The sequence below is a fragment of the Alosa sapidissima genome, chromosome 7 (assembly GCF_018492685.1).
Source record: "Alosa sapidissima isolate fAloSap1 chromosome 7, fAloSap1.pri, whole genome shotgun sequence".
In the NCBI taxonomy this organism is placed as follows: Eukaryota; Metazoa; Chordata; class Actinopteri; order Clupeiformes; family Clupeidae; genus Alosa; species Alosa sapidissima.
This window is the reverse complement of record NC_055963.1, coordinates 6998536-7141071: the sequence shown is the minus strand read 5'-3', so window position 1 is coordinate 7141071 and position 142536 is coordinate 6998536. Positions and strand designations below refer to the sequence as shown.

General features: G+C 41.2%; 10 protein-coding genes and 2 long non-coding RNA genes across 31 annotated transcripts in view; 5 read left to right on the top strand and 7 right to left on the bottom strand.

Moving 5' to 3' along the window:
• cbx5 (chromobox homolog 5 (HP1 alpha homolog, Drosophila)) overlaps positions 1-15229 on the bottom strand; it is a 28803-nt gene extending 13574 nt beyond the window's left edge. The window contains exons 1-6 of one of the 5 annotated variants that reach the window (XM_042099443.1): positions 15075-15229; positions 13610-13799; positions 13304-13520; positions 11618-11718; positions 10541-10685; positions 449-473 (exon numbers count right to left, since the gene is read on the bottom strand). In XM_042099443.1, the coding sequence (XP_041955377.1) occupies positions 10544-10685; positions 11618-11718; positions 13304-13520; positions 13610-13749 (600 nt within the window). In that variant the 5' untranslated portion in view covers positions 13750-13799; positions 15075-15229 and the 3' untranslated portion in view covers positions 449-473; positions 10541-10543. Of the gene's footprint in view, positions 1-448; positions 474-9040; positions 10686-11617; positions 11719-13303; positions 13521-13609; positions 13800-13889; positions 13993-15064 lie in introns of those variants that run through there. The other 4 variants (XM_042099446.1, XM_042099445.1, XM_042099442.1 and 1 more) reach the window with 4 other exon arrangements.
• Positions 15230-15746: 517 nt separating this feature from the next.
• Positions 15747-20212, top strand: hnrnpa1b (heterogeneous nuclear ribonucleoprotein A1b). Of its 5 annotated transcripts, none has more exons than XR_006033050.1 (12): positions 15747-15875; positions 16538-16654; positions 16759-16905; positions 16995-17205; positions 17287-17364; positions 17461-17559; positions 17644-17721; positions 18051-18248; positions 18356-18514; positions 18602-18687; positions 19959-20038; positions 20127-20212. XR_006033050.1 is itself a non-coding variant. In XM_042099435.1 (11 exons), exons 1-10 carry the CDS (start codon positions 15864-15866, stop codon positions 18673-18675), a joined length of 1116 nt encoding a protein of 371 aa, XP_041955369.1. In that variant the 5' UTR covers positions 15747-15863; the 3' UTR covers positions 18676-18687; positions 18932-19266. The 5 variants fall into 5 exon arrangements, 2 of the variants coding, with proteins under 2 accessions (XP_041955369.1, XP_041955368.1); XR_006033048.1 differs by having other exon boundaries at positions 20123-20212; XR_006033049.1 differs by having other exon boundaries at positions 19959-20042; positions 20123-20212.
• On the bottom strand, positions 19280-25168 carry nfe2 (nuclear factor, erythroid 2). 4 transcript variants are annotated; one of them, XM_042099430.1, is made up of 4 exons: positions 24898-25168; positions 22834-22912; positions 22556-22693; positions 19280-21872 (listed from the first exon to the last, which is right to left on the bottom strand). In XM_042099430.1, the coding sequence occupies exons 2-4, from the start codon at positions 22879-22881 to the stop codon at positions 20583-20585; spliced, it is 1476 nt and encodes a 491-aa protein (XP_041955364.1). In that variant the 5' UTR covers positions 22882-22912; positions 24898-25168; the 3' UTR covers positions 19280-20582. The 4 variants fall into 4 exon arrangements, with proteins under 4 accessions (XP_041955364.1, XP_041955367.1, XP_041955365.1 ...); XM_042099433.1 differs by lacking the exon at positions 24898-25168 and adding an exon at positions 24053-24076; XM_042099431.1 differs by lacking the exon at positions 24898-25168 and adding an exon at positions 23087-23355.
• A 6121-nt stretch (positions 25169-31289) lies between these two features.
• On the top strand, positions 31290-38409 carry copz1 (COPI coat complex subunit zeta 1). Its single transcript, XM_042099448.1, has 9 exons — positions 31290-31413; positions 31997-32065; positions 32765-32846; positions 33053-33144; positions 33244-33299; positions 34150-34227; positions 35562-35613; positions 35785-35823; positions 37855-38409. The coding sequence occupies exons 1-9, from the start codon at positions 31351-31353 to the stop codon at positions 37900-37902; spliced, it is 579 nt and encodes a 192-aa protein (XP_041955382.1). The 5' UTR covers positions 31290-31350; the 3' UTR covers positions 37903-38409.
• A 12594-nt stretch (positions 38410-51003) lies between these two features.
• znf740b (zinc finger protein 740b) lies at positions 51004-57817 on the bottom strand. 5 transcript variants are annotated; one of them, XM_042099440.1, is made up of 7 exons: positions 57544-57817; positions 56061-56220; positions 55428-55652; positions 54670-54810; positions 54354-54486; positions 53034-53152; positions 51004-52900 (listed from the first exon to the last, which is right to left on the bottom strand). In XM_042099440.1, exons 2-7 carry the CDS (start codon positions 56103-56105, stop codon positions 52727-52729), a joined length of 837 nt encoding a protein of 278 aa, XP_041955374.1. In that variant the 5' UTR covers positions 56106-56220; positions 57544-57817; the 3' UTR covers positions 51004-52726. The 5 variants fall into 5 exon arrangements, with proteins under 5 accessions (XP_041955374.1, XP_041955370.1, XP_041955372.1 ...); XM_042099436.1 differs by having other exon boundaries at positions 55401-55652; positions 57544-57815; XM_042099438.1 differs by having other exon boundaries at positions 54354-54474; positions 55401-55652; positions 57544-57814.
• A 6342-nt stretch (positions 57818-64159) lies between these two features.
• On the top strand, positions 64160-65931 carry LOC121714270 (P2X purinoceptor 7-like). Its single transcript, XM_042099552.1, has 4 exons — positions 64160-64384; positions 65211-65280; positions 65378-65532; positions 65769-65931. Exons 1-4 carry the CDS (start codon positions 64275-64277, stop codon positions 65929-65931), a joined length of 498 nt encoding a protein of 165 aa, XP_041955486.1. The 5' UTR covers positions 64160-64274.
• Positions 65932-65945: 14 nt separating this feature from the next.
• On the bottom strand, positions 65946-68893 carry LOC121714269. Of its 4 annotated transcripts, XR_006033070.1 has the most exons (6): positions 68289-68893; positions 67783-67903; positions 67152-67380; positions 66741-67014; positions 66195-66343; positions 65959-66094 (listed from the first exon to the last, which is right to left on the bottom strand). XR_006033070.1 is itself a non-coding variant. In XM_042099549.1 (4 exons), exons 1-4 carry the CDS (start codon positions 68559-68561, stop codon positions 66666-66668), a joined length of 972 nt encoding a protein of 323 aa, XP_041955483.1. In that variant the 5' UTR covers positions 68562-68893; the 3' UTR covers positions 66382-66665. The 4 variants fall into 4 exon arrangements, 3 of the variants coding, with proteins under 3 accessions (XP_041955485.1, XP_041955483.1, XP_041955484.1); XM_042099549.1 differs by lacking the exons at positions 65959-66094; positions 66195-66343 and having other exon boundaries at positions 66382-67014; XM_042099550.1 differs by lacking the exons at positions 65959-66094; positions 66195-66343 and having other exon boundaries at positions 66382-66951.
• A 151-nt stretch (positions 68894-69044) lies between these two features.
• Positions 69045-82140, top strand: LOC121712971. The gene is made up of 3 exons (XR_006032706.1): positions 69045-69478; positions 70731-70806; positions 81948-82140. It is a non-coding gene; the product is annotated as an uncharacterized LOC121712971 (long non-coding RNA).
• On the bottom strand, positions 81671-97820 carry csad (cysteine sulfinic acid decarboxylase). 2 transcript variants are annotated; one of them, XM_042097132.1, is made up of 15 exons: positions 97805-97820; positions 96368-96419; positions 95760-95906; positions 93447-93573; positions 88870-88960; positions 88242-88464; positions 87605-87684; positions 87381-87435; positions 86428-86544; positions 86277-86341; positions 86035-86116; positions 85750-85949; positions 82788-82839; positions 82384-82473; positions 81671-82115 (listed from the first exon to the last, which is right to left on the bottom strand). In XM_042097132.1, exons 3-15 carry the CDS (start codon positions 95889-95891, stop codon positions 81942-81944), a joined length of 1488 nt encoding a protein of 495 aa, XP_041953066.1. In that variant the 5' UTR covers positions 95892-95906; positions 96368-96419; positions 97805-97820; the 3' UTR covers positions 81671-81941. The 2 variants fall into 2 exon arrangements, with proteins under 2 accessions (XP_041953066.1, XP_041953067.1); XM_042097133.1 differs by lacking the exon at positions 97805-97820 and having other exon boundaries at positions 96368-96487.
• Positions 97821-128319: 30499 nt separating this feature from the next.
• zgc:174906 (uncharacterized protein LOC571548 homolog) lies at positions 128320-130515 on the bottom strand. The gene is made up of 3 exons (XM_042097134.1): positions 129658-130515; positions 129471-129557; positions 128320-129375 (listed from the first exon to the last, which is right to left on the bottom strand). The coding sequence occupies exons 1-3, from the start codon at positions 129971-129973 to the stop codon at positions 129098-129100; spliced, it is 681 nt and encodes a 226-aa protein (XP_041953068.1). The 5' UTR covers positions 129974-130515; the 3' UTR covers positions 128320-129097.
• Positions 130516-133194: 2679 nt separating this feature from the next.
• LOC121712972 lies at positions 133195-141559 on the bottom strand. Its single transcript, XR_006032707.1, has 3 exons — positions 141258-141559; positions 133387-133660; positions 133195-133285 (listed from the first exon to the last, which is right to left on the bottom strand). It is a non-coding gene; the product is annotated as an uncharacterized LOC121712972 (long non-coding RNA).
• lima1a (LIM domain and actin binding 1a) overlaps positions 135219-142536 on the top strand; it is a 16807-nt gene continuing 9489 nt past the window's right edge. Inside the window, exons 1-3 of the mRNA XM_042097131.1 lie at positions 135219-135408; positions 139562-139705; positions 140346-140391. Coding sequence (XP_041953065.1) covers positions 139593-139705; positions 140346-140391 — 159 coding nt within the window. The 5' untranslated portion in view covers positions 135219-135408; positions 139562-139592. The remainder of the gene's footprint in view (positions 135409-139561; positions 139706-140345; positions 140392-142536) is intronic.

Below are 142536 nucleotides of genomic sequence, written 5' to 3'. Positions count from 1 at the left end.
CTTGCAGACAGTGTACCATGTCAGAAAAATAGAAGAAACAATGCATATTTAGCATTTTAATTATGTTAACTCACAAACTGCAGGAACTACTTGAAATATGTAACATATGATTACTATTAATGTACTACTACTATTAATACTCAATCAGAATGAGAGACATATTAATATGTATCCACATATGATTACTATTAATGTTATCTTGGATGACTTGGATGGCCACCTAAATGTTCAACTAAAACATTACATTCATTTTGGCCAACTCAATCAGAATGAGTGACATATTAATATGCATCCAAATACTGTGGTAAACTATTCGCTAACATCTGTCCTAGGAGGCAAAATAACCACTCATAGATCATCATCAGGTTTTGGCACATGATATGAAAACTGCTACACACACGTTTCAACAACTACTGAGTTCCTGAGTGATAAGGGAATGGAAAGTGTGTGTGTGTGTGTGTGTGTGTGTGTGTCTGTGTGTGTGTGTGTGTGTCCTTGTTAATGAGTTGTGACAGTCGAGTACAGAATTACATGATCGGCTCTGATGATATCTTGATTATAAATTAATTTTGGAAAACACCGCAGTGTCAAGAAACACTCTCAGACTCAGACTGTCCACGCCCGCCACCAGTAACTATGCTGTGGTTACAGCCGCATTCAACCCAGGTTGCCACTCAGGTTGGAATCTTACATGTGAACCTCAACATGGCCAAGGAAATGAACAATGCCGAAATGTCTCAGAAATAACTCCTCAGCGCCCTCATGTGGACACAGATGAATCTCCTTCATGACAGTTTCATCTTCACACACACCATACTCAAATCCTGTGGACTAAGCACAGCAGAATAGGTTGTGTGGATATCTAGAGCTGCTACATACCACAGCAGAAGAGTTGAATTAGACTATCGGGGGGGGGATATTTTAGAGTGGTAAAATTGATGAATATGGATGGCTGGATTTAATATCCAGAGCTATCGTTTCATCCTTTTATCTTATTGACTTTGTGTCCACAGCTGCAGGAAGAAAGACACACAGAGGCGTGACCAAAGAACAGGAAGATTTTGGAACTAGCCAGTCTAAGAAACTGCTTTGTATTTTTTACCCATTAGTGAAGAACTCAATCTTGTGTAAATCATATTTTACAAGGAAGCTGATGCTCCAACTTTTTTTTTCCAGTGCATTGTTGCACTTTGGTTTGTGATGGGCCTTGAGAGGAAACTTGACAGAGCTACTTTTTCCTTTCCGCATGAAAATGTTAGTATTGATTGTCTGAGTTTCCACTGCAGAATACAAATGAGGGCCAGACTCCAGTGACCGTGTGGGTCAGCGACCTCTCCCTCCGGCAGGCCATAAAAGTGGAACAGAAGGCTGAGTGGGCTGTGGACAGCCCCTCTGGGAGAGCCGCAATAGGAAGAGCAGGACCACATGACTGACTGGCCAAAGTGTTTCAGCAAACAACATAAGCTCTGCCTCAGCCCGCACTGTGTGTGTGTGTGTGTGTGTGTGTGTGTGTGTGTGTGTGAGAGAGAGAGAGAGAGTGTGTGTGTATGTGTGTGTGTGTGTGTGTGTGTGTGTGTGTGTGTGTGTGTGTGTGTGTGTGTGTGTGAGAGAGCCTCTGAAAAGAAGGCACTCGGTGAATTATCGTTAAGCAGACTAACACAGTTATGTAAGGACATGTGTAAGCATAAAAACACAGCAGTTAAAAAAAGTAGTTGTGAATTTACACATCATAAGAAAGGCATGCATTTGGGGATAATGATTTACTGCAGACAAGAGACTCTTGGAGTCTCCCATTAGTCTTTGCTGGGAGCTCATTACTACGTGGAGAGCCAGCACTGGCTTTGCTCCTGCTGGTGGTACAGCTGTTGCTGCTGCTGTTGCTGTTGTTGTCATGGAGCAACAATGCTGCAGCCAAGCCAGTCCACACAACACTTCTCTGGCCAACGCACATCATACTTGAAGGGCTGCTTTCTCTTTCGGAAAAAGTGATCCTTTATTCTGAAAAAGCAAAGCAAAAGAAAAGCAGCAAGGGAAGATTATTTGAAGTGACACTTTCGTGATTTGTGGGTGACTGAGGGCCGTGTTGTAGGTTGCAGTTTGCGTAGAAGTGGCCAGAGGGCAGTGCAGTGGACAGGGTGGACTGTGAGGATGGGGTGGAGCACTGGACAAGCCACTACCGCTGCGGCCTCCTAACTGCAGTTTCAGTGAGATGATTCTTCCTTAAATTCACATCTTCATGCTCAGGATATCTTTCCGACGCTCATGCATCATTCTTGACTTGATGTCATTAATGCAATGTGAAACATTAATTAGCCATGGAACATTTGTTTTACTAAGGAAACCATTCATCTTCAGTCTTCAGTGTCTTCTGTTTTTGATTTGGTGTTAATTGTGCATCGTTCATTAGTTTCACCGTATCGTTCAGATCCAGTTTCTATCTTTGCAACGACGCCCGTTGGGTAGAGGAGGCGCTATGAAGCGTCCATGCCATGAAACCTTCCCAGCGTTTGCCCATCCTCGTTTTAACTCTGATGCTAATCTTTCCGGCCTTGCTGGCGTGCTGTGAAGTAAATGTGGGCTTCAGGCGGGCTCGCGATTGGCCCCTCTGAAAGTGCGCCTCCCGTCTCCCGCTGTGGCAGGAGGATAGCAGGCCCACTGGGGCCCACCTGGATTTATGCGGGGGGGAAAGCAGCGCAGCAGGTGCTGGATGCTTCACAGGCGGCGAGCTGGCAGCCACTCCGGAGCTACGACCAAGCAGCGAGGGGGCAGAACCGGACCCTCCGCCCCACCCCGCGCCGCACCACGGCATCCCTGCCCCCACCCCCAGCCCTCTCAGGCTGTTTCCTGGCACTCTTCCCCTCTGGCTTCACCCTCGCTGTTCTGCGGAGGCTTTGGATGGTGCCTATAGGAAACAGATGAGCCAAGGCCTCGCTGACCTCCCTGTCACCACGGCAACACATCTGACATACATTTTCACGTAGTATGAAGTTCCCCTTAAAAGGCAGTCATTTGGAGCTCCCCGTAACACTCTCTTGCAAAGCCTGCGCTAAGTTCCCCGTCTGAACACACATGTTTTGTGTATGCATTTCCCCCCAGCACGAAAGCAAATATATTACAGTAATGCAGACGGATTTACAGCCTTCCTGTTACTGCTCTTCTACAGCTATGTTCAGCTTTAGTTCATACCCAGCATCATGGGATTGGACCATATCGTGGGATACTTTCTGAACTGCAAGAGAGTCTCTGTTAAACATCTAGTGTCTTTCCCACTTAAAAGTCAGAGTGGTGGAATGTGAGAGAGGTCTCCTGCCTGCCTGCGGTTCTTGTAGCGTGTGTCTGCTCTGCATTTGCATGCACCCATAGTTCTTCTCATGCACCCATAGTTCTTCTCATGTACCCATAGTTCTTCTCACGCACCCATAGTTCTTCTCATGCACCCATAGTTCTTCTCATGAGCACTGAAATGACAGATATATGTAGAAACTGTGGCTGGCGTTGGGGCGGGGAGGGATTCGGCATAGCATCAGAGCATTCATGTTTCATGTCTGAGCCTGTGTATGTTAAAAATGTGAGTGCTCTCTCGCCCTCCCACCACATACAGTCAGCACTTCCCCTGCAGACTGAACTGAACCAGGTGGGAGCATGCAACGTGCTCATGGAGGTTTGCAGCGGGAGCATACGATCTGGAGAACCAATGGGAGCATACGATCTGGAGAACCTTTTGAAGGACCATCTCTTCCTCCTTCAAAACTTCCTGTGATAAAGCCAATGCTCCTTTATTAAAAAAAAAAAAAAAAACATTAATATCTCAAAGTTATCTGATGTCTCAACCTGACTTTGAATGGCCTGAGAAATACATGCACATGTGGTTGAGAAGGAGAGCAAGAGAGACACACACTCCTGAGGGCAGGAGAGAGACAGGCAGCCTGAACGGATGAGAGGAGGAATGGAACGAGGCGTCCCTGCTGGAGACGCCATCTGCTCGGCCCGGCTCCGACTCCTCAGATCCTCTCACGTTTCCCGGATTTCGAGCTGGATTCCTGCGATCCGGCCCTGTTTATTTCCATCCCTCGGAGAGTGGCGGGGCCGACGAAGCCTGGGGGCCCGGGGCCCCGAGCCGTGCTGCCGAGAGCCAGGCTCCCCACTGCGGCCGGCTTCTCTCACCTCGCCCGAATTAGATATCAAAGGCAAACCAGGACATGGAGACCATATTCCCATTCGTGATTTACATCTGTGAATAATGCCTGGAGTGATTTTGTTTGATTCTGTCCCTGTTTTGACATTGAGTAAAGGTTCAGATGCTATCTATACATAAAGACTTTATAAACGCTTTCAGGTTTGTTTACCATATATTTTCCCAGTTCTAGATGCTTTAGAGCTAATACCATTTTTGTCTAATCAATTCTTTATGGAGACCAATCATCAGGGCTGCAATCATTTACATGAAAGAGACGTCTATGCTAAAGGCCAGGGGGATTTCGCTGGCACTTTAGCAATGGTAATCCCTCTCCAGAAGCTCATGTTCACCCAAATTCAGTATAAGTCATCTCTCGTTTAGACTCAAGGATTGAGCTGCATGCAATGAGGTTTGGTTTGATACATTGGACAGATGTGTTCGACCAATTGTTGGCAACAGATACACACATTCTCTCTCTCTCTCTCTCTCTCTATAAGACACACACACACACACCGAAAATGTATTTTCCAGCTGGATCAAAAGTCCAATCTCTCTGATTCAAAGCATATAACAGCTGCTCCCACACAGTTCTAGCACATTCCATTAGAGGCAGAGGTTTTTTTGGGCCCTGTGCTGAGTATTTTGTCACTTGCTGGAGGTGGTGGTGTCAGTTTGGGGACCAGAGCCGGCAGACGTGTCTGCCCTAAATGTGATGGGATTAACGCTTGAAACCTAAGCCAAGGTTTAGCACAGAAAGGGCGCCGATAAGTCTCAATCATAAACTATGGAAGAACTGGACACAAGGAGAGTCCAGGGACCTCAGAATGGGCTGAACAGAGAGGTGAGGTGTGAGGAATAAAGCAGGGCAGCACCTCTAACTGACCCTCAGTCTTCCTCTCTCCTTCTCTGTGTGGTAGCACCAAGTATGGGCCAGCAGTGGACACTTGCAACACTCTGTCCTCCTCAGTTAGTATTCTTTATGCACAGTCCACAATCAAGGAACAATCCGGCACAACTGTATATGTCATACCACTACAAGCTTTCATTCTCCATATTTTGTTGCACTGCATTTCACCACTGGAAACAAAAATGTGTTGTGGTGGATTGTGTGTGCGTACGTGTGTGTGTGTGTGTGTGTGTGTGTGTGTGTGTTAGCAATAATGAAGTAATTAATATGGCAAAGGGACAACTGCTCAGTGGAGGGCCGTAGCAACAGTCACACTAGGCTGTGCAATTTCACAGTGCAAGCCTCTGCTCAGCGCCCTGGCATGTGGGGTGACGGTCTCACTGCAGCTCAAGCAAAACGACTTTCCAGTTGTCTGTCGGCAGCTGAGGGGACGGGCCATGAAAACAACAGTGAAGTGCTCCAGCTCTAAGTAGGTGGACATCCAGTTAAGTCTTCATACATACTTCATCCAAATGATTGTATTGACCTACACACATGATGTATATATGCACTGCTAAGATGAATAATGCAACTGTGTAGAGTTGTATAGTACACTCACTGGATAATAAATCATGCAAACACATGCCAAAAATAAACAAAATAATTATTATGCTTTGGATAATGCATATGCATGTATTTATATAATGCATACAAAATATGAGATTTGGAATGCAAATTCCATAGTACTTTGGCTGTGCTGATAGCACAATTAAAGCGCATCCTTATTTTCCTATCGGTCATTGCTCCAAAGACTCGTTAGAATCATAATGTCATTACTGAGGCAGCTAAGAACTTTTATGTGGAGTAAACAACTAGAGGAACACTGCTATGTGCATATTAATTGAAACCCATTTGGCCGATAGCCTGCATAATGCTTTTAATCTTTTCCCTCTCTCTCACTGCACCACAAATTAATTTATGGTTTAATTACAGTATGAGAGCAGAATTACGAAAGAGAACAAAACAGCCATCATTAACAGATGGCAGACAAATGGCAGCAGGTAATTAAAATATAGATTGGGATCAATATCTTGAAGTCCCAACAGATTATGCAGAGTATGCTGTTCATTTCATCTCAGGATGCCTTAGAAATGGATCAGTTAAACCTATGCTGTCATTTTATGGTCAGTTCCTGAGAACTTTTCAACATCAAAATAAACCAAGGATTATGGACAAATGCTAATCTTAACTCACAGCAAAGAGAATTATAAAAAAAAAAGAAACTACAAAACAATTGAATGGAATTGGCATACCTTTGGTTTCTCAGACAGTGACTATTTCTTAAAAAGAAAGATCCAATTATTAATAATTTGCTTTGAGTTCCTGTAGTCAAATGCTTGAGTCAATTCTACAGGCTACAATTGTGCAAGACTAACTGGAGCCTCAACAGACTTCATTGATTACTCAGAAGCTTCAAGAGTAATTACAAAATTTCCATTGACCTCCTAGTGGTGTTTGCAGTCTGGCCATGAGAAAATGCATTCAGCATCATTATCTGAACAGCCTCTGCTTCTCTCTCTCTCTCTCTCTCTCACACACACACACACAGACACCTGGCACACTTCAAGTCCCCAGGTAGGGCCCACCCTCCTTTAGCATTTAACACTTCCGTGGTAAAAAATTATATTGGCTCATAGAGGGCAAGCATTAGCATTTGCATTTTATTGGAGGCACCGAGATTTAGAGAAGGGATATATCAGCTCTGAGCAGACAGAATTAGTTAACAATGCATTATCTGCCTTTTATGGCCACCATAACTCTCTCTCGTTCGACCACGGGTGGAGATGAGAACAGAGGGATGTGCGTGTATGTGGGGGGTGGGGGATGTGGGGGGTGAGGAGTGAGGTAAGCTTTGTCTCTGCTCGTGCCACCGCTAGCAGGAATGTGAAGCAGGCACCATCGGTGCTGATGAAGAGCAGTTCCAGGGCACCTCATGAGATGAAGGCTACTCTCAGGGAAGGCCGATGCCAAGAGGGTCCTGCCTGCAACACCCTGCAATTAATTTCTTGACTGTAATCCTCCAAAATGAGACAATGGAAGTGAATGTCGAAGCATTTTTTCCCTATCTATGAGCTTCAAATGGCCCTTAAAGGCCATTATGCCCATGAAACCACACCTACTTTTTCCTCATGAGGATCACATGAACTGTATTATTTCCTCCACATACACTGGCAGAGTTAAGAGATTGGAGAGTGGCTTTATTTGAGACCTTAATAACCTATACTGGCATTTGCACCATCACTATCTCCGAGTGAACATAATATTTGGGGGAGTAGGCTAATTAAGAGATTTAATGCTTGGGTCTGCAACAATGCTGAAACGCCATTCTCTGAGCATGAATGCAAGTTTCAGAACGACCCCATAGTCTTCAGTGTCCTAACCTGACTCTCGCCAGATGAATTTCATTCCGCCTAGCTCCACTCATCCATCTGGGATCGATCCATTGGAGAGGCTGTTTCAGAAGGCTGGACCTTATCAAAAATCCTTGCATATGTTTGGATAAGCCACTTGTCCGTCGTCTATTGACGTGCTACTTCAACCACTCACATCAAAGCCAACCCGCGACGCTGAGAAGTCTCACAGTCGCTTCTACGCTACGTCTTGAATTTCCTCTTGGGGATCAATAAATCTATCTATGAAACTCCCGCCCTGCATCCCGATTGGCTCTACCATAAAATCTGGTGCTGAAATCACTCTGAACGGAAGCGATCCCAGATGGATGTGAGTGGAGCTAGGCGGAACGAAATTCATCTGGCGAGAGTCAGGTTATCAGTGTCCATTCGAGCTCAATAATGCTGAGGAACACCTCAGGCCCTCTGGATCTTATTAGTCAGAAGTTCAAGTTCTAAACTTGAGCAAATGAGAGTTTGCTTCTTGGAGCACACTCTCTACTTTGACCTAGCCTGCATCTACTGTAGGATCCCCATGTTGCTAATTTCCTTGTATTGGGATAATGTAGGCCTGTAAGTGTAAACATTTCAAGTGGCTCCAAATTCTTTTCCTAACACGCATAAATAGTCCCTTGGCGTTTTGTGGCCTTGTGATGATAGGCATATGGACCCTTTCAAGAGAGTTCCATTATCAGCATCATAGTTGGCCCCACAAGACTTCCTTTTTAACATTCCATATGTTATCTTAATGCAGAGGAAGTAGATTGGGGCCCAAATAGAACGTTCAAGCATTGTTTTTGTTTTTATTGACGAAAGGGTCCATAGGCGACAAGCTCATAGAAGCGATTACCCGTAGACACACGTGCGCTGTGCTCAGCTGGTCTGCTGTGCCGCCCCGGCTCATAAAGCGGTGTCCTCTCTGCCTCTGCCAGGGCCTGGCTGTCCCCAGGGCTGAAAATTTACTGGCCACCTTTGCATTCCATTTTCAGCGCCGCTCTCCTTTGTTCCCTCCTTTCCCTTTGGGGAGCATTCCACCACTGGGGAGGTAGCCAAGGAGCAAAGCATGTATGTGCACGCAGTGTTTCTGTACGCCAAGTTAGACGACAGTAAATGAGGTAGAAGAATTGCACTGCAGGCAATCCTCCACACATCACATATATGTAAGCAGTAACAGCCTGAGCGCTATTGCAAAATAGTATGGTCATTCAGATCAACTAAATGCATGTAAATTAAAGCACTCCTCTACTATCTTATGTTGCAAGGCACATGAAAAGATTAAATGTACTAAATGAGCTTGGGTAAAGTCAACAACACTGGCCAATAACAACACAGCCTTCAAAATAGGGCCCCAACTATTGCCTCAGAAGCAAGATATTCACGATGCTGTGGCCTGAAAACGGATTAATTTTAATTGTTGCCATCTGCTGGTATGATGGTGGTATTACCCTGTTTAGTTTGTTAAAACAAGTGAACACATTTTACTCAAGGGAAACAGAGGAAGTACTTATCACATGCACTTACATTGTGTAATGTTGAAAATTAGGTTTACTGGAATATGCTACAAGACATACAAAATGTGACCGGACAAAGCATTCACCATGATAAAACATGTGGTTTAAATGAACACACTGATTGAAAGAAATAACAGAAAATAATGGATCCGAGGGAGGATGTGGATAGCCATTTAAGAGCAAAAATAATAAAAGGACATACAAAAAAAAAATCCTAAGCCTTGTAACTAGTAAAACACATGATAACCTAAAAAAAAAATTTAAAAAAAAAAACAGATTTAAAACAGAATGAGTTCCACTCATCAAGAGTTACTGGTTTGGTAACAATCCTGTTTGGTCTCGCACCACTGGGTGGAGATGTGGGCCCAGACTCGTCGGCGTGCTGCGTGTTGTCTGGCTAATCCTGGGGTCTGCTTGGGATGTGGGATTGTCAAGACAGGTTATGGGTTGTGTCAGTGTTCTGGCGACAAACTGTGCTTTGATGATGAAAGTGGCATGTCGAGGAGAGAGACTCTTGGCCAAATTGGAACACTGCGGGCAGTAGTACACAAGTCAAAATACAGGCCTCGAGGAAGAAATATCAGGATTTTTTTAAATACTGAGTACAAGAATACAAATGTATACTATACAATTATGCCTTTCACTGCACATGACAAAACTTAGGGATGCAATTTTCTTTGATTTAACGAGTTACAAATAGGTCAATCAAAAATGGAAAAAAAAAAACTTGACACATTGGTGTTAAAAAATAAAAAAAAAAGTCAGAGCAGGTCAAAAGCATCATACATTATGACAAGACCTACACAGTTTATTATAGTTCATCCAACACGGAAGAGAAAATAAGTAGAAAATGCTGCCACAAACCTCCCATTCTTTTCCATTCACATGGACTAAGGGTTCTCAATCCTTCTCTGGCCTCAATGCCTTCTATCTATCCCTTTGAGTCATGGCATGATACCTTAGATTAGCTAAACACACCATCTTGGGCTAATCAGTGGGCCACAGACGAGTTCTACTATCTATGAAGGAAAAGGTAGAATGCAAGGGGGATACAAAGCTAGATTGAGAACCACCAACAGAGGAAATACAATCTAGGAGCAAACCAGAGAGCACTGGTCCTTTTACCCCACCACAATTACAGTGTAAGAAGAAGTTTACAGGAGCAAGATGACTTAACAAACAGAAGCATAGAGTAGGGGGAAAACTAATAACCTAGGATATTAAAATCACTTTCCTTCCATCCTAAATCCAAATGTGCCATCACCGTTCTGGACTGTTTCTCAGTTGGATTTGGAATCGAAGGTTGTTTGACAGACAGGGAGGGCCCCGTCTCCTGGCAAGCCTTGTTCTTTCGCGGTTCCCCTCTTCTTTGTTTAAAAAAATAAAATATCAAAGTTGAGAACCAGTGACACGTGGAGGGGGGATATGAGGGTGCATGTGTGTCAATAGAGGTGTGTGTCTGGGTGTGTGTGTGTGTGTGTGTGTGTGTGTGCGCGCGTGTGGGGGGGTACCCCACTCCTCACGCCTCCACTACACTCTTTTCCTTTTTGTCGCCGTCCTCGTGCCAAGTGAGACGCTCCTCGTAGAAGGCGATGACTATCTGTGGGCACTTGTGATTTGCTTCTTTGGCAAGCACCAGGTCTGCTTCATCTGAGTCCTTCCTGCAAATGAGAGATAGAAACAGGACATTAAACCTAAAATGTTTTGGTATTGTCTTGAAAAGACAAACTTTTCTGACAAAACACTCAAAAAAGCAGCATTAAATAAATATGAACTCTTATGAAAATTCATAATGAAAAGATATTGTTCTATAATCATTTTAGGACATCAATGTGCCTGGAGTTTTAGGTATAAGTGAGACCTTAAAACTGCCGAAACGGTATTCATATTACAAAGGTGTGTAAATGCTCATTAAAATAGTAATTAACACTTGAATGCCAGAAAGTCTGGTGGAGTGGTACCGGTGTGTGTGTGGTGGTTCTGGTGTGAATGAGCCTTAATTGGTGTGAGGACAATTACTGCCCCCCCCCCCCCCAGTAGACTAAACGAGCCAACAACTGCTAAAATGTTTTACAATTCAGATGTAACAATATACCTACATAACTCTTAGCAAATGCAGATTTAATTTGTTACTCTTCAATTATGTTTTAGTTTCTCCTTCTATTGATTTTTGCTTACATATATGTTGTTTAAAACAACAGAAATTACATAAAGAACCAATTCCATTATGATTGTGATGTACTGCATATTCCGATAATGTGTTGATGATATTACTTGGTAAGAATTTGTTTAAGTTATTTTCTCTCTTTGTGCACTCAAAGAACTGTGTATGAGTATTTAATCTTGTTGCCAATCAGTAGAGTTAGTAGAGTTTACAAAGATAGACACCCAAACGCTAATGTAGTGATACTGTGGATGATGGCTTTTCCTTCCCACACATAAAGTAAGGACTTTCCAGACTATGGTGCAGTGCGGATTTGGGCGTAGGTTTTCACACTTGGCCTCTGACCAGCCAAGAGAGATTAGCATTTGCTTTTTAGATGTAAATGATTAAGGGCTCTGCATTGTCTTGGGCTGAATGCAAGCTTCTCACCATTTCATGAGGAACATTAGGTCACCACAGGAGTCTGTGGCACCAATGATCTTCTCCGGTTCCAGGCCTCGCTCAAAGCCCCGCGCTACGAGGATAGCGTCCTATATATGAAGGGCAAAGAAAGGAAATCAGTACTTCATTTAAAAGAAATCGCGGGCAGTGGTAGTGTAGTGGTTAAGGAGCTGGGCTAGCGTGCAGTAGCCTGAAAGTTGTCGGTTCAATTCCTGGCTTCCACCGTTGTGCCCTTGAGCAAGGCACTTAACCCCAAGTTGCTCCGGGGACAATGTGATCCCTTGTAATATAGCTGACATATGTAAGTCACTTTGGTCAACAAGTGTCTGCTAAATGTAATGTAATGTAATGTAATGTAAAATCAAATTTGATCATCTTAGATAAAAAGGAGAGAGAAAGTCTTCTGTGCATCTTTCCCCAAAAGACATAGAGAAAGAGCAAGCAAACAAATAACACACTTCTACACTAAAACGTTACTCTGTCAAATCAGTCATAACCGCCATTAAGTACATTTTCCAAATAAGACACTACCAAATAAACAGCATTTTCTGATTAACCGAATAAGGTCATAGTTGGAATAAGCAATAATCAAATTAAGGCATGTGGGGCATTCCGATCTTGGTTGCATTATTGAGTTGCATTGGCATGTATACACCTTAATTTCATTATAAGAGCCTATTCAAATTTTCAGTGCAGAAGCAATTACTGAATGTGGAACACTAATACCGGCGATGGTTTAGAACCTTGATCAACCTTCTTTACCAGTTATAATCAGACTGTGCTGAGTTACATGTAAATGGGACCATGAATGGAATATTCTACAGTAAACACTATATTCACAGTATTGTTTTATTCTAAACATGGTAAATAGTCAGATTACTACTGTGCATGTAAATGCACAATGAACAAACAGCATATTGATCTCACATTTACACCATAAATACAATCACTGGATTCATGTGTTTCATTCAGACCCATTGCCACAGGTGTACAAAATCAATCACCAAGTCTTGCAGTCTACATTCACATTTCTTGTGAAAAAGGAGTTGAGTGAATTCAAGCGTGTTACTATCATAGGGTGCGCACAGCAAGGTCCATAAAGACATGTTTGGGTGAGTTTGATGTGGAAGAACTTCAGACGTGGCAGAGCCCTGACCTCAACCCCATCATACACCTTTAAGATGAACTAACGGAGATTGTGAGCCAGGCCTACCCGTACAACACGAGAGTCCTCTGCATGAAGAGTAAAATAAAACCCCACACACACTCCAGAATCTTGTAAAAAGCCTTGCCAGGATGCTTATGCTATGCTTTTGTCCATATAGCGTATCCTGAAATTCCAAATTAAATAACAAAGTACATCTTCAGATTTTGTCACCTGAAGATATTGAACTATGAACAAATACACGGACAGGTTATATTGCAACATGGATAAACACCCTGCTCCAAAATGACTATGTTCACGGTTCTCATTAAAGCTTTTGTTCTAAGGCTCTACAGCACTATTATACAAACATGTGCCATTGAGAGAACCTCCAGATCTATTACATAAAATACAGTAAAACTACTTTAAATATGGATTAATATCAAATGAATAATGAAGATATAAAACATTCTAACAACCAAGAACTGACACAACTGCACATGCACTATCATTCCAGCTTTCACCATCACCTCTTTTTTCCGTTTGGCTTTGCTGCCTCCTTCCTCATCCTCCTCTGCCGAGCTTCTCTTGTTGCTGCTACCGTCCTTGGCCCGTGGTGTCGAACTTGTGTTGGAGGATTTTCCACCGCTGCTTGGGGGGTTGCTTCCCTTTTTGTAAGTCTTCATGAACTCAGCAATGAGATCTGGACAGTCCAGGTTCTTCTCCGGCTCCCAGGTGTTGTGCTTCCTATCATTTCAATGATCAATGTCAGACTCAAGATATGGTGACCCATTACAGAACACCACCAATATATGAATAAACAACACCAGACTCACTCTGAGAAACCTTTCCATTTCAGGAAATATTCAACACGGCCCTTCACGACTCGTCTGTCTATAACCTTTTCAACTACATATTCTTCCTCCTCAGATGACTGAGACGAGCTTCCATCCTGTGACTGGTTCTTCTTTCCCATTACTATGCCTCAGTTGAAAACTCCTAACCCAATGAGGGAGGATTTTCTTCCTAGAACAGTCAAAGAAAAGATATCACATGAAATTTGCACATGGAAAGTTGCTGGCTTATTTACATAAACATGTTGCTTTTACTCCACACTTCCTGGTGTTCAGAGGTGCAGTTGGAATAAGGGGATCTGGGGTATTTAGTGGAGATGTCAGAGTGACAGATCAGATGCAAGGAGCTGCACTTCCACCTCCTCCTGTCATCAAACCGAAAAATGTGATATATGAACAAGACATCTCAAAAGGCAATCCAAGGTCTGCTGTAAAAATGTATACAAATGTTGCACGTGGTCCATCAAGATCCATTCTGTCTAAGTAACACAAGACCGTCCTTGTCAGACAGGTTAGATTGACAACTATTTGCAGAAACTGCAGTTTCAAAAACTTCCTCGTAAACGTAAACATATTGAACGCTTATGCAAAGTCCCACTTGCTGATAGATGTCCAGGTTATTCCCAGCAATGTTGAGTTAATAACTGCACATCAGCTGAGTAGCTTGCAACATGCCAAGGGCTGCTGATTAATACAAATAATGCAAAAATAATGTTTTAGCAAAGATATCAGATTTTATCTTACGAGATGCCACTAAATCGATGAGTGGTACAGTAGCGTCAGTTATGGTGTTTACCATTGAGTGGCCCGTTAACATTAGCCCTTAGAGCTAATGGCTTGGCAACATTGGAAATATTAAGATGTGACAACATAGACCGCCAGAAGAGCCAAAAAGATTTCAGTATACATTTGATGTTGCTAACGTTAATTTCTAGTACACATCAACCAGTCAATCTCCCGTCTCGTCAGTCGTATCCTTGTAAACAGCTAACAGTTAGCTTTCAGCCTAGCAAGTCAGCTCGTTTTGTTACCACGACAGTGCATACGGTGTGCCTAGCCAGGTAGCTAACATTTCTTAGCTTGCTAGCTACTGATAGCGGACAGACAGATTTTTACAGGTTAACTATCCATTTTGTTTTGTTACATGTTACACACTGTTCTATACACATTCCTTTATAGTTTTCTGTTGTCGGTCAGAGTAACGTTATCGTACACAAATCTCATTTTACGCGAGGGAGGACAACCAGTCAAGTTATTTGATTAGCTCAGAGGTTAACGTTATATCAAGCTTCTTTATCCTAACGTCTGTCTTTTTAGCCAATGTTAGTTACCAGGTCGCAGATTAATCCATGGTCAGTTACTAGCTAAATATACTCTTCTTTACTGTTGATTTAAGATTTGTTAGCGAATTTTGTCAACGAACGTAAGATCACTTACGAACACTCACCGCACAGTTTTCTAAGATTCAGGGACAAACTACACCAAACGCGAGGCTAGTCAGCTAATAAGAAATTAGGTTTCACCCGTAGTTCCTCCTCTCTGTACGCAGCTGCAGATGTGCTCAGCGCGCCAAAATACACAATGGCCGCCGTGTGTACGCATGCGTATGCGCATTGTATCGAAACGATAAAAATACTGGATTGTCCGAGGCTACATACCGTTTTATTATGAAAGTTATCACTGGATATAACTATATACAGCGTATGTTACTGACATGTTAACACACCTGCATTCTCGTTTACAGGATCTGGGTGGTTAGAGAATAAGTAAAGTGAGCTCAATGGGGTTTACTGAACGTATTCATCACTGCACTTGTTTGACGTGTGTTTTTTATATACATATATTTTTCGATACAGTTGGTTTTGTAACATTAGATAGTCACACTGTTGCATTGTCGATACATTTTCTTAGACATTGTAGCCAAATGAAATGCACGCCGTAAGCATTTCGCACTTCGCCACAGGTAACGCCCTTTTTGTTTACTGTTCTTCAATTGGTCTAAACGTCTCTGGTGCGCAATATCATTGGATAGGTAGTGTATTGACTTACAATTAGACCAATACAAAATCAGAGGAAGTAACAATGTGACGGCAGCGGGAAATTCTGACCAATTAGACAGCTTATTGGGTGGGTCTATCATCAATTATTTAATCCAACTCCCATATCCATTTTCAGAGTCTGTCCTAGATTCTCCTCACAGCATACTGTCGGTCGGGAGAAATTGTCAGAGCGCAAAATGTCTAAGGAGGTAAGAATGCGTTTATTGTACAATATATTTTTTCGATGTACCGCTGAATATATGATGTAAGTGGCTTAAGGTAGTTTTCACGTCGATGCATTTAACAATATGCAGTTTACCATAGTCATTGTGCACGAATCCAGTAAGATTGCACCGCCATTTTGTCAACCGGCCCTGTAGGCCTCATGGTTGTGATGTGCGAAAACAAGAGCATGTGTATCTCTCAGGTGATGAGTATTTTTTTTAGTTGACGTTAATGTTTTAACGAATGGGATGCGTTTAAAATGCAATTTCATAGCGTCGTATTTGGATAAAAGTGCTCATCGCTTTGTTCTTCATCTGGTAACCACATGTCAACATGGCGGCGGCGCCGCGGCAACCTTTAACTAAGTAACGTTAGCCATTCTGTAGCTAGCTAGTGTTAGCTAACCTGTGTGCAAGAATAATCCCACTGTAGTAGCCCTTTTATGTTGCTGTGCTGTGCAGTCATATTTATTACGTTTTCATATGGGACGTTTTAGAGATTGGGATGGTCCATTTTGATTACCCCGTAACTGTTAGTCTTGTGCATGCTAACGCCTCCTGTTGCGACATATCCTATTGTGATAGCATTAGCCGACATGATGCACTAACAACACTTTCTAATACGCATGCCCTTTCTGTCTTCACAGGTCCCACGTGAGCCGGAGCAGCTTCGGAAGCTCTTCATTGGAGGTTTGAGCTTCGAGACAACAGATGAGAGTTTACGTGCTCACTTTGAACAATGGGGAACACTAACAGACTGTGTGGTAAGTAGCAGTAGTCTATCGTGATTCCATATCAAGCCGAACACATAACTGAATTTAACTGTGTTTAACAGGACTGAGGTGCTCACTTATTTTTTTTCTTTTAGGTCATGCGGGATTCTCAGACCAAGCGGTCACGAGGATTTGGATTTGTTACATATTCTTCTGTGAAAGAAGTTGATGAGGCCATGTCGGCTAGGCCTCACAAAGTAGATGGAAGGCTTGTCGAGCCTAAGCGTGCAGTGTCCAGAGAGGTAACTGAGTAGATTAAAATCACTATTTTAGGCAGTGTGATTTTGATCCTGATACAGAAACTGACTTGGTTCTTTGTTCTCACCCTCAGGATTCCAACAGACCTGGGGCACACATCACAGTCAAAAAGATTTTTGTGGGTGGTATTAAAGAGGATACAGATGAAGGCCACCTGCGTGACTATTTTGAACAATTTGGAAAAATTGATGCTATTGACATTATGGTTGATCACAAAACTGGCAACAAAAGAGGCTTTGCATTTGTCACATTTGATGACCATGATGCAGTTGACCGTATTGTCAGTAAGTATAATTAATGATTGGTCATGTTTAAAGTTGCTAAGAATGCTTGTCCCGGTATATAATTATATATTTATTTTTTAGTTCAGAAGTACCACACAGTGAACAGTCACAACTGTGAAGTGAGGAAGGCCCTCTCCAAGCAAGAGATGCAGAACACTGGTATGGGCATGAGTGATCATTTGTTTGGCAGCAATTCAAATGATCCATCGATTGCGTCGCTGTTACATGAGAATCTAATTTCCTTCTGATTTACAGGAAGGGGAGGAGGAGGTGGTGGTGGTGGCAACTTTGGCAGAGGTGGCGGATATGGCAATGACTTTGGTGGTGGACGGGAAGGCTACTTTGGAGGTCGTGGTAAGTATTCAGCTGTTCAAATAACTGGACTAAATGAGTCTTGGTAGTACATTGTGGAATTGACCTGAGATTTTATTTTTTCAGGAGGAAGAGGAGGAGGTGGTGGTGGAGGAGGATATGGTGGTGGTGGAGATGGCTACAACAATGGTTATGGAGGCGATGGTGTGTATACTCTATGGCTGCACAATTGTTTTAACTCTGTCAATTTTTAATCAATGCAATTGGCTAATTGCAAAGGTTGAAATTAATTGTGCAGTTGATGCTCAATGATTTTATACTTGACATCCTTGTGTGAAGGGCAGTGAGGCTTACATAAGTGTTGTGCTTCTCGTGTACTAGGCTTACTTCTCAATCAAGAATGGCCAAACTTAAAGTGAAAAGTTGTATTGTAAATCAAATTGTAATATTTGTCAGAAATCTGATTTGGTGATTTTTCCCCCAAATCGTGTAGCACTATTAATCTGCCAAATTAATCTAATCTGCCAAATTAGGTGGATTTCAAGAAAAGGATTCAAGAGTAGTCCCAACTGAAGACTCTCTGTCTTTAGGTGGCTACGGCGGTGGGCCTGGGTATGGTGGTGGTAACCGTGGATATGGAGGAGGAGGTGGTGGAGGCTATGGCAACCAGGGTGGTGGCTATGGAGGCAATGGCTATGACAACTACAACGGCAACGGCGGCAACTATGGCGGTAAGACTTGGATGTGGTGAAATTAAGAGGAGCACTCCTAGCAACTGTAGTTTTGCCAGACCGTTTCATACGTGTAAGTCATTATCTGTATGTGTTGTATTTTCTAGGCAACTTTGGAGGTGGTGGTGGTGGCGGAGGTGGTGGTGGCGGCAACTACAATGACTTTGGCAACTACAACAACCAGGCATCAAACTACGGTCCCATGAAGGGTGGTAACTTTGGAGGTGGAGGCGGCGGTGGTGGCAGGAGTGGTGGCCCCTATGGTGGTGAGCATCATGCACGCACGAGTGGGGTCATTCCTTGAGCATTGAACTGTGGCCTCAACTTAACGACTTGATGTCCTTGTCCCTCAGGTGGCTATGGAGGTGGCTCTAGTGGGGGAGGCAGTGGTGGCTATGGAGGTGGCTCGGGAGGACGGCGCTACTAGACGTTTTGACAGGTTGGTGCTTCAGTCAGTGCGCCACACAATTCCAGTGTTGCAGCTAAACTGTCATTAAGTGGAATGTTAGGCTTGTATTGCTGCGCACATGTAGTGTAAACTGAGAAGCAGTGCTGACTCATCTTTGAATCTTACTGAAATGCACTCCTGTGCATAAGCTTTCAATCTTAAGTGCCTGGTATGGATCTGTAGATGACCAAGTCAGTCTGCAGGTTTAACAATGTTGTTCCATATTGTTCAACAGGACTCAGTACTTAGGAGAGTGGAGAACAGGCGAGAGGAGAACAGGAGAGGTGACAGGGCAGCTGCAGGTTTACTCCCGCTAGATCTGCTCAGCCAAACAGTTGTGGCAGGTTACCGCTGCCACAAAGAAGAGATGTGTACAATAGTGCAAAAATCATGTGTGAGGTTTCATGAATTTTGTGTTTGTCAAACAGGATTATTTTATATGTCATTTCTGGATAAGCATTCCAATGAGGTTTTTACATGTAGATTACTTTTTAAGTCAGTCCCATCTTTATTTTTATGTAAATGAAACCAATCAAGTTGAAATAAACGTGTTTCTTTTTTTTAAACCGAGATCCAGTTGTTAGTCTCTTTTGGGGTAAAGGGAGGGGTGTGGTCTTTGGGATTCTTCAGTTGATTTGCACACTTGTCAGAAGGAACTATTATGGATGGGCAATTGTTGGAGGATGGTGGTGTATGTGGAGTTTAGTCTTGACCACCATATTGGTCACATTTAAATAGTACTCTGAAGAAATCTTGAATATCCAAATGCCAACAACGACATGGCCAACTGCTAAATCAATGAAACCTCAGTCTTAATGACTAAAGTGTAAGCAGTTGGCAGTCTGAGGCCAAATGAAGTGCTTGGAAAGATGTGAGCTACAAGAGGCTAGCTTACATGTGCATAAAGCTAACCATGGAAGCAAGCTGAGGGAGAGGAGTAGATCAACGCCAGGAGCCAGAGAAGCAGGGGAAAGTGAGTACAGGTCGCCACTGAGACTAGCAGGCCACAACTACCAAAGGCTTTATAAAGCTCCCATAGGTAAGAACAGCCTTTTCAACTGGACTCTACATGAGAACTCTGTATTGGACCATATTATGCTTGTGAAGTTTGAATTACTGTAGATTACCAGAGGTATCTAGGTTAATCTTCAGAATGTAACAGTAGTCTCCTACACTTACGTAATGCATGCATTTGTAGGTAGTACGACAAATGTCTAGATGAATTCACTTGTCTTGTTCTAAGTGCAGTCTCCTTTTCTTAGGTGATCATTTGTGACCAGTTGTCCCAGGTGCTGGACAGATACCTGCTGAGAGGCCTGACGATAAAAGGAAACTGTATGATGTATGTACATGTGTTTTTTTTTTTATTTATCTATCTATACTTACAGTGGAGTGTGCTGCTCATTTTGTCCCTTTTTTCCCACAGGAAGGCCTATAGTGGTGAAGCTTTTTTAAAAATATTTTTAAACTTTTTTTACAATGTTTATTTTTAATAAAATATTATTTTTTTACACAATGTGTTTGGAACTCTTTTGTCTAGTGAGCAAAAAATGGGCAAATACATACAAAAAATACATTTTAACCATCTTGGGTTGTAATGCTCCTGAAGATAACGGCTAGCACAGTTTCTTGCCAATATGTTTATATATTTAAAAACTTCAGTAATCGTGTTTGTACTGCCAAAATGTATCAAACACCCTGGCAGTTTAAGTAATTGCTCTGCTTATTTATGGAAGACCTGCTCAGTCGTGTAACTCAAAAGTTCTTTCATCACAAACACGTTGTGCAATAGATGCTAAGATATGTAGGATAGTATTGCAGCATGTGGGAATATCAGGTAGAAATTTGTCTAATGCAAGGTAAAGCTCAATTCTGATTCATTGGTATTATTCCACCTCTAGTGCTGCATTACGAGGCACTAAGTACACATTGCCATCATTGGTCTGTTGGAGAGAATAATCATCTAGAGAGTAGGGGTGGCCCTCTTCATCGCGGAGTTGAGAGAAGACTTTGGTATAAAGCTCAGAAAGACGGCATTTGATGACTGCCAGGCTTCGCTGGTAGTCCACGCGCTCTCTGGCCAAGTGCTCTCGCTGAGCGCGGAGCTGCCCCAGCTCCCCCTCCAGGTGCACGATGTTCTCCAGCTTGCGCTTCCTGCAGTTCTGCGCTGCCACTTTGTTCTTCCCCCGCCGACGGATGTCGCGCACCAGGGCAAGCTGGGAATCATTGAGAGTGTACTGGGTCAACAGCTCGTTGAAGTCGTCAACAGGCAGGTTGATTATCTTTTCCAAAGGGAAAGGGATCTTCAGAGCCATGGCTCGTCGTTCGTCTCTGCTCAGGGGTATGGGGGCACCAGGCCCCTTTGGCTTGGTGTATGAGCTTGTACAGGAGGAGCCTGCACGGCTGCTGGACACACAGGGACTGTTGAGGTGCAGGGCAGTGGTGGGTAAGATCTGTTGCTGCTTGAGTGGATACGCCGAGTGAGATTGCTGGTGGTGGAGGGGAGGCAAGCTGGGGGCCATGGGGAAGTAAGAGGTGGAGGGGGGGCTGGGGAAGTGGTTCATAGGGTGGTGGTGGTGATGGTGGTATTCCATAGGGTAAACAAGGCTGTCTCTCATCCTGCCGTGTTCCCCCATACCCACCTCCATTTCACCCTCCGCATAAGCCACCCCTAGCTCTGTGCAAGCATAGGTCGTTATACTGGTTACACCGTTCTCTGGAGAGGCCAGTGGGGGGCTTGAACCCAGTGACAGACCAGAGTCAGACTCCATGTCATCGATGGCTGCATGCTGCTGTTTGCTGTGGCCAAGACCAGGGCCTGTGCTGTGGGAGTGCCCGAGACCGTGTTTTTCAAGACCGTGGCTCGTGCCCACCAAGTTCATATGCTCAAGCAGGCTCATGAGTGGCGGTTGCAGAGACTGGGTACCGGGAAGCAGCCTGGAGGCCAGCTGACTGCTGCAGTGTGCGTAGTGAGAGTCCATCTCCGGGCCCAGCCGCTGACATGGTGGCATCACCTCGTGGTAGGATCCCTCATAGCCCACAGAGGTCACATCGCACCCCCCAGGTAGAGTCCCAGAGTGGCTCTGATTTATTCCAAAACCCCCAACAGACACTGGTGTCTCCATAGGAGGATACGGTCCGTTCTCATACTGGCTCTCACTCGGGACCTCAAGATCCTGCAATGAAATAACATGCGATTTAAAGCATTGACCCCAAACAACCATGACATCTCTGATTTTTACCTAAGTCGCTTCTAAGGAAACTCATTCAATATAGGCTTAGAAACAAACAAACAAATATTTTTATGAACATATACTGGAGGGATTGTAAAAAAGTGACGGTCCTTTTTTCCCCTACATCATCAACTGGATTGAAACCACGAGCCCTGCCCACCTGTGTGTGTGTGTGTGTGTGTGCCATCCGTAGCTTATGCACAGCTCACTTAGCTCTGCTCAGGTTACATGTAGAAACAGATGGTCATTGTGCAGTGCAGGGGGCTGCTTGCAACATACAGCACTTGGCCCCTTCTTCTCCTCTGTCTTTATGCCCCCATCACTCAATTGGCCCATTGTTGAAGATTTTACCAGAATGTGTGTGTGTGTTTTGGGGTGCGTTCCCAACAGTTTAAATGTAAGGATTTATTTCATTAAAAGTCACTGAACTCTTCTGGAGAGGATTATGATATTCTCTGTCTCAGAAATGGGCTCACTTTCCCCATTTCAAATGTGTAATTTTATATTATTTCTAATAACGCTCTATAAATAATATATGCCATTATGCTAATTTTTAAATAATGTCTTCCACTATCATCATATTGTAATAAGCTTGGCATTTCTGCTTGCACATTGAGACATTGTACCTGTAATTCTGTAATGGCCATCAGCTCCTGCCAAGTGAAGTCCATGTCTGAATCCTGAGGGAGTCGGTGCATCCTGAACCCAGTGGCACTGATGGGCATTGATGCTCCCCCATTAAGCCGTCCAAGGTTTGCCAGTCCCTTGGGCAAGGAAGTGTGACAAATTGTTAGAAAATCCATTTGAATCTAATTGTTTCTCTCTTTAAAATGGTGACAAAATGCAGCCTGTCTAAGGCAAATTTACAGATGGACCAAGTAACCTTCTAACTCTTAAAACTTACTTCGCAGTTCTTTCTCAGGGGGAGCATGCAGTTGGCTGCTGAACACATTCAGACAAGACTCCTGTTGCAGCCAGCACTCCTGTGAAACGCAAAAAGTATATGTAATAAGCCCACTCGGAGCCCTTAGTCTCCCTCAGCAGCCTAGGGAAGCCACAAGTGCACTAATAAGCTTAGCGCCTACAGTTCACACGACATGAAAATAACATAAAATAACTCCTCGGTTTAGTTAATTCGTCTCAAACCACAAACACACCTAACAGAAAAAGCAAACACACGTTAACATCAGAGACTTTTCTGCTGTTGTTCCACTCAATTTTTATCTTCCCGCCGGTTGGTCATGTCACAGTTTTGAGCCGTACTGCGTTTCATTGGGTTGGATTTCTCATATCAGCTGGGCCACTGGGCAGCCATGCCCTTCCCTGATAAGACAATCTACAACACGCCAGCGTGTGCCTTCTCTGATGACCAGAGGATGGGGACTGACAGCAGAGCCACAGCCAGCAACACATGTGTCAGTGATGGCTGAGGGCTATATGCCATGAAGCACAGGGATGTGAAATATTTTCCCTCATGAAGCTGAATTATTATATTATATATGAGCATGAAAATAATACAAACTTTTAAATGAATTACTAAACACTGTTGTTGTACCATGCAAGGCCATTCTATAATGGAAATATGTTTTGCTCTGTTTGAGGCAATAGTGGAGGCCAGTAATATGCATTGCTTCTGAACATGATGTTTGAGTTTGTCTGGATGTTGGTTGTAACTGTTTCTTTTTCCTGCCTTCAATCCAAAAAACCTGTTTATTCTCAGTAGAGACATCTTCCAAAACATCACAATTATGATTATGCCACAGTGACCGTTTATTTGTTTACAGAAGCAGTTTTTCTGCCTTTGTGTTTTGGAAATACAAATAAACATTTTGGTCGGTCAAATGGAATTTATTTGGGTTTTCAGGCAGAATTCAGCTCTTTGTCCTGTACATTATATGAATATGTTCTTGTTCCAAGGAGAAATAAAAGCGCCATTATCCTCAATGTTTTAGCACTATGACATATGCAAGCCAAAAACCTATCATAAGCGTAACCTTAACTTATATCAGAATGTCAAACCATATGGATAGCGTTTCATAGTTCTTTGATGTGTCGTTGTTGCAGTATGGCATATCATGGCAGTGTGGCCATTATTAGATAATTATGTTTTTAATTTATCATACCTGTTGCACTATAGCAGAATAGTGAGACACAATTCTCATATCCTGCCCTCACCACTTACTGGGGAAGATTTCCTTTCTCTGTTTCCCCTTCTTTACAAGCGACACAGCGCTGGCTAACCACCTTGGTTTCAACATCAGGACTGGTGCTGCCCGGCCCATGGCTTTGTACTCTACAAATGATCCATTTGGAATGGGCTGTCGTGAATGAGCTGTATGAAAAGCTGTATTCAAGTTATATTCAAGCACCTTGTCTCATGACAGCACTCACTATCTGGCCTGTTTTTGTTCTGTGTCCTAGCCATATTCACATCCAAGTGCAGCTTCATTGCAGTGTTATGGTTTATTTGCCTCACAGCATTTCCTTCTTCTAAGGTTTTGCTCTATAAATATTTATGGCATCCACAAAGTGAAAGAGAAACAAAATAGTGAGACTAAATTAAATGTACCTCGGATGTTAAAATACATGTCATATGCATTTAAAACGTTCTGGTTGTATGTAGGAAACAAAATGACATGACACTTTTGTTTTGTTTCCTAAAATATTTTTTCAGCTGCATAAACTCAAGCCATGGACAATAACTGAAATTATTTTATAGAAACCTGTTACTTAAAAAAAAAAAAAAAACACGTATAATATTAGTGTATGGGCTTGCATATGTCAGGCAGAGTATTAAGTCAACTTTGTTCATGAAAAAGTTTTAGTGGATCTTATAGTCTCAAAGATTCACATGAGAATCAACTGTTTAAAATGAACAAAAACAGACCAAAAGACATAGTGACATGTTCTCAAAGACAGTCTAGAGAAACTGATGTTTGGAGTTAAGAAAGTGAAAAGAAAAACATACCCGAATATCATTGTCTTGATTGTCTTGAGCAGGTGACTTGAAATGAAAGTCTCTGAAAGTCACATAATCCTGGTAGGAATAGCAAAGGTGATAGAACACAATTTTTTCAAACTTGGAATGAACGGCACATTTGAATGAGTGGCTGCCTTTGACCGATAGTTCTGAACTCCAAACTGTGCATGTGCTCTCTCTCTTTCTCTCCCTCCCTCCCTCTTTCTTTCTCTCTCTCTCACTCACTCACTCTCGTTCTCTCTCACACTCTCTGTCTCTGCTGCTCTGCACTGGCTGTCACTCGCATAAATGGGATGTGTCTGTGGGCGATGTAAGCAGCTTTCCTGTAAAGCACCCACACCACACTTTTTTTGTCCGTTCTACAACACCAGCCACCCTCTAAACCTCCACTACACATCTTTTCATTCTCATAACACAGGGACAGTGTTCAAACACACACACACACACACAAAACATAAAACACCCACAAAAAATCCTTGAATTCATAAAGTGGGTTGTGATGCAAATATTTGGTTCAAAATACATTGTGATATATGGCTAATTAATTGCAAATGCTAAAAAATGCACATCTTACATTTTAATACTTGCAATAGGTGTGGACAAAATATTGCATTCAATACTTCTGACTTTCAGATACTGTGATACAACTGTTTTTTTTCTTTCTGTAGGGAAACCCCAAATTTAGATTGAAACATGGTAAGCCTTGCATTTCATCAGATCGGTTTTGCCTTATTACTGCAGAGGACACCCACACTGAATACTTTGTTGTTGAGGCACTACTGTGGAGTGCGCTCCAAAGCACCTTGAGCTGGAGCAGCCAGGGGTGAGGGAGCCCAGGTAAGGGAGAGAGTGGGAGTGTGGGAGCAGGGGGGGGGGGGGGGGGGGGGGGCTGGTTTGTGACTTAGTTTAGTAGGGATGGAATGTACACCTCCAACAGGTAAGAAAGGCCACATTGTTCCTATATCTGGCAGGGACACCACTGGCAGAGGGAGTGGGGAGCAGGAGAGAAGAGAGGCCGGGAATGTGTCTTACATCTCACATAGCAACTGACCATCTACGTCTTTACCCCCTGTTTTGGAATCCTTACGAGGGCTTTATGAAGGCAATCAATTGGATTGTTTCTGAACAATTGCTAGGACCCTTTGCACACTGGCTGCACAACCCGATGGTTCACAAAGATCACTATGTTGTCATCTGAAGTGCTTTTAATTCAATTGAGCGATGTCAATGAAGGGGTTGCACCTTATCAGATTACAGCCCTCTCGAGTACGGCACTGCTCAGGGATAGCTGATTTACACTCGTTTAAAAGGCAGCACAGGTGAGAGACCATTTGAGGTGCGCAGATAGCTGGTGTAATTACATGCAAGCCACAGTGAAAGAAGAGTCCCTGCACATCAGTACACCAAAGCTACATTGTAATGAATGACAAACCACAATAGTAAAATACATTTCTTGTTACCCAGGAACTTTTACAGTAAGGTCAAAAAACGGACTCACTGGGTTTAATAGAATGCGTTGTAGAATGAGGAGTGGAATCATCTTGCACTACTAACTTTATAAATGTCTGAGAACTCAATAACCGCATCTCGAGAAAGAAAAAAAAAATCGATGCTCGCAAGCCACACTCTAATATGTGTTTGTGTTCACGTCCCATTACGGAGGACGTAGGTGGCTGACAAGAGTTCAGAAAGGTGGGTGTCTACCCGGAATCAGCAGAAGGGACTTCCCAAAGTTTTTGGTTCTTAGCCCCCACCCACCCAACTTACCCACCTACAAACACGCCAAGAAAACAGCCTGCTATTACTGAGACCACAGTGGTCAGGGATCTGGCTGAGATTCCAGGCTGTACGCCCACTCTCTCTGGCTTTCCCTGTGCATAGTTTAGGTCAATGGCTCTTTTGCATCTTTCGTTTTTTGTCTCATCTTTTCTTTCTTTCACGCCGCTGCATACATTTCTTCAGCCACTCTTTCATCCTGCCCGTCTATGCCTTTTTTCACCCCCATCACCTCTTCTGTACTCTCTCTCTCTCTCTCTCTCTCTTTCTCTCTCTCTCTCTTTCTGTCTTCGTCCCTCTGGCCTGGTGCCTTCCATCTCCCGAGGGTGACCTCAGGAAGTCACACTGCTGCCTGACCCACAGACCTCCATCCCATAATATCATCTTCTTTGTTGCTAAGAGAGCGTTGGATATCTCCTGCTGTTGCGCTGACTCATCAACGGCTCCTTCGAGACATTTAAAGGCAACGAACGGGCTTAGCTTTGCCACCCCAGCAGTGATGTAGTCATGAGGCACAAGCTACATTAAACCAACAGTTGACACAGAGGAGTATAGATACTTGCAAAAACATGGAAAGAACCCTGTTGTTAATTAGAATGAGGGCATTTGTTTCCTCTGTGGTCATGTAGGGGAAATTGTCGGAGCCAGTTGATGGGAAATGGGAAAACAGAGGAGATGGCTTTAGGCAATGATGGAAAGTGTATTTATGTGTTTGTGTGTGTGTGTGTGAGAGAGTGAGTGTGTGTGTGTGTGTGTGTTTGTGTGTGTGTGTGTGTTTGTGTGTGTGTGTGTGAGAGTGAGTGTGTGTGTGTGTGAGAGTGAGTGTGTGTGTGTGTGTGTTTGTGTGTGTTTGTGTGTGTGTGTGTGTGTGTGAGTAAGTAAGTGGCAGGCGTGCTTATGTTTGTGTGTGTACGCGCGTGTGTGTGTGTGTGTGTGTGTGTGTGTGTGTGTGTGTGTGTGTGTGTGTGTGTGTGTGTGTGTGTGTATGTAACATTTAGTAAAACCATCTTACAATACTTTTAATCAGTGCTCTGATAATAAATTATGAAAATAGAATAGTTGGAAGCTAATACCCACAACTGAATATAGGAGATGGGGAATTTAAGTATAAGTATATATACTTTTTTGATCCCGTGAGGTAAATTTGGTCTTTGCATTTAACCCAATCAGTGAATTAGTGAAACACAAACAGCACACAGTGAACACACAGTGAGGTGAAGCACACACTACTCCCGGCGCAGTGAGCTGCCTGCTACAGCGGCGCTCGGGGAGCAGTGAGGGGTTAGGTGCCTTGCTCAAGGGCACTTCAGCCGTGCCTACTGGTCGGGGCTCGAACCAGCAACCCTCCGGTTACAAGTCCAGAGTGCTAACCAGTGGGCCACTCTTCATTATTCTCTTCATGTTGTGACCATTGTGTGCTACAAATGCATACACTGATTCTATCATAGAGTTATTTATCTGATTTAGAGACTGACAACAGGCTGTGGCAAAATGAATACATTTGCATAAGATGGACACAGTCATGTTGCAGTAAGAATACATATTACAATTAGATGTATTCATTAATCTTCCTAAACTGGCTAATTCCACCAGTCATATTTGAAAATGTTTTAGGAAGTCAAAGTTACTTGGATATTGAAAGTTTTTAGAATTGTGTGTGTAGTGTGTAGAATTATGCAATGATAGAAACTGAGGTCAACGCAAGAGCACAGACTGCTACTCGTTCCCTGTCTCATGCCGAAAACCACAGCAGTTACAAGCTCCCTGCACCAACACCTAATGCAGCCTTTATCAGCTCAGAGCAGAACTTCCTTCACGCAACCTGCTCCTTGCCTCTGTCTTCCCTTTCTCCGCTGCAGTGCATCACTCGGCATGTACTCTCTCTCACTGCCATACACATCCACACCATTCCAGTGTCACCTTTGCAGGACACACATGCATGCATACTGGACACATGTATGCTGCAGTAATAGAAACTTGTGGAGAATTAACTCTTTATCTTCTTACCAGTCATGCAGTCATATATAATGGTGGAATGTGTTGCATGAAGCCTTTTGTTGCATTGCAAAAGATCACAAATAAGAATCTTATCTTGGATATGATTGGGTCACTATGTATGCAATACAGTTGTGGGTTGTGGTGGTTCCTCATTTTACAGAATACCAGGTACAACGTCTTGAAAATGACAGACATTTTAGTCAACTGTTGAACCTTAATACAAAGAAACACTGAACTGCAACACTGAACATCTTGAGAAAACTGATTATTTCCCAACAGAATTTCACAGAATCCCAATACTGGATGTATCGAGCCTCTTACTCCGAGGGCCGGGTTAGTGTTATGTGCATACTGTCAGGCATTCTTAAGATAAAAGGGATGATTTCCAATCTCTTATCAAGGTCATAGATAGAAAGATAGATAGATAGATAGATAGATAGATACTTTATTGATCCCCAAGGGGAAATTCAATTATTATTATATTATTATATTATTAGACCCTCACTCAGCATGCATTTTTTGCCATCTTATATACATTTTAAAAACTGAATATATTGGCTATAATTACGACTATAAAGACATTTAAACCCAGTATGCTAGTGTAACTTGCTGACCCTTGGTGAGTGATGCGTTGCTAATTTTTTCACTCTCTCTCTCTGCTCTGTACATGCATCGGATCATTTCCAGCTACAAGGGTCGTTTCGAAATAGTTTTTGCGGTAAAATTGTGAAAACCTATTGTTGCATTGCAAAACCTGTGGGTAAGCCACAGTCTTACTTTGAATTTAATTCTTTTGAGGGAGACCTATTGTCCCATTGAATTACATTAAGGGTTTTTCATTTTTAGATTTTATAAGCATTTTAGAGAAGATAAATTAAAATGGTTTTCTCATGAATCACAATAAATACTATTACAATACGTTACAGTGCATAATGAATGAAAAGGATGATTTTAAAAGGAAAAATCAATAGACAATTATGGATTCGTATGGCTATTTACTTGAAACTATGTCAAAATACCTCTAACATAAGGTGTTGTCTACTTAAGGTGCATATTAACAAAAAAGAGTAAGAATTTGAGATTATGTTTATTCAACAAGACATGTAGAACAAGTCATGTTATGTTTTTCAAAATGTGAACAATAGACTGTATAGAACCTGTGGATGATAAACTGAAGGGAGCGACTGGAGGAAATGACATAATGGCATGGTAAAGACCAGTTCTGTCCTATATTTCAGCACCACAGCTCTGACAGAAACCTCACATCCATGTTTTCGACAAGACTCTGAACAGGGTGCTATGACCTCTCTGATGTCATTGAATTGGGGATGGTAGCGTAGACCAGCAGTGTAAGGGGAAAACCCCAATGGGATTGGTTGCACTGTGGTGCTTCCCAGAAGAGGTGACCAAAATAATTATCTTGGTTGACTGTAGGAGGATGTTAAAAAATATCTGTTTATGGGATCATACACAAAGTGAATGGAAGTCAGAGTACCACCGTGGTCAGTTTGTAAATATAAATGGAAAAGATCAACTTCATTCAATGTAGTGCTTGGCTACAAGATAGCCTCATCTGTCAGTGATATTGAACATAACATTATGTTAATAGATCCACTAGGCCCCAAGCGAATATCCTCTTACAGCATCAAGTCTGTGTCCTTCTGTGGTGGTGTGGGAGTAATAAGGGTGAGATGGTCTTACCACTATTGTCATACCTACTATGTCATTGCCTAGGAGTTTAGCCCAAGCCCTTGAACTATACTACACTCAGAAACATCCCTCTTTCTCTAACCTCAGTCAGGGACCCAGAAATAGATGAGCGCTGTGACCACAACATCAGCACAATATAGGATGCATCTTACTGTAAGCCCTAAAATACACTGACGGGCCTGATCATTGGTATCTTGGGAACTTCACAGTGTAGGCCTATAAATCTCACAAAATATAGTGATAATCTCTCACGTTCCAGGCATGTCCTGCAAACTTGTATTCTAAAAAGACGTTTCAAAAACAATAAACTGCTGTCATGGACAGACAATGGTCATAAGTAAACGTTAAATGGTGAATGCAACTGCTGTTTACAGATTGTTCCTATTTTTGCCTTGCCAAATACTATCATCACCTTCCTTACACTATCTCCTCACCAATTCCTTTCATTAATCAACATATGTATTCTCAACTCGTTCCATTTTTAACAGTCTAGGCTAGGTCTATGCTGGTTGTGTGAATACAGCAGGCCTGCCAAAGGCCTTTAACTGTTAAGATTTTCCATATGCAAACAGCATACCCTACATGAGTAAGCTTTTTTTCAATAGGTCAAATAGGTCTACCACAGAGCAGTAGGCCTAGGCCTATGCAAGACAATGGACAGAGATAGCCAACAATTTAGATAGTTAAACAAGAGACGGTTGATAAAATGTGTATAGGCTATTAAGGATCTTTGGTTAAACGTATAAAGCAACAAAATGCAAAAAAAAAAAAAAAACACACAAAATGTTTATAGCGTAAAACACAAATATAATAACATAATAAATGTTATATAGTATTCTACGCTATCTTGTAATCTAGCATATTATGCTTTCTATGCTTTTAATTAATTTCGCGTCATTGTAGCCTTCTCGTTTCCGTTTCCGTTTTGAAGGGAAGTCAGTGGACTCTGGTGGACTCATGAAATTTAGTTTACCAAGTTACCTGAAGGAGCTACCGACAACAATGGACAGCGCAATTTTGGTAAAGTCATTGGGACATTTTTAGACTCACATTTATCACTATCTTATGAAAATGGGCCATGTTTCTCATTAGGAATTGTTCGGTTGGCTGGCAAACCTAATTCTGAGAATCGGAAATGTCACCCCAGTAAAAATGCTAGGCTAGGATAGGAGCCCATATTATTCATCAATATTTACTGTATTTAATGTATTACTTAGACAAAATTGTAAGATGATATGTAGCAAATGCCTTTCTAAAGACTATCTCTAACTAAATGTTATCTGAAGAACCGAATGTAATCTTTGTAATGCTATCGATACATTTTTTCCAATACATATGGTGGTCTTTGTATAAAATCCATGCTGATCAGCAGATTAAAGAGGTGTCTAAGTTAGCGCAATGTTACCTCCTGAATGCTTTACGGAAAAACATATGCCTAACAACGTTAATCAAATGAAACCATAACGACTAAAACTGAGGCTTCAGTATGTTGAGGTGACGTGGCCTGACATAAAACCATATCTCTTTCATTGTGTTTTGTCGAAGATGTGTAATGTTAACTGTAAAAAGTTTAAAAGTTAATATTTCTGATTTGTGTTACCAGGAACCCTCTTTGCTTACAGTTAAGGCAGTCCTGATCATGGACAATGATGGAGAAAGACTATATGCCAAGGTAAGAGCTAGTGTGCCTTTTGTGTACTACTGAATGCTTCTCTGACAGTTGTTCTAGATTTAGCAGTAGGCCTGATAAAGTGGTTCTTAAAGTGTTGGCCTAGCTCCACTAGTGGGGAATAGAGACATGACAGGTGGGGCGCGTATGTTGTGTGCCTATCTTTAATAATGCCTTCAAAGATTAAAAATAAAATAGCCACACACAAATATAGTCATGAACAGACCGACGTATGAATTAGAATACCATCTGATCCAGCAGATCGAGACGGGAAATGTAACGTGGAACCAAAATGTGAAAAACATATTTTAACGATACCATTATGCCAGGTTGATGGGGGTCAGGTGGAGCTTGAAAATTCCCCACCTCCAAAGTGGGGAATGACAGAACATGTTTGAGAACCACAGGCCTAATAATCAGTTTTCGGTTACCAATGAAGTAAGAAGAATCAATTCAAAGGTGCTCCTCTATAGGCCTATAGGGGATGTTTTGTCTGTTGCTTGCATGTAGGTGAATCAGCTGTCACCTTTCCATTTGACACCGCAATGTGCTTCCAGATTTGCATTTTAAATCAGAAAACACAGTGTGGTCTCTGATACAAACACAGGCTCAGTGTGTAAAGCCCCTATTAACCAACTGTAGAGTTATTGGCCACATGGAAATCTTGCATTTAACTGTAACTTTTACCTTTAACTGTTTCAGTATTACGATGAGACATACCCCAGTGTAAAGGAACAGAGAGCCTTTGAGAAGAACATCTACAACAAAACACATCGAACAGACAGTGAGAACCTATTCTTTTGGTACACTAAATATCACAAATACTTGCATGTGGAATTCCCATTGCTGAAAAATGCTTTTAAAAATAAATGTATTTTGGTTAAGCACAATCATGAAAAGACTGAGCCTTGAAAATAATCGCAGTGTTTCTGAACATGGTTTATGCCTTGTTTTGTTGTGTCTTTTTTTAATTTATTTTGTGCTAAACAGGTGAGATAGCTCTTCTTGAAGGTCTCACTGTGGTATACAAGAGTAGTATTGATTTATATTTCTATGTGATTGGAAGCTCCCATGAAAATGAGGTAAGTACAGCAAACACACAAACTTAATTCTCCTTTGTGTTCTGTTTTTGATTGGTAAGCACAGTTGTCTCTCTGTAACCAGTGTTGGTCAATCCACAGCTAATGCTAATGGCAGTCCTGAATTGCCTGTTCGACTCACTCAGTCAAATGTTGCGGTAAGTAAAGGCTTCTACATACCTGACGCACCCGACCGGTAGCGCGACAATGTGACGTCAAAATGACGTAGATCTCTCTGGCGCGCCAGGGTTTTGGCCGTGTAGCGCGAGGTAGCGCACCACTCATTTTTTTTCAGACGAGCGCGACAAGGCGGAAACAGGAAGATGGACTAGTTCGAGGGCAAGCGAGTTGCAGTGTTTTGTTACAGTCGTGAATTTTTAATAGTTTGCTGGATAAGTTAACAAAGTTACCAGTGAGAGTTGCAACACATGGAATTAAGAGGAAAGAATAGAAACGATTTATTTTCAAACAAAGGATATCTATTAAGGCCTGAACAAAATCTCTTTCCACTTCAGGAAATTACACAAACTCAGCCAGCTGCTAGCTAGCTAGCTAGCTAACTAAACTGTTTAAATTATTAAAATTTCCCTCGGGATGACTAAAGTACCTATCTATATATCCATCTATCTATCTATCTATTTACCTGTGCACACACCTTGGAAACTACATGATAATGATGATGGTAGTTGTGAATAGTAGCAACCAAAGTCTGAAGTACCATCACAGAGGCTAGCTACTGGTGTTTCTTACTGCAGCTTCTTCTGCTGTGTAAGTAGTTAATGTTAGTCTTTTCACAACAGCGACACCTCTGTTCAGGAGAATATTGCAACTAGTGTTGCGACCACCACGCGCGAGTATAAATGGTTACGGCGCTTCTGTGACGTCACATTGTCGCGCTACTGGTCGGGTGCGTCGAGTATGTGGGACGTTTAAGACTACCTTGGTAAATGGCATGGCCCATGTTCCCAAGTGTGTACACTGATGCACAGCTCTTTTCCACGTATGCAGTAAAAACGTAGAGAAGAGAGCCCTGCTGGAGAACATGGAGGGGCTGTTTCTGGCTGTGGATGAGATTGTTGATGGCGGGTGAGTGGAACTAGAACTGTTAGCCTAGAGAGGTCACACTGTTGTAAAGGTAGCTATATAAAACACTGTATAAAGTATCACATGCAGGTAATGAAGAGATTGGGAGTGATAAAGTTGCATAAGGTAAACTACAAACAACTTTAAAGATGACGTAGAAGGAAAACCATCTTCGTTTGGTGCATGCCACCAAACTACCGTGAACTGGAAATATGGTGGTTTCTTCCTTCTCTGAATTTGAAATTCCCCTGGGGATCAATAAAGTATCTATCTATCTATCTATCATCTAAATGACCATTAAAAATGGGCTAATCTGAACAAAGACAGACTGTGACTCAAATACAAACTGTGACGCAAACCATCCCTCTGATCGCCACCTCCCTCCATGTTACATTACCACGTACTACGTAAGAATTTTGTGAATGGAAGTTATAATTGAACCCGATACTGGCCTTTGTCTTTGTCAGTTTCGATGGTAATTCTGTGAGTTTGCTGTAAAAATGTGTTTGTACACAGCCCTAGCTCCTGGAGCTGCTTACTCAGTATGTTCTCTTAAAGGGTTTTTCATTTTGCATCACATGCAAGACCCTTTGGATGAAAGTGTATTTAGATCAGCATTTGTTTTCCTGTCAATTACGGCTAGTAAGAGCAAGAGCATCAGTGCAGACCTTTTAGGTGTAACTTGGCAGTGGTCCACCATTTCTCTCCTCTGAAACCATAGTTAATCCTTGGTGCACTATATGCCCTGTGGTGCTATTGTTAAGGTAGAACTTCCTTGCGAGTAGCTGTGCACTGGAAGGTGCAATAAGGTTGGAAATGCGGTTGCATCCTTTAAATCTGATTTAGTTTAAAACTGTTCAGTTCTCCACCTCTGAGCAGTGACTTTTTTTTTTGGAATGCTTCTTTACTATTGCAGTACATGAATTTGAATGGACAAGATAACTAGATTGAAGATTGCCATCTTCCTGGTTTCCCATCACCAACTCTGTGGTTCAGCCATGCTTTAAACAAATGGTCCACCACCCACACCATCACAGCATTAGGTCCACAGAGTTATGACAGTTCACAGGGCCTTTATATTTCTTGACACAGAAAGAGCATTCAGAAATGTGGTTTGATTTTTTTTCCAGTGACTGGTCAGATGATCATGCGGTGGTTTTGCTTAGGCCTGTTGTAATTGCCATGTACTGCCTGATTCACCGATGCTTCACACAAGTGACGGATTTGTGGAAAAGTATAGCCAATCAGGTCTGAAGATATCCGATGTGATAAGCCCACAAACTGGAATCTAAACTCCTTCTCCTGCTCCTCATGCTTCTCTCCCTGTTGCTTTACAGGGTGATCCTGGAGAGTGACCCTCAGCAAGTGGTGCACCGCGTGGCTCTGCGGGTAACTCCCTTCTCCTGTCTCTGTAGACCCGCTGATTTAGATCCCTTTCCTTCACCTCTGGCTCTGCTGCCCATTGTGTACATTTGTTCTGTTGTTCACATCCAGTCAGTATCAATTTAGTCCCTCTTCTGCCATGCAATTGCAATGTTGCTATTTTCCTCTGTATTTCAGGGTGATGATGTGCCTCTTACTGAACAGACAGTTACTCAGGTGAGAAATACTGCCTTTTTATCACTATTGCCAACAGTTATAATTAACTTATTACATACACATATACTCTTTGCTCACAGCAATAAATGTTTGCTCTATTGATCTTTACACTATATACTATACTATATTAGCTATAGGCTTTTGTGACCCAATGTTCTGCTTGCTATGTGGATTATCCTCATATGGTTTAGCCTCACACTTTTCACTTTTAATGTACACAAGCAGGAACATAATTTCTTAACTATGCTACGTAAGTAGGTGGGGATAGTGAGAATTGCTCTTTGTTGTCCTGCCGCGATTTTCCAAGAAAGGTGAAGATTGTGGTGACCCTCGGTCAGGCTTTAGGGATGGCTGCCTGTTGCACTACATTTTCATCCGAATATCTTCTTCTCCCTCTGCCCTGGCAATCATGTGGTTGGCTTTTTTGTCAAGCAACAACAAGCTGTCCACCAGAAATTAGTAGTTTAAATTCAGGGTGTGAAATGCAATGCGTCTCATGAGAAGAACATTTGAGGCTGGTGTTATGTTGTGGCAGTGGCAGTGTCAGTCATGTGTGATGGCTGAGGTCTGCCTCTAACCCTCTCATTATACAGTATGTACTCTACAAAGAGTTGTTTAGACAAACTACTTTTGTGTTAGCTTGAATTACAAACTATGTCAAATTGATTTTTAGACATGACTTTCACCAATTTATTTAATCATCATTATCATTATCTCGAAGAAACATTGTTGACATGGTGGAATTACCCATGTGTAAATAATAAACAGTGCTTAGTATGTAATATGTCCTAACAGTTAGATATTTTGATTGTCTTTTGACCAATTAATCCAAAAAAAATTTGAGACTTTTGGATGAAATCTCCTGCATTGGCTTTGTTGCTCATCGTTGATGCTGAACATTTCAAAATCACCTGAAGAGAGATTGCATGCCTAAGAAAGTTCTAGAATGTGTTTGTGAGAAAATTCAGTTAAAGAACAGAGCATGAGAAAATGTTTAAGGAATTGTAAACATGTCTCGTGACATCCAGTATATCTCCATTTAGAAGACCATTTAACCCTCATGCACTCTGATGGTGGCACTTCCAGGCATCAATCTCCACCATACTATACTTGATGTACAATGCTGCATGGTGACAGTTTACAAGGGATGGAAACTAATTACAGTGTCAACTCCCAAAAGGACGTTCGTCAATCTCCAATTATATCCAACTTCTGAGAAATTCTCAGTTAAAGGGTTGGAGTAGGATGTGATTTTCATGGTGGAGGCTTGGTCCCTGAGTAGCCAAATGAACACACTTGACGCGTTTGCTGTGACCGTGTTGCTGCTTGCACCACGCGTTGCGCGTGTGATTGCCTAACGCATGCAACCTGTGTGCGTGGTCATTAGCGGTCAGGCTCAGGGGGCTTAGCCGCTGGCGCGCCCCCACCGTGATTGGCTAATTATGCGCCGGTGTCTGGCAGCGGTGTTTCCCTGTGGCTGACGAGGCCAGTGTGCAGGCAGCTGATTAATGCGCTCGTTTGAGAGAGGCCGCTGACAGAGTGGCTGGACACCTCCCTCCCTCCCTCCCTCCCTCCCCGCGTGGGCTGATTAATGGCTGCACTCACCGCTCCCCCACCCCACGCACCTGCCCCCATTCTCCTGCTTTATGGTTATGGTTGCATTTGCTTCAGCGAATTAAGATGATTAATTATTCCCCCCTCACATGTCCTCACTTCTCACGGCTGGGTGATGGTCACATGACGAGTGCTCGCGCAGAGCTCACTTTGATGGACAGCTCTGAAATGTTTTTGCTCTTGATACTGACTTTTTACTCAGTTCCCTCAAATGCTTTCATATGAACTTTTTCGTGCCTATATTTTGCATGCAAATGCCATTCTCTCTTGATCTGCCGAGTAATGATATTTTAGTTGATAAAATGGTGATGCCTCAGTCTCGTATAAAAAGCTGCATATAAATGTCATATAAACTGAATATGTTGAATGCATTTTTAAGTGATGGCGGTTTCTGTATTTGTCGTTTGTGGTGTTCAGGTTCTCCAGTCAGCCAAAGAGCAGATCAAGTGGTCCCTGCTGCGATAGGCTGAACAGGTGGATGCCAGGTGACTAAAGGAGAGTGCGGGGTATCTTCAGCATTCCACTCCAGATGCTTCCCTACAGACAGGATGCTGTTCTCTCTGTGCTGTTCAGAGGCTGCTTGCAGCACCTCTGACAACGGTTTATATGAAAGCAGCAGCACAGCATTGTCATTTATTGGACCTGAATCAATCATTCCTTGTGTGTGTGTGTGTGTGTGTGTGTGTGTGTGTGCGCGTGTGTGTGTGTGTGTGTGGGTGTGTGCGTGCGTGTGTGTGTGTGCTCATGCACATGTGTAATAATGTGCCTGTGTGCCTATTATGTTAATGCATACATAACTGTGAGTAAATGTTTGTCAACTTATCACCCAGTCACAGGTGAAAGCTGTGGAAAGATGTCCTGGGCTGTTTATTACTGTCCAATACTGTCGGTTTCACAGGCTGTGACTGTACACTATCCTCTCTCAAGACCTTTATATTTTGATAAAAATTAAACTAAATATTGTTTCTGTCAGTTTGCCGTTTCCTCTATTTTTTGCAACAGCATGACAATGCTAACCCTCTATCTGAAGATCTTTGTCTTTGCTAGTTCCGTTGGCTTGGTCATTTAACGGAATCAACCCTGAGAGTCTCATGCAGCTCCCCCCCCCCCCCCCCCCCCCTCACTTCCCATGATGCATCAGCGCTGTGCTGTAGCTCACCACCAGTGCCACTTGGCTTTACTTAGACAGGGTGGGAAAATAAATAGTACACACTGCATTTCACACAGAAAGCTTGTTTACGCTATAGGGTTAAAAAAGAAGTATGTCATTAGATGTTTTTGTTATTTATTTACTTAATTGCCTTTTATTGAAATTTCATTGCATTTATTGCTACTCTTCCAGACTTGTGTCTAAGCACAAGAGTCGTGTCTGCCCTCTAGTAGCTAGTTAATGTAATGCATGTGAGCTGCTCCAGTATTGCTTCCTATAGAAATTACTCTTAGATAAACATTTGCCATTGGAATACTCCTGATATTAATTCAGAACATAGTGCGCACTAGTAACGTAACCAATCCTTTCTTCCAACGTGGCCTAATACAGGGTAGAGGATGCAGTCAAGCAGGCAGTAGGGTGAGTGGGAGACTCAGAGGAGTGACTAGGGCTCCATCTGCTGGCAAGACTTGGAAGCATCGGTGAGATCATTTGTGCCTGACAACCATTAAGGCACACACACAGTGGTTATTTCAACATACCCATGCCTCAAATGGACAGAACTATTAATAGATTCTGGTGATAAAACTGGAACTAGCAGGAGTCGGACTAGACGAGTGGAGAAAGGGAGGATGGTGCTGATCAAACTGACCAGTGGAACACATTTGGTACCAGATTCAGTCAGTTGCAGGTATACGTTTTAAAATGAACAGCCCCAGCAGTGACTTTTCATTGATTCAATTGAGCTTAGACCGTGGTCTTAAGCTCCCTACAATAGAGACATAGGAACATTGATACACAGGGGTGAGTTTGTGATCCACTTACCAAAAATCCCATCTAAAAAGCCACACGTGTGAGGTTGTTTTCAAGCATTTCTGAAAGTTATTATCCTGGCTATGAGTCCCTTGGTGAGCTGTGTTGTCTCCATGTGTATCACCCACCTCACCTTACTCCCCCCATGATGCTTCCCTCTCCAGCGCATACGTCCCCTCGGCCATATCTATGCTAATGAACAACGCCTACGGAGAGAATGATCCGGAAATCTGTATTTCATCATCCTAGATGCTTTGATGGGCACAGCTCATAAAAGGTTGATATACTCCTCTGCTTCAGCATCTGCAATACAGGTTGGATAGTGGCACATGGTACCGCTCTTCAAATCTGCATGTGGAAGCAGGTATTCACTTTTGGTGTCAAATAGTCTTCAATGGTTTTTAAAGTCACAATGTAACTATGATAATGAACCATCATACCTACATTCAGTGTGGGATACCATTGTGGTGTTTTTTAATCAATATATCTAAGAAGGTGTGGGTGTGGAAGGCCTGAAGTATCTAGTATGCACAGACACAAAGACAGGCACCACCCCAGCCAGAGATGTGAGAAGCTCATTAGTCTACTCTACTCTCCTTGCCCTGTCTTCTAACAGTGACCATGTGCTCGTGAAAAAGGGAGAGAGGGAGAGAGAGAGAGAGAAGGATGGTTGATGCTGGGCTGATTGAGTCCCAGATCAATGAAGGAGAGATTCATGAGCGTGCACACCCCTAGCAGCAACACATCTCTGGGTCTGGGAGAGAGAGAGAGGGAGGAAGAGAGAGGTGTGGTGTGGTGTGGTGCCCCCCCCCCCCCCCCCCCCCCCCCCCACGCATTCTTCCATGCAGTCCAGCTACTCAGTGTATTATCTGCAGTGCAAAGAGAGCAGGGCCTCAGCACTTAATTTATTTAGCCAATTCAGTTAAGTACTCCTGTCATAAAAACATGATATGTGGACAGGTTTGTGTGGGCTGCCCATGTAACCTATCCCCTCATTCTCTTTGCGTGCGTGCGTGCGTGTGTGTGTGTATGTGTATGTGTGTGTGTGTGTGTGTCGGTCTCACTCTTGCTCTCTTCCTCTCTTTGTGCCAGTTTCAATACCAGTGTGTTCATTCATTTAATAAATCAGTTGACCTGCTCCCAACTGACATGTTCTTTAGAAGAACATTCTTGGCACGCAATATCAAGTGTGTGCATTTGTATGTGTATGCATGTGTGCAGGAGGAACTTTGCTTTATAGCTTTTATTATCAACGGTATTAAAGTCTTCCTTTAGCTCTAAGCAATGGAGTACTGCTCAGGGCCGTGGCTTCTGTTGTGCTGTGCCAAAGACCCCTGAGCCTATTGATTTGTCCACTCCTCCTTTGTGTGCCTTCAAGCAGCGGCGGCAGCAGCAGAGCAGCCATGAAGGTCAGAGAGGATGGATGGGGGGTGCACGAGGAGAGAGAGAGAGAGAGAGAGAGAGAGAGAGAGAGAGAGAGAAAAAGGAAGGAAGGAAGGAAGGAAGGAAGGAAGATGGTTACCCTACCCAGCAGTGGGAGTATTTGATTAGATTTCACAATATGTATTTTAGTGGAGGGAGTTTAAATCGCCGCCACCAACCAACCCCCCACCCCCAACACACACACACACACACACACACACACACAACCCACTCCCTACCCCCCACCCTCACCTCAACTCTTATGTGAGTATCCTTTCCCAGGATGCTTTGCCTGTCACCCGCACACTTTTTCATCTGGATTACCCAGCAGCACCTTCAGGCGGCCAATGACTCGATTTCATCCACTAATTACAGTGGCACCGCCATAAAAGGTCCTGAGTGGTAATTTATATTAATTATACAGGAACGAGTATAATGGTCTGAACAGCCATAGCTTGACATGCTGTACATAACATGCCGTAAAGTTGTCAGAGGCGTGTGGGCCAGGGGCCTGTAATTGATAGATGCGTACATGAAGTAGTGTGTGTGTGTGTGTGTGTGTGTGTGTGTGTGTGTGTGTGTGTGTGTGTGTGTGTGTGTGTGTGTGTGTGTCTGTGTGTGTCTGTGTGTGTGTGTGTGTGAGAGAGAGAGAGAGAGAGAGAGTGTGTGTGTGTGTTTGTGTGTGCATACGTGTGTGTGCATAAGTGTGTGTGTATGTGTGTGTGTGTGTATGTGTGTGTGTGTATATATGTGTGCACGCGTGTCAGACACAGGGAGAGGGGGAGAGTGCATGCAAGAGTCAGACTCAATAAATTACCATCATCTGCAATCTTAGTCTTGATGTCTCCTCCACCAATAGCTAAGGCTTATCACAGAGAGACAAGGGTGGGTGAAAAAGCCTGACGCTTTGCATGTATATGTGCTGGCTGCACAGATCAGGCTTACTCATGCAGAAATAAATGGTCATATTTAGCAGTATCACACAGAGCCCTGCCACCATCACATTACCATTTGAATTCAGCCAGTATTCCAGGGAACAACTGACAGAGTATCTGAAATTGTTGTGACAATGCAAGTGATCAATTCTAGCAGTCTTTCAATCATAGTGGCTCACAATGACACAGAGCTGTGCAAGCGGCCTGGGTGATAACAAGTATTTTGGGGCTGTAGACCCCATACACTTCTAATAAATGAGCAGCCATTGGCTAATGGAAGCTGTCCTTGAGGGCCCCCCCCCCCCCCCCCCATCTCTCTCCCCCTCTCTCCCTCTGTCTCAGTGAGCTGATGTGGTTTATGGCTGGGCTCGCGTGCCTGGGTGGTGTTTATGGAGTCTATGGATAGAAAATTATTTGGGCCTCAGTTGCTTGCCAAGTGGGCCACAATCATCAGCATTTTAATTTTTTCTGCCTCCTGTCATTTGTCAAATCAGTAAAGTCTGTTCCACATAACAATGAGTATACATATGAAATAAGTAAACAAACGTCCCAATTTTGCAATTCTGTGCTTGTATTTTGATAGTATACGCCTTATTACTGAGATAATCAAAGGTCTATTTAGAGATCATGATATTCTCTGTATTTTCTTGACCTTTTAACAATAATTTGCTCATACCAGTACTGAGTCATAGTCAGTATAACTCAAACACTGTGGTGGAGTACTGGTGGCTTATATATTTCCAAAAACCTATTTTGTTGGCTTATCTTTAGTTTGGGCCTCCCCACTAAATAGGGTAGTGTTTGCTCATTACATGAATTAGGTCTGAAGAATCCATAAATCCATGCCACTTTAATCAGCCTGGCTCCTTGACATGCCAGAAAATGTTTTCTTCGCTAACCCACTGAACTGTGCTGTTTTTACGTCTGACCTTAGCTGTCTCCACACTTCCAACCACACTGTTTTTGCAGGGAGTCTGTGCAATGCTATGACTCTCGTGGGCTGCAGAATGTCCTGGAATATCCCTGAATGTGGGGGATTTTCTATGGATTGCATGCAAAGGATGTAGCCACTCTGTTCTCTTTCTCCTCTTTAGCACTGTGAGCTAGGTTAGCACATCCACACCCTAATGTGTGACACCCTAATGTGTGATAGCATGCTGCTACTATATAACATCTTTAGAAGATGCATCAGAAATCGAGAGAAAATCAGATGACAAAAATCAGTCAGACATTTAACCACCGGCTGGTTCATGACCGCCCTCCATTAGAGCTATTACCCAGAGATTTGGGCTACTGGTGACACTATTTCATTTATTTATGTAGTTATTTATTTATTTTCCAGTGAAATTGCGCCCTCATAATTCATGTCCTCTGTGGACACTCTACACCAGATTTCAGTGGTGGCTGTAAAGCTTTATGGCTGTTGTTTCTTGATGTTATTCAGTTTGAATGCAGTCCTGTGTGTGTGTGTGTGTGTGTGTGTGTGTGTGTTGGGGGGGGGGGGGTTCCTCACAGTGCTGTGGTCGTTTTTTCGGTCTTGTTGAACTCTGAAAGGCATCTGTCTGTTGACACTGTGTAGTTACAGTGTCTTGGAAAGGCCTCTGAAGTGGCTTTATTCTTGGGCACCACGAAATATGGTAAGAAGAAACGGTTAATACTAGCATACCCCTCTCTCCCTTATTCTCCTCCACCCTGTTCATCCCCTGTTCACCCTCCCTGTGGATTCCCCAAGCGTACCACATCAGCCATTAACATACGCACCCCCCTGACAGATTTACCGCCAGCGTCCCACCATTGGCCGCCAGCTTGACAGCCGTGATTTAATGTCGCCTTCTCATTGGCCCAGGCTTGACAGGTAAATTTATGGCCGCGCTGTGATTTGATGCCTGCTGCCTTTGATGTTGAGTTACAGCTCTGTCGCTTACAGGACACAGATATGGTGTCAGGTTGCAATCGTAAAAACCTCCTCTGGGTAGGGCAGAGGAGGCCCCACTCCGAACCCCTGACGTCATGTGAGACAGGAGACAGAGAGAGAGAAAAAGAGAGAGAGAGAGGGAGAGTGTGAGAGAGAGAGGCTGCAAGGGAGGGTGAAAGATTTAAAGCACAGCTCATTTTCTCTCACACTGAACTCATTTAATCTTTTGTGGAATGTGTTCGTACCTAATTCATTTTTGTAAAATAATACACCCTCGACAACTTCCCTCTCTGTGCAAACATTGCAAAATTTTGCGAAAGTCTCCGAACAGGGTGCAGTGTTTGCATCTGGTCACCCTGTCTGCACACCGTTTACTGGGGATAAATATGGGAGGTGTGACTGGACTCTGGACACTGGAGCCAAAGCCCTTCTCAGTTTACTGAGAGCTTGAGCTGCCTGCAGGCCTTCTCAAGACTTCGTTCCCCTGTCAAACTTGGACTTTTTATCAGCTGACTGCAGGCACATGCTTCACATTGATGCAGCCTTCCACATGCTCCCAGCTCTCTCAACTGCACCAAAGAATCTCAAGTATGGTCATGTTAAATGCCATGAAAGTGTTACACACGTTTTTCTTGAGCTTGCTAAAGCATCCTTGACATACCATAGAACATTATTCTTTTAAAAAAATGTCATTCCGTGACAATTAGCAGACACTGATGCATGTGACATTTGTTTATTCTTTAGCTAAATGTGCCCTTACTGTTATTGTATTCATGATTTTGCTTGTATGGTATAACGCTCTTCTTTTTTTGACAGTCTTTGTCATGCTGAAGGTGGACTAAAGGACGGTACTTCAACAAACTGCAGTGTGCAATTAGTTTGCAGTCCCATTAAAACTGTGTGTGTGTGTATGTATGTGTGTGTGTGTGTGTGTGTGTGTGTGTGTGTGTCCCGTTTGTGTCCCACTGTCTATGGGTGTGTAATCCTCAGTGTGTCATCAACAGAGCCGATCGTCAAAATTTTCTCCTCATAAAATATCATCACCTCGTGTGGTGGTGACTTTGAGAATTCTCAGGGTCACATTAACAACACTGTTAATGCATTCAATCTCTTGTTCTTGAACACTGCTCTTGAAACCCAAATGAGTCTTCCTCAAAAGTCCAGCCAAAGCATACGTTAACCATACACAGTAAACGCATGCAGTTCAGTCTCAGGTCATTGAAAGTATGCTGCTCCCTAAGTGGATACCCCAGTGCTCCTTCACCACCCTCCACGGGTCTGCTGATAGATGAAGTGGTACCATGTGTGACCTATAATACATCAAGAGAGACGTTATGGATAAATCACGTTATCACAAAAGCTGATCAACAGCAGCAAAACTGCCAAAGTCACTTTCGGTAGGTTCACTCTCGACATCCCCAGGCACCTCCTCCCTCTCTATCCTCATTCATCTAAATGCCTATCTGACGATCGGTGTGACAGCCTATCCATGGGGGATCAAAAAAAAGGAGCACACATGCACTCCTGTAATGGCCGTGACCCATGGAAATCTCTAAGGGTAAATAGCAGGGACGACCCTGTCTGTCAAAGCTCAAGGCTTCATACTTCATGCAGCCGACCAACATCAAATCCCCATCTCCCCTCTTGGCCATTCTGCTCTACTCTGCTTGTGGTGCTTGAGAGGAAAATAGCCAAAGAGACAGGAGAGGGAGAAAGCAGAGGAGAGGAGAGTAGAGGAGAGAGGAGAGCAGAGGAGAGGAGAGGAGAGAGGAGAGCAGAGGAGAGGAGAGGAGAGGAGAGCAGAGGTGTGGAGAGGAGAGGAGAGGAGAGGAGTGGAGAGGAGAGGAGAGGAGAGCAGAGGAGAGGAGAGGAGAGGAGAGCAGAGGAGAGTAGAGGAGAGGAGAGGAGAGCAGAGGAGAGGAGAGGAGAGGAGAGGAGAGGAGAGCAGAGGAGAAGAGATGAGATGAGAGGAGAGCTTAGGAGAGGGGTGGGAGTCATGCCAAATTCTCTCTCCTGCTCAGTGGGGTATGATTGGGTAACATCTTGAAAAAGGTAATAAGCTGTTTACGCGAGTGCTGGTATGTTAACTCCTGAGTGAACTTGCCAGCAGTACACGCCCTCGCCCCTGAGTCGCAGGAGGGTGTGTGTGTGTGTGTGTGTGTGTGAGCGAGAGAGAGAGCAAGAGAGAAATATCCAAAGAATCAAAACGCTGTGGGGTATTCCACATCTACACACCATGTAGTTAAAGAGCATCAATATAAATCCAGTTTTTATGTGTCAATATAAGTCACTTAGTGTGTTTAATATTACTAATTTGTTCCGTCTATTTGTAGTTAGGCAGGGACATTTATGAATATGAAATTACACCTTAGTGCTTTCAAGTTGGCCAGCTTGCCATGTGCCAAGCTACCCTGTGCCAAGTCATTACTTTGAAATGGAGAAGAACCTGGTAGGCGCCTAGTGGCTGTAATCAGTAGACATATAAAAATATAAGTGTAAAGTAGCCAATTGCTTTCATATATTATGTATTGCACAAAAATAGTCACCCATCCCATAATGCGTCTTTCTTGCTCCTGCCCCTGTAGGACAGGCCCTTGGAATGACTTTCTCTGCTCAAACCTTCAGAGTGACCCTCCAGGTTACAGGCCTTGTTGTTGCTGCTGTCGGGGCTCAGAGTGGATTTAGAAGTCCCCCTTTTGGGGCCTGTGACCCCTGGGGTGTGGAGGGGCTCCTCTGGGGTCCCGGCCCTGTCAGCCGTCTCTCTCTGGAGGTGGGTGCGCTAGAGCGGAGGGAGCCGGACGGCGCCCAATGAGCGCCAGATTGATGGGATGGCACGGGGCCACCGCATGTTAATGTATCTGTCGAGGCTAAACACGTCGCCGCTGGAGAGTGATTTTTACGTACGCACAGCAGGGCGCTCAGGGTGTCCATCCTGTCAAGGGGAATGTGGATGACTCTCGAGCCAGATAAATCTTAACAATGAGGTGCTGGCTAACCCGTGCCTGCCTGCCTCTGTGTGTGGGTGTCCCCCTCTCTCTCCACAGGACAGGGACAGTCACAAATGCACATAAACACACACACACTCACACTCTACCACTGAGTATTAGGAAACATGGAGAACTCAGTGTGTTCTTAGTGTAGGCCAGACTTGTTCATTGGTTGAAAATTATGCAGCAAACACATAAACACGCCGGACTGCTCATTTAAGTTTCGGCAAAGGCCCCAAAACAAACTTGTAAAGACCATATCAAAGACCATATCACCCACATGTAAAAACAACATGTAGTCAGTATACAGGAAGAAAAGTTTTTTGCATCACTCTGTGAGGCAGAGTTAAGTGATTAGTGAGAGAAAACATGGTGAATCTCCACACAGCTGTCCCCAGGTCTTCTTGAATATGGATGATTTGTTTGGATATTTTGCTAAAGTAGGTCACCACACATGGTTGTGATTCCCAGGTTCCTGTCAGTGCAGTAGAGCTTTACAAGCAGTAGCTTTGGGAGATGCAACGGAGAGGGAATAAGCAACAGCAGCTAATTAATCTTCATCAGAGCTGTTTGAGCAGACAAAGTGCTGTCTGTTGTCTTGGACTGTTGACGGAGACATAAATTTATCAAAGTGTGGTGGAAAAGGAGGACATCAGCAGAAAAGCATGTCACAAAACTTTGCAGAAGTGACAGAATGTTTCATATCTAGGCCAGAATTAACATTAGCCTTCACTATTAGCATTATGCAACATTTCAATTACTTGTTTTTAGGTGCATTGGATTTGGAAATGTGTGTTAACTTGTCAGATGATAAATGTTCTATACATTAAGAAAGGTTCTCCGAAATAGGCTACTGAAGAATGTGATGTTTAAAATGATATTCATTGGTCATTTATTTGCTAATTGTAATGTGTAAGTAGCATTAGGGTGCACATGCACATGGAATGCATGAAACCCAGGTGGACTTTCTGAAAAGCTCACAACAATCACATAATTGAATCTCTCAATTTTTCCCTTGTCTTAATCTAACTCTAATCACAGTGATTAAATATAGTAAGGTGATTAATGTAAGATGAGAACGATTATGGATATGAGTAAATATTTGATTGAATACAGTCAGCTAATATAAATGGGATTTTGTGATTTATCTTTTATCTTAATTAAGCAGAAATTGGAATCACTTCCTGTGTTAATTTGCAGTTATGTTTTGTCAAGCAGTATTAGATAATCCTAGGACAGCTATAATAAAGCCTTTTTCAGCTGATTAATTTTGCACGTCGTATTGGAAGACATTTTGCCCATTAGTCTAATTCTGTGAGACGCTCTCACAAAATGGCACCCATTTGCAGTAACTGTCCTTTTTTTCCTGTGTCTTCCTAGGAGGGAGCGCACCCACCGCATGCTATCATATTAAAGCCCACGCACTCAATGGTTATGTTTAGCACCTTTAAATATTAGAATAATGGTGTGATTGACATTACATAGTGCTCTTGAAGCCACATTTCCCTGCAAATGAACTTCAAATTTAGGGCAGCTGTGGCCCACTGGTTAGCACTCTGGACTTGTAACCGGAGGGTTGCTGGTTTGAGCCCCGAACAGTGGGCCGCGGCTGAAGTGCCCTTGAGCAAGGCACCTAACCCCTCACTGCTCCCTGAGCGCCGCCGTTGTAGCAGGCAGCTCACTGCGCCGGGATTAGTGTGTGCTTCTGTTCACTGTGTGCTGTTTGTGTTTCACTAATTCACCGATTGGGTTAAATGCAGAGACCAAATTTCCCTCACAGGATCAAAAAACTATACTTATACTTAAATATCTAAGTTTCAGTGTTGTAAGGGCACATCATGACTTCTACTATGTAGTTAAAGGCAAAGGATTCTTCAACATTCGTGTGTGATATATGTTGTCCATAATGTAACGTCATAATATTTGATACAAAACCCTTGTTATTAGATTTAGAGTTCAGGTCCATGGTTCATGAAAAAATTATGACTTGTGTCTTCTGTCACTATTTTGGATAATTGGTATTATTTCAATGTCAGATTTCACACATGCATAATAAACAACAAATAATAAAAACACATTTTAAGCTGCTCTCGTCCATCCATTTTGGAAAAAAATACACAACCCTCATTACAAAGGTATTTCATGTTGTCAGAACTCTATTAACATTTCATTAGAACTATTCCACTGTGTGTTATTTCAGTGTGTGTGTTGGAGGGAGAAGCTCCTCACAGCTGTGTGTGGGGAGGGCAGAAGGACAGCCTGAAATTTTAATGAGTAGCTCTGACATGCTGACGGGCCTGGAACACCTCGGCTCGCTTAAATATCACTGCTAATTAACACAAAGAGGTATGCTGTCAGCACAGTGACAGATGGAGACTGCCACACCCATGCGTTCCAGGAGGGGGGGCTAATGAATTTATTAATTAAACATTAAGGCGAGAGACACCCCTGGACCACTCCTGGGGAGACGGAGCCGCGAAACAAAGACCTGGCGCCAGGGTGGGCTATGATGTTTTTCTCTCGTGAGGGTCACAAAATGACCTACAGCACAGCCTTACTAGCTAAAGACACAAGCTAAAGAAGATATCCAGTCATATATTCCTTTGCTCTGAACAGTTTGGCTGGGTGAGGCTGGCTCAGCAGGTCAGAGCAGAGCCATGCATTTGCTGATTCTGGCGTTCCCAGTGTGGGTGATGGAGAATGAGAGGCGTCTGCTTCTCTCTTCAGCGTTCCTCCTCCACTCCAGGAGAGCCGGAGCTAAGTGCCGCAGGCCCGGGGGCCCTGTAAATCACACCGCTGCCCGAGGGAGGGAGAGGGCTGCACGCCACACCCACACACCCCCAAGCCCCAGACAACAGCTGCACCCTATGGATGTCACAGTAGACATCCAACTCTGTTGTATAGTTACACGGGCAGAAAGAGCATAGCGGTGCCTGCCACTGTGGCCATGCTATGTGTCCTATCGGCATTGCTTACCAAGTCCCACATCAGAGCATGCTTCACTGATTAAGATGACATCGACTTCATCTCACAAAATCTGAAAGCCATGAGCCCACTGCTACTTTTACTGATGTATTTCACCAGCTATCCTAATGCAGTTGCTTTTAGAAAGACGCCAGCTTCCTTGTAGTGATGGGACTCATTGAGCAACAAAAACAAAAACGAAACAGGGTCAATTATTTATTATATTGCATGTCTGATGCACTAAACCCAAACAATGTTGTAATCTAAGATTAGCACAATATATTCTGAATGAGACCATGTTCTGAGGTAGTGATTGTTGTACACATAGACTGTAGTCTATGGTTGTACATGTAGTTCTGTAGTATATAGCTCCATCCAGTGGTGAACACAGTAAATGAGGGGAATTTGAGGAGGCATTTTGAAAATATCTTTGCTCAAGCTCTATTTATCAAAATGCATGTTAAAAACGTATTGTTGTTTGTGTCTGCAGATGTCAGTGATGAATTAGAGTAAGATGCATAAAAATGTATATATTAAAATACTGTAAATTCACAAAACTACAGCAAAATCCCCAGTTAGCAACACCACAATATGGCCTCCTGAGCCCCCTGCTGGTAGCTTTACAGCCAGAACTCATCTCATCAGATCAAGAATTTTAAAGGTAAACTATGCAGTATTGGCAATTTCCTTACTGTTTTCTCGGTTTTTGCTTCTTTTTCGCCGGGTCTGTCATGACGAATGACTGAGAAACTCCATCGCTATCTTTTTCTAGCCGGTGCCTGGCGTGTATGTGTATTTGAATGCAGTAAAGCAATTCGTTACACTCGTTATACTTCCTGATACTGAGGCCGACGGCAGTTGGAAGGGTGTTTTTTCCGCTCACAGGCGCTAGGGGGAAGCGAGACGGCCACCATTCAACCCGAAAAAAGTCATATAACCATTCCAATGACTCTGAAGCTGTTAAATGAAGGTAAATTAAGCTAAAAAAATTGCATATTAAGCTAAAAAAAAACCCTGCATAGTGTGCCTTTAAAAGTGCTGAAAATACAAACAGATAACTGTATAATTGTTATTCGTTTTGGAGATTTTTTTTGTTAATTTCTACCTTAACGTGGACCTCACTTTGACATGTTTATTGTTTTCACCTCAATGTCTACTTAACCAATGTTGTCAAGGATGCTCAGTGAGGTAAATGACAGAATGTTGGATATTGATTCCATTTGTATTAGATCAGCCAATGACTGGACAGAGCACTGTTAAAATGTTCAGTCCTATTCATCAGTATTCAGTGACATTCGTCAACAGCCTGGTACTCAAATCTGTCTTTGAACAAAAAAAGTCATACCAGAAATGTCAATGTTCAAATAAATGGCAACAAGGTTAAAAAAAACAAACACTTTATTTAGTTTATTGATTGGGCCCTAATTCTCCACTCACTACTCTAGGGTCATCATTAACTTCATTTGTTTAGGACGAATAAAAAAAAAAAGAATAAAACAGGCATTTTTTTTTCTAACAAAACAAATGTTTACCCATTTTCTTATTTAAAAAAAAAACTTTGTGGTATAGGCCAGAGGATCAAAACTTCATGCAAAACTACTTCTTTAGAGAGGGAAAAAAATGAATCCTCGCTTGCTATTCTATACTACAACTTTCCTAAGAACTTTTTTTAAAAATTAAAAAAATATATATATTAACTTAAATTCAGCAGGTACAAAAACTGCCTATGGTCAGAGGAAGGAGCTAAAGCCAATCTCCTGGTAAGCGACCTAATTTGACCTCTTAATACAACACTGATCCAGGAAACAACTGGCCTCAAGTAAAAAGCCATCCTCTAAGAGGAAGATGATACCTACTCAAAAGTACTAAATAACAATCTGTTCCTCTACTTTTGGCTTCATGAATCCAGTGCTTAAAAAAAAAAAAAAAACCTGACACACAGTACTTGAGATTCAGGTGTGTAGCCCTACAGCAGCACCAGGCCTTTACCACCTTCCTTGACCAATGACACATCCACATTAAGAACAAAAAAAAAAAGAAAAGAAAAATTAGTTCCAAATGCAACTTGTCAGCCCAAGTTTCTGATCTCTGGCCTTAAAAAGAAATGACCCTAAATTACAGGGACTTGTGTGCCAAGCAGAGACATTTAGCTACCACAGTTGCCTGGGTAATCTGAAGGGCTGGGGCTGGAATAAGCACTAAACACAGTAATGAAATGGCACTTGGCAGGTCAACTGAGCCTACTGACTGCTTGGTTGCGGTCCATGTAAAAACAGATTCTGTCCGACACTTATGATGATCGAACATTAATATTGTGTCTAATCACAGTAGAGAACTGGATCTACAAACATTTCTATAAGAGCAAATGGATCACAGCCAACATGACCAGAAATGGAGGAGGGAAAAAAAGATTAAAAACAGTGAAAAGGCCACTTTTTCACACTGAGCGTTCAGCAGGTTCTTACTCCTCTCATTGTGGTGGTGAGTCGTGGAACATCACGCAGCTGTGGGCTTTCGCCCATGTGTCTAGAGACCCGTCCAGTGCACGGAGTCTTAGGACACAGACACATAGGAGTCTCCCATAAGTCTGCTGAAGGATGCTCTGGAACATTCTTCGACAGAGCATCCAACAGAAACATCATTATCTTACAGTTTAATAAGAGAATACATTATTGCCATGGTGTGACAACACAACTAAGCCCATCCAAATCTAGTTTCAGTACCAACTATGTAACAAACTAGAGAAAGAAAAACACTTTTTTTTCGATGTTCATTACAACAAGTAGAAAAGTCTCCATTGTCCCTCAGTCTGGATATGAGGCAGGAGAGACTGACACAACAGCAGTCTATGTGAGTCTAGTGTATCTGCCCCAGTTCACCCAGCGCAGTCAGCAGGCCTGGTCTGTTCCAGTGTACAGAGCTTCGTGTGTGTGATAGTGAATGTGTGTGTGTGTATGTGGCATTGATGGACTAATTCCCTGCAGCCCTGTGCTGTCAGATCAGGAGGGATGGATGGATGGAGGGATGGATGGATGGGCTGGTGGGGAACGCAGACAGACAGACAGACAAGCTGGCCGGCCGACTGGCGGTGCAGAGCTGGAGATCAGACGGCCAGGCGCCCGTTGGGGGACTGTAAGGGGCTCCATGTGGCCGTGTGTTGTGGCGGAGCCTCCTGGGAGTACGGCCGGCCCTCGCAACACGACTGGTTCTCTTCCTTCGCAATGCCCACTGAACACAGGCGGCGGTGCCGCAACAGCCGGTCCGTACGAGAGAAGTTCTGCCGAGGAAAAGCATGGAGGCAGAGAGAGAAAGATACACAACGTAAGTCATGGCCATTGCACACGAAATCTACGTCCCCTGCTTGAGCCGGACAGCCAGCTTGTCTGTCCTCCACCACAACACAGCCTCACCTGGTGGCAGCGGTCACACTGGTAGGGTTTCTCGCCACTGTGAACCCGCTTGTGCCTCTCTAGGTGGTAGCGCTGGATGAACCGCATGTCACACACATCACACCCAAATGGCTTCTCCCCTGCAACACACACACACACACACACACACACACACACACACACACACACACACACACACACACACACAGTAGCAGGGGTAAGACTCTGCTCCAAAAAAAAGGAGATTGGCATTGTTGTTCAAAATGTAGTGCCTCATTCTAAATGACTCGAGAACAAATTACTTTGTGGTTCACTTGCTAAATTGGAATGGCTAACAGTGATAAAACCTATGTCTTATAAATCCCTCTACTGCATGCTATATGAAATAATGAAAAAAAAAGAATTTGCCCATATTTTTTTACTTAAAATTAAGCACAATAAGCAATTGCGAACAATTTTTTTGAAAAAACATTTTGGAACAGATACATTTGAGTATGTTACTTTGGAGCAACAACATGCAATAGCGGTAATAAACAGAAAACATGGATTTAATTGAAAAAACATATTTTTGAAGTACTCATTAAATAACATATAAATAATAATTTGCACTGACAAAACAAGCCAGATGTTGTCGGTGGTCATTTTCGTGGAGGTTTGTTACCTACAAGCAACAATGCTCAACAAAGGAAGCTAAGTTTTACAAAATTCATCGGTTTTTATGCTTTAAAAATCACTCAGTGGCTCTAAAAGAGAGTAATCATTCAAAACATTGCTATAAAGTACTGCCATATCATTTGTACACAGAGTTGGTGCTTGCTCAGCCCCTTGACTTACAGGGGGTAAGTTGAGTGCAATACAAAGGTGTTCGGGAGCAGAAAGGACCAACCCTGCGGCGCAACAGCACACATCACCACGCAATGCTGTGCTGGGCCTGTAGGCCTTTGCCAATGGGTTTACCACAGTCTTTTTGACCACCACAGCAGGAAAATAAAAGCATGAGGCAGAGGGCAGAGCACGGGCAGAGGCGAGGATAGTGAGGTCAAGCGTTCTACCGTTAAGCCCTGCCAAACCCCGGGCGCTGTCCCTCACCCCATTTCCCTTTGGTTACCTCACTCTCTTGTACGTAATAGTTCATAATCGTTTTGTAGGTTTTTTTAGCGATGGACACCTTATTACAACTTGGTGTCACAACATGGATTCTTTGGGCTCCTCCCCTGCCCTGTTGGTACCTCTGACTCCATTGCAGACACTCCAAAACAGTTTAGTTTAAATTTAACGTCTGAGAGTGATGTTACGGAGTCAGAATAAGATCTGTTTTAGGGTTTTGAGACGGCATCTCACCTGTGTGTGTGAGGATGTGGCGCTTCAGGTGGTAGCTGCTGCGGAAAGCGCCATAGCAGTGTTCACAGATGAAGTTCTTCTGGACTTTGCTTAGATCGTCACTGATGTCAGGCACCTCAATCTGAACAACACACTGTAGTTAGATATGTTAGGAATCTTCATATGCAAAGGTTTGAGGATAGTTTGTTCTTAGTACAGCGAAATGTGATGGCCTGGCAGACTGCTGCTAACATATGGAACATCTTCTGGGCCACAAAATCAGAGTCTACTGCTCTCAAATTATACATCATGCTTGCATTATATGGAAAGCACTTGCCTGTGGTTTCTCTCGCAGTTTGTTGGGTGTGCCCGACTTGCGGTGCTTCTTCTTGGGCTGCATGTTCTGGCTCTGGCTGGCGCGCATGTCCTTCTCGTCCAGCAATCGAGACGAGTGGAACTCCCCGTCTTTACGGATCATCTGAGGGGAAACAGACAAAGGGTGTCAGGCCACAGCCCCATCCACATTACAAATGAGGAGAGAGTGGTCAGTGTGAGGACATGCAGCACTGACTGAATGGCCAGCAAATGCAGAAATGAACCTGAGAACATGTCCAAGCTGTGTACAAACAGTCTGTCTCGACATTGACTAGACTGACGACTGTTTAAATGACATCAACACAGCAGAGCCTACCACAAATGACACAGCTAAGCTACCATCTAAGAGGCTAAGTTCCATCGTTCTGAAAGTAAAAAAAAAATGACATAATAAAAATGACATAATAGTGCGGTGTGAGTTTCAGAATTAAAAAAAAATATAATTCAGAAATTCTGTCACAGTACACTTGCTCAGTGAAGTATAGATAGTTGGGAGATGAATTCTAAATCCACGAGTAATACTTTCAACATTCAAGAGTAAGAGTGTTAAAACTAGACGACATATGTTGGAGGCTCAATCAGCCAGATACGAATACACATGCACTAGGACTAGGAAATAGACACAAGCAGTGTGTGAGAGAAGGCTCAAAGCACAGACAAAGAGGTGCTGGATGGTGCAGCGATGGCACATACATGCTCTGCGTTCTGCGGCTGTCTCACCACGGGCGAGCAGCTGACTCCAGAGGGCAGCACCATGTGGCTGTGGCCGTGGCCATGTCCGTGACCGTGGCCGTGTCCATGACCATGACCGTGGCTGTGGTGGCCCTCCTGGTTCTCCCTCTGGCCGGGTCCCAGCGGCGTCACCATCTTCTTGTGGCCGGACATGGAGTTGGCCTGCATGAGCGCCATGCTGGACAGCACCGCCTCACAGCCCAGCAACCCAGCCTGCCATAGCAACGCCACGCGCACACATTGGCATAAACACGCATGCACGCACACACACACACGTACACATACACACACACACACGTACGTACGTACGTACGTGCACACACACACACGTACGTACGTACACACACACGTACGTACGTACGCACACACACGTACGCGCACACACACACACACGTACGCGCACACACACACACACAGAAGCCAAAAAATAACCACACATAGGAATAAATATCCACAATTGCAGAGCAAGAGCAAAACGAGGTAGACCAGCAGTGATGGTTAAAGAAAGCAGAAGGGAAATCAATTAATCTAACTACCTATGGATGTTGGGGGAGAGAGACACAGACAGAAAATAAAAGTCAAACTCAAAACTGTGACAATGAGAAGAAGTAGTACACTGACCCATTTCATATGGTCTCGGACTGAGTTGTTGGGATGGTGTGACATCGCCGTGGTGAGAGTGTGTGCGTGTGTTAGGGGGAGAGGACACGTCACGTGGGGATAGATGGTGGGGTGTGTGATAACAGACCCTCACAAACCCCACACATCGGGGGGCTCACGCCTGGAAACAGAGGGGGGAGGTGTGTGACATAAGGCCATCATATGCCAACTCTTTCCTGATTGGGGGGGCAAGAATTTCACTCACAAGACTGAAAGGAATTGGGGGGGGGGGGGGGGAGGTTGAGCAAGTAGTGTACCTACAGTGCTATGCCTACTTCTTAAGGAGGTACCTGAAATTTTCCAAAGGGAAACACAGTAACAGAAAACAGTGGGTGGCAATGCAATGTACAAAATGTGCTTCAGAAAAACGAAAACGAATGCATGAAGAATGAAGACATATTCTATATTTGAGGGGATAAGCATACAGTAACTTTACTTGTTGGCAGAAAAATCAGAAAATAATTTCTAATTCAGAAAAGAAAAGAATCATTTAAAATCTGGTGGATGGCTGTGTGTCGATGCTTTAAGTAACAGTGGCCTGGCAATAAGACACTAGTGTAGGCAGCATTCAGATGTTGATCATACACGGCTGTGTTTGTCTTAAGTGAAAATGAATAAGCTAATGGCACAAATTACTTTGTTGACGTAAGATTAGATCTAGCAATTTGGCAACTATGACCTATCTATCAGCATCCGAGCAAACAAACAATAAAACGATAATACTAAAAAAGATATTGGTGTGAAAATGGAGAAATGTTGCAGTAACAATCCTGGCTAAAGTAAGTTAATACTAAGAACCTTGTTAGCCTAGCCACTCTGGACAGCTTGCAACATCAAATCAATTTAAGGTAAATACATTTTCGATAACTACACCTTTTCCTCCTGCAGATATGGGAACTTGATTAAGTTGTAGGTGACTGTAACTATGAGTTTTCGTGGTCTCAAAATATCCAATTCAGCAGCATAGCTTTAAAATAGACAATGCTAACTAGCTCGTTAGCAAGCTAACATTACCTTTCAAACCAGCTATCGCTATCGCTAACATTGGCGGGTCAAACAGTAAGAAACCCGTCCATTAAATCAAAGAAGTTGTTACGCTTTCAACAGACCACTAAGACCAGCTAGAAAAACATGTGTTCTCTTCATAAGCTTATATCTGAAATTAACATTTTCAGCGTCACATTACTCCAGATGACTGTACCGTTACAACTAGCTCGCACAATGCTACATAATAACACGGTGAATGAGATTTCTTTAAGTCTATGGTAGCTTGCTAGCAACCCCCCAACCCCCTCACAAACACAACAACAGCAGGGCGTGTGGTTGAGTTGACCGCCGAAGACGAAACGTCAGAGGTTTGCCATTAATGTTCGGTAAAATCTGACTTGTCCCAACTGAAACGTCGGACAGCAATTTAACTCATATTTGATTTTCATTCACTTACCTTCCTGTCTCTGGTGTTTGCCGATCAGTGTATCTTGTCGGACATACAGTTTTTCTCAGTTTACAAACACAGGAAACGCTACCGGAAGTGCTCCCCAGGGAAAGATGTAGCACGTGACCACAGTCCTAGAGAATGACGTACTCATGGACCCACGTACCACGTACCCGTCCAACATCATCGGCCATGTTGGGACAGTCAACATCTATCTATAAATTGGTTATGGTTATGGGATTTGGCAAATCCCAAAACAACACAAATACAAAAACAACATAATATTTAAAATGTAACAGGGAACAGATTAGAATGTTACTATAATAAGGAGAATAGCAATAATAAATAACAATATCAATTCAATCAATAAAATAAGCAATGAAAATGAGGTAAAAAAGCAATAATAAACAATAATGTCCATTCAATCAATAATATAAAAACAATGACATGGTAAGACTACATTAAGATAATATCAATACCCGTTACAGTTTGCTTACCAGGAGAAAGTAGGCGTGGATGATGCCATCACTTATCTTCTACACAGGACACATTCTCACCTGGGAAAAGTGCTGTGAGAATCATGTTCTTTGATTTCTCAAGTGCTTTTAACACCATCCAACCCCTCAGACTGGGAGACAAGCTCTTGCAGATGGGTGTGGATGCTCACCTGGTAACCTGGATTACAGATTACCTGACCGAGCGACCACAGTTCGTCAGACTGAAGAACTGTCTCTCTGACACTGTGATCAGCAGCACCGGAGCGCCACAGGTAACTGTGCTCTCTCCAGTCCTGTTCACCCTGTACACATCTGACTTCTTCTACAACACCGAGTCATGCCACATGCAGAAGTTTTCTGACGATACTGCAATTGTGGGGTGTATCAGGAACGGGCAGGAGGAGGAGTACAGGAGCCTGGTGGAGGACTGTGCAATAGTGCAAACTCAATCATCTTCAACTCAACACTTCAAAGATGGTGGTTCCGCAGGTTTAAGCCCACTCTGCTACCAGTCTCCATTGTTGGGGTCAATGTGTAACGTATCATGGCTTGGTCAGCTATCCGCACCTCACCATCTCACCACAGGGGTCCCCCAGGGCTCAGTGCTGGGCCCCCTCCTCTTTGCTATCTACACCACCTCCTTGGGACAGATTATCCGTTCGCACGGCTTCTCATACCACTGCTATGCAGACGACACACAGCTCTATCTGTCCTTTCCACCTGACGACCCCCTGGTTTCAGCACGGATCTCGGATTGCCTTTCAGACATAGCTACATGGATGAAGGCACACCACCTCCAGCTGAACCTCTCAAAGACTGAACTGCTGGTCATCCCAGCTAAACCTACCATACACCACGACATCAACATCAAATTTGACTCCCTGTCTGTTTCACCGACCAGGACTGCAAGAAATCTAGGAGTTGTTCTTGACAACCAACTAAACTTCTCAGATCATGTTGCCTCAGTCGCCCGGTCATGCCGTTTCGCACTCTACAACATACGGAAAATCAGGACTTACTTGGCTCAAGATGCTACCCAACTTCTGGTTCAGGCAATAGTCATCTCACGACTCGACTACTGCAATGCCCTCCTGACAGGTCTCCCAGCCTGCGCAGTGAAACCACTTCAGATGATCCAGAACGCGGCGGCGCGCCTGGTCTACAACCAACCCAAAAGGGCACATGTTACCCCGCTGCTCATCTAGCTACACTGGCTACCTATGGCGGCCCGCATCAAATTCAAGTCTCTAACGTTTGCCTACAAAGTAGTCTCCGGTTCTGCTCCCACCTACTTGAATGCCCTCATACAGACTTACACTACCTCCAGACCGCTGCGCTCCTCTGACGAACGACGTCTAGCTCTACCACCGGTACGCTCAAGCCAATCCAAACTTTTCTCATCTGTTGTTCCTCGTTGGTGGAACACACTGCCAGTTCCTACAAGGGCAGGGACATCCTTTTCCACTTTCAAAAAACTCCTGAAGACCCAGCTCTTTAGAGAACATCTACTCTCATAGCAACACTTACAACAAGTCTTACTGATCCTAGCACTCACCAGCCGTTTTAAACTGACAAGTAACTGTTAAAAACAGCACTCACCGACGCACTTATTCTTACTGTACTCTAATGTTTTTTTAAACTGTCCTAAAATTGTGAGAATTGTTCTAAAACTTACTGTTTACCATGTTGTTAGTCGCTTTGGTTAAAAAGCGTCAGCCAAATGTAATGTAATGTAATGGTAAGCACCTACAAGTATCTGGGTCTCCACCTGGACAATAAACTGGCTTGGTCAGCCAACACTGACGCACTCTACAAGAAAGGGCAGAGCAGGCTGTACTTCCTGAGAAGGGTTCGGTCCTTCAATGTGTGCAGCAAGCTCCTCAGGATGTTCTACCAGTCTGTTGTTGCCAGCGTTCTCTTCTATGCAGTGGTATGCTGGGGAGGAAGCACAAAGAAGAAGGATGGGGGGCGACTTGATAGGCTGGTAAGGAAGGCTGGCTCTGTAGTGGGAGCTGAACTGGAGTGCATCACTTCAATATCTGACAAAAGGACCCTGAGCAAACTGATCAACATCTTGGACAATGAGTGTCATCCACTCCACAACACTATTGTAAAGCAGAAGAGCCTGATCAGCTGGAGACTTCGCTCACTGCCTTGCACAACAGACAGACTGAGGAAGTCATTTGTCCCCAGGGCCATTGAACTGTTCAATGCTTCACTTAAGGGAAGAGGAGAGATAGACTTCTCCGCATAGTCTGTCTGCCTCTTCACCCCCTCCTTGTTTGGATACCGTCTGTCCACTAGCCACTTTTTACCACTGTCTTTCTGCCTCACTGTTTGCATGCTATATTAGCACATATGCATAACCCCTCCCCCCATGCCACAGCCGAACTGTGGCCACACTTATACCTTTTCTTAATATAGTTATATATAGATATATAAATATATATTGACTTTATTCTTGCACTGTTGGACTTACTCATTTGCACCATCACCATGACACTCACTCACAAAGAGCACCTTACCTTATTATGCACAAAGAATCACAGGCTCAGTCCCTGCCTCAGTCATTACAAGCGCCTCTTGATTGATTAATCACCTATGTGCAGGCGCGCGGGAACCTATTTTTGACCAGGGGTGCTGAATAACAAAAATAATGGAGGTCCGACGATTCCCCCAATTCTGCCCCCACTTGTGTGTGGCAATGACATGGTCTAGCCAGCTACATTAGAGAAGATGAATAGGCCTAGGCCTAACAGTTTCCCAAGAGAAAGTCTGAAGCTGAAGTTCCCTTCAAAAACCTTTACTTAGGATTCACTGTAAAACTAAGCAGACCAACAGAGTACATCTCAGTCATTTCATTCGAGGTTTTGTTTAAGAGAAATCATGTAGGCTAACATTCCAAGTTACAGAATAGAAACTAATGCGTTAGCTTATGGCTAATGTATATGCGAAATCCCATAGAGATGCTAACGGTGAGCATAATCGATTAGAGCGAACTTCAGTCCATTTACAAAAGGGTTAGGTCTACATGAGAAGAATTCTTTGTTTACAACTGACTATTAAAACACTCAAAGGCTAATGTTTTCTCTCCATATAATACCATGTAGGAAAAAACGTGACTCATCAATGCTACTTGAACAGAAGTAGTTTAGCTGCACAAAATCCCAAGTAGCCTACCTCTTGCTGCACAAAATAAACATTAGGCGTGCGTGTGACAATGTGGACCCACTAGTGATCATGTGACACTTGCTCTGCTGCTTCTCTCCTCCTGGATTTAGTGAATGTATGGGGTTTCAATGCGTGATTTCGAGTGTTTTTTCCCATAAGTAATTTAAATACTCGATCATGTAAATTTGCACATTGTTAAAACAACAATCACGATATTATCGCAGACGATATATATAGCCCACCCCTAATTTTGACTGCTAAATACGTAATTTTAGTGCGGTGTGCGGGTGATCGCGAGAAAGAAAAGTCCTGGGCAGCCACAAATTCCAATGTTCCGCGACAGCACTCCGAGTCCATTGCGCCCACCCTAACCCCACAGAAGCGCACTTGACATCGTTAGCCTTTCAGTATAGCTAAGGAAAATTACTTTTCTGATCGTCAAAACCACACCAGAGATGTTAGGCTTTAAATATAGGCTAATAATCAGTCTGCAATGATCTCGCAAATAATTTCTGAATAGACTAAAGTGTGTCGTCTCCACAGCAAGTATGTGTCCTACTAATTTCTCTTAGCGAGTGAATGATTTCACTAGCTTTGCATTTATTATTTTTGCAAAACTGTAAAACACAATTAAAGTTTCTTTCAGCTTATCCATGTTTTTTTTGAACGTGTAAATCGCATAGAATATGTAGGCCTATATCAACCGTAGGCCTACACACTTGATGCTATCACATAGATGAAACCACGCTGGTTCTTACAGTAACTGACTCACGTTCACGTTGATCTCTATAACTGTTAATTTGTAGTAGCCTATATTCGAACCTATCCATAACCCTTTTTTGCTATTTGACTCATCATTTCACATACAAAAATATAAATAATGTCAGACAGCGAATTAGTAATTATTTAAAAAAATATATAATATTTTTTAAAAATCTATCTCCTGCCAGCAGGGGGTGCTGCAGCACCCTCAGCACCCCCCTTCCCGCCCCCTTGACTATGTGGATACTGTTTTTAGAATTGATTTAGATTAAGTGTTATTTAGTATAATTTGTATTTTAGTATGTTTAGTATATTCTTTTAGCCTAGAAATCTAGACGGGCCCCTAGTGGCAGCAAATTACAGGGCTAGTCTAGCAACTCTCCGTTGGCTTGTGAGCTCCAGAAATCGAAACTCAATCAGGCCAATGAAATCGTGTATTAACGTTTTTCATGTGACGTATTCTAGGTTCTATAGCTTTGTTTACATCCAGCTGGTAGGCAAGGGACAAGTTGAACCCATTGAACATCGTTGTCTGCAGCTGCCTCTCGGTAGGCTACATCTCTGTATTTCAGCAATGTCAACATTTCAGGCATCAATAAAGGTGATGATGAAACGTTATCCCATTGATCAATATTTGATAGCCTGTCACAGGAACGTTGTTTCGCTAAAATCGCCCTGATTTGGTGCATTGATCTGTATCGATAACGTTATGGGAGAACCTGCATGTAGCCTAATGGTAGCCTAACTTTTTTTCTCTGTTCAAAACTCGGTTTACACGAAGACAATAGCCTTTCTTAGAAGCTGTGACATTTGACCAGAAAGGAAGATGTCTTCCTTCTGAAAGCTGACACAAAATCAAACAATATTTGATCATTTAACTTCAACTGAACAGAGACAGGTCTTGGTAGGCAGACTCAGCAGACGTTAAAACGGTAGCCTACTGTTATAGCCAGAGTCAGTCAGCATCATGTAACATTAATGGCGTTAGTCATGAATCCTGTAACATATTATATCATATAACAGCGATGGCTTATTCGAAGACGATCTGCATGGATATATAACCACCCAGAAAAACTCAGAATGTGAGTTATAAAGTTCATTAATTGTATGAAACTTTTTATTAGTTATCCATTGCAGCATCGCCTATATTAGGCTGTTATGCTAGCTCAGCCTTTAAATATGTTGTTATTTTGGTCATGTGGACTTGATTAAACGGGTAAAGATAATTCATAAACTGCTTATTTCTTACATGACTGAAGCAGTAGCCTAGGTTCAACAGTGGTGTTTGAGGTTGCTGTGTTAAGTTGTTGTGTGTGATCGCTAAACAATTAGGATCAAATCAGTTTATTTTGACATACGGGAGTTAACCTGACCTGTAACGTTAGCCTATAGCACATAAGCCTATTCTGTTTTCATTTATTAGCATTTGTTGTGATTATATAATCAAATGACACTCATGATAACTTGAAATAGAAGGACAGAAGATAGGTGATTGATGTCCACAAGCACGAATTTCACGAGACAAATTAGAACAAACTGTTCCGGTAAAAATAATCTTGCCGGTAAAAATACTCTTGCCATGTTTAAAATGCTGCACTTTTTCCCTTCATAGCCTATCTCTGGCAATTCATTTTTGGATGACTGTAGATAGGAGTATTTTAGCCTACGTCTTTGTAGACAGTAGGCTACACCATTAGGCTATCTTGAGAATAAAAGACTTCACAGCTGCTAACGATCATCCTCCACAACCACGAGGATAGATAGGCTAAACGGTCGTTCGTCGCCTTTTTGCTTCTTATTGTAAAACCAACTGTTAGGGCCTACACAAGTGGTCGGCATCCCAGTCAATATTTGATATTAAAATTTAAAATTTGAAGCTATTTGTAACTATGTGTAGCCTATGCAACCCGACTGTTGCAGGCTTGCCTACCACTCTCTGCAGTGCCTTGCCTACCATTCTTGCCTACCACTCCAGTTGTAAACAAACGGTCACATGACATTATGACGTAGGTGCAAAACCTTAAAGGGGTGATAGAATGATTATATAGGGTATTTGGTGCTGGTCCTTAAGGTCTCTGAATAGGGTGTGTAACATTGGTTGGGCTGAAAATGGCATATGTGCTGTTCTATGCGCCCTAATGCAAGCCTGGTTAAAAGCCCTAGAATGAAACGAGAGGTTTTCTTTTATGGTATGCTCATGAATATTTAGATGAGCTGTGCGCTGATTGGTTGGTTTACAACGAGCGAAGCTGCGGAGCAAACGCGTCATGGCCACAAGCACTCACTCACTGAAACATCGAAATTGTTGATATGGACACATTAGGTGTTGAACCATATATGTATGAGCCAGAATCAGAGGAAGAATCTGATGTAGAGGAGCAACCAGTCGCCCATAGATTACAAATGACTACTTCAGAATGGTAAGTTTTTTCATTTATCATTTACACATAGCACTACACGTTAGCTGTAATACTAATGTAATAGCCGACACACTTCAGTGTCCTAGCCTAAGCATAACGTTGTATTAGTCTTATGTTAACTTTGTAAGCAGCATAACAGTTATTCATTTGCACACAAACAAATGTTTTACAACATGTAACGTTACCCTCGTGCATTTTCTGTCAAGACGTCCAGTTAGCGAGAAAGTCCGTATAGCCAATATGTAGCGTGCAGATAGCTATAATGAAATGAGTGCTGCTCGCAAGGAAAGTAGCCTATACTCTCGTTTTAGTCAGTATATTGTTACCGTTCTCTCCTGCTGAATGGGTTATCTGATTAGGAGTTACCTACATTATTTGCCACGTAACGTTAGTAGTAATATGTGATCTTACAACAGGACGTCCAGTTAGCTGGGCAAGAGACTATTTCCGTAGTACCAGTTCAGTATGTTATGGCCGTAATGAAATGAGTAGCCTACTGCTCACTCGCTTCAACAAAAATATTACCACTGTCATGTCACGAGAGGTAATATTTTTGTTGACGCGAGCAGTAGGCTACTCATTTCACAAACACCATAACCTACGAACTGCCACTACAGAAATAGTAGGCTCTTGCCTAACTAACTGGACATCATCCTGTTGTATATATTATTACATGTAACGAAGATAATAATCTCATAACCAGATGACCTAATCAGCAGTAGGCCAACTTCTATCCTGCCGATTATATCATCTGATTATAAGATTATTACCCTCGTTCCATGTAGTGATATGTGAACTTACAATTACATCCATCTCCCCTTGCCAGGTGTACGTGTGGAAACTGTGACCGCATGCCCCAGGAGAGAGAAAATATATGTTGCCGGGAAGTACCCCAGGTAACTACAACTGGAGATATTTACTCAAGCTAATTTGTGCTTTCTGCTCATTCAAAATGACAAAATAACAGCATGGTCTTTATATTTGTTTTTACAGGTCATGAGAAGAATGACCCAGGTTCCGGAGGAGATAACCTGTATGATTGACCATCCTGGCCTTGAACCGGTGTGCCTCAACATATATTCTTTACAAAATGCAATGAACATCTACAGAGCTGACCATGGGCAGTTGAGAATAAGAGGGATGGAAAAGTGAGGACAATCTGATACAAGTGTTACCAGCTATATAATATAAATCAAATGTTTTTAGCCAATATGCATTCATTATTAGTTCAGCAGGTCACGAAAACACAGTTTGATGCAAACAGTAAAATGACAAACTTTATTTTGTTTCAACACAATCATACAGTGCTATACTCAAAAATATAAAATATTCAAAAAATAAATAGTAAAAAAAAGTGTGCCTTTCCACTCTGATTTCTCTGAAGGCAATGCAGACACTTGGCCTACAGATCTTTCGTGAGCTGGTGCTGGGGTTTCCTTGGACGAAGTGTCCGTGTTGTGATCCCCTCTTGTGTGGTGCTGCGCATACGGAGGGAGTTTCCGGAAACATCAGGGCAGTATGTCGGGTTCAGACCCCCCCTCGACTGAACCGTGACACATGCTCAGCGACAGCATCCTCCCTGGAAGGTCTGGGAAGCTGAGTCTTGGAGCAAGTCTTGGAGCACAGGAATCTGCTGGACGGCATCCACATAACGAAGGGAGTCATGGACGATCTCTTCGAACACCAGTCTTATCAGGTTAAAGACATAGCCTGTTGTGTGTGAATTAATAAGTTATTGTTAGTGTCTATACCGTTGCACATTTGTTGCACAATCGTTTGTATAAAAAAAATATATACATTTTAAACTTACAAATCGTTGGCTCTGTCTTCACTTTTTTGACCGTGTAACCTCCCCTTTTGGCCTTTGGAAACACAAGCCTGTACATTAGTTTCCCCTTGGCTGTCTTCCGTTGTGGGCGCTGAGCATTCTCATTGAAATGCATAGCAGCAAGGTACAACCTAAATGAAACAGCAGAAATGTTGTAACAATCGTCACTTGTCACTTTTGTAAGCACACACCAAGCAAAATACTACTATTAACTCACAGCAAAAGCATTGGCTAAACCTGTAGGCTGTGCCAAAGCTGTACTCTAACCGGTGTTGTTACAAGTGCCTTTCAGTTAGAGCAGCCTAAAACTGTAATGATTTGCATTTTGATGGCTGGCAATTAGGCCTGATCTCACACTTTCACTAAACAAAACCCATTTCTGTACACAATGTCTTCTGAAGGCATCATACGTGTGTGTTCTCAGCTGCATTGCATTAAATATCTATAAAATAATTAAAAGTAGATCAGTTGTGAAGTCATCAGTGAAAGACAAACACTTCCTGCAGGGGACAATGAGCACAATGATACCTTTTTCATCTTTGAAAATGAAGCTCCACAAAAGTAAATGGCAGCAGACAGCTGAAGGTTGCCCACAGGGGTGCTCCCAATAACTGGCTGACTCTTCCACTGTCGGAAGAACTTGCAGTGAGGGCATAGTTGGTCGATCGCTAGGAAGGACCCTCTTCTGCGTGGCAGGAATGTACAGGTTCTTGTGCACACAGGGCAGATCTCGAACAGGCTGAAGAGGCATTGCTCAAAAACAATGTATTTTGCATCGCCATATGAAGTCACTGGTGATGTACTACAAAAGATAATAAAGAAAAAACAACATTGTCCATCTCAGTCAAAAATCTGTCAAAAAACAATTGTACTGTCTGACAACAGTCACAATGCATATAAATAGCACTGCTGCATTGTGAGAGTTGTAACTTTACTTACAAAAGCTGAGATGATTCTGTCTCCATTGTAGCAGACTGTGCAGGATCGTATGTGGAATCTTGAGGATCAGTGCATGCAGAGGAAACATCTTCCACCTCCTCCTCAAATTCAAGGCGAGGTCTCTTTGCTGGCCTCTGACCCTTCAAAGGAGTTGAAGAGAATGGCCCAGAGACTGAAGGAACCGTTGTGCCTACTGCCACACTTTGGCATTGCAGCGTTGCCTGTATGCCTTCAAAGGGGGAGGGGGAGACTATTTAGTGGGGTGTCGTATGGATTGCTCGGTGCCGAAGGACAATGTACTTCTGTGATACAACATATAATTTACTAATCAGTCATATCTTTTGTATATAGACCCATTCATACTGGTTGAACAAATAACTTTCACCAGCCTTCCCCACAAAAGTAAATGCAGGTCATTCAGTGAGATGAATAGTATGAATAGGTCTATTCATACTATGAATACTTCTTTAATTTGTTGTGAATGGCTCACTAATGTACTCAGTCATCAAGGTAAGTAATTGGGCAACACTGCTCTACTAAATGCTACCCAGTAATAATGCTACACATGTTTGGAACACACAAACACGTCTGATAATATCCATGATAACATAAGAATAATTAGAACGTTTACCTTTGCTTCGTTGGTGAGGTCTCAATGTAGTAAAAGAAAGCTGCGTCCCGCGAGATGCCACACAAGGATGATCTGTTTGGCATGCTGCAACTTTTGTTCGTGGTTGTTCTTGTGATGTGCTCTGAAATCATTTTACACGATAATGTTAACGTTACTCCTAGTTTCCACTTCTAAAAGTGGTAACAGGATCGACTTAGGTGGGTAACATTACAGCTTAGTGCTAGCTTCTAGCAACCAAACTATCGTGATTCTACTCAGCTTTAGCTATCTTGCTGGAATAGAATAACAAAATAACCTGACGAAGACCTGGACAAACGTGCATCGTAAAGTGTAGATTTACATGTCAACATGTTATTTATTCGAATGAAATACAGTCAGGGAAATGAAATAATGTTACCCCCATTGCTAACAAACTGAATCGTAACACATTCTACGTGTACATGTATGTTGCTATACACGATATGCTAGCATTGATATCAACTGCTTAGCGACAAAATAATACTTACAGCTTGCGGTTGTGATGACCTTACGGTCGGAACAGCCCCTCGTTTCAGTAAAAGAAGTTTGGCAAATCCTGCTTTAAAATGTCCAAGATTTTGAAAGCTGTCTTCGGTAAAATGTTTAGAGCAAATGAACAGCTGAGCGTCGAACTTTGCAGGGATCTTCTGATAGACAAACATTATCCATGCCTGCCGAGTCTTCGGATCCTTGGGAAGACTGTGACAAACTTCCCCTTTCTCCGTGCAGCCTGGAACACTGCATTTACCTCTCTGGCTCATTTTCGATAGAGAAACTGCCTGCTTTGTAATTCTTGTAGAAGTAAACCCAACAGTAGGCTAGCTAAACTAGTGTCTGACATCTTCACGACCTCCATTCATGTTCTTGGGCCAGCGAACCAGTGGGCTGGTCTGTATGTAAATTTTGGGGCGTGACACATGTACAGGCCAGAGCCAAATAAGGCACCACTTCGGAGTTTGCGTAAACTCTGAGCTTCTTTTGGATTCGCCCGTTTTATGGCGGGAGTTTCGAATTGTGAGATTTGCACAGAAAGGAGGCGTGGATGGGGTTTTGAACTTCTCTGTATCTCCATTTCACCCACTGAACTATCGTTATTCATCTACACTGTAAAAAATGGCTGTGAAATCTACAGTTATTTACTGTGGATTTCACAGTACCATTACAGTATATGATTTTTACAGTAGACTGTTGTAAAATGTACAGTAAACCCGTGTCCACATGACAAAATCACAGTAGTCTGAGTTACCGTAGAAATCACAGTAGTCAAAGCATTACTGTAAAAAAATCACAAGATAGCCACTGTAGTACTGTAAATACTAAAGTAAACTACTGTATTTTCCTTCTTTATCTTATCTTACACTCTTAAAAACATATTGGTTAAAAATAACTTTAGCCCCAAACATAGCAACATGTAGGCTTACCCTTTCTGGAACATTTATGTAGGCCTACCTTTTACAAATAATTCACAAAAAGGCCTAAACAGTAATGTGTCACTCAAATGTTGTTGGGGGAGGGGATTTTGGAGCAACCGTTACTTTTTTCTTCAAGTCAACTTCAGTCCTCACTCACTCACCAAGTGATGCAGCAACTTTCAACAGAGGAGCTTCTGGAGTGTGAGAGAAAACACGTTTGTAGGATGGAATAATCTTTGTGGAAGAGGAGGCACAGCTATTCAGAGGTAAGGTTTAGTTTAAATGTAAGGAAATTCGGGTGGTAAATACTGTTAACTGAGCCAAATTATTAGCTAAAAGCTGTCGCTAACGTTAGCAACCTATCATAGCCTAAGCTACCCACAAATTCTGATACTTCTGTACTCTTTAACATGCCTTCAATAATGCATGACTGTCATGATAGAGATAGAAATTAAGGAGGAGGAATCAGTTGTGTGTACCTATCTGTTCCCGTGTTATTTTTAAGTTTATAGAACCCAACTAGCTAACGCTAACGTTAGCCTATTATTTAGCTTCTAACTATAGCCAGAGACAGTTGATAAAGCTAAAGGATCTTTGCCATAGCCTAGCACTTTTAGCCATAACTAGTTAGTCCTAATTGAAAGTCCCCTTAGTGCAGATTAAAGAATCCTGTAAGCATTAACGTTAATATCTAAAAAAATAAATAAAAAATAGTTGAGCTGCCTATGTTGACCAGTTTGTCATGCAGAGAAACTTAGCTTGTCAGAGGTCTGTTTGTATAATACAGCTGTATTCATAAATCCAGTGGTGGACATTACTTGAGTACATTTACTCAATTACTGTACTTTCTGTCGCTTTTTTATGTATCTGTACTTGATTTGAGTATTTCAATTTTGTTAAACTTTTTACTTTTACTCCAGTACATTTCAAGGCCAAATATCTTACTTTTTACTCCACTACATTTTGTGACAGCTGAAGTACAGCTGAAGTTCCTTGTTGACCCCAATAATAATTCACAATATTGATGTTAATATAACAAACCTCTTGATGCCATCGAGCAAATGATAGACAATGATGGACAATCTGACATTATCAAACACAAAAGGGAACATCTTGATTTGGTCTGAAAGTGTAAAGCATTCAACAAAGAAAAATGTGGTTACTTTGAAGAATCTAAGATAAGATATCACATTAGTTTGTTTTACAATAATTATTAGCTGATTTTGTCCTTGAATGGAGGAGAAAGGCTCAATGAATGCCTATGTCTGTGCCGAATAATTTCAACAAAAGTAAATTCAACTGTATTCGTCAAAATACATTTCAGGACTTTTACTTTTGATACTTAAGTACATTTGAAGGCAAGTACTTTTGTACTTCCACTCAAGTGGAAATGTAAAAGGAGGACTTTTACTGGAGTAACATTTGACCATGTGTATCTCTACTTTCACTCAAGTACAGGATTTGTGTACTTCGTCCACCACTGCATAAATCTAACATTAATGTTTAACCTTCTCACAGGGTTCCCTCCAATGCAGAATATGGGCAGAATAAGTGCTAACAATGAAGTACCTGTCCAGAAGGATCTAACAGCTATGTAAGTTTACACACCTTTTTTGTAGTATAGTGTAGTATTCTTTTTTAATAATATTAAGCATAAGTACACATAAGTATTGCATTTATTAAATTAGGGTGCGTTCGTAAATTGGTACTCTGAGCGCTCTGAGCACACTCTGAAACTTTTTAACCGTTCGTAAATTCTGGGCACTCCAGATGAAGGGACAGAGTGGCAGAGTGTGTCGTCACACAGTAGATTGCAGGCTAGTGCTAGAATGCTTTCACATTACAAGCTAACTGTTGTTATTTAGTAGGTTAAAACAATTGCTTACACAGTCCTCATCATCACTGTCAAGAAGCTCTTGCATTAGTGGAATTGAGTTCTGAATGACACATAAACCCTGTTCCACAAGTGCTATAGTGATGTCCATATTGTAAACCATACTGTCTGTAATCCTAAGTAAATTCACAGGGAGTTAGAACGCTCATCTTTTTCGAACTTCAGAGCGTTATTTTATTTTCAGTGTCAGATTGAATTTCACGAACGCAGCCTTAGTCTTGAGTGTGATCAGGGCTCTACAGTGCGCCCATTTCACTCGCACATGCGAGTAAAAATGATGCCGTGCGAGTGCAAAAAAATATTTAGGCGCACTGGTGCGAATGACTTCTAACCATGTCAATGTTTGTCTACAAAATACACCGCAACATCGAGAAACATTACTGGTGCAAACCATAGAATCACGTCGCGAATGCAGAATAAAAACCTCCCATCACCTCCCATCAACGTTAGCAGTTTCGCGTTGTGATTCGCTAGTAGTCGCTTCTATCAAATCCAAAAGCGCAGAAAAAGCGGAAAGTTAGACAAGCTAGCCAAGATGCAAAGATTGAAGAAATTAGTTCTTCTATCCACCGAATTAATTGGATATAGGAGGAACAGGATGAGATTCTGAGAATGCAGTGAGAGAAGGAAAGGTAACCTAACATGCCTTTTAGCCCAGTTGACGTATTGGCTGCAATATGCAAAATATAGCTGTAGCGAACGAACCGGCACAAAACCCGTAATACTCCCATTTTATTCAAAGGTAGAACGCTACTGACAACTCCAGGCTTCTACGCATGTATGTTTGTTTACACCGAATACAAGCTGAAGTGCAAAACGAAAGTAGGCCTAACGTTTGCCTACTGCCCCCATCAATGCAGATATTTCAAATAAAAACTAAAAGTATAAAACATACATCCTTGATTAGCCTATGTTGGGTTTTGTGGAAGAGAAAATGGACTGTTTTAGTAGTAGTAGTAGTCTATTAGGCAGTATGCAGTCAGATAGGTCACCATGGGCATATTTGGATTAGCTATAGATTCACAAATAAATAAATTAGCCTACATTTGGCAGGATACTTGATATACAGACTAAATGCAAATATGGCAATGCATTATATTATTTTACATTAACAAAATGTAGGAAAATAGACTGAAAATAAAGTAGGCACTGATCTTTAAAATCCTGTTTCCTGTAGCCTAAATGTTGTCAGTCATTCTTAATATTCGCAATTGGTGCACTGGCATGTTTAACTGTTAGCTGCAGTATAATGTTAGATTATGTGTAAGTTAAGTACAGAACTGACTGTGCTCCCAAATTTTTGTCTGTGCTCCTAAATTTTTTAACTTGGGCGCACAAGTGCTCCTGAAATTTCTTTTTAGTGTAGATCCCTGGTGATGTTACATGCGCTCCAGTCCATATGGTCCCACCATGCCAAATGCAGCTCTTGCTTTTCCTATTCTCCTCTTTACATCTCCTTCTGATCCGCCATCACTCGCTACCTCGCTTCCCAGGTAAATGAAGGAGTTCACTTCCTCTAGTGGTTGGTGGGTAACCATCAAGCTGGCTAGCATCTTTGCATTGGCCTTGAGCACTTTGGTCTTTTGTGTGCTAATGTAGAGACCTGTCTCAGCAGCCTTCTGTTCTTCCTCTCTCAATTTATCTTGCATTTTTGGTGGTTTTGGGACAGTAATGTCAAATCATCTGCAAAGTCTAGGTTGTCCAGTTGTGTAAACAGGGTCCATTGGGCACCTGTTGTCAGTGGCTGACAATGATCCAGTCGACCACTAACAGTGTTGGGCAAGTTACTTCAAAATCGTAATATATTATGTATTACTTATTACTGTCATTTCAAAGTAATTCATTACATTATAATATTACTGTCTCTGAATTGTAATGCATTACACTACTATTGTATTACTTTTAAGTTACTTTTACCAAAATATCTAGAAATATGGATTTGGAATTCTAAATGCAGTTTATTATGCTCAATGCAGCTCATTGCACTTCTAATGGAGGGTGATGTGGTACAACATGAGCTAGGCTTAAGGCTAACAACAGTAGAATGCAATAGGTGCAGTGATGGCTCATGATGCAATACAAGGAACAATCATAGCCAGAATTTTGTTAAAAGAAGACAAAAGGTCAAAGTCTGGTCAATTGTGATAGAAATGCTGTAACTTCAGGCTTAGGCCTACTCATTAAAATCAACAGAGAGCCCACTACCTGTATATTGTAACCCAAAACTTAAAGACATGTCAGGATAGGCTACACAGTTCAGCTACTGGCCATTTCGGTGCCCTAACTGGTGAAATACAGTATTAACCTAAGTATGTCATCATATGGCCAAATATAAAGATGTAATCCGCCTGTTCCCAGGGATGGGTAGTATTTCTGAAACATGTAATATGTGTTTCAAATGCAAAATAGTATTTTGTCATTTGTATTTTATTGGGTTGAAGGAAAGGGCTCTGTATTTTGTATCAAAATACTTTATTGGTGTGTATTTTGTATTTTAAAAATACTGCAAAATACTATATGTGAAAACACAAAACAAGTAGATACTACACACAGGTGTAATGAATAATTGGTAATTAGGCAACAATGGTTTATGTTTATCACAATCAGCTAATGTGAGAACAGCTGTGTTCAACAACACTTACAGCTTTTCAGTATTGCTGAAGCATCAGCTCTGGTCTGAAGCACTGGTGTGAAGTGGTACGCAAGTAAAGATGAGCAAGTTTATCTGTGCAAGTTCACATAAGGACACTGACAAAGGCAACCATGTCCCATTGTCTCCATGCCAATCTTTAACAGAAAAATGTCAGATATCTCAACCACAATGACATCAATAGATGGTAAGGTGTTGAGTGTGTTTGAATTCCCTTCTAGATGACTAAATGTAAATGTAAATTCTTGAATTATTCTTCTTAGCTCTGATCACACTACATGAACTTGCATACGGTATACGACAGGGGCCAAATTGTATTGTTTTTTACTATATAGTTTTAATAGGCTAAATGTTTGGGATAGAAAAAGCTTTTTTTTGCAGTGCTTCCATACTTCCTTGAAAAAAGTATTTTGAGTATTTTCTAAATACAAAAATACAGTATTTTATTTTGATACATAATATGGTTAGGTCTACTGTATTTTGTAGTTTATTTTGATACATTAAAAATGAGGGTATTAGGCATTTTATTTAGAAATACATTCTGATGTATTTTTGCCCATCCCTGCCTGTTCCCAGCATTAGCACAACACTTTGCGATGATTAGCTTGTCACCTGTGACGATATATACTAGTGACTGACCTATCTGGGTATGTTTGTAGATGCCTGACGAAACCAGACATTGTTGAATCGGCATAATTACAGTGCATGAAAATGCACTGTTCTGTTATCCGAAGTCTTCTTCTTCTTCTTCTTCTTCTTCTCATTCTTCCCACCAAATTTCTGCGTCTAATTCAGCTTTAACCGTTTAATGTAGAAACTTCGTTCAAAGTTTGTAACGTAGGTCTTGAAAAGGACACGTGGGGAATGTATTTTTCACTTTTGTAAACTTTATACTTTTTGAGATATTAATAAAAAACAAGCTTATTTTTCCCCATAGACTTAACATGGGCTGATGACATCACAATGGGCTAATTAACTTGATTTGCACCTGTATCAACTTCCAGCTGCTCACTACTAGGACCCATCAAAGGGCCAGTTAAACTGATTGCACCTGTATCAACTGCTTTCTGCTTAACTAGGCCAACTCTCTGTGTCTCTCCATTCTACAAGGATATAAGGCATATTCCATCCAACTTTCTATCCATTCATCCTCTTCAAACCATTCACTCATCCACCCATTAAACTATACATCAACATCCATTAAACAATCTGCCTATCAACATCCATTACACTATCTAAATTTAACTTTTAAACTATATACTCTGTCTCAGGCTTTAAGCATACAATCTGGCTCTCCTAAGACTACAGATTCTGTTCCTATTTCCTCTGCCCACAACTGTTTCAAAATAAATGTCCTCACTACAATAATTCACTATTAAATAATTTAACTATTTAAACTACTCAACTATTTAACTGTTTAGACATTTCAACTGTCAGTTGTTATCAACTATGACTCCTGCCAACTGTTTCCAAATAAAAGTTTGTTTTGCATTTTATGTTAATATACAGTATGTTTATATTTTCATGCACTGGTAATTTCCTCGAAATTACATTTTCTAGTTTATCCTGGTGCCACGCACCTTGCATGTAGCTGTCTCGAGACCGATTTCTGCTTTCTCGGACTCGACTCTGACTTGTTCCTTCAAAGACTCGGTCTTGACTCGGTCTCGGACCACAGTGGGAGGAGAAGGACTCGTAATTTCAGACCGAGTCCTCGAGACCAGCGCATTTTTTTATGTTCATATTAAAAAAAAAATGAAAATGAAATTTCACGGCGGCCACGTCTTTGCCCCTTGCGTTGGCCTTGGTGCCCCCTTCTTTCAATATTCTGCTTTGCGTCCGTTTAATAGCAATTTTTATTTGGCCTATAGCCTGTCAAAATAATCTTAGCATCACAGCGCAAACTAATTCAGTCTTACACAGTGGAGAAAATGACAGCGCATGGCAAGACAGAAAGTGCGTCCAAACTCACCCATTCTTCTCAGTTGAAATACTCGCAATCATTAAGCCTACTCATCACATAGACACATGTATCACATCACATGAAAGAGCTTTTTCTCAGCTTTTAAACGATGTTAACCGCTAATTGCTGTGGTGAACGGTTCGCAAGAAAAGTAAATAATATAATTAAATTTAATCATAACATCTACATAAGGTGCTATACCCATCTCCCCTACCCATTCATCTCGGTGGAATACTTCACGAACCCTTAGTTCAACACATGACAAACCATATATCAGAATAAACAGCAGACCTTACCAGAAATAAAGCAGTCCCCTGTACAGTAAGCCGTTCCAGAGTATTCCGGTTAAATTAAAAATGTAATCTGCAGCAAGGTCTACATTCATGTCTCCAACTTTGGTCTTTAGGTTTCAAAGTGTCGTTCTTCATGATTTCATAACAGGCCAAATACAAAATAAATGTTACAAATATTGCCTAGATATAGGTAAATATTAGAATCAGAGGATATACAGCTGAGTAAGAGTTTGTGAAAGGAGTCTTAATGATCAAAAAATGCTAAGCATGCATCTAGGCTATTTGAGTTTCTTAAAGCTGAGCTGTGCTTAAATTGTTCAACATGCATGCAACATACATGATTCCATAACAGGCCAAATATAAAATAAATATAAATATTAAATATAGCCTAGACATCTAAATATTAGATGATCAGATGATTTACAGTTCTATGTAATATGTCATGTTTCATGTTTTTGTAATGTTTCATACAGTGATGCAGGTCTACTGCTGTGAATAGGCTAAATACAACTTTGATTATTTTTATAGCCCACTACTGTATAGTTAACTTTGGCCTTTGTGCCCCCCACCAAATATGCCCAACTGAAGGCCAAGTGGCCTTGCCCCTAAAATGGTGAAATTCCAAGCCTGGGCCTAACTGTTGATTATTAATTGGGGTGATATTAAATCATGAATATGAAAACTGACATGTTTTTATGGTCTTGGTCTCGACTCCTAAAGGACTCGGTCTCGACTCGGACTTGCTTCCTCAAAGACTCGGTCTTGACTCGGACTCGACTGTATTTGAAAACCAACGGACTCGGTCTCGACCCTTCAAAGACTCGGTCTTGTCTCGGACTCGGCATAGGCGGTCTCGTAAGTTCGTTTTTGTGTGTGTGTGTGTGTGTGTTTATGTGTTTGTGTGCGTGTTTTGTGGGTGCATGTATGTGTGTGTGCATGTGTAGTGTGCTATTCAACTACTTTCTTGACAAGTGCTTCACAGGAGAGGCGGAATCTCACTGGCACCACCAATGTGTAGCACCCATCTGAGTGATGCACAACAGCCATTATGTGCCAGAATGTTCACCACACACTAGTTTCATGCAGGTGGAGAGTGAAGGAGTGAATGAACCAATTACACACTGGGAAGATGATTACAAGGCCAAATTGAATGAACCAGGTTGGGAATTTAGCTAGCAAATCAGGGAACCACCTACTCTTTGCGATAAGTGCTATGAGATCTTTAACAACCATGGTGAGTCAGGACCTCAATTTAACATTCATGCAAAGGAAAACAGGCCACAGGGAAGAGTGCCACCTATTGGCCAGCCACCAACACCACTTCTAGCAGGAACCTACTATTCCAAGGAGGTCTCTTATCCAAGTACTAACTAAGCCTGCTTAGCTTCAGTAATTCAGCAAAGTCATGGTATCTGCTGGTCTGGCTGCTGGCTAAAAACAAAAGGTGAAAGGCATATATGATTCTAACTGTCTCACTGAATTGCATTATGCACACTCAATTCTCACTGGTATCTGCTAGAAAACAAGTACCAAAACATGATTAGTTCATAGATTTCACATGTAAAATACATTTTATACAACCCCACCCGCATCTTGCCTGTTCATAATTGGCCCCCCATGAACGGAATTCCAAAAAACTTGGTGTGCATTCAGAGGCTGTCATAATGATCCTACACTTCCAATTTCGTGCAGTTTTGACCATGTCAGGTCAGAGATACCTGTGATTACAACATCTCATTTTTGCTTTTTCATTTTTAACTAGGTGGCGCTATACATGAAATGAGTGGTTATGGGATGGGTTGACATGGCCCCTTAAGACTAACATACAAAAAAAAGGTGGTCCTCCTAGGCCCTACAATTCTCGAGATATTCAGAGAAAACTGTGTCCACCCTACCCTCCTTTCGAGGGTCCAGTCCGGCGGGGGGGCGACAGATCAAAACGAAAAACAATGGTCCCATGTTATCCTTGTGGGGCTACATGCCCACCAAGTTTCGTGCACCCCGGTCATTCAGTGTCCCGGGAATCCTTGATGTAAAATTACACATGCGGGAAAAAAAACGGAAGAAAAAACTATACCTAACTATACTAAACCTATATGACCACCGCTTCGCTGCACGGCGGTCATAATAAGTGCCCCTTACACGACAACCAAAATCAATGGCCAGCTTCAGACCGTCGAGCCAGGCCAGGCTAAGGTAATTTGGAGGCCACCTGGTGATAGTTGTCCAGGTCTACAAGGCTCATATCCCTGAGACCTTTGTGTTCAGACTATCAGGCTATAGAGTGGTGAAGTCCCGCCCCTTCCGTTTGCCTCCATGGGACCTATCTTTCAAAAAAATTTGAACGGCAGTCTATGGCGAAAAAGAAATTATTTTCTGGTCCAGGTTGACTTGTGCCTTGAATTACCCATATGATGTTTGTCAATTTTAAAGACAATTTTTCATGTAAAGACATTTGCAGTTTGTTTCGTAACTATTGAATTACAACATTGTGAAAGATCGTAATTCCAACGACTACAAACCCATCAGTCGTGCTAGTGACGTTAGCTCATTCACAGCCACACTAGATTGTACAAGCATACCAGCAACAGGTCTTAATTGGGCTTTCCTTGCCGAAGAAAATACCATGAGTCAGAGGATTAAACACATCAGGTAAGTTGTATTCGTCCATAGACTGTACATTACATACTGTTAAGTGACATAGCAGGCAGCAAGATGCAACCGTTATCGTTTCATTACGTTGGTGACGTACATCGTTCGAGACGAGAGATGTAGTCCACTGAGTGGATTCGCACAAAACCAACATAACTTTTGAAGTCTATCGAACAACAGTACTTTCTTGACGTGAAAAATTATCTTTTAAATTCACACACATCATATGTGAAATTTGTGGCACAATTCAAACGACCAAAAAATAATTGTTATCTCTCCATTAACTCCCGTTCATAACTTTTTGAAAGATAGGTCCCATGGACCGGAAGTAGAAGGGGCGGGACTTCACCACTCTATTTAGGATTAGCCTACACCTCGACACGCCCTCGCTTGTGAAAATGTCACCAATACCGCCCATTTTCAAACAGGACATTAGCAGAAAATCACGTATCCCATGCTATCTAAAGTCACCTATTTCCGCACATGCCGTATTATTTTTCCCCCTTTCACATGTATGTGTCACTTAATATTAATTTCTATACAAACAAGACGCGGATTCCTAAAGAAATGCAAGCACCCACACCAAGTGTATCTAAATTAGGTATGTACCAAAAAGGACATTTTACCGTGACTCGAAGAGCTGTAAACAGTGTTGTAAGGCTGCGTGTACAAATCCACTTGGAGCTCCAGTGGAAATTTGATTTCGCAACAAGAATTCTCGGTCTAACCCTTGATGAGTATGAGTGGGTGGAAATAGGGCACCCACTAGCCCAGCACCAAACTCCCAGCACAGTAAACAAAATAGGATTTTGAAGGCAGTAAATGCTCCCGTTAAGAACCAAACCAGATTTTGTTCAAGTCTACACACCTATGGCTACTGGAAAATGTAAGGTTCATTTATCAAATGTTATTTTGAAGTATTAAAAAACATCTTTATTTTAGAATTTCATAAGTTCACTTTTTACTGTGCTACATGGCGACCTCTGGACAGAGTTATGGTACGTGTCAATTATCGTAGCAAAGCCCACCACACCGCACATAGCCCATTGATTTCCTATGGAGAGCGGCAAGGCGCTGTTAACTTATCCACAATGCACCTCGGGAAGGCGGCGCAGCCATTCGAGCAGAAGCGGTGCGTCGAGAAGTTGGGCTCTGCCAAAGTCCTTTTGGGCAAGTCCCTCCACTCGGCGGCCATATGACAACGCTTTTTGGGCACTCGTCGGGCATCCATTTCGGCAGAAATGCGCGTGCGCAAGGCTTCACGACACCAATCTTGCTCCAGCGGCGAGATCACAACACATGATTGGCACGATGTCTTCACAACACACCATATGATTGGCTCAATGTATTCATATCACACCACATGATTGGCTCAATGTATCCACATGTCAATGTTTTGCCGAGGAAAGGGTGGGATATGTGTAGACAATGGCCATATTGGCGTGACAAACTAGCCCTATGCATTTCTATGGAGTATTTTTTGAGTGCTGTCTCTCCACATTAGAAAGTCTCTGGCTCTGCTGAACACTTTGGAAAGGCGGCACAGCCATTCGCGCAGAAGCGGTGCGTCGAGAAGTTGGGCTCTGCTGAACTTTAAAGTATAAGTATAAGTATATATAATTTTTGATCCCGTGAGGGAAATTTGGTCTCTGCATTTAACCCAATCGGTGAATTAGTGAAACACAAACAGCACACAGTGTACACACAGTGAGGTGAAGCACACACTAATCCCGGCGCAGTGAGGGGTTAGGTGCCTTGCTCAAGGGCACTTCAGCCGCGGCCCACTGGTCGGGGCTCGAACCGGCAACCCTCCGGTTACAAGTCTAGAGTGCTAACCAGTGGGCCACGGCTGCCCACTTTATGCAAATGAGAGCGGTTAACATGAGGCGGTTTGCCATTGAAAGTACATCTTCGGTAAAGAATTCCTCTTCTTTGCTCTAGTCTACCGGTCCGGAACAATAGCCTGCCAGAAATATTTGTTCTGCTTGATAATCGTCTTGGATTGGCACCTGGGAATGACAAGGATCGCCCCAGTGATTAGGCCCTACTTTGTTTTTCCAACAGGGAGTGTTCATGTGCTTTGCCGTCAGAATGTGTGATAAACACGGATGCCACAACAAAGGTTTAAACATACGCTCACTAATCCTAAATAAACAACTTTATTTGCTTAAAATAAAGATATGCAGCTTAGATAGATAGATAGATAGATAGATAGATAGATAGATAGATACTTTATTGATCCCCAAGGGCAAATTCAAGCTTTCAAGTGACAAAAACAAGTCCCAAGTTCACATTAAAACAAGAATTCTCGGTCTAACCCTTGATGAGTATGAGTGGGCGGAAATAGGGCACCCACCAGCCCAGCACCAAACTCCCAGCACAGTAAACAAAATAGGATTTTGAAGGCAGTAAATGCTCCCGTTAAGAACCAAAACAGATTTTGTTCAAGTCTACACACCTAGGAACTACAACGTAACGACAAAAGTGATGACGAGCCCCTAACTGGGCAACTCTGTTAGCAAAATCTAGCCCCAGTTTCTGACTCACACATTACGTGATGTGAATGATGCGGAATGATGACGTTTTCACTGGGAAAAAGGTTTTTCCGATGCCCATGAATGCTAGGTTACCGTACACACCGCCGCGGACTTGAGCTGCAAAAGATTCAGGAAGTCATTCATTTTCAATGGAAGCCGGCTTCTCTCAGCTGCTAGAAGCTGCAAATCCGTCGGCGTTGTGTTTTGGGCGTCTTGAGCGTCAAGCAGAAAGTTGAAAGTCAGTCAACTTTATGCTAATGAGCTATGACGCAGTTCAGCGGCAAACAACAAGCAACGTAGAATGTTACCACGTCAGAGTGGGCAAACTGTCAAAAGCTTCTCCGTACTTTTTGAAAAGCGTCCTTGACAGGGCGACCAAGTCGGTGGCAGTATGTACATACAGTTAAGTGCAGACGGACGAATCGGGCCCTTATAGCCTAGGCTAATTTATTTCAGAAAGTCAAAATCATCTTTTTCATTTTTATTGTTTCTGAGTTGAGGCTCATAATTATTTTTCAGCATAGACTCATAGGCCCTGCTTAAGCAAATCAAAAAACACCACCAGGCTACTTATAAATGAAACATAATAGCAGTAGTAGTAGTAGTAGTAATAGTAATTACTGGGGCCTAGTAATAACATTTTGTTTTAGTTTGAGTGAGAGTAACAGACAAAAAAAGAAAACCCAGGTGCAATCATTAGGCTAATGTGTGTTGCTAATGTGCTGTTTTAAATATTCATGTTACAGATCTTTCCCGAGTCTCTCTATTTCATCAAGACAAAAATCCATGTCTCTTTGAGAGGTCTGTGGAGAGATGACAATCATGCGGAAGAAGTTGACCTGTCCATTCAATGGTTGATATCCCACCATCATTGTTCCCTCCTTCACCATTTGTTCCTTTATGGCTGGGGCCACCTGCCAATAAAGATTTGTGGCGTTATTACCACTTGTTTTTATTCCAAACAGATAAAAAATACACAAGGGATGTTTTTATCTCTGTCACAACCCGATGAAAGGGCTTATGTGGGTTGTTTGCTTATACTGCCTGCATTCTCTTCCCCTCGGACTGTTTCAATTTAGCATTGTTAAAAGAAAACAGCAAACATAATGTGAAACATGTTCTGTTATGTTTGCCAGTCTATATGTTCAAACATGTTATTTTTGTCCCATGATGTCACCTTACCTTTGACAGTCTGTCTTGGTAATCGGCACTGTTCTCCTTCCCCCTCAGACTGGGTGGTATGTACCAAAAGCAAGTATTCACAAATGTTGGCTGCTCACCAGTGGCCGATAAAAGCAATAGGTAGAATAAGACAATGTTTATCACAAAGTGACACCAGACTTGTATTTCTAGTTATTGGGAGTTTCTGGCAGATAACAAACTGGGGCACGTTTCCCAAAACCATAGTTGCTAAGAAAGTTAACTTTGTTGGTTGCAATGCAATTTCCCATTGCCAACCAACTAAGTTGCTAACAGGTTAGCAACTATGGTTTTGGGAAACGCACCCCTGATAGCCATCTTCAACAACCTGATGTAAAAAGATGTGGAAAAAACAAGTGTTGTTTTGGGCAGGTCAAGACATTCACCTCACTCAACAGTTGAAATCCCTCTCTTTTCTTGATTGCCTCTGCAAGGTACCTGTTTAGAGGAAAATAAAGAAATGTGGTTACTAGCAGTAAGACAAGGCACGTTTATCCATATAGTGCAGTTCATACACAGGAGTAATTCAAAGGGCTTTACATAAACAAAAGCAAAGAAGAATAGTAAATAAAAGCATACAAGGGCAATAGTTAAAATAGTTTAGAATGAAGTAAATACTATTAATAAGACTATAAACAAAAACATAAGACACAAAGAAGAAGAATTAAAAGACAGAGTCCATCCGATTAATAGGAAGTGCCTTTGATCACCTGAGAACATTATTCTTAAAGGGATACCAGGCAAGCCTGATGCTTTTTCTCTATGAAGCTCCCCCTGCCGTCTGTATGTGTCGATATGTGTGCGAGCCCTCGCTCGGTCTGAAGCTCTTTTCCTTTTCTTTGCATCTTCCGTCAAGAGTTTTCGCTGCTTATTCGCTGGCTCTGCCATTATACACACGTTTGCAACAATCGCTAGCGTTTCGTTAGCCTGCCTCTGTGCTGGGGATGCAGGATGTAAACTGATCTTGCTTCTCGCGATGTCTGAGACTTTGTGAGACTGAAGGTCGGCAGGTAGGATACACCGAACTTGCAAGTGGGATATTCTTCCTACAGGCAGTAGGGGCGGGCGAGAGAGCCTTCATTCGCCCCGTAATGAGTCATTTAACCATATACCGACCTACGAAGATAATTAATTAAAGGCACACTATGCAGGTTTTTTAGCTTAATATGCAAGTTTTTTAGCTTAATTTACTTTCATTTAACAGCTTCAGAGTCATTGGAATGGTTATATGACTTTTTTCGGGTTGAATGGTGGCCGTCTCGCTTCCCCCTAGCGCCTGTGAGCAGAAAAACCACCCTTGCAACTGTGGGCTGGCGGGCCGACAGCCTCAGTGTCAGGAAGTATAACTAGTGTAACAAATTGCTTTACTGCATTCAAATACACATACACGCCAGGCACCGGCTAGAAAAAGGTAGCGATGGAGTTTCTCAGACATTCATCATGACGGAGCCAGCGAAAAAAAAGCAAAAACCGAGAAAACAGTAAGATAATTGCCAATACTGCATAGTTTAACACGAAAACGTTGCCTGGTGTCCCTTTAAACCAATTTGAAACTGAGTATATTTTGCTGGGGCATTTTTGATGTCATCAGGAAGTTGGTTCCAGAACTGAACCGCATAGCTTCATCATGTTTACTTCTAAAAGCAGGTTTTACCAAAAAGATATTTCTTCTGACACCTGAGAGGTCTGGAAGGTTTGTACTGCTGAAGCATGTCTGATAGGTAATTAGGTGTTGTTCCATTAAGTGATTTACATATGCAATGATCTGGGGCCGTATTCACAAAGCCTTTTATCTTACCACTAGGAGTACTCCTAAATCGCACTAAAAGATTTTAGCTAGGAGTTTTCTCTTAAAAGTTATTCACAAAGCCTTTCAGACCTACTCTTAGTAAGGAAAAATGACAACTCCTAAACTAAGAGTGAGTCTTCGTTGCTATGGATGACGTCATTACTCATGCACAAGCTTGACTGAAGTGACCACCTTGATTGGCTGATGATTGTAACACGGGAATGATTCCCAACACCTCCTTTACGATGATGAGTGACAGGTCTGAGAATGCATGCGCTACACAAGGACGGAAGATGATGAATAACTGAATAAAAAGGCCTAGCCTATATGAATAAAGAGTAAGGCAAAACAAATAGCCTAGTAGCCTCATGAAACATACGGATTGATGATTGAAGTATCTTTGCAACATTATTAAATTAATCTGTCACCATATGCCTACATTTGCAAAGAGGAGAACATTTTAATTTGATTCACAATGAAACGTTACATTTAATTTACATGTTCACAATGAGTAGTTTTGGTTGTTGTTGGTGGCGTTATTGCATCCCTTTTTTGCCTACAATGCAAAATTGTTCCCTCGCGATTGGAAGCTCCTGTAGCCGCATACGCATTTCAAAACATTGTGATGTGAAATGCCACAAAAAGGGTTTGTGAATAGGTCTTAGTGAGTTAGGAGTCCTCTCGACTTCTTTTAAGCTGTCCCAGACTTAGGTGCTACTTTTAGGTCTAAAATGCTTTGTGAATTACTTTTAGTAAAAAAAATTAGGAGTCCTAAAGTTAGGAGTGACACGCCCATTATTTTTAGAAGTTGCTCCTAAATTCGCCAGTTAGGAGCTACTTTTAGGCTTAAAATTCTTTGTGAATACGGCCCCAGATCTCCATATGACTTCTGAGGTCCTGGGGAGTTTGACACAGATGGTTTGCTTCATTCCCACAATGTCCATGTGCAGACGAGTGTTTTAGTTTAGCCAAGTTGTTGATGTCATCAACTTGTTCCGTCTGTACGGCTACTGAGCACTTATTAGAGGGTCAGATCAATGCCGGCAGAAAAAAGGTTAGGTGATGAAGAGAGAGGCAAAAGTTTTCAGTTAAGACTTTGGCCCCAATCCAACTGAGTTATGTGCTATTTGGTCTGAAATATTCTCTGCAATTCCAGAAAAAAGGTTAAAATTGTGCATTTTGTTTTAATCCAGCTTCAAGGTGATTTGCCATTTAGTTCTGAGAGGCTAACTCACGTAAAGTTTCAAAACTAACCACTAAAGTTAACTAAGTTTGTAAGTAAAATAACAGAATGAAAAAGAATAGAAATCGCCAGAAATGATAGGTCAAGCAGCAGGAGTATGAAAAGTGCCCTACTTGCCTGAGTAAGAGGACATATTTGACTTAATGTCTTAGATTTATTTATGGCTACATAACGTTTTTGCTGTAGATAATGAGTTTGATTAACAATTTAATTTAAACATAATATAAGGGATCATTATTGTTATTATTATTGTTATTATTATCATTATTGTCATTATCATTATTTGAAAGCAATACAAGTGTTACATGAACTGGACCTTGTCAGGGAAAGGGCTCTCTCTACCCTCTCTGCAAGGCCTTTGGTGCCAACTGCTTTCCACATCAGCCATAGTTTCAGACAGTCCACCTTTCGACCACACTGGATAGTCTTGTCGCCTGTGTCCAAGCTCATGTCATAGAACTTATCTTGTTGAAACAAGTATGTGGCACTGGCACAATGACATTTTTGAAGCAGATTCTGTCACAGAGGGGTAAAATGATGCTCAAAAACGGCTGTTCAACTGACAAGTAAAACTTTGAATGACTTATCAGGGCTCTCTTACCGCAGTGTCCCTAACAAGGAATGCAGAACACTGCAGACCTGTTGTCAGCATCTTATGTTGGTTCCAAGTCACGGAGTTGGCTCTTGAAACACACACACACACACACACACACACACACACACACACACACACACACACACCAATAACAAAATTACAAATTGAAATATTTCCAAAATGTGTTCCCCAAATTTATAACAGTAAAAAGCAAATACTATAATAAAAACCTATTTTTCTCTATTCACCTTTCAATTCCTTTCACAAGATGCTTATGTTTTTTCGAGAAGAGCACACTACCGCCATGAGCAGCCTGTCAAGGGATAACAAGAATAAGATTATAACCACTGAATTTATGGAAGTATGATACAGCCAATGGAATTAATGAAAGGGACTTACATCCACATGCATCCATAGGCAATGCTTTTCACAGATGTCGGCTATAGTTTCCAGGGGATCAAAAGCTCCACGTATAGTTGTGCCTGATGTTGCAGTCACAAAGAAAGGGACTGCGCCCTGAAATATATGTAGATAGGACTACTGATGATACATTCTCTATGCAACATTACAATTACTTTACATTACATTTGGCTGACACATTTTTAATTTTTAACCAAAGCGACTAACACAGTTTAAGTTTTAAAGCAATTCTCTCAACAATTTTAGGACAATTTAAAAACAGTAGAATACAGTAACAATAAGTGCATCAGTGAGTGCTGTTTTTAAACAGTTGAGTGTCAGTTCAAGACGGGTGGTAAGTGCTAGGATCAGCAAGACTTGTTGTAAGTAGTGCTATAAGGAAATGTTCACAGTATAATATATCTATCAAAACATTTGAATGAATGAATAATTGGCTATTCTATGCCATGAGTAAAACCAAATGCAGCCGTGGCCTGCTGGTTAGCGCTTTGGACTTGTAACCGGAGGTTTGCCGGTTCGAACCCCGACCAGTAGGAACGGCTGAAGTGCCCTTGAGCAAGGCACCTAACCCCTCACTGCTCCCCGAGCGCTGCTGTAGCAGGCAGCTCACTGTGTCGGGATTAGTGTGTGCTTCACCTCACTGTGTGTTCACTGTGCATGCGTTAGTTTGTAACGCTATGGCAGTTGTCTACACATATCCCACCACTTCCGTGGCAAATCATCGACATGTGAAAACATTGAGCTAATCATTTGGTGTGTTGTGAAGACATCGTGCCAATCATGTGTTGTGATCTCGCCGCTGGAGCAAGATTGGTGTCGTGAATCCTTGCGCACGCGCATTTCTGCCGAAATAGATGCCCGATAAGTGCCCAAAAAGCGTTGCAATATGGCCGCCGAGTGAAGGGACTTGCCTAAAAGGACTTTGGTAGTACCTGTGATCTGGCGAGCATGATTTTTACTTCAAGGTCTTGTGGGTCCATGGAACCACTGGATATGAGTAAGGCAATAACAAATATTAGAGCACAATCTATATCACATTGAGAGTAGAAACATGGTCTGCTCTATTTAACAAAGCTGTCAAATATGTTTTGAAAGATGGTTGAATATATATTGAGTCATTGGATAAAATAGGACATATATACAAGGACATGTTTACCTTTGATCTGTTTTCACATGAAAAACATTGTCAGTCCCTATGCCAAGGAATGCTGCTGCCTTCATCACAGAATAATGACACTAGAGAATGTAAAATATTAACAGAATACTATAAATAATAAAGATTTCCCAGTTTATCTAAATGCTTTAAATCAGGGGTGTCAAACATAAGGCCCGGGGGCCAGATCAGGCCCGCCAGCAGGATTCATGCGGGCCCCCCCAGATGTTTTTTGGTAGGAAGAGAACATTAGAGAAAAAAAAGATATTCACATCCAGCTGTCTTCAACAATGTGTAATAAGCAATATCTCTATGATATGATACATTGACACCATCCTTAAGAAGGAAGTAGCTGAAAAAAACTGACATGGAAGTAGGGTATTTTAAGAGAAAAAGAGCAGTATATGACAGCAGTACATGATTTGTACTAGTTTGCTCATAAGTGGGTCTAGTAAAGAAGTATAACATCTAACAACACTCCTATACCCATGCAGAGAGATGATGATAACCACAACAGTGACGACCCTCGTGACGTCTCATTCCAACAAGACCGGCCCACTGCCTGATATGAGTCTGACACCCCTGCTTTAAATGTTACTGTTTGGGCCAAAGGTCTTTATAATAAAATTGTTGTTCTTACTTCTTGAGAGGTGAAGACAGCAAGCCGTGGCAGAGCCCAGAGTCCTTGCTGTTTTATTTGAGGAAAGGCATGGTAACGTGCCACATTCATGGCAACCATGTTGGACATAGAGCCACCTGGACAGAAGAGGCCGTCGCCACTGGGCCAGCCCACCATTGAGATGAGTTTGGTGAGAACCACGTGCTCCATCAGAACAAACACTGGGGCCACCTCATATGTGTATCTGTGCAGAGATTATATCACACTGAACATAATGTATATATGTGGAAAACAAGCAATGATGAAAAGAGTAGCATGGGAGAATGGTGAAATCTCATACAACTGCTTCTCAAACCCCAATGCAACTCTGATTCAAAATGTGTGAATCAGACCACTGGCAAGCCAAAGTAGAAAGTTACGCAACCCAAACTGTAACTCATGACTACCTAGGCTTGGTAAAAAAATAAACAAATGTCACATTAAAATTACTAGATCATCTTTTGTGTCCTCATTTTAAGTGAGGTTCACTTAAGGTACACTTGACAAATACTCATAGTGAGGTATTTCTAATGTTGGCTTATGTTTCTTTGCAAAGAGGGGAACTGGGTTGGTGTCTCAAGTGCAGATGACATAAGTTATAATTTCTTACTGGCTTGTATTGAGAGTTTCTGACAGGAGTCGACCAGCCAGGGCATGGTAGTCAAGTCCAGAAAATAGCTGATTAAAGAACCGTGGATGGTCTGAGACAGAGAAGAAAAGTAATTTCACATCCTTTAAACTACACAAAATCCCAAGAGCTAATTAATAACAGCGAAAACATGTACATTCATGAAAAAAAATGTAGGCTGTCTCAGTGAATGCTTGGCATGGCAAATTATTGTATAGATCAGCGGTCCCCAACCACCGGGCCGCGGGACATTCCTAACCGGGCCGTAGCCTACGACAAGAGTTTAAAAAAAAATGCATGCAAACTAAATAAACTCAATTTAATTCGCAATAATGTCACATTCGCAATAATACCCACTGACGATGGTGAGCCAGATACCTCAAAGAAAAAGAAGGGGTCATTCAATACGAAATATGACGAGTCATATTTAAAATAAGGTTTCGCAGAGACCGGTGACTCGCATGCATCAAGTCCTTTATGTGTGGTATTTGGCGATAAGTTGTCAAACGAAGCAATGAAACCATCAAAGCTAATTCGAAATCAAGAGTCCAAGCATCCTACACTTAAAGACAAACCCCTTGAGTTCTTTGAGCGTAAGAAACGCGAGCAAGAAGGACAAAAAACTAGTGCGTAAAGCAGTGGTCCCCAAACTTTTTCTTCCGAGGGCCAGCTCACTATGCCTGGCTCTAAGAGAGGGCCAGAGACTCGGAGTATATCAACCATAAATAGCTTAGTGCTGTGAACAACAGCAGTCTACCTTAGTTGAATATTCCATTACATTTAATCATAGGCTACTGCAATTTAATACCATTGCTAGCTGTGTTTATGTTGCCATATCAGTGTAAAATGTAGCTCAAATGAAATAATACTAATAAAAACATTGCTTGTTAAGAACAAGCAATATCCTACAAATAATGTAAAGTTATCAAACTATGAGCGTTTTATGAAGTGCTGGCAAACACATCTGAAATGACCACCATTCTAACTTTCACTCACCTGATGAGAACTTTGAACTCTGTATGAACATTTGAATGTGTGAATAAAAAATAGAAATAATTATCCCAGAAAGTCCCAGAAATATGACTTGAATAGAAGTTAGTTATTAACGAATAATTGATAAACTTTTAGAATACTTTGAGCACTGATTCAGTCAGCATAGGCCTCTTACATTGTTTGCAGGTAGGCCTACATTTCATTCCGTTTTCGATGGCAAACGCGAAACAGCGCCAAAACAACCACCAGTGGACAAAAAGAGTATTTTTTTTAACAGTACATGTGTACTGTTAAGACTCACCGTTAGCTGCATATTTTAGTGATGAGGGCTGGGTGTCAAAACTCGCTTACCTGTGTGACATATTCGGGTTGCTTAATGACCTCAACCTGTCACTGCAGGGGAGAATGACGACTGTCTTTAAACTGGCAGATAAAGTCGCTGCATTTAAAGCCAAGCTTGATTTGTGGGTACGACGAGTGGATCGGGGTGTATTTGATATGTTCCAAACAGTAGTGGGGGTTTTGGGAGAGACTGAGACAGGGCTCTTTCTCTCGCAGCTGGTGCGCGATCACCTTGTTGCGCTTTCAAATGAGTTTGAGCGTTACTTCCCATCCTCCAAAGATCCACGGCAAACCAATGAGTGGGTCCGCAACCCATTTGTCAATATCCAGAATAGTTCTAACTTGTCAGCGCAGGAGGAAGAGCAGTTGATCGAAATTGCAAATGACGGTGGTCTTAAGAGTGTGTAGGCTATGAGGAAAACTCTCTGGCGGGTTTTTGGACGAAAACCAAAGCAGAATATCCCGAGATAGCCGTAAAAGCGCTGAAAACGTTGCTACCATTTCCTACCACGTATCTATGCGAGGCCAGGTTTTTGGCAATGACTGCAACTAAGACCAAATTGCGCAATCGACTGGACATTTCAAACACACTGAGGGTGTCACTGTCTTCCATCACCCCCAGATGGAACCTTCTTGTTGCAGAGAAACAAGCACAGGGCTCCCACTGATTATATTCGTAATGCACGTTTAGTTCCCATGTTTTGTTACCATATTTTGTTAAGCATGTTCACACATGATAGATGTAGCTTCAAGTTGTTCAATTTTCATAGTTCATATTGTTAAATTTTCACTTCTTCAAGTTCACGTTTTTCACATTTTTAAGAGTTCGTTACCTTCACTGTTCATACATAACTGGAGCTAGTTCTTTTCAAGTAATGCATGCACAACACGGAACATGGAACCCCCGAACCCCCCCACCAGTCCGTGAAAAAAAATTGGGAATCAAACCGGTCTATGGTACATAAAAGGTTGGGGACCCCTGGTATAGACAATAAATAGCGCAATAAGTGATAACTGACTGATTAATTGATTAATAGTAGAGTCATTCCATGTGAAATGAGCCAATGTTGGAAACGTTCCCGCTTATGGAGTGAGGATTGTCTCAAAATTATTTAAATATATATATATATATACACATAAGGATACATATACATACATTTAGAAATATCCAAATACAAAATAAAAGTATAAAAATGTGACATATAAATAAATAAACAAATTTATATAAATAAACGTGTCTTTGTAAATATATTTTCGAGATTTGAAAATAAATATGCTTGACTTTGTATGTGGAATCTGCATTTGTGAATCTCCTTTTTGCTTTCATGTCAATGACGTCATTTTGAGACATTCCTACCAAAGATTCTATAGTTAACTTTATCAACCGTCTCTGTTCCTACTGCACATCAAGATCCACAAATAAATACCACTAGATTTGAATGCGAAGACACCCTCGCCTGAACAACCAGCAGATGGCAATGTTGTACAACAGGTCTGTTATCAACTGATAGCAACTGAATCTTTCCGACGCTGTTTTCCCTAGTTCAGTTCAATCAAGTGGTCTATGACTAGCAGGATTAACGACATGGAAGACACTGGATTAAATGGATGGGTAAGTAATAACAACTAACCAGAACGATTTATTATCGGTTTCGATGTGTAGTGCCGTTTTTAATTTCATAGACTGTATAAATAAATCCATTTAGCAATATTGACATTAATGGCAGTCTGTCAGATTACAGATTCTCAGCTGAGCTGGCTCTCACGTTGTTAACCTAGAAGCTATGTTAACATCTGTAACGTAAGATCTGCAACATCTGTAAAACAGCGAACACGAAAACAGCCTGTCACTTGAGTTGCAAGACACAATAACTTCAGGGAAAAGTATATTTTATTTTAAGGGGGCCCTAAATCGGATTTTAAGGGAAATCTTAACTTAATGTGTTTTGTGCAGGCACCAACAAAGCTGAAGAGGCACCAGCAGTTTAGCTAGCTGTTAACGTTAGCAGCTGTACGCTAACTAAATGGACTTATTTATACAGTCTATGAACTAGGGAAAACAGCGTAGGAAAGATTCAGTCAGGCCTACTATCAGTTGATAACAGACATGTTGTACAACACTGCCATCTGCTGGTTGTTCAGTGGAGGGTGTCTTTAGCCTGGCTAGGGTGTCTTCGCATTCAAATCTAGATTCTAGTGGTATTTATTTGTGGATCTTGGTGTGCCAAGAATGTCTCAAAATTACGTCATCGACATAAAAGTAAAAAGGAGATTCACAAATGCAGATTCCACATACAAAGTCAAGCATATTTATTTTCAAATCTCGAAAATATATTTACAAAGACACGTTTATTTATATAAATTTGTTTATTTATTTGTACGTCACATTTTTATATTTGTATTTTGTATTTGGATATTTATAAATGTATGTATATATATATATATATATATATATATATATATCCTTTTATATATATTTAAATCATTTTGAGACAATCCTCACTCCATACCCGCTCGACCCACTCACATTTTCTTTATTCACTGATATTGTGGGCCTTAATTTAGAGTACACCTACTCCAATTTCAGAAATGTAACCGTAGGCCATTTTGAAAATTTCAGACTAGCTTATCTCTGATGATTTTTGGCATGTAAACAGTCAACATAGTTTACATTGTCATTTCAAAATATTCTTTTACCATTCCAAATTTTATATCATATATTATAAGTTTTCAGCCCCATAGCACCTGACCCACATGACTGTTTTAGCCACTGATTTTTTTATTTTTATTTCCTTTTTCAAACTTGGACACATCCTGAGGGGACAGTAAAAGAGAAACACTTCTAAGCAGTCTACAGAGTGGCAAACTATTGCAACAGATATGCGCACAGGGCTTGCACCTCATTCTGTTCTTCCATGATGATTATAAAGATTTCATTATCATCATTTGACAGGTATGACAGATGTCAGGTGTCTGACACATGAATGACACTGTACAGTTGATTTGACATAGAATGAGCCAGCTTGAATGACCAAGTGTGAATCATCAGATGAACCTATCAGTTCATAAATTACTGCTGTGTGAACTTTTTGGCTTCATAAAGCACTTACTTTTTTTGAGCAAATAAGTTCATTGTGATGTGCCTATATTGTGCACTCCTGAAAAGATCTCCAATTTAGTAGTCAAAGTACTAAGGCGTTCAATTAAAAATAAAAGTCACTAACTGGTCTTGACGCTGTATTTGGCGACATCTCGGACTCTGGACAGCAGCTGGTCATGTGACTCTCCACTGTCTCTCAGCTCCAAATCCAGCAGCTCCTCCAACTGCTCTGGATCATGCCAATCACACACCTGCAAGATTATCACCACACACACACACACACACACACACACCTTGTAAGGACATTTATACAGTCTATGCAGTTAAAAATGAAAAGGGGGGGGGGGGGGGGGGGTAAGCATTTGGTAATGAATGCTGAATATTATAATCAGTGATGCCAGTACTTAGCATCACTGATTATAATATTAGTAACGCGTAACGCGATACTTAGTAACGCGTAAGTCTATTTTGACCACTTTTTTCGGTAATGAGTAATTTAACGCGCTACTATTTACAAACCAGTAATCAGATTAAAGTTACTTATTTAAATCGCTGTGCGTTACTATTTTTGTCATTTTCCTTGGTAAAAAGATATATTCTTTGCTTTCTTCTTGTCTCGGGGATTAAGGTCATGTAGGCTATGCCAACCTTTTCAGCATGAGGACAACTCGCGTGTAAAACCACGCAGCGACACAAACGTAAACAACAATGGAGGGAGGAGAGAGATGCACGTTTTATCTATACAGTCATTATTTTGAGTTTGTGTCAGCTAAACATGACAACATTAAGGTACGTTGTACATTCTGTGCTGGCGACAAAGTGCTGTCTAGCTAGACATCCCAAGTCTCCCGAAGTTTTGGGAGTCTCCCACATATTGATATCCTGACGCCCGCAAATTACATAAAATCTCCCGGAACCTAGAGCGAACAAGAGAACGCAAGCCAGACCGGACGTCAAATCGCGTGTGCATCTAACGGAGAGGGAGAGAGAGAGGAGTGGTGCGTGTGTGCCTGCAAGCGCATCCAAGACAGAGCATCCTGGTCTGTTTTGCTAAATCAAGCAATCAGTTTTCAGTGTAGGTGGGCTTATATCTCTTTTCTCCTGAACCTAATTAATCAGTTCAGTTAGTGTATCTAGGAACAGGAGCGTCATGGCAGAGTCAGTGCCCCTCAAATAGGAACATTTAAGACCCATTTCACATTAGACTACACAAAAGTGTACCCAATTGTCTCATAAGAGTAAAACATAATGATAGTATTGCACACTGCACTGTTTGTAACAGTGACTTTAGCATTGCTCACGGAGGGTTTTATGATTGCAAAAGACTTGTTGAGGTGAGTTTAACAAGTGTAATTTCATTTGCATATTACTCAGGCCTATACTAGATGGCTAGTTGCCAAGGCTACATGAAAAGGCCAAACTACCAAAATCTACATATTTTACTATCACATTTTCTATCAATAGGCCTTCCTTATTTGGTGTACTGACTAGACATTATTGAACAAACATCTGCATTTCAGTATCTGAGTAGGTTAGGTTGGGATGTCTGCTATACATTGTTGGCATTACTGTTAAAATGCACTTCCAGTATAGTGAGTATTGGCAAAACCGGTTATCATTTTTATGTTGAGGCGGTGGGGGTGTTGTCGGCAGCTGCTGAAAGTAACTAATAAAGTAACTTGTAATCTAACTTAGTTACTTTTAAAATTAAGTAATCAGTAAAGTAACTAAGTTACTTTTTAAAGGAGTAATCAGTAATCAGATTACTTTTTCAAGGTAACTGTGGCAACACTGATTATAATATAATAAATGTACAGTGAGCAGAATTTAAGCATGGCTGCATGTCACATCTTTTGCAGATCAAAATGACATACGCCTAACAGCTGTTTTGAGTCCAGGCTATATGTTTAACCTATTGAATAACTTGATGAAAGAGAAGACAAACCATTTTGTGGAATGTTGCATCATCATCATGAAATTTGTAACAATCAGCACACTTTCATGCAGCCAATAAACGGTTTCGAATCAGTTTATTGGGAATAAACCGAATATGCATGTGTCTTGTACACTGCAAAAAATGATATCTTACCAAGTGTACCTTATAATAATGGCAGGTTCAAACACACCTGGCTCCACAGGAAACAAACAAGCTCCCCAAGACCCTTTCGTGCAACTAGTCCATTGAGCACATTAGTGCCTCATCCAAGCTATAAACAGCCAAATGTTCCCAACAATTGGTGGGAGCCTCACAGTATTGTTCCAGGAGCACAGAAGGCAAGGTTATAATTTGATTTGTGTTAGCTTAGCATAACATTTTATGGCCCAGTTCTGTTGAAGGGTTATGTTAATTCTTTAGGTTAATAAATTGATTTTTACAAAAATGTTATAGCTTTTATAGCACAATCTCAAGGAAGGTAGCTTAGACCACATTTCATACCTTCTCATTCACATCTGTGGCTTTACAAATAGCCTCCTCGAAGATAACTTTGAAAGCCTCAATTAGAAAGTGCTGGCCCTTTGCATGGCTGAAGTCTGAAATATCTGCATCATGGCCATTAATTCCATTCATCTTCTGCTCTGGATGCTTATGGAAAGGAGAGAATGAGACAATTCACTGTAATTGACTGTAAATAACATTAATTGATTCACCACAATGTATGAAATAGACAAATAAACTGATAATGTGTAAAATGTCACATAAGTAAGATATTTCAAATGCTCAAGGACCTGCAGGCAACAGCTATTTTTAAAATAATATCCTCCATATGGAAATATTATAAACAAAACTATCATTGCCCTAGTATGCAAAAGTTGCATAGTGACCAAGGTTAGTAGGTTATAACCAGACTATCAATTCTGAGAACTCTTAGTATATCTTATTCGTCATCAAGCACTCTGAACATCATTCATTGCACAAAAATATTCAACCTAACATTATAAACTTGCATTAACACAGAAAGTGTTTAGTTGTAGCCCATGATATTCAATATATATGGTAGGCTACAGATTAATTTATTTCCACTGTCTTAATTAAAAGATCCTAACCTGTCAACGTGTTGTGTAGCCAGCTGCCGCTTGTCCACCTGGTATAAAGGTATTAGAGCAATGATTAGATGGTGATCGATTCCAAATATAAATAGAGAACAGGGTCAAAAAGAGTTTTACTTTCAAGCATGCAATTGACCTGTCGCTAAGCGCCACCCTTAGAACGCAGATGAGCCAATGACAGTCCAGCCTCAACGGGACTCGGACATCAGCTCGGACAACTCCATAGGAAACAACAGGGAGGAGGCATACAATTACAAATGAATGGTTATTTATGGAGTTTATTAACTTAAAAAACCCCGACGGATAACCATGGTCAAACGTTTTGCAGGGGGACGTGTAATACTGATAGCCGGTACCCCGAGAGGCTAGAAAACGGGTATATTTTCATCAACAGTTAGTTACTCGCCACAACTGCTTGTCACCTTGTATGTATTCTAAAGTTTTGAATACACCCCTCCATAGCATAATTAAGTCCCTTTTGATAGCTTCTGGAGGAAAGTAAATCCTTTTTCGACCAAAACGTCCTCAAAGCCTGCTTTCATATACTGTCAGCTGCCATTGTCCACAATGTATTTCTAATCAAGTCTGGGTTGTTTGTCCGAGTTTTCACACGGTAACAATGGGGGGCGGGGTTAGCGACAGGTCAATTGGGTTGAAATTCTTGGGGGTGTGACAAATCCCCTGATATTATGATGCAATGTCTTCGTGAATAGCTCGGATTATTACCCATGAGAAACTTCTTCATCCCTGTGTTTTTCCATTAAGAAGCCCATTAAGTAGGGCCCTATATGATTTCCGCTATGCGGAAAACGCGGCGGATTCACTGAATGCTACACATGAAAACGGAATTCTCTTATAAACATGGAATTGCATGGACAAATCAAATATTTGCGTAGTTTACATAAAAACAAAAAGCATATAAGAAGGTATCTACCTAACCCGTGGCCGAAAGACATTGTTAAACGTAATCATATCTCGAATATTCCGTGCGTTTGTTGATTGGACGTGACTCGCAAAAGTTAGACAGAAATGGGCAGATTCGCAAGATTCGTGAAGCGGTTTTTTTTACTTGCGTAGTTTACATGAAAACAAAAAGCATATAAGAAGGTATCTGCCTAACCCGTGGCCGAAATACATTGTTAAACGTAATCATATCATATTTCGAAATTCCCGTGCGTTTGTTGATTGGTGCGTGACAAAGAAAATAAGCGATCAGTGGCTCTCGGCAACGGTGGCTAAAAATGAAACTGCTTGACTGCTAGATAACGGTGCTGAACAATACCCCAATGACTAGGCTACGAGTCTGAAAACAACTACAGTAGTTTGCATTGACGTGACTAAAAGTTAGACAGAAATTGGCAGTTTTGCGGTTCAATAAATCATACGAGAAACGTTTTCATTGCATAGCCTAATAGAGAGCTCTATCTTACGGTAGACAACAAGCTACAACCCGGTTTTCATCCGAAAGAACCGTGTACATATGTGAATAAATAAAACGCATCCCTGTGAGCATTCTGCTTTCAGCCGAGCGTCTAGGGACCATCTACAAAGTGCAAAACCGAAAGTGGATACAAATACATTTAAATAGCTCACTGTTATTGAGCCTAGTGCTTTCAAAATCATAGCACACAGCTAGCGCTTCCCTAGCAACACACTACACTTGCCAATTACGATAATAACGGACTCACCCTATTTATGATATATTTTTATTGGGGGTAAAATTCAATAGCTTCACTGTCATTAAGCCTAGTGCTTCCAAAATCACAACGCACATCTAAGGCCTCACTAGCAACATACTACACCAGCTAATTATGGAAAAACAGACTCACCCTATTTATAATCTATTTTAATGGTTGAAAAATTCAATAGCTTCACTGTTATTGAGCCTACTCCTTCCAAAATCAAACACACATCTAGGGCCTCCCAAGCAACATGCTACAGCGGCTAATTATGGAAAAATTGACTTGCCCTATTCATAACATATTTTTAATGGGGGGGGGGGGAATTCAATAGCTTCACTGTTATTGAGCCTACTGCTTCCAAAATTACAACACACATCTAGGGCCTCCCAAGCAACATACTACAGCAGCTAATTATGAAAAAAATGGACTCGCCCTATTTATAATATATTTTTAATCGGGGACATTTTCAATAGCTTCACTGTTATTGAGCCTACTCCTTCAAAAATCACAACACACGTCTAGGGCCTCCCAAACAACATACTACTCCTGCTAATTAGGGAAAAGTTACTTGCCCTATTTATAACATAATTTAATGGGGGGGGGGGGGGGGGGGGGGATACTTTGGGAAATTCTTGATCAGCCTATCTTTCATTAATCTTTATTGAAGAAAAAGTCAAGGCAAGCGGCAAGGCCATCCAGGGAGAAAGATAGACCTGTCATGTTAGAGCTGGGCTGTCACAATAGAGACTGTAGATGTGTGTAGTACAACCATAGGGAGACCCTTGATGTGTACAAGGATTGTGGAAGTGCTAGACTCAATAACAGTGAAGCCATTGACATTTTCCTCTGAAATAAATCATGAAAAATAGACCGAGCCAGATATTGCCATACTACGAGGTGTAGTGTGTTCCTAGGGAGACCCTAGATTTGTGGAGTGATTTTTGAGGAACTATATTCAATAAGAGAGAAGGTATTGAATTTATTCTCCAATACAAAATCGTTAAAAATAGGCTGAGCATAATTTCCCAAAACAAGCAGGTGTAGTCTGTTGATGGGGAGTCCCTAGACGTGTGAAGTGATTTTGGAAGCACTGGGCTTAATAATAATGAAGCTATTGAATTTTTTCTGAAATAAAAATATATTATAAATAGGCTGAGCATAATTTCCCAAAACAAGCAGGTGTAGTATGTTAATAGGGAGGCCCTAAATGTGTGTTGTGATTTTGGAAGCACTAGGCTCAATAACAGTGAAGCTATTACATTTTTTACCAAATAAAAACATATTATAAATAGGCTAAGCCAGCTTTTCCAAAATTAGAAGGTGTAGTATGTAAATAGAAAGGCCCTAGATGTGTGTTGTGATTTTGGAAGCACTAGGCTCAATGAGACTGAAGCTATTGAATTTTATCCCCAATAAAAATATATTATAATTAGGCTGAACATAATTTACCAAAACAAGAAGGTGTAGTATGTTGATAGGGAGGCCCTAGATGTGTGTAGTGATTTTGGAAGCACTATGCTCAAACAGAGTGAAGCTATTGCATATTTCCACCAATAAATATATATTGTAAATAAGGCGAGTCAGTTTTTCCATAATTAGCAGGTGTAGTATGTTGCTACGGAGGCCCTACCTGTGTGTTGTGATTTTGGAAGCACTAGGCTCAATAACAGTGAAGCTATTTAAATTTTCAACCATTAAGAATAGATTATAAATAGGGTGAGTCCGTTTTTCCATAATTAGCTGGTGTAGTATGTTGCTAGTGTGGCCTTAGATGTGTGTCGTGATTTTGGAAGCACTAGGATCAATAACAGTGAAGCTGTTGAATTTTACCCCCCAAAAAAATATTATAAATAGGGTGAGTCAGTTTTCCCGTAATTGGCAGGTGTAGTGTGTTGCTAGTGAAGCACTAGCTGTGTGCTATGATTTTGGAAGCACTAGGCACAATAACAGTGATGTATTTTGTGATGTAGTTTGTATCCACTTTCGGTTTTGCACTTTGTAGACGGTCCCTAGACGCTCGGCTGAAAGCAGAATGCTCACAGGGATGCGTTTTATTTATTAGTAGGCCTACATATGTACACGGTTCTTTCGGGATTAAAACGGGTTGTAGCTTGTTGTCTACCCTACTACGGTTAGATAGAGCTCTCTATTGTGCAATGAAAACATTGCTCCTATGATTTATTGAACCGCAAAACGCGAATCTTGCGAATCTGCCCATTTCTGTCTAACTTTACCGAAGTTCGCAAAGACACATGTATCGACCATAGAATCAAAAGGGCAATTTAAGAACAAAATCCACTGCGGGCAAATCCCTCCAGTGACAATGACAAAATCAGTATATGAAAGACGTGAGCTTGTGGAAGATTGTAGCAATGTGTGCAGAAGCTGACATAGGCCTACCGCTATGTCAGTTTCTTGAAACATTGCAAGCAGTCCCATTCCCAGACGCGAATGTCAGCAGCCTCAGGCAGACGTGCAGACACACCTGCTGTGGGTCTTGACCATTTAAAAAGTGCTGCAAGAGATTCTCACTGACGAGAGAGCACAACATCAAGTGCCTTACCATCATGTAGCCATACTTCAATGGAGATGTGTGCTAAAGATGGTAGGCTAAATGCTAAATGAAAATGTTGAGCTACAAAGTGCCCTTTTATTGGGATCTAAACTTGCAGCCTATGGACATGTAGTTGAAGTTATGTAGGTCCTAATTTGTTTTTGCGATAGAGAGATTTGTTGAATGTTTGGCTAAATGTTGGAAAATTGGCTTTGCTGAATATTTAAGCAGTCTTCACCTATAAAAACTCAGACAGACAAAATTCAGCTTTTTTAAAGTAAAAAAAAAAAAAAACATCCGAAACAACTAAAATTAAATCCGAAAAAACGGAATTTGAGACTAAATAAAAACGGAATTTGGAAAATAATAAAAAACAGATTTCATAGGGCCCTATTAAATTACCACCTTACCTAAGCACCTCTCCTTTGGGTCAACATTCTGAGAAGAAAGAATGCTTTATGCCTGTGCAGTGTAGGGCAATCCAGCAGATGAGATTCTAGGATAAGTAAGTTAATCGGTAACACTTTACTTAGACAGTTCGACTACAGAGACTTTATAGATAATTTATTATGAGCAGGAAAGCGCATGTTTAGTCAGAGTTTTTTTTTCTTCCCTATTTTTTCTTCTTCAGTGATTTTGTGTCAATGATTCCCGGGACACTGAAGAATCATTATGACACCCTCTGAATGCATGCCAAGTTTCATGGCATTCCGTTCATGGGGGGCTATATAATAATTATGACCGCCGCTAGCGAAGCGGTCATATAGGGATTGTCAAAGTTTTTTTTTTTTTTTTTTGTCCTCTACTTCCTGAATCCACTTCCTGGACACCGAACCACTGGGGCACATGAAATTTGGTGGGTATGTAGCCCCACTAGACTTTTACGGAAAATTTTTGTTTGGTCCCCGGGCCACTCCACCCCCATACCCCCCCCGCGCAGGGCCCCCAGAAACCCCAAAAATGCCGTTATTCCTAAATAACTACCTGAACCGTGGCACCGAGGATGAAGACATTTTTATGGTTTGTTGGTCTCAAGGGCCCACATCAACCTAGCCCATAATCACTGCATGGGAATGCAATATCATTCTGCTTTAAAGCGACACCAAAGAGTTTTTTATACCTTAAAATAATTTAATAATAAAACTGATAATTTCAGTGGTTCATCAACTCGTAACAGGGTGAACGGCACTTCTGCATTCGCTTCGCAGCCCTCTACCGGCTATAACCGCACTATGTAAGTTTGCCAGATCGGGTAGCGGGTTTGTAGTTCGATGGAATGAGACATGAGAAACTACGAATTTGACTTGCATGATGTCGCAATACATCGTACTTTCATAAAATCATGCAACATATTCTACCTTGTCTATGAACATCGTTATTTGCATAGCCTTTGCTGGATAAACAAATAGCGTGCGTGCGACAGAGGAAAAGTTCTTTGGTGTTGCTTTAATCGCCCCTCTCTTCAGTTAAGATGTTCAGAACTGCACCAAATTTTATGTGTATGATTAACCTGACATTCTCTGGGGGTATGCCAAGTTTCGTAGAATTTCATCCACGGGGGGGTCTGAAAAAATGTACATTTAGTGACTGTACACTCATTGGCCTGTAGATGGTGGTGCACACATACACACACACAGGCACGCACAAACCATCAGTATCGGCAATTAGAACGGCCGATACATAATTACAAATTCAGTAGGATTAAAGGAAAACCAAATATTCATCATAATAATTTGGCTGCATTTCCAGTATTGGCGTCACGTAGTCGTTTGTCCACCAGATGGCGCACTGTTGCAGTGAGACGTAATTTTGTTGGAAGTTAATCTAAAGTGGGTTGGAAAGACACTACGCTTCCTATCACTGCATGAATTCTAACCAAGTGTTATTGATCTTATATTAAGATTAAAAAATCTATTTGGCATTGTTTTTAGAATGAAGAGACTTACCTAGCGCCCTCTCAAAAGATCATTTTGACTTAATTTAAGAAGACTTTAACTTATTTTAAGGAGTCTTATCAAGACAAATTTGCTCAACACACTGGCAGACAAATTTGCTTATTTTTAGGACAAATTTGCTTAACGCACTGGCAGACAAATTTGCTTGTTTTCAAGATGAGATGTCTTAAAAGTCAAATGATTTCACAAGAAAGCGCTAGGTAAGTCTCTTTATACTGAAAACAATACCAACTATTTTTTTTATCTTGATATAAGATTAATAACACTTGGTTAGTTTTTGTTGGATAAGCAGTTTTTGCAGTGAAGGACAAGACTGTAGTTTACCGCAGAGAACGTCTAATAAGGGTAGGATGATTTCTGCATGACATGTAATTCCCATTTCTTCTTGAAGCCGAAATAAATCTGAGAATGTTTATCCAACATGCTTGGTTTTTACTGCAGGTAGGCTATGTTAATCTTAAGTTATATCAATAGCCTAGGACGTAGGTAAAATAATGTTGCCGTTAGCATTGGTTGAGTGATGGAGGCCAATTTGATTATCGATGTATTTGTAGAAAATCATAAATGCGGTTATAGGCTACCAAGCAAAATGATAACAGCACTAATTGTATCTTTCGACTTTCATCTCATTTGCTTATGACCATAACCTAGGCTATTAATAGGAGCTAAGTGAGTTAGCCACAACACGTTCGCTACGTGATGGTTTTCCAATGGAAAATATATAGACTACCTGAAAGATAACCTGTCTATGATGCATCCTAAACACCGGGCTGGGACATTTCTGCTCAAAGTCTCAAAAAGCATCCGAGTCAACGTTCATTCCCAAACACCCATATACTTCAATCCTCTATTTTCAAAGGTGATTCAAGTAAGGAAGAGCATGGCTCAAAGTAAAGTAACTAGGACTGAAACTACATAAATTCGTCAAAGTGAATAATTTGTGTCAACTCGCCGCAATGTAGATTTATTAACGCACCCATGATGATCTACATCTCCATTTAAACCAAATGTTTTCGAGCGCACGTTGAGAGATGTATCCAGGGCAGGGCTGCACCTACACATGTTGCACGTGCTACAAAAATCATTCTTTGCGATGGATGATTTAGCAACGTTACACCGGTCCGATACAGTTTTGCCTATGGCTATACCTTGAGACTGAGACGCTTTTTGTTTGTTAGAAGTGTGTGTTTAGGGTGTGAGAGGGGAGTCGATGTGCTTTGATTCCAACTTGGTAGTTGTAGTCTATGCGATTAAAAAACATGTGTGTTATCATTTTATGGCTGCTTTCATTATGGCTGCTTTAGCCACAGACCTTGAACTACTGTACAGTGGGTTGGGTTCCATTTAGAAATGTCCACTTCATTCGCGCTTTCCGTGATTCACACAGCTGCGTGAAATGTATTACTACTGATATGCAAAACTATTAATTTTTTGCCAAGAGGTGGCAGCTTAAGTCCGCTTGATACTGTAAGCCATTGGTTCCCAAAGGAGATTTTATTTGGGTCGCCAGCCTAGTGACAATTTATGTTGTGTAATAGGCCTAGCATAGGGCCTACCTTATATAGCTTATAGTTTGTTAACAGTTTTTGCCACGGTTTCATAACTCCCTCTATGCATTTTTGCATTTAGAATAGCTCTGAAACCGGGGGGCGAACACATCGCAGGGGGGGCGCCAGTGCATGAATATCTCAATCGCAAAATTAAACAATATTTCTATCGTGCGCCTACCATGGACTAGGCTGGGTGAACTCAGCCTGATCTGCTGGCGATTCCTTTTCGATTTCTTAAAAGATTGAGCTTGGTCTGGCGAAAGCCAGACTAACCATGGACCTCATAGTTGCAAAATGCAAGGGAACATGAATCAGCATATTATTTGCACAAACAATAACGGACAGTAGCTCTTCAACTTGGCCTGTTAAAATGTGTATGAACAGTCTAGCAACGCATTTGATGAAGGCCCTTTTGGACATGTCAGTTATTTGCACCACTGGGTAAAACGGCATTTTGTTTTAGACTATTGGTATTTAATTTGTGCATTGACAATAAAGCTGAATATCATATGAACTAGATGACTAAACTTATGCATATGTAGAAGAAGAAACATTCACAAAAATCCATGACATGACCTCTCTTCTTGATAGCTGTTGAAAACTGCATGGAACTGACAGGGATTGTTTTGTTCAATAATAAATAAATAAATACATTATGCTGCTACCTTCAGCTTTTCCCAAATACAATGTAGCCTACAGGTGTACCTTTCATCAGTCCAGTTGCAATGGATGGACTGTGATGAACTGCCCTACTTGTGATTGATTGAGATTTGAAAGTTTTTATAACAATGCTACAAATTTTTTGGCCAGTGCTACAAATCTATTCACCTTTGCAGCGCCAGTAGACTACTTTGTGTGTGACCCGCAAACACACATTCCAAACAAGTATACACAAAAGTTTCAAGAGTGGGGGATGGAGTAGAAGATGGAGACAAATTCATTAATATGATTTATTTTCGCGGAATGGATGTACAGGACTGAGCGGCGGTCATATTTTGTACCGCTATGCTGTTCATCTAGTTAATTTATGTGTAGCCTATATTTAGTGACTGTACACCAACTGGCCTGTAGATGGCCGGACAGTTTTCTGTGAATATCTTGAGAACCGTAGGGCCTAGGATGACCAATTTTTTAATATGTTGGCCTCCAGGGGCCATGTCAACCCATCCGCTGCGCGTCGCGGAGTTCTTTGCCTCTCGCCCATGTCCATTAATTCCGTATAACAGGAGACCTCGGCAGCCGTTATCCCTTACTTATGTGTACCTTTAGTGACTGTAGACTATGCATGCACACACACACACGCATTCATGAACACATGCAAAGACAAACACATTAAGATACATGCACACAAATGTAGGCACACACACACACACACAGGTACGCACATGCATGCACACACACACACGCATAAACACACACACATAAATACACACACACACACACAAAGACAGACACGCAGACACACACATACATACACACACAGTAGACATATGGCATATGCACGCACATGCATACACACGCACGCACAGACAAGCGCACACACACACACACATAAACACAAACACGTACATACACGCATGCACAAACATACCCACACGCACATACACAGACCTAAACACATCCACACATGCACACACACATAAAAACACACACATGCAGGCACATGCACATACACACACACCCCATTACAGCCACACACACACACACTCAAGCGAACATACACACACACATGGACAGACAGATATAAAACACAGACACATGCAGGCAAGCAGACACAAATTATTATGCAAATGACATTTTTCTCAGATTTTCATAAATAGTTGACGCAAATGACAGTCGGTATAATTATGACCACCGTGCAGCGAAGTGGCGGTCATATAGGTTTAGTCAGATTTTTTTCTTTTTTGCATGGCCAATTTTCTTTGTTAGTACTTGGATAAGAAACCTCCTTGGAAGAGTAGGTTCCTGCTGGAAGTGGTGTTGGTGGCTGGCCAGTAGGTGGCACTCTTCCCTGTGGCCAAAAGCCACCAAACAAATATCAATCCCAATGACAGGGACACTGTACTGCAGGAGATGTTTTCCTTTGCATGAATGTTAAATTGAGGTCCTGACTCACCATGGTTGTTAAAGATCCCATGGCACTTATCGCAAAGAGAAGGTGGTTCCCTGATTTGCTTTATTTATGAACACATACATAAAGACACACACACACACACACACACACACACATACTGTACATGCACACACATGACACGCACACAAACACACATACACACACACACCCTCACACACCTACATACACAAACACACACGCACACACACACACACACACAAAAACACACACATAAACACAAAAACAACCACACACTCTGCACACACTCAATTACAAACACACAAAAAAGGAACAAAGTTGGAAATGAACACAATTTGACAATCGTGACTTATTTTTGTGAAAAAAATGTGCTGGACTGGGCGGCGGTCATATTTTGTACCGCCCTGCAGTACATCTAGTTTTCAAGTCATCAACCGTCATAATTAAAATTTTATTGAACAAACCTCCCAATGATAACAGTATTTTTTTTTTTTTTTTTTTTCAAAAAACAAAAACTCAAAATGCACTGTTCCAAATTATTATGCACAGTTTGAGTATGAGTCTCAAGACATATAGGTTGTAAAGAACTAAAAATGGCAATTTGTTGAATTTGCAGCATTAGGAGGTCATATAAAATTAAATCAAAAGTTATTTCAATCAAAAACATCTTAACACTGTTTTGGAAGCTTTGGCCCAGAGTGCCAGCAATCTAGATCATTGTTGACGATTTCTGTAGAGCCACAGCGTATTCTGTTATAACTATGGACACATACTATGGCTCGTTTGAAAGGTGAGACATTAAGCTCTCAGTGGGTACAAACCGTTTATTTCTACATGCCTCTGTTCCTGAGAAATCCCAAGCTAAACAGTGGCTAGTTTTCAAAATCCCTGTTTTCTTTCTAGAAATGGAGATACAGTGCATATAAAAAGTCTTCAGCCCCATGCTAAAGTTGACTAAAAAGAGGGGGAAAAAAATCGGTAACACTTTACGGTAAGGGTACATGAATTATCATGAATTAATGCATGAATTATGCATTACTTCATTCCTTTATATCTGATGAATTATCAGGAATTCATGAGTTCATAGTCTCTCTCATTCATGACCTCATGCATGAACACATCAACTAAAGCATTAGGTACGATGGCTACATCATTATGGTTTATGATTTATTAAGCATGATCATCATGATTACATGAATGTAAGCTTAATAGCCTGTGAGTACATCATGTTTGTGGCCCCTCAACTAAAGTGTTAACAATGGCATGTGTTTAGATAGCTGCACAAGTTGTTCTCAAATCAGAATTTGATCAGTGATGACCACATTTTTGGCAGAAAAAGAAATCATCATGATCATTCTTAATAAATCATAAATCATAATGATGTGCCCACCATACTTAATGCTTTAGTTGATGTGTTGTTCATGTATGAGGTCACAAATAACAGAATATGAACTCATATACATTTCTGATGATTCATGAGATATTAAGGAATTAAGTAATGCATAAATCATGAATTAATTAATGCATGAATTCATGATAATTCATGTACCCTTACCGTAAAGTGTTACCAAAAAAAAATCTTTTGGAAATGGATCTTAATTTCTTAATTACAAAAATGAGGGAAAATCCAACCTTTAAGGACACCAATTTTCTTTGTGAATGAATAATGTATCGTAAATAAATAAATGTTCTTCATTAAAATACAGGGTGCATATGTATATATTTAATATGAAATGTGGCGATTTTCTAGGCTGATTTGACATGGAACTATACTCTCATTCAGGCGTAATAATCCAGTCACTAACCAATTCGTCTGCTGCAGCTCAACCTTGTTGCTTGAAGTTAGCCTACGGGGACTATTTTTTAAGGTGCTGCATGATATCATTGTGCTGTTGCCCATGGTGTTCCTTGATTATTATGCTAGAATGAGAGTATAGTTCCATGTCAAATCAGCCTAGAAAATTGCCACGTTTCATTTTCCATTGGTCTTATTAAACTTTCTAACTTAAGAGGAGACAAGTTTTAAATAGGAAAATTACCGGAAATCTTAGTCACTTTTAAACGTGATGCTAGCAGGCGAGATGCTAATGGTCTAATATGATTCATTGATCTATGCTAGGCTGGAGCTAAAAGTGGTATCACCAGACTCTAGGGCTGGAACGATTCATCGAGTTACTCGAATAACTCGATTACAAAAATGACTCGAGGCAAAAACCCTGCCTTGAAGCCTCGTTAAATTCCTATGACGCGCACTATACACGCAGGGATCTGATTGTTCCACACGGACCATTGTTCAGGAAGCACACCACTAGCGCGTGAATCGTGATGCATTCTGAATTTAGCTGGCGCGATGGCAGAGTCAAGATGGCCATAAATTAACCTAGAAATCTAGACGCGCCCCTATAGTGCCAGCAAATTACATTTGCGGCCAGGGCTAGTCTAGCAACTCTCCATTGGCTTGTGAGCTCCAGAAATCGAAACTCAATCAGGCCAATGAAATCGTGTATAGAGTCGTTAGGTGGGCTTAACATAATGATTGATGGCAGAGTTGCAACGGTTTGGCTTCAATTCCCTGCTACTTGAAAACAAATAAGATGGATGTTGCTGTTGGCGAACAGTAGGGTTTAATATTTTTCCCGAAAATGAGATGTATCAAATCCCGGGAAAAGACGACACATTTCCCGGGAATCAGCTGTTTTTTGTAGTTGTTGTTTTTAGCCCAAGTAATGTATGATATCACTCAAATATGCGTTCCCAAATCGCAAACTGACATTTTTATATTATTTGTATCATTATTAGGCCAAAAGAACACAGTTTATGTCCATCGACAAAGTTTGCCATTATCATTTCTGCTGCGTGCGTGATAGGCCTATCTGCCGCAGCACTAACTATGAAATGCCAAGTGGATTGTCTAGGCAACCCTTATAAAACCAATATATTACAGAACTCCATTATAAAAACTGATGAAATCTCCTAAAGTAAACCATGGAATGATTCCTAAACCATTCTGATAAACGAAATCCATGATGTGGCTATTGAGATTTGTTAACGGCTGCAAACGGGAATAATCACTCGAAGTTAACCAAATGTTTCTTTATTAAGGCAGGACAGGCATATTTATCTTTTAAACATCACAAAGTTCAAATAAATGAAATAACCCCCCAGAACACCTGACAATCCGGTCACACAACATGCACTTTGCGTTTTCATTTTCAAGTCTTTTAAAATGCTCCCATACAAAGCTGGCAGTAGACATCCTTAGGCGGTAGATACTGCTGCGTAGGCTACTGAATGCAACGTTACCGTAAAACAACAATAGACGCGCACTCCAATAGGAGCGCACTGGAATTTTTTTTTTACTTTCATTTCCCATAGTTCCCCCTTTCATAGTTTTGATCAGATTTCCCGGGAATCCCGTCTCCCGGGATTAAACCCTAGCGAACAGTGTGACACGAGTTAAGCTTTTATTAAGTTGGCAAAACTAGCCAACTAGCTCCGCTGGTGGGAAACGCATGGGACTCATATCGCTGCCGCTGTCCTATTGCGTGCAAAGGGAATGTGAAAGACAACTGATTATCCCGCCCCTCGGACTGAGCACTGCGAACGGTGAGTGCCCAGACCCTACATTTTAATGTGGGTCTGGCTCGTCAGGCTAGCCATAAATGGCAGAGAATGTCTAATTTTTTTAAGTAAAGTTTTGGGATCATTACATACTCAAAAAGGAAAAGAACAAGCATCTGAACTGAAAACATCCACTCCATGCTGTTTCACCAAGCGTCAATAAAGTAGGCTATCTATCAATCTATCTAGCCTATCTATCATCTATCTACGTAGCCTATAGCCTACATTGATGTTGGGTGATTTTAATCACATACTGTATTTGTAGCGATGTCGTGATATAATGTTTAGCTTTGATGTTTTTAAGTAGTAAACTTATTCACGTTCAATTGCAAGACAGTATGCCTAAAAACGAACCACTTCTTATACACACATGCATGCACCTTCATCTTCCCTCACGCGTGCGCACACACACACAGGTTGCTAGGTTACCATAGCAAATAGACTCACCCCAGAAATATTTTTTTTTAATGGTAAAATTATTTGTTAGTAGCCTAATGGTAAATGCTGCAGGTGTAGAAATCTACATAAACAGATATTTACTTTGATGTCAGGTCTAGATTACAGCATGAAACTTGTTGTGCATATTAATACATTAAATCGCTTTCTCTCTTCTCCCTCCCAGCACTTTACAACATAGTATGGACAGCTTTGTTCGCCCAGCTAAGTCACGAACAAGAGGCTGCAATTTTACAGAGAGCATTTTGAACATTATTATATTGTTGGCACTGGCTTAGTTTTGGAGCCAAATGTTGGAGTGAATAAATACCTCTGTGCCAATTGCTTGATCATTTTACAGACATTTCATTTTCGTTATGTATTATTTGTTTTGGTTGTTTAAAAATGCAAAAGAAAAATGATCCGATTAATCGATTAACCGATCGATAAAGTGCTAGATTAATCGATTACAAAAAGAATCGATAGCTGCAGCCCTACCAGACTCAGAGAACAGCTGGATGAACTGGAGAAAGGTAAAAATCAATTGTTTAACTCAAGGGGAGGTGGAAAACGAGTGTAATTCCCCAAATGGTGGAATATCCCTCTTTGCAGGATGTCAGAATAGCCTCCCAGAGCTGCTGATTGGATGTGAACTGCCTCCCACCCTCATAGATCTTTTGCTTGATGATGCTCCAAAGGTTCTCAATAGGGTTGAGGTCGGGGGAAGATGAGGGCCACACCATGAGTTTCTCTCCTTTTATGCCCATAGCAAAGGTACCCAGAGGTATTCTTTGCAGTATGAGATGGTGCATTGCCATGCATAAAGATGATTTTGCTACGGAAGGCACGGTTCTTCTTTTTGTACCACGGAAGAAAGTGGTCAGTCAGAAACTCTACATAATTTGCCGAGGTCATGTTCACACCATCAGGGACCATAAAGGGGCCTACCAGCTCTCTCCCCATGATTCCGGCCCAAAACATGACACTGCCACCTCCTTGCTGACGTCTCAGCCTTGGGACATGGTGGCCATTCACCAACCATCCATTACTCCATCCATCTAGGGTTGCACGGCATTCATCCGTAAACAAAACTGTTTGAAAATGAGTCTTCATGTATTCCTGAGCCCACTGCAACCATTTATGACACATTCGTTTTAAGAGTGTAGGTTCAAACTTGTGCATTCTCCTCTTTGACTCACCCCACTGTTTTTCTATGGAGTTTAGAACAGGGGACTGAGATGGCAATGGCCGAAGCTTGATTTTGTGTTCAGCATAGCCCGCATTGCCACGGGCGGGCCTGGACAGGCCTAGGGCCGTCTACTTGTCAGTCTTGCCCGTCCAATTAGAGGGCTTTCCTTCGTTTACATTCACCATCTAAAAAAGACACACAAGTCAACACTGCGCTGAGAGCTCAAGAATCAGTCAAATCGCGAACAGCCAGCAGCTCCGTTTAATTGTAATTGTCAATTGTTGAAATGTAATGATAGTCCACTTTTTATGTCATAAACGTTACATGCCTTTGGAAAGGCTTTGCAGTAGGATTGTCCAATGGTCAAGCTGTTGTTTCAATTTGTGTTTCAATTTGTGTTTTAATTTATGCGACGCAACCGATGCTGGGTTCATGCCGTTTTGGGAAAGTTTGAAATGTTTAGCCGACTGTGTAATTTGTGTAACATGCAACATGCCTATGATAAGGCTTTGCAGTTATCCAATATGGTCAATCTATTGTCTCAATTGTGTGACGCGCCGAAGCTACATTCATGCATTGTTTTGCTCCAGTTGAAAATGTTTCTGCGTATATTGTCAGCTGTGACAAATGCGTTCAATAAATTCCACTTTTCCACTTTTTTGCCATAAATATAACATGCCTATGATTAATGTTTGTATGGTGTATCTCATATAGGCCTCTCTTATGTTCAATCAAATTGGCTTTGCCCATCCGTTTTTTTTTTCTGTGCCCACCCATTTGAACATTTCTGGCTACACTGGTGTTCAGTAAACCATATTTGTTTTGATCTGGACATTTGTTTTGGATCATTGACCTGATGAATGATCCAATCACGACCAACTTGGTGTCTGACAGATTTCCTTTGAAAATATTCAGGTTTTTCTTGATGTTCATGATACCATAGACCATAGATTTTCAAGGCCCCACAATAGCACAGCCCCTCCACCATAATTCTCAATAGGTATGGGGTTCTTTTCAGTCCGTCGGTGCTCGGGCCCTAAGCGAAGCCTTATTGTTTTTGTAAGGATTCTTCTTCTTCTTCTTCACTTTTTTGAGACATGACTTTCCCTCTTTTGAGGTGGTTCCCATAGTCGAAAACGCATGAAATTTGGTCAGTCGTAGCCCATTACTCAGTTACTGAGGCTTTGGCCCCGGATGTGGCCCACAGACTCTGTAGCACCCTCTTAGGTGATTGATCCCGTGGTTGGCATATACTTTCAGCTACACACACCAAATTTGGTAGAGGTGTGTATCTCCCCAAGATTTTGTATGTACAATGCATTAGCCATTAGTATTTGGGATTTTGTGCACACTAACATATGGCTTAGGAACATAGGCTAGGTGCTCGGGCCCGCCATTGCCACTTGGCTATATTTTAAATGTATTGCATTCTCTAGTCTTTCAAATGTGGAAAAATGACTAGAGGATTTAGCCTCTGTGTCACTTTATTTTCATACCTTAGTGAAAAAGAAAGTCATGAACTACTTCTGAAAGTTCACAGACACTCTGATTAACTTAAATAAGTTGAAATTAGATAGGAAAATGCTTCTGATTATTTTTTATACCTGTTTTTAGTCAACTTTACAAAAGGTGCCAATAATTCTAGAGGGTACTGTAGACAAGTAAGAGGTTTAGAGAATTCTTATTTTTTATTTTTACTCTCAACTAACTCTTATTTTAGACTCTGTCTTGACTTGGACTTTGGACTTACTCTTTTGACTAAGTCTTGACTTGGTCTCCATTAGTCCTAGTCTTGGACTCGACAAAGGTGGTCGTGACCACAGCTCTGACTATAGGAGAAAGAAGCCATAGGGCTCCCCTACTAGGAATTTTACCACTACTGTACTTATCTAGGTTACAGTTATAAGTTAGGTTACTAGTCATAAAGCACATACTGTACTTCAAACACTCCCAAAAGTGCACACGGGTGAAACCACATAAACTGTCCGGGTGCATCAGGGTGAAACAACGTGATATTTCAAAGCTTATCACATCATAATCTACTACAAGATAACTGCATGAGTAGGCATCTATGCACACCTGTAACGTCGTACCGTGGTATTTTCCATGGAAAAGTTTCAGGTTATTTTTTCATTTTCCCAATTTTTCATTTTATTTTTGTTTTGTGTGTGTTTTCCAGTTTTTTAAACTTAATTACAACTAAAAACATTAAAATAATAATACAATAATAATAGTCCTGCACATTCTCATCGCAAAAATAAATCACACTTGTCAATTTGTCTCCATCTCCTACTCCATTCCCTACTCTTGCAACTTTTGTGTATGTAAATGAGTGTGTGCATGTGTGTGTTTGCTTTTGTGTATACAGTGGCTTGCAAAATTATTCATACCCCTTGGATATTTCCCCTTTTATTGTTTTAATAAATGGAATCTTTGTCCATTTAATTTAGCATTTTTTACTATAATTTACAAAAATCCCCTCTTTAATATCAAAGTGAAAGGACATTTCTACAAAGTAATGTTAATTAATAAAAAATATATAATGCAAAATAAGTGATTGCAGAAATATTCATCCCCCTTAAAGTTATTCCTGGCTATAATTCCACAAAAGAACACTCCAAACAACTCAGAGAAAAGGTTATTGAAAAGCATAAGTGAGAGGATGGGTACAAAAAATGTTTAAGTAACTGAACATCCTCTGGAGTTCAGTGAAATCCATAATTAAGGAATGTAAGGAATATTGCAAATGTGCAAATCTGCCTAGACTAGGCCGTCACCACAAACTGAATGACCTAAATATATTATTTCCATGCGCCACATTTCATATTCTTCATGGTTTACCTTTATGACAACTTTGCCGATAATTGATAATATAAAATCCAACTTCATTCTTTTCAATTAAAATCAGTGAAAGACAAGCAGCTAACAAATGCTCACAATGTATGGGGAATCCATCAAGGCTGTTGGAAATCCATTCCAGCTGACTATATAAAGTTGGTTGAGAGACTGAGCAAAAGGTCTGTACCTTGAATAATTTAAAATATTGAAAATGTAGCTTTATTTACACTTTTTGTTTCCTTACAACATGAATCCATGTGGGTCATAATAATAATCACCTACTCAGATAAATAAAGATAAAGAAAAAAAAAACATAAATTTGAGTGCATCCAAACTTTTAACTGGTAGTTTTTGTGCATGCATACATACAGTATGCCTACATGTCTACTGTGTGTCCATGTGTGTGTGTGTCTTTTTGTGCGTGTTTGTGTTTATGTGTGTATGAATTTATGTGAAAATGTAGTGAATCTACACTAACTGGCCTGTAGATGGCCGGACACAGTTTTCTGTGAATATCTCGAGAACTGTAGGGCCTAGGATGACAATTTTCTTTGTATATTGGCCTCCAGGGGCCATGTCAACCAATGTCTTAAAAACAAATAAACTACACAGGTTGTGGGCTTAGGCTAGAGTTAAATGTTAAGAAAAAAAAATGTTTATAATACAAAAATAGCAGGAAAAGTAGTGGTCCAATAAGATTATGTCGCCCTCCCTTGATGACTTGGAGTTGGCTCACAGTACAAGGGTGACAATCGGTGAACACGCGTGAACCATCCGGGTGAAACAGCGTCAGGGTGAAACAATGTGATACTTGTCGAGAGAACAAAGTTCACAGCACGTCACAGTCAGGTCAGCTGGATTATTTAGTCGTAAAGCAAAGGTGCACCTTCTCCCTTAAAATCATTACCCTTAAAAGGTTATTGTATTGCCACTTTATTGGTCATATAGTTCTATGCTTTATGCTTTATATTTTTGTTAAACAAAATAAAAAAAACTATGAAAGTTTAAAAGTTAAAATTTAGTTGGCAGGCTGGTTGGCTAGCTCGCTAGCCACCGGTCAGTAACTGGCAGCTGCATGGTCTGATATGAAGTTATGTGTTTCCAAATCCGAACACTAACAAATTACACTGTTAGGCTTGAGCTGATCATGAACATGTCCGGTTTACGACAAATGTTTCCAAAAACCCTCAGCAATTCCAGAAAGACATAATGACCAATTAATTGATGAAATTCCACAAGTCTCCCATTGACTTTAATGCAGCAAAGTCTTACTCTTGTCTACACAAAGGTGGATTTTCCCTTTGAGAATGGATAGAGACACAGAGAAAAAGTTCCTTTTGCACAGTCAATCAATTAATTAATCAAGTCACAGGTGTACTGATCCTTAAGGGGGGAATTCTCCCATGTGGGTAAAGGTGCGTAAGTTTAAAAAAAGCGCATAACTACACAATTCACAATTCACCCTGCGCAAATTCTTCCCTCTGTCATTTACGCAATAAGATTATGTCGCCCTCCCTTGTGCATGTGTGTATGTGAGTGTGTGCATGCATACCTGTATGTGTGTGTATGCTTGTGTGTTTATGTGTGTGTGTGTGTGTGCCTACGTGTGTGCACATATATTTTTGTGTGTGTTCATGAGTGTGTGTATGTGCCTATGTAGTGTACAGTCACTAAATGTACACATATACTAATTTATTGTATGGTCCCCCATGAACGGAATTCCACGAAACTTGGCATGCATTCAGAGGGTGTCAGAATGATCCTACACCTCCAGTGTTCTGCAGTTTTGACCCTGTCAGCCAGAGATACCTGCGATTACAAAACCTAATTTTTGCTTTTTCATTTTTAATTAGGTGGCACTATACATCAAATGAGTGGTTAAGGGATGGGTTGACATGCCCCCTTGAGATCAACATACTAAAAAAATGTGGTCGTCCTAGGCCCTACGGTTCTCGAGATATTCACAGAAAACTGTGTCCGCCCTACCCTCCTTTCGGGGGGTCCAGTCCGACAGGGGGGCGACGGACCAAAACGAAAAACAATGGTTCTGTGTCATCCTTGTGGGCAAGTTTCGTGCACCCTGGTTTTTCAGTGTCCCGGTATCGTCAAAACCACAAAAAAAAAAAATCTTCGCTGCGTGGCGGTCATAATAAGACCTAATCCAATATACTGTACAGCATAGTTCAAATGTTAAAAAAAAAAGAAAAAAAGAATCGCAGCTTGGCAAATATCTGCTCCACTAGGTAGCAGTGTTGTAATGTAATGAGTACAAATACTTCGTTACTGTACTTAAGTAGAAATTTCACTGTATCTGTACTTTACTTCGCTATTTAAATTTATGTCAACTTTCACTTTTACTCCACTACATTTCCTAGATAAAATGTATACTTTTACTCCGTTATATTTCCACTAAGCATCTTCGTTACTCGTTACTAAAACATAAAATTAGAAGAAATGTGTGCGACTGCAATAAGGGAAATTTGGCGAATCGCTGCTCCTAGATTGCATTATGCACGCTGCGCGCTCTATTTCAGCGCTTGTTTGTTGCTAAAGGAGGAGGACGCACAACTGAAACCGCCATGGAAGCACGAGCACCTACTGGAGGACCTCCCGTTATCATAGACGACCACCCCGACGATAGTGGTGAACTCGGTGAGGGTAGTGGTGAAGATAACGTCATACACCCGTGGCCGTATTTGCAAGAAATGTTTCTGTACATTGGCAGCTTTCTGTGAAGCTGAACACTCCGCTACCTGCCTCAGCGGCCTGTGAAAGGCTATTTAGCATCGCAGGACTTGTCTTCAGTCCAAGCAGGGATGGATTACTGAACGGGCCTACCGGGCCCAGGCCCAGGGGCCCAAGGGCTCAGGGGGCCCTGAAGCTCAAGCCTCTGTGTGAAATCACTATTATGTTCTCCACCCCTGATATCTGAATAGGCCCCCACAGGTCACACTATTTGTGATAATCCAGAATTCCGCTGGCCTTTTTTGAGATTGTTTCAGCCTAAAATGCCTGATTTTGAGGCAACTTTTGTAAAAAATTGCGATGGAAGCCGCGTTTTAAAGTATTTGCGGCAAAGAATTTGTGGGAGGATATGAAAATTGCAAAAATAGTTGTGAGTATTTATTGATTTATTTTTAAATTGAGGGCATTTAAGGGTAATAAGGCCAATCTTTATTCTTATTAAAAATTATACGAAAAGTACTTTATTTCTAGCTAAATGAAGAAATGCTTTGGCTGGGGTAATTCACAAAGCAGTATTTACTGCTAAATACTTGTCAGACATGCTTCAGCAGTACACACCTTCTCGTCCTCTCAGGTCCCAGGTGAAAAACCTGCTAGTAAAACCTACAGTTAGAACTAAACATGGTGAAGCAGCTTTTAGCTGCTATGCGGCTCAGCTGTGGAACCAACTTTCGGATGACATTAAAAAGGCCCCAACTGTAGCCAGTTTTAAATCTAGACCTTTGTTTTTGCTTACTAATTATTATTTATTTTTAAATGATTTTACCTTGTGTTTTATGTTTTCTTTTTATTATGATCTTTACCTTTTAACTATTCTTTGACTATATTGCCCTTCTATGCTTTTATTTGTTATTATTGTTTGGTTTTGTTTATGTAAAGCACATTGAATGACCTCTGTGTATGAAATGTGCTATATAAATAAACTTGACTTGACTTGACTTGACTTGTAGAACTGTCCAAAAAAGACAGCCACCCCCTAAAAAGATGGCATCATGTCATATGTTTCAATACATTCATATATTTTGGAATTCATATTAAGTTCATATCCTTTAATAATTAATATTCTGTGATTTGCATAATTACTAATACCCAACTAAGTATTTAATCATTTCAATATTTCATATTGATTTTTAAACTAATAGGCTACACTTATCTTTAATGTCATTACATTGTATTGGTGGTGTGTAGGTCTAATTGAGTGCCTGTAACTTTAAGGACGTGAGAATAGCCTAATTACATGCTTGCATTTTGGCTATGAGTGGAAATATTTTTTTGCATAGTGCATTAGTGGATGCAATTTGGGATGTTTTCTATGGCATTAGTTAAAATAAATGTTAAAAAATAACTCGAATGAAATCTTTCTTGGGTCATAGAAGATAAGTGTCTTGCAATGTTATTCATTTCTATGATTTTGCACTGCAAAAACTGCTTATCTAACAAAATCTAACCAAGTGTTATTAATCTTATATCACGATAAAAAAATCTAGTTGGTATTGTTTGCAGTATAACGAGACTTACCTAGCACTTTCTTGTGAAAACATTTTACTTAATTTAAAAAAAAAAATTTGACTTATTTTAAGACATCTCATCCTGAAAACAAGCAAATTTGTCTGCCAGTGCGTTAAGCAAATTTGTCCTAAAAACAAGCACATTTGTCTGCCAGTGCGTTGAGCAAATTTGTCTTGATAAGAGTCCTTAAAATAAGTCAAAGTCTTCTTAAATTAAGTCAAAATTTTCTTTTGAGAGGGCGCTAGGTAAGTCTTTTAATACTAAAAACAATACCAAATAGATTTTTTAATCTTAATATAAGACTTGGTTAGAATTCATTTTTTGCAGTGTGGTAAGAACTACACGAACTAGAAGCAAGGATATCGCCAGATGTAAAAGTTGCCAATGGGTTGCATAGCCTACTCAGTTGTCAGTTGTCTACAAAGTAGGCCTACAGGAACTTACTTTCATAGCCCAGGTAGGTTAGCAACACCAAGGAGAGAGATGCAAGTTAGTAAGCAGATCATTAATGTTAGCCTTCTATTTATTGACATTAAAACTGCAGAGGACGAACACGTTATAGGGTGGTCTCTGCAGAAGTGATTGTGGCATCTGTCTCAATATTCTGTGCGAGGGACTGTTGTGGTAGGTGAAATTTCACAGGGAAACTACGATGATTGGTCAAATTTGAACAGTTTAGACAAAATTGCATGGTCGCCCAGAATTCGCGGGAATTGGTTGAATTTGCGTTAATTGTTGCGATTGTTGCGATGAATTCCTGGAGGGACTGGTTGATGGTTATGTCATATGTGTAAGTCTCAATCTGTCCATTTCTTTCCACAAAACTCACCAGAAGTCTTCATTTATGGCGACATTGTTTTAAACATTTCTTATGGGGGTGGGGGGCCTTTTTCAATGTCTGTGCCCAGGGGCCCAGTGGCTGATAATTCGTCCATGAGTCCAAGAAGAGTAAGACTGAATCAGGCCCGGGGTGGGTAATTGGGAGAATCGGGAGAATTCCCGGTGGCCACTTCACTTTTGGGCCAGTCGAGGAAAAAAATAGACATTTGTCACGTTAGTCTATCTTTTCAGTAGGACACGCTCCACATTCTGTGCATGACACCAATGCAATGCCTCTGCCTGGGTTGTAGCCTACGTGAGGGAGTTCTCCCCTCCCAAAAAAAGTTGGTTGATCATAGCCCGTCTTTTCCAAAAAGTTTTCTCAGATACGGACAGCCGAGCCGGCCCTACAGTAGACACAAGCGTCAGGAAGGATGGATGGTAGAAAGAGGCCAGGAGAGACTGAGCAGCAGATCAACCAGTCGACCACTGAAAATGATGAGCACGAAATTAGTGATGAGGAGGCCATGACTACAGGGACAAGTAGAGAGGATAAATTAAAGTTATTTAATGTAAGAAAGAGCAATTACCCTACATGATAAACATGCTCAGAAGAGGGTGTAGTAAAGAAGTAGGCTAAATCACCAAACAACAATATAGCCTACCAATGCAAAAAACATGTAGCCTAAATATTAGTTCAATATGCCTCTTTGTGGAAGCTTGGGATAGGCTACATTTCAAAGGCTTTCTTTCTTTCTTTGTTAACTTGTGGAATAGTGGAATATTGGGGGCAGCCGTGGCCTACTGGTTAGCACTTCGGACCTGTAACCGGAGAGTTGCTGGTTCAAACCCCGACCAGTAGGCACTGCTGAATTGCCCTTGAGCAAGGCACCTAACCCCTCACTGCTCCCCGAGCGCCGCTGTTGATGCAGGCAGCTCACTGCGCCGGGATTAGTGTGTGCTTCACCTCACTGTGTGTACACTGTGTCCTGTGTGTGTTTCACTAATTCACGGATTGGGATAAATGCAGAGACCAAATTTCCCTCACGGGATCAAAAGAGTATTTATACTTATATTTTTTGTTAACTTCTCAGTTGAAGTGAATTATTATATAACCTTTACTGTACACATTTGTTGAACCATGATACTAATAAAAACTACAGGATAGTAAGAGCTGAAATGTTGCTTCATTTATCCAATTTCCACCCCTATGGAAAACGTTGGCCGGTCTTGGGCCTGAAACTCCCGGGCACTGAATTCTGTCAACTTTGAAAACCAGCTTCTTTTGAAGATGAACCGACACCTTTTCAGTTTCAACTATGACTGGCATATTAGTAGCTGCTGGACATAGGTGGCCTGTGTGTGTGTGGGTGTGTGAGAGTGAGATGGTGACCAAAATGTTCTCCCTACCTCATTTTTTGTTTAAAGAAATAAGTTATTTATTTTTCATTTTTACCTGAAGTTCATACAAAAGTGGCATTTCTGTTTCTGTTTTTTTCTTTGATGTCAGCTCTAAAAATATGCTGTTTGTTCTTTGAACTTAAGAGAATAGTACCTGAAAAGTCCTAGAAAAGAATGTGATCTTGATTTGATGAGTGAGATTAAGAAGATATGGGAACCCTGAATATGCTTTATGCTTTATTATAAGAAAGCCAAAATAAAGTTCACAAAGGTTCAAAATAAAACCCCTTGCTTTTTACTTTTACTTCAAATACTTAAGTACAGTATATATCAGATACTTTAAGACTTTTACTTAAGTAATATTCTAAAAGGTAACTTTCACTTCTACCAAAGCCTTTTTCTAGTACGATACTTGTACTTTTACTCAAGTATTGCTTTCTAGTACTTTATACAACACTGCTAGGTAGCAAGGATTGTCCTCAACAATCTGCTCCAACTTTATTGTTGAGATACCCAACGCCACTCTGCCAAACTGCTTCCAAGACCGTCCCATATTGCTTGCAACCAGCATCAACTGCTTTTCAGTCACAACCGCAGTAAATGAATCGCAACATAAGAGTTGTGTATTTGCTTGACAGTGGAATTCAAAAATTCAGAAATCTCTGTTTCTGCAGCCTGACATTAGCCTGCAGTACAGATGTAGCTTTCTAGGGATATATCTCCAGGAGCTATTAACAGCTACCCATAACTGATAAACTTAATCTTGCCTATCAGAGAGATATCTATATGACATAATAAAATAATAAAAACTGATAGAATTATCTGTCACCACAATGCCCTTCTCACAACGGGGTAAAACATTAAACAGCCTAAATAAACGTAACGTCTTAAAAACAAATAAACTACACAGGTTGTGTGGGCTTAGGCTAGAGTTGAATGTTAAGAAAAAAAACCTTTATAATACAAAAATAGCAGGAAAGGTAGTGGTCCAATAAGATTATGTCGCCCTCCCTTGATTTGGAGTTGGCTCACAGTACAAGGGTGACAATTGGGTTAACACGTGTGAATCATCCGGGTGAAACAGCGTCAGGGTGAAACAATGTGATACTTGTCGAGAGAACAAAGTTCACAGCACGTCACAGTCATGTCAGCTGGATTACTTAGTCGTAAAGCAAAGGTGCACCTTCTTCCTTAAAATCATTACCCTTAAAAGGTTATTGTATTGCCACTTTATTGGTCATATAGTTCTATGCTTTATATTTTTGTTAAACAAAAAAAAAAAAAAAAACTATGTTAAAATTTAAAAGTTAAAATTTAGTTGGCAGGCTGGCTGGCTAGCTCGCTAGCCACCAGTCAGTAACTGGCAGCTGAATGGTCTGATATTAAGTTACAACCTCAAAACAGAAAAAGTTAGGACGTTGTGTAAAATGAAAATAAAAACAGTGTGATAATATACAAGTCACAAGTCACAAACCTATATTTAGCAGCAAAAAGGACATAGACAACATATCAAATGTTGGAAATGAAAATTTGGACTATTTCATGGAAAATATATGGTCATTTTGAATTTGATGCCAGCAACATGTTTCAAAAAAAGTTGGGACGGGAGCATGTTTACCACTGTGCTGCTTCATTTAACAAAATTCTGTAAATGTTTAGGAACTGAGGAGACCATTTGCTAGTGTTTTGAGAATGAAATGTTGTCCCATTACTCCCCAATATAGGATTTCTTTGCTCAACAGTATGGGGTATTCTTAGTCATGTTTTTCTTCCATTATGCACCTAATTTAACAATTCTGGACTGCAGACAGGCCATCTTAGCACCCGGACTATTCCTTTATGGAGAAATACTATTTAAATATGTGCAGAATTCATTTTGGCATTGTTTTCCTGAAATATTCAAGGTCTTCCCTGGAAAAGACATTGCCTGGATGGCAGTGTTGCTCAAAACCTGTATACATCATTCAGAATTGATTGTACTTTGCCAAATGTGCAAGATGCCCATGCTGTAGGCACTAATGCTCCTCCACACCATCATAGATGTTGGGTATCGATTTCATGATTTCCAAAAAGAATGGCACATTTTGATTGGTCTAACAACAGGACCTTTTTCAATGTTACCTCAGTCCATTTTAAACAAACTCAGGCCCAGATAAGAGTGGTATTTTCTGTATCATGTCTCAATACAATATTAGATGCTACAATTTTGGCTGCAGTTTTTTAAATTGAATATCAAACTATGCACATAGACAATGTCAGAGGTTTTCCTGAGCCCATACAATGACAGGTCTGGAAACAGGTCACTGGTCTTGTTTGCAAAGATTTCTCTGTATTCTCTGAATGTTTTAATAATATTATATCCTGTAGATGATGAACTCCCCAAATATTTCACAATTTCATGTTAAGAAGCATTACAATTATATTGTTTCATCATTTGTGCACACAGGTTTACACAGAGGGATAAATACCCCTTCCTCTCTGGGATGCTCTTGTTCATACCCAACTTTTTTTGAAACATGTTGCTGGTATTAAATTCAAAATTAACATATATTTTCCATGAAATAGTCAAATTTGTCATTTTCAACATTTGATATGTTGTCTGTGTCCTTTTTGCAAATAAATATGAGTTTAAGAGATTTGCAGATTATTACATTCTGTTTTTATTCACATTTTACACAACGTCCCAACTTTTTCTGTTTTGAGGTTGTATTTGTTTCCAAATCCGAACACTAACAAATTACACTATTAGGCTTGAGCTGATCACAAACATGTCCGGATTATGACAAATGTTTCCAAAAACCCTCAGCCATTCCAGAAAGACGTAATTTTGGTGGCAGCCGTGGCCTACTGGTTGCCGGTTCAAACCCCGACCAGTAGGAACGGCTGAAGTGCCCTTGAGCAAGGCACCTAACCCCTCACTGCTCCCCGAGCGCCGCTGTAGCAGGCAGCTCACTGCGTCGGCATTAGTGTGTGCTTCACCTCACTGTGTGTTCACTGTGTGCTGAGTGTGTTTCACTAATTCACGGATTGGGATAAATGCAGAGACCAAATTTCCCTCATGGGATCAAAAGAGTATATATACTTATACTTATCTCATGCTGCAAAGAATACCTCTGGGTCATTGGCTGCTATGGGCATAAAATGAGAGAAACTCATGGTGTGGCCCCCATCTTCCCTTGACCTCAACTTTTTTGAGAACCTTTGGAGCATCATCAAGCAAAAGATCTATGAGGGTCGGAGGCAGTTCACATCCAAGCAGCAGCTCTGGGAGGCTATTCTGACACCCTGCAAAGACATTAAAGCAGAAACTCTCCAAGAACTCACAAGTTTAATGGATGCAAGAATTGTGAAGGTGATATCAATGAAGGGGTCCTACAGTATGTTAACATGTAACTTGGCCTGCTAAGATGTTTTTGTTTTGTTTGCTAAGATGTTATTATTTAATTTATGACCTCTTAATGTTGTAAATTCAACAACATTTTTAGTTCTTTACAACCTATAAAATGTCTTGAAAATAATAATTTGGAACAGTGCATTTTGAGGTTTTTTTATTTTTTGAATTTTTTTTTTGAAAAATGTAATTTGCATAATAATTTGGAATGCAGTGTATGTGATTAGAAGCAAATAAAGGTAGCTCAGCTCAGAGCATACAGCCAAAGCTCCGCTTTAACCCTCTCTGATACGGCTCTGGCTAAGCTCATACCTCAGATGTTCTAGAATGCCCATGTAGAATCCCCAGAGCCCTAGAGAGAAGGCTCTGAAATGCCCATATTTCTGGTATTTTGATTAGTGGAATAGCAATGCAGTAAATTCTTTGCCTTTTGCGAGAGACAGCTACAGTACGGGCTTCTTTCATCCATCAATTCCTTCATCCATCCTTTCATTCATTCAACATTCATTCAGCCAGCTACAGTGTAGCTCTGACGAGTACAAGTAGTAGCCCACAAGATATGAGTGGCTAGGTAAAGCAAAGGTGTTCTTAAGTGTTATTGTTATACAATGGTGGGCATATACCCTCAATATGGGTATAGACATCCCACCCTCCTTCTTACTGTGCTGCCCGTGCATAATACATTGGGTACATAAATCCGGTGTAAGGCTAAAACATTTGGTCCTTCTTCATTAAGGGAAACAGATTCAACCACCTAAAGCATATCTTTTCTGAAAGCATATACCCTCAAGTTGTCATGCAACATGAACTGTGGCATGTTGCATCCTCTTCCTTACTTTGTTGCCCATAATATATTGGAGATACGTAAATCGGGTGTATGGCTAATACATTTGGGCCAGCACCAGCACCATTATTTTCTGAAACCTTATAGCCTCAAGATGTGATATAACATGTGTTTAGACATGTCCCAACGTCCTAATTATTTTGTTGCCCATGCATAATACATCGGGTATGGGAAAATTTGAGTGTATGACTGATGAGTTTTGCCCTGAGTACTATGAAAGGAAAACTGATTCAACCCTCCAAACCATGCACTGTAAAAATAAGTTAGAAGAAGCCACAGAATAGCAATACAGTGCATTGCTTTGCACACACTGTAATAAAAGCTTTCTGTTGCTCAATAAGAGTGCCATACTTATAATGAACATAAAATATATGAGTTTAAGTCCCACTAGTTGTGTAAATATAAATACTTTATAATTCAATAGGTTCAATAGTAAACTTGTTTTACAGAGTGATTTAGAAAAAGTACTGAGCATAATTAAGAAAAATAACTTGCATATTGCAGGAGTACTTGTAAGTATACTTGCATATTGCAGGAGCTTTAGACCAACACTTGATGTCCATTTGTTACATTCCTCATAAATAAATTCTAAAATTCTGTAAGGTGACTAATCAATCCAATCAATCTGCTCAATGTCTGAACTCTTTTGCGCTGCAGAGATTCTCAGGGCCGTAATCATAATATATTTTGACATGCACCCCCCCCCCCCCCCCCCCCCCCCAAGTATTAAAAATGCTCAAATGAAAATTGTATGCTATTTCAACCGAAGTGTTTATGAACTCTAAATAAAGTGATTGTCATTTAATCATTTAGATCAGAAGCTCCTAGTTGTATTGTAATTGCCGCCATGGAAACAAAAAAGGAAGCGTTTTCATTTTTTTTTTTGACATTTTTATGAAAAATGGCATGTTTAAATAATGCCCTTTTTAAATAATCAATGGAAACATCTTTATTTGCATTCACAGTTGTCAGAATGGTTCTTATAATGCCTACCAAGCCTTTCCATGTCTTTTAACAGCAATCTGGGGCACGAACGATTATTTGGCATCACTCTGGCCTTGTTCTCACTTTTTGGACGGGTTGAGGTCTGGACTCTGGCCCTGCCACACTAAATATTGTTAAACATCGTTAAACATTACTTGCCTTGTTTGGCTGTATGTTTTGAATCATTGTGTGGTTTAATGGTCCAATAATGCCGCCTATTGGGGTAGGTCTCTCGGCAGCATGCCTGATCTTTTCCTCCAAAAATATCAATGTAGCCCCTTGTTTTAGTGTTAAGTGAGAAGTTCACCAGGGCCCATTGTCTGAAAAACACCCAAAGCCAATACATTTCTATAGCTATTCTCCACATTGGGGATGGTGTTTTGGTGATTGAAATTTTCACTCCATCCCAAAATGGATCACTTGGTCATCATGGACGCTGATCATGGATCACTCTTCTCCAAACATGCACAACTCAGCTAAACCTTTATAAGGGCACATCTGGACAAATAATTTTTGACCATGAGACATGGCCTGAGATTGGTATAAAAAAAGAAGCATTAAATCCCAATGACGCCATGTCTATTTCAACTGTGGGGGTGAGAAAATTATTATTTTGGGATGTTTTTCAATCAGGGGTACCTGGTGACCTTATCAAAGTAAACGCTAATGCAAGAGGCTACACTAAGATTCTGGAGGAAAAGATCAGGCAGTGTCCCGAGAGGCCTGCCACAATAGGCATCATTGGACCATTAAACCATACAATGATCCAAAACATACAGCCAAACAAGGCAAGAAATGGTTAACAGAGAACAATGTCAACATTTTAGAGTGGCCCAGTCCAGACCTCAATCCGTCAAAAAAGGCCAGAGTGATTGGCAAATAATTGTTCTTGCCTCAAAACCCGGATTGCTGCTAAAAAGGTGCGGTCTACAATCATTGTGGAGACATGGAGAGGCTTGGTAGGTATTATAAGAACCATTTTGAGAGCTTTGCTGGCAAATAAAGATGTTTCCATTGATTATTTATTGAGGGTAAAAATATTATTTTTTGATGTTTCTACCACATTGTCTTAGGCTACAACCTTTTGGCATGTGGCAGTGTCATTTTCAGTCAGAACAAACATATTGGTCAAGAGAAAATCAACATTAAATCAATATTTGCCAGGGGTATGAATAATTCTGTTCTTAACTGTAGCTAAGGTTGTAATTTGTTCAACCCTCAATGGCATAAGATAGAATGGCATACGAAAAGGAGACAAAAACAGTATCTCCTGTTCTCGCGCCTACTCGCTGGAATCAAGATGGATACCGAGCAGTGTTGGGCAAGTTACTTCAAAAGCGTAATGCATTATTTATTACTTGTTACTGTCACCTCAAAGTAATTTGTTACATTACAATATTACTGTATTTGAATTGTAAAGCATTACACTACGTTTACATTACTTTCACCAAAGTAACAGGAAATATGGATTTGGTGTTCTCAATAGATCTTCATGTGCTCAATGCAGCTCATTACACGGCAGGAGGTGATGTGGTATGACATAATGACTGAGCTAGGCTTAAGGCTAACAAAAGAACAATATAATGGTTGCAGTTATGGCTCATGGGACAATGTAGGCCCCAAAGGCCAAAGGTCACTCACAACTTAATATAGTAAAATATAGCCATAGTGAAACTGTATGTTGACTTTAAATGGTTCTCATCATTACTGGTAGCCTATCCTTCCACTTACAGTGGTGTAAACTTAATGCAAATAGTTTGAGAATAATGGCTAAAATCTTTGTCTGTAAAAGCAACATTTCAGTTATTCTCACTGCTTGAAATGAGAAGTATAGCCTAACCATGTTAGATCTGTTGCATGAATGGCAGAGATAAATTCCAGGACCAATCAAATTCCAGGACCAGCATAGATTACTTTTTTTAATTCTTGGATAATCTTCTCTGGTGCCAATTGAGCATTTCTCAATTTTGGATTAAAAAGCAAAGTAACTTCAGTTACTGAGAATTGTACCGAGTAAAATATTACTGAAATTGTATTGGTAATGCCTTACATTACTGCATTACAGCAAAAAGCAATGTATTACTGTAATTACATTACTTTTTTAATGCATTACTCCCAACACTGATACCGAGGCTGCCAGAACCAATGTGTGGCCACCCGATAATAACTGTTTTCTCATCTTGAAAATTGAATTTACGCAAAGTAAACGGTAGGAAGTTAGTCATCTTCTTGGTAAGATTAAAATAGAAGCATGTTAAACTATCGTTAGGGTGCAAATGTTCGAAATGTGTAAGTTTGAAAAGGCTTATAGTAGTTCCTTCACTCGGAATTTAAAATATGTACAGTCTTGTAAATTTGCTTTTTTTTGGATGTTCTGTTTGTTTGTTTTTTACTCTTAATGATATGTTGTGTGATTATGAGTCATGTCGTAGCTGGTTAGCCTAAGACATGGTCTAAAACTCTTTATATACGCAATTCTCCAGATGTCGATTGGAGAAGTTAATGGGAAACTTACTTCCGGGAAGACCTTTCGGAGGAGGGGCGGGACTATAGGGCTCCCCTTGGAATTTTACCACTTCTCTACTTATCTAGCTTACAGTTATAGGTTAGGTTATTAGGTCATAAAGAACATACTTCAAACACTCTCAAAAGTGCACACGGGTGAAACCACATGAACTCTCCGGGTGCATCAGGGTGAAACAACGTGATATTTCCTAGAAAACAAAGTTTATCACATCATAATCTACTGCAAGATAACTGCATGAGTAGGCATCTTTGCACACATGTACACACGTTTGTGGTATTTTCCATGGAAAAGTTTCAGGTTATTTTATACCAATTTTACTTTTTTGTGTTTTTTCCAGTTTTTAAACTTAATTACAACTAAAAACATTAAAAATAAGACCTAATCCAATATGCAACACAGGTCATTTGTTTTTAAAATAAAATAAAAAAAACACTAAAACCCTCTGTACATAATGATTGTATCATCATTCTGAATAACTAAATGACATATAAAAAAGTACTTTTGGTCACTTGTGGTGGTAGTATGGAATTAGGGTAGAATTGATCAGTTCTGTTCTGTGTGGAGTGTTGCCATGGTGAATTCATTTCCCTTTCAACTGCCATCAAGGAGGAAATGAATGCTCTCGGGAGGCAGTGCCCAGTCACCTTGAGAAAGCAGGCCATGAAGGCGTTTGGCAGTGGCCTCTGACCGTTCACGCATGCTCCAGAATCGCAGCATGGCAAATATCTGCTCCACTAGGTAGCAAGGGTTGTCCTCAACAATCTGCTCCAACTTTATTGTTGAGATACCCAAGGCCACTCTGCCAAACTGCTTCCAAGACCGACCCATATTGCTTGCAACCAGCATCAATTGCTTTTCAGTCACAACCGCTGTAAATAAATCAAAACAGAAAACAAGTTACAGAATAAAATAAAGACACTCTGATTTACTGTTGTAATAGTTATATGTAATGTTAATTACTCGCCATTTGTGCATAACTGCTTCGAAGGTGATTCTTCCACATCCATTGTCTGTTTTCTTTTGACTCCACAGTTCTGTGTCGGACACATTTCTAGGCATAACATGAACCGTAACTTAGTTTTAGTCTTATCAATAAATTATGTGGGACTTTGAGATCTGTAATACATTATAAGTACTGTATTAGGGCCTACCAATGTTCTTTTCATTTAGGGTTAGCTCCTTCAGGAAAATGAGTCTTGGAAAAGTTTCCTCCATTTCTTTTTCTTGTAGGAGATGTATAAGGCCCCATGATTTGGAACTCCCTTTTTGGATAACATAATCCAAAAGGTCGCGCACCTTATCTGACGGATTGGTGATCGACTTGACGTGTGTATACTCTCGACGTGTGAGCAATCCCTGAGAGTCGGTGTGTTGCAGAAGTAGATCAGTATCTGCTGTCAGGATATCGATCAGTTTGGGTTTCAGTTTCCGCAGGAGAACGTCGCCACCTACTGGTCCACCTTCCATGCCTTCACTGAGTGTTTTTTCAGTGTATCCGAGTAACACAAAACTATGCCCTTAGGTTTTAGCCTATAAGCTATAAGTGATACTAAAATACACAAGTCTTGTATAATAAAACTAGAATCGGCTGTTAGCAAGCTATCTGCCAAATCCAGTAACGTTAGGCTTCTAAAACAAACGACAGAGCTAATTAGCGTTGATGCTATCCTGCCTTACACAAGTGGCACACTCGTCATTATCAGTAGTCATGTCATACTCGAATAGATCTCTATTGTGTTTGCTGATGCAGCTTCCAAACAATGTTGAACTTGAAGTTAACTTTCAACTCGCAGACTGTGAAACTTCTCAATCCGTTTCCCAACCAAAACCTGGATCACTTTAAATCGATTGTTTTCGCCCATACACACATCATAAATTAGACAACAAAGTTCATAGGATTTATTCTACTGGGCTATTACTCATCCATCCCAAGGCATCTGTTCTGTTTCTGTTCTGTCTCCAGAAACCATCAGAAAACAAACAAAACTGAATTGTCTCATTCTGTGGTATGAACGGACAAACCTGACTGGATTATTGCTATACTGCCTTCAGGCGGCTGGAGTAAGTAATTAAGTCATCACGAACATGGGATATCAGAGAGGGTTGAAGCGGATTAGTTAGTAATCAAGGAGCGTTCAGGATATTGTTTACCTTTAGTCAGTTTTGGACATAATAATTTAAAAGCTACAGCGGTACTGATGACTTATAGTTACGCAGTGGACAGTTATTAGGCTTTTTGATCATGGCTATGCCAGCCAGGCCTTTACTCACAAGAACATCCCTTGGTAGAGTAGGCCTACCAGTTAAGTTATTGTTAATTAATAACCAGGTATTCTCCCACGTGCATGCATCATGCAAGCTTTTGGCAGTAGCGTAGGCCAGTGGTTTTCAAAGTGGGGGCCGCGAGGGGGTGCAGCAAGTTGGAAGAAAAAATAAAAGCAACAAAATACATTTGAAAAATGTAAAATATACCTATGAGGGTTGTTATTCAATGTCATCATACTAATTTGTCAAATATCTGAACATTATATTTTCCATGATAATGACTGGGAATAATAGTAGAGAGCTCTCATATAGCAGAAAGCCTCAAATGCAATTTTTACACACTGAATGGCTAAAATAATTATTAGGATTAGCTTAATGTATTTTCACATTTGCTGTAGTATTGCCGATGGGTTTAATAACACATCAAGGGGGTCCTTGGCCAGAACCTAGTGGTATTTGGTGGTTCCCAAACTTGTCGTAGAAAAGGAAATCCAGGATCCTGGAGAAATCCTGGAAATCCAGAGTTCTCGCGAGAGCACAATGGAATTGTCTCTGCGAGACACTCTGGCAAAGAGCAATGATGCACGTTACTTTTACCCCAACATTCCGGGGAACCAGCTAAACAGCGCTGCAACGTTGGAGGACAGTACACATTGGTCATAGTGTTATCCGATTGCGTCAAGTCCGAAATCATTCAGAGTAAACATGGTCTAGGCTACTGTATCTTTTGGTCCCCAGGGGCAACCTACACAACGTAATCCTAGGGACAAACATGCAACATTGGACAAAAGCAAACACACACACACACACACACAAATGCACACAAGGTACAACAGTGCACACAAGCATACACACTTAACTTTTTTAGACACATTCTCTTTGTCTATTTGTCACTCATGCACACCATCATTATCGGAGGTCAATTAAGAAGAGTACGATCCTCTCTGTATAGGGTGTCTACTCTGGGTCTTCAGATGGCTGTAGAGGCCTATCTGTGCTCCACACACACACACACACACACACACATAGTTCAGACTGCTGTGTATGTATATTGTCCTGTTGCATTGTTAAAACAATCATTGTGTAACCAAACAGAGAACATGTAAAACTTGATGAGATGAGTTTCTGAGTTACAGGAGTAGAGGATGGAGAGGATTAAGGAAGCCTGATTTGCTGTTTAGAAGGATTTGCAGGAGTTGGTAATTGAGAGAACTGGGCAAGTGGGCTGTATTTTCCTTATGTAGCCAGTAGCAACACCATGCAGTGGGTTTACATTTTTTTCCAATTGCTAAAACACAATTTTGTAAACTAGGCTGGTTTTATCAAAATACTTCACGAATAATTCATAAAACCACACAAACAAACGGCAAAATACCTCGTATATCCTGCAAAATGAAGCACTTCAACCAAAACTACATATAGCATTATCAAAATCAAACTTTTGCACCAAATGGCACACAGTTCATCCATACTATCAGATTTTTGTCTAACCAACTTCAGGTTGTTAACATGCACAGAAATATTTGCAAATACACACACATGCTGTTGAAACATTTATTTACATTTAAGTCAGTGCAACATATGCACAGCAGATATATTTACATTGGAGTGAACAAAAATATGCTCACAAAAAACAGTAAACTGAAAAAGAAAATTGCAGAACAAATGTGCAGAAAAATATATATATCAAAAAAGAGGCAAGAAAAATAATTAAGCAGCATCTTGCTGCACAGCTGGGTCTGACCACAGAGTCTCATCCACATCACAGGCAATATCTTCCCTTGCCAGACATCGAGGGAGGAAGCGCCTTGAGTGCCTTATCCATCCCTGAATCGCACCCATATCAATCTCATCATATGCCTCTTCCATAGCCTGCACAAGAGGCATGTGCACAAAGGGCTGCCTGCCGGTCATATGCCTTCCACCGCCATGCTGAAAAGCACTCTTCTATGGGGTTCAGAAATGGTGAGTAGCGTGTAAGTACAAGTATAAGTATATATACTCTTTTGATCCCGTTAGGGAAATTTGGTCTCTGCATTTATCCCAATCCGTGAATTAGTGAAACACACTCAGCACACAGTGAACACACAGTGAGGTGAAGCACACACTAATCCCGGCGCAGGGTGGGAGGTATTGCATAAGAAATAGTGGGTGGTCAGCAAACCTGTTTTGGACTGGGGCTGTATGATGAAAGCTCACGTTGTCCCATACTACAATGTACCGGTTTCTTTGATGGTCTGCATCTTTCATACGCTCTGGTGATATGAGTATGTTGTGGAGTCTGTCTAAAAATGTGAGAATATGGGCTGTGTTGTATGGTCCAAGGCTGGCATGATGGTGGAGGACACCATGCGTATTGGAGATGGCAGCGCACATTGTGAAGTTCCCACCACGTTGGCCTGGAACATCTAAGACGTTTCTCCCCCTTCTTCTGGTCTTTGCTAGGTTGAACCCAGCCTCATCTTTAAAGATTAACTCATATGGGATTGCATGAGCATCCATTTCCAGTACTCCCTGAAAACAAAGAACAAAAATCAGTCAATATGGTGTTATCCAGTATACTGGCAAACAATGTTTCGTGTAGTGTACTGCAGTCGATATTGTACTTACTGTACATCCACATATGCTCGTCTGAGCTCTTTGTTTCTTTGAGAGTTTCTTTCAAATGGCACCTTATAAGGTTGTTTCATTCTGAATTGGTTTCGCTTGAGAATGCAAGCCGATGTGGACAGACTGACTCGTGGAATGTTGTTGGATATGGTGTTGTCTTGGATGATGAATTTCTCGTAATCTGATTTCATTATTTTACAAAAAACAAGTTTGCAATGGCAGCTTCCTGTACCCTGGTGAACATTTGGCCCCTTCCTCTACCATGTTTGCATCTCCGTCCTTTAAAAAAACAAAAATACAAAAATATAGGGCTTGGACAATGCAGCCTAAAGATAGCAGGAAACGTGTACAGTTAGTGTATGACATCAGCCATTCATGAAGTAAACAGGTGTCACCTAACTGATAAACTATGACATGGGGTGTACTACACAGTGTGAAAGAAATGTTGGTTACATACCTGTACTAGATGACACAGGCGACAGTAAAATGGCTCAAGTTGGTGCTTACATAATCACAAAAAAAAGTATGTGCTTACATAATCGCAAAAGGGTTCTTGAATGTTGTAGAAAGAAATGACTGATCTTTAATGCAATATCTACATTGCCAGCAACCATTCATCCAATGTTGCAAAGGCACATTGTGTTTACTAATCTGATATCATTTTAAAAGGCTAACTGAGAAAACATTGACGAACCCTTTTGCAATTATGTAAGCACATAATGTATAGTGTCTATAATGGAGTGGAATGGAAATTTCTAAGTGTCTCCAAACTTTTGACTGTAGTGTATGTCTATTGCCACTGCCTACTTCTCTGCGTCATGGTACACAACATATAGACTGCATCTTCCTATTGCCTGTATTGACATGATATTGCAAATACTAGAAAACATTTTCCCTGAGAATGTCAAAAGAGGAATGTGGAACTCTGTCATGAGATACTCTCCAAACTTTTGACCCCATGCTTTCAGTAAACTAATTTTGAACAGGAAGTCAGTGTTATCCTGGCTACAAAGCCAAGCTGGAGGAGAGCATGCGGCTCTCGTTCTCTGTCCTTTGTTCACTTACTGGGATTTCATTACGCTTGGATTTGTTTGTTTTATATTTAGGTTATTATTCCTTTTCCCAGAAAAGAGCCCCCAGTGGGTAAGGGGTACAAGTGGGATTCATTGGTGTTGGAGGGCTAATGCTCATAGATGCAGTGCCTTTGTTGCACTGCACTAATTTCATTCTTTACAGGCAGGAGCACTAATTTCATTCTATAAAGGTAGCAATCCATTCTATAGGCAGTTCTTGTGTGGACCTCTGTTGACACATAGACACGTATTTGGGATTGTTCATGTACACAGGATTTGATTCTGAGGTAAAGAGGCATTTCCTGATTAAATTAGTTGTCTAGATTACAAATCATGTATGTGTTTTGCAAATTATTGTAGTTATTTGAATAGTTAAAAATAGCAGCAGAATTGGAAACCTCTACCCTGTACAATCCCTGGATGTATGACATGGAATACCAATCTTTACAGTAGATTAACAGGAACTCTATAAAGCTCTACTCAGGTTTCTAAATCTCAAACACATTTTCCCAATCTACCTTCTTTTTGTTCTCCTTGTCCCTCCCTTACAGGGACATCATTTAGAGATGAATAAACAAACCCTCATTTCCTGGAAATACGTGGAATCCGAAGTCACTGTGTCAGTGACTCACTTTAGCAGTCATGGTAAAGTGTGTGTGTGTGTGTGTATGTGTGTGTGTGTGTGTTGATATACAGTACTCCTGTGTTGGGTGGGATCTGGCGGCAGTTCCTGACAGGTGAGAGAGAGTGGAATTCTCACTGGTTGAGCGTCGTCTCTCGCTCGTGGCTGTTACCTCCCCTCAACCCCAGAACACACACACCCCTTCACACATAAACAGATGCAGGCATGCATGGGCTGAGAAAGCATTGTCACAAAGACAACTACTGGTGCTGAGAATAGGCAGGAGACCAACTGTTCGGAAGCTAAGGAGAAGACTTTACTAAGTGTCAAAGGTATGTCATTTCCTTGAATTCATCCTCCTGTCTAACTGAAATAATCATAGTTCTAATAGAGCACTGTCTGGATTGAAGAACTGAACTAACTACCGATGTTTCCTGTTCTGTCTTAGATCTTACTTGTTTTCAGAGCCAGAGATTGCATGTTTACATCACAGAAAGAACAACTATAGGTAGAATGAACACTAAATAAATACACATAAAGAAATGTCCCATAAGAAATGCAAATTGATTTGTATTTCCATTTTCAGTTTCATTCTTAACTGAATCAGGCAATGTTATCAAATACCCTCAGATCAATGTGGTAATAATAGAATAGACCTGGGTCAGCATTTGATTTTTGTGTATAAGGGATGTTGAGTTGTTTCATAGTTCATCCTTTGGGATCTCAGTGCGGCCTGTCTTAACATGCTGTGGTGTTGGCCTGAACCTGCGTGCTGTTCATGCTTAAAGGAGAATTCCGGTGTGATATTGACCTAAAGTGTGTTGAAACATGATACCGAGTGTGAACGTATGTCTCATAGCCCATCTCGGCTTGTCCCCTGCACTCCAAAATCTGGCGCTAGTTGATGGTACCAAGAGCTTTTTCAGTGGTGGTGCTTCGGCATCGGGCTAGCCATGCAAATAAATCACTGTTTTACACCATTTACGAGGCTCAATGTATCTCCACACTTCATTGGTAGACTTCCGAGGGCCCTGACATTTAAAACAAGACATTGAGAACTTTGAAAAAGCACTGGTAGTTTACTTACAAGACGATTTATACAGACAGTATCTTCACGAAGTTTAGCGTTTGCAGCCATCTTGAATTTAGTCATGATAAGTCGAGCGACGAGTAAGAATGAACAGGTATGATAAGGGATCAGATTCCAAAAATAATTCCGTGGAAATGCATGGATTCCAGTTGCTGCTACTGGAAGAAACTGGAATCCATGGATTTCCACTGAATTATTTTTGGAACATACGTTCACACTCGGTATCATGTTTCAACACACTTTAGGTCAATATCACACCGGAATTCTCCTTTAACTGACCCCAGCCACATGCCTCTGTCAGCTGTAAACGACTGTACTTCGGTAAAGCAGATGTCAAGTAGACAATCTTCCTCACAACCAAGGTGATGGTTAGCCGTATAGTTATAGGTAGTCCTCAACACAAGAACGTCTGATTGTCAACCTGCAAAACTGGAAAGTCCCAGTTGAATGAGAGCAAAACAGATCAAGCCTGTGGGCATTGCACTTGACTGAAGATTGATTCCTTTCCCTTGAGTGTAAGTGCCTGTGCGACTGGAACATGTCCAATATCTCAAAGAATCAGACTTTAGAGGGCTGCTGAGGTAAGGTAAGGTAACTTTATTGGTACCCATGGGTAGATTTGGTTGCAGGTCAAAAGAGTGGGTTTCTTACACACACACAGATGACATTAAACGACATTGACAGAAAACAGTGACATAACAGTGACAACAGTGCTCTAGACCTAGGAATATAGATACAAACTTATACATGAATATTATTAGTATCAAAATTCAGTAGATAAAAATGCAAAAAAAAAGTCATCATAGCAGATACAAGAGCTAAACCAGATTAAATAAATTAATACCTTCTGGGTGCAGTCAGGCCATATAGTTCCCAGGACATCATCATCAATGACACATTAACTGACTAAACTCATCTGTCATCAGTTCTGCTAAATATCTCTCCATAGACAGTGATTGAGGCTATTTCTAATAGCAGATTTGATCATCTGTCTGAGTGTTTAACCTACAGCAAGTGAGTCAGGCATGTGTCAGGTCCGGAGAGTGTCTCACGGTGGATAACTTGGGGGTTATTTAGTGATGTTAGGTCATCCTGCTGTCTAGGCCCGCAGGGGTTTTTATGACTCAGACCCTCTCCCAGTACTGCTGCCTTTTCTTCACAGTTGCCTCAATCTCTTCCTCACTCTGCATGTACACCATTTTCACTGAATACATAAAGAAAATGGAACAATATCTTTGTTGGCCTTGTATAGTAATAAGTGTAACCCAGGGGCGGAGTGGCAATCGGGAGTTTTCCTGGTCGGTCAGCCGATGAATTTGCCCAGCGCGGGCCGTTTTTCTTTACCTCGGCCGTGAGACGTATGCGGCCAGCTGTTGGGTTTTATCGAAATTATAGTCTTTTGATACTTTTTCCTCGAAAATCTCCAAGACCTTGGGCCAGCAGCCAGACCAATGGATACCTTGTCTTAGCAGGTGTGGGCCTGGTTAGTACTTGGATGGGAGACCTCATTGGAAAATTAGGTTGCTGCTGGAAGTGGTGTTGGTGGGTGGCCAGTAGGTGGCACTCTTCCCTCTGGCCAAAAAAGATTGATCCCAATGCCCCAGTGCCGTGACAGGGACACTGCACTGTAGGAGATGCCGTCCTTCGGATGAGACGTTAAACCGAGGTCCTGACTCACTGTGGTCATTAAAGATCCCATGGCACTTATCGCAAAGAGTAGGGGGTTCCCCGGTGTCCTGGCTAAATTCCTAACTTGGCTCATTCAATCTGGCCCCCTAATCATCCCCCACTGTAATTGGCTCATTCACCAGGTGGGTGCTACACATTGGTGGTGGTTACTAGTGAGGTCCCCCCATCCATGTGACGCGCTTTGAGTATCGAGAAAAGCGCTATATAAATGTAAGGTGTTGTTGTTGTTGTTGACCTCCAATATTAGAATAAAGAAAAGTCCAACTAATATTTATACCACTCGCTCACTGTCTATATCTCAGTCATGGTAAACCTGCACACTCATCTCTCACATCAGTCTACTGATTTTTGTGTAGCCAATCTTAATTTAATTCTTCTTATTCAGGCGTAACAGAACTTTCATGGTCATAAATAAAACAATTTTAAAAAACTGAATTTTCCTGGTGGATTTTAGTGCTCCACTCCGCCTCTGGTGTAACCTGATGGTTCTAATTTCCATCAACTGCTTGTTCCATTGTATTAAAAATGAGACTTTTTTCAGGCACTATGGGTAATGTAGCCTACTTATTGATTTATATTTGTTTATGGTCAAAGAGGGTAATATGGAAAGGTGAGGTTGATGCTGTTTTATCATGACATGATTTAGTGAATACATTCCTCTTGCAAAATCATCAATCAAGTATAAGACTGTCTGGCTGATGTTAACTCATCCAATGTAAACACTTGAGTTCCTCTGAAATATGTGAGTTGCTCAACACAAGTGCTTATCACACTAATCAGTGTTACGGCAAGCCTCTGTCTTGGCTTGTTTAGGTAGTTTCAGGAGAAACTGTTCAGGTAAATTGCACCTGTTTTTCAGACTTTCTATGCAAAGGGATGACTCATCATTTAGGGAAAGGCAGGAAGTCCGCTCATGTCCTAATCCCACGCACACTTAGACCAGTATAAGATGTGTGTCTTCCATCATGTGTGTAATCAGACTTAGTTGTATTAAGACAGATGATAAGATAACCATCTTTCATGCTAACGCAATGACCAGCCTGTCTCTTTGTATCCAGACAGCCTGAGGGCTCACAGGTTTTCCTGTAAAGACATGTACTGACAGAAATGTATTAAAGCATGTAAATACAGTACGTCATTTTCATTGGGTTGGAGGCAACACGTTTAGGAATCCTTCACATGACTCTCCAGGGTAGCTGAACTTTAGTTTCCTTTTCATGCATGTCGGCATTCCCGTGAACTGTGTAGGAGGCATGATTGACTTCAGGAGGAAGAAGATCAGTGGAGTTACATTAATACACAGGATTAGATGTTAAAATCCCTTGTGCCAAAATTCAAGGTAAAAACATTCAGAAGCCCCTACTCAAATTAACTTTAAAAGCACGCTACCCACAAATCTGCCAACAAATGGTCACAAACACAAGACAAATGGCCCATCCAACAGCAGTATATAGTATGCGGCATGTCATTGGGGTTATCAAGTGGGCACCCACATTCACCGATGTTTCGTTAAGTTAGGCCCACGACACCTCATGAAGGCTTAACAGTGAAACCAGCGTCCTGGAGACACTTCCCTCCATGCTGCCACCATATTACCACATTGAAATATCCAATACCCAAAATACTCTTAACCAGCCTAGGCATGGTCTAGGTATACTAGATGTGCTGAGGATTCAACCTTTTCCCTTGTGCTCTACTCTTCTTAGGTTGCAGAACTTAGAGGACACAACAGCAGTCATGGCCACCAACTCCTTCCAGAGGAGGCAGTGGGCCTCCCAGTCTCTGCGCATCACAGCCAACGAACTGTCCATTGTGGGCAAGAATACAGCCATTTCTGAGCGCTTCTCCAAGTAGGTGCTGGATATCGACTTGATACTGATTCCAGTATTCCTTTCCTTTCACCAAATGTCTTCATGTACCTGGAATGCATCAATGTCTTTTGTGTTTCATGTTTTTGCTTTCTGTTTAATCTGCTCTGTAATATACTATGCATCATCCACCACAGAATCTCTCCCTGTTGAACTGCATTACTGATGCACTTGTTTGTGCTGTAGTTGTGGCTTTCAAATACCCACCTAATTACTTTTTTGTACCTCAGTGCAATATAGGTGACACAAATAAAATAAAAAAAATCAAACATGTTTTCTAGTTCTCCTAAAGTGCCAGACCAGAAATATGTATTCAAAAGGATGCAGTTTACAGTTGTTTGGCTTAATTTCATCAGTTAAATAATGTGCATTCTGTGCTCCATGCCCTTCCATGACTTCAGTAGGTCTAATGATTTAATGGTTTGTTTATGATCACCATACCACTGTAAATGATAAGCTTCCATCAGTGTACTTATGCACACTTTAGACAGCAGGGGACAGTGTTACTCTCTTATGTTGTGTTATGACTGTTGTGAACAGTTAACCATAAAGGTCATTTCTGTCATCTATGGCCCTTATGTGAATAAATAGGCTCATTGGTAGCCTCTGCCCTTGTCCTCAGGTACCAAAAAGCAGCAGAGGAGACTGTCATAGAGAAGAAGAAAACCGTAAGTGTCTCAGCTCAGCAGCCATGTTTGGTGTCCCCGCACACGCAACATTACACCGGCTTCAGCTTCAGGATCAGTAGGATGCTGACTGTGTCTTATATCAGTCTGGCACAGGCCTATTGGGCTACAACACACAGCTATTAGCATTCACACAGACTCAGTCTCTGCTGCTGCAGCTTCAAGTTATGCCTGGTCAGTGTATAGCCACACATGGCTAGTTGTCTTAATCCTTATTTAGACTGGTTAATCTTCGGGTAATTCCTCTGCAGTTTGACATAACCACGCCCAGTGCCTTGCGTCTGCTCTGTGGCACTGTCTGGAGGGCTCATGAACTGTAAACTGTAGCCAGAGACAGCAGCATGCTGGAGCTCCAGTTAGCCCTCACTCTAGGCTGGGTAATGAGGTAGACTGCACACCACAGTGGTCAATAAGTAGAACCACTGTGATGCTCTGATGTGGAAGTGAAGTGGAGGGACAGCGCTGTCAGAGGTATGTTTGTGGCAGACTTGTGATACCACTGGTGTCCTTTGTGTAAAGGGTTAATGTGCAGCAGTAATTGCATTTGTAATTTTATTTTGGGATGTTACAAGCTAGCCTACTGATAGAGCATGTTGGTTGTTCTTTGTCAATGATGAGTGAAACACAGGATTCATTCTGATTCCTGACATATGACAGATAAGTCGCTCAGAGGAGAGTTTAATACAGACCTGTAGAGGCTTTCATGAAAGACATTTGTATGTCTAGAATAAACTAAAACAAAGTCAAACTTGCTTGTATGAGAATAGAGTTAGTGCTGCTTAGTGAGTCGGTGCTCTTTGTCACTCTTGATCTAAATCAGCCGGAGAGGATCTTGTCCCATGACTCACCTCTTTTGTTCTGGCACCAAGGAACAGTGTCTGTGTTCAGACCCAGTTGGAAGGAACCCAGCAGCAGACCACATTCTAGCAAGAATATAAAAAATAACTTCATTTTTATTGTTGCTGTTATTATTACTCAGTGCACTCAATCCATTTCCAGTGGTGTCAAATTCTAACTTTAGTGGGGTGGTATAGATGAAAGGAAGAAAAGTTTATTAGAGAAAGGAGGACTATACCAGGCTATGGGAACCATCTGTTAGTTTGTTTGGGATATGCCAGACTGTTACATTCAAGCTGTTCAGTTGCAACATTTGGAACATACCATTTAACTTTTAACTCTCTGATACACATGATCAGTGAGTTCATAAAATACTGCATGCGCGCCGGGGGGAAAAGTCCCAGTCTCTGGGTCCAAGGGTTCATTTCTCTCCTGAATGAAGTTTCTGACTTTCTGGCTTCCTGGACCCTGGTCTCTGTCCTTTTACTGACTCAGTATCCTACTCCCCCCACCTCCCTTTCCTCTTCCTCCTTTTTCTCTCAGCTTTTCTCTCTTTTCACTAGAGGGGTGGGCTAGTTCCTTTACTGTTTCTAAAGGCTGACATCTGGGACAGCTTTTATCATTCCTGTCCGGCTGAAACGGAGAACACCTACAATACACCAGGTTTCAAAGTTTCTATCTTTCATATAGGTTTTTAAACATTTATATAGAAAAATGTCTGAGCAGTGAGATCAATCATTTAATCTATAAAACAATTTAATGTATGACATGTTTCTTCACATTAGTTTTCTGGCTGTAGTTAATCAAAGTTACTTTGTTTTATTTATGACATGTTTGTGGTAACAGATAGCCAAATTGTATTGTAAATGCAATTTTGCAGAAATATTAGATCAATTTTAGAGTTCATTCGATTTGGCTGAGGTAGAAGAACGTTCTTGAAATGTGCTTAAGATTGAAAAGGGGTATTGTGACAGAATCATAAGTTGCTGGATGAACTTGCTGTGCTTTCTCTACTTTCTCATTTAAGTTTTTCTTGGAAGTCAGATGCAGTTACACTTACGACTTTTTGTGAGTGTCAAAATAGTGAGAGTCCTGAGGGTAGGGCAGACCTCCCGTCCCAACTTTGTAATGGCAGGGTACCAAAACTAACTCGGCTTATTATCCTGTGACCTATTCATTTTAATTTGATTGTTGCTCAGCTTAAAATCCGCATCCAAAAATGATCATGTATTATACTGTGTTACGGATGACAAAATTAATTGACTGATTTTCTCAGTGAGTGTGAAATAA

Coding starts and splice junctions, on each gene's coding strand:
- znf740b (XM_042099436.1), bottom strand. CDS start 56,105: ATGTCACACCATCCCAACAACTCAGTCCGAGACCATATGAAATGG. Junction 55,653..56,060: donor TCCGAGACCATATGAAATGG/GTCAGTGTACTA, acceptor TTGCTATGGCAG/GCTGGGTTGCTGGGCTGTGA. Junction 54,811..55,400: donor AGCCGCAGAACGCAGAGCAT/GTATGTGCCATC, acceptor GTTTCCCCTCAG/ATGATCCGTAAAGACGGGGA.
- LOC121714270 (XM_042099552.1), top strand. CDS start 64,275: ATGGACACATTAGGTGTTGAACCATATATGTATGAGCCAGAATCAGAG. Junction 64,385..65,210: donor CAAATGACTACTTCAGAATG/GTAAGTTTTTTC, acceptor TCCCCTTGCCAG/GTGTACGTGTGGAAACTGTG. Junction 65,533..65,768: donor AGAATAAGAGGGATGGAAAA/GTGAGGACAATC, acceptor ATTTCTCTGAAG/GCAATGCAGACACTTGGCCT.
- csad (XM_042097132.1), bottom strand. CDS start 95,891: ATGAATGGAATTAATGGCCATGATGCAGATATTTCAGACTTCAGCCAT. Junction 87,685..88,241: donor CTGTCTTCACCTCTCAAGAA/GTAAGAACAACA, acceptor TACATTCTCTAG/TGTCATTATTCTGTGATGAA. Junction 86,545..87,380: donor TCATGCTCGCCAGATCACAG/GTACTACCAAAG, acceptor CATATATTTCAG/GGCGCAGTCCCTTTCTTTGT.
- copz1 (XM_042099448.1), top strand. CDS start 31,351: ATGAAATTTAGTTTACCAAGTTACCTGAAGGAGCTACCGACAACAATG. Junction 32,066..32,764: donor GAGAAAGACTATATGCCAAG/GTAAGAGCTAGT, acceptor TAACTGTTTCAG/TATTACGATGAGACATACCC. Junction 34,228..35,561: donor GATGAGATTGTTGATGGCGG/GTGAGTGGAACT, acceptor GTTGCTTTACAG/GGTGATCCTGGAGAGTGACC.
- LOC121714269 (XM_042099549.1), bottom strand. CDS start 68,561: ATGAGCCAGAGAGGTAAATGCAGTGTTCCAGGCTGCACGGAGAAAGGG. Junction 67,904..68,288: donor GGTCATCACAACCGCAAGCT/GTAAGTATTATT, acceptor AAATGATTTCAG/AGCACATCACAAGAACAACC. Junction 67,381..67,782: donor ACCTCACCAACGAAGCAAAG/GTAAACGTTCTA, acceptor CCCCCTTTGAAG/GCATACAGGCAACGCTGCAA.
- zgc:174906 (XM_042097134.1), bottom strand. CDS start 129,973: ATGGAAGGTGGACCAGTAGGTGGCGACGTTCTCCTGCGGAAACTGAAA. Junction 129,558..129,657: donor CCTAAATGAAAAGAACATTG/GTAGGCCCTAAT, acceptor TGTTATGCCTAG/AAATGTGTCCGACACAGAAC. Junction 129,376..129,470: donor GAAGCAGTTATGCACAAATG/GCGAGTAATTAA, acceptor ATTTATTTACAG/CGGTTGTGACTGAAAAGCAA.
- hnrnpa1b (XM_042099434.1), top strand. Junction 17,365..17,460: donor GCAAGAGATGCAGAACACTG/GTATGGGCATGA, acceptor TCTGATTTACAG/GAAGGGGAGGAGGAGGTGGT. Junction 18,249..18,355: donor CAACGGCGGCAACTATGGCG/GTAAGACTTGGA, acceptor TGTATTTTCTAG/GCAACTTTGGAGGTGGTGGT.
- nfe2 (XM_042099430.1), bottom strand. CDS start 22,881: ATGTGTTCAGCAGCCAACTGCATGCTCCCCCTGAGAAAGAACTGCGAA. Junction 22,694..22,833: donor CCCTGAGAAAGAACTGCGAA/GTAAGTTTTAAG, acceptor TCCTTGCCCAAG/GGACTGGCAAACCTTGGACG. Junction 21,873..22,555: donor TGGCCATTACAGAATTACAG/GTACAATGTCTC, acceptor ATTTCATTGCAG/GATCTTGAGGTCCCGAGTGA.